The following is a 111,014-nucleotide window of genomic DNA, read 5'->3' as shown; positions in this document are numbered from 1 at the left end:
GCAGACGGCACGCACGCCAGGACACGGTGTGGCAGACGGCACGCACGCCAGGACACGGTGTGGCAGACGGCACGCATGCCAGGACACGGGGCGGCAGACGGCACGTCCACCAGGACACGGTGTGGCAGACGGCATGCACGCCAGGACACAGGGCGGCAGACGTCACGTCCACCAGGACACGGGGCGGCAGACGGCACGTCCACCAGGACACGGGGCGGCAGACGGCACGCACGCCAGGACACGGTGTGGCAGACGGCACGCACGCCAGGACACGGAGCGGCAGACGTCACGTCCACCAGGACACGGGGCGGCAGACGGCACGCACGCCAGGACACGGGGCGGCAGACGGCACGTCTATCAGGACATGGAGTGGCAGACGGCACGCACGCCAGGACACGGGGCGGCAGACGGCACGTCTATCAGGACACGGAGCGGCAGACGGCACGCACGCCAGGACACGGGGCAGCAGACGGCACGCACGCCAGGACACGGGGCGGCAGACGGCACGTCTACCAGGACACGGGGCAGCAGACGGCACGTCCACCAGGACACGGAGCGGCAGACAGCACGTCCACCAGGACACGGAGCGGCAGACGGCACGCACGCCAGGACACGGGGTGGCAGACAGCACGTCCACCAGGACACGGGGCAGCAGACGGCACGCATGCCAGGACACGGAGCGGCAGACGGCACGCACGCCAGGACACGGGGCGGCAGACGGCACGTCTACCAGGACACGGGGCGGCAGACGGCACGTCCACCAGGACACCGTGCGGCAGACGGCACGCACGCCAGGACACGGTGTGGCAGACGGCACGCATGCCAGGACACGGGGCGGCAGACGGCACGCACGCCAGGACACGGTGTGGCAGACGGCACGCATGCCAGGACATGGGGCGGCAGACGGCACGTCCACCAGGACACGGTGTGGCAGACGGCATGCACGCCAGGACACAGGGCGGCAGACGTCACGTCCACCAGGACACGGGGCGGCAGACGGCATGTCCACCAGGACACGGGGCGGCAGATGGCACGCACGCCAGGACACGGTGTGGCAGACGGCACGCACGCCAGGACACGGAGCGGCAGACGTCACGTCCACCAGGACACGGGGCGGCAGACGGCACGCACGCCAGGACACGGGGCGGCAGACGGCACGTCTATCAGGACACGGAGCGGCAGACGGCACGCACGCCAGGACACGGGGCGGCAGGTGGCACGCACGCCAGGACACGGGGCGGCAGGTGGCACGCACGCCAGGACACGGGGCGGCAGACGGCACGCACGCCAGGACACGGGGCGGCAGACGGCACGTCTACCAGGACACGGGGCAGCAGACGGCACATCCACCAGGACACGGAGCGGCAGACGGCACGTCCACCAGGACACGGTGGGGCCGACGGCACGTCTACCAGGACATGGGGCGGCAGACGGCACGCACACCAGGACACGGAGCGGCAGACGCCACGCACGCCAGGACATGGGGCGGCAGGTGGCACGCACGCCAGGACACGGGGCGGCAGACGGCACGCACGCCAGGACACGGGGCGGCAGGTGGCACGCACGCCAGGACACGGGGCGGCAGGTGGCTGCTAACTGTGCCATGGACAGCAGATGGCAGGTCCAGGAGGACATGGACAGCAGATGGGTGGAATGCTGCTGATTAGGCCCAGGGCCACCTGTTCCCACCCTTGTTAAGTGCTTTGTTCTGAGTGTCTCATCCCAGGGTGGTTCCCAGCAGCCTACACTGCTCTTCCTGCTCTTCACCCTGGCCACTGCAGAGGTGGCCCTCCTTGGCTGCTTCCTGGGGTCCAGCCTGGCAGGCAGGCTTCTCAACCAAGGGGTGAACTGTGGCCAGGTCCTCGAGGTCAATCCCATAGCACCAGGGGAGGCCTGGGAATGGCGCGGTGGGCTTGGGGGCTGTCCATGCCCAGTCTGCAAGGCTCTGGTCTGCCCCCAGGATCCGGGCCATGCTGCCTGTGCTGGTAAGGCCCCCAGACCCCTGGCAGTACCCCTGGCTCTCTCCAGGACTCCCTCCTTGGCCCGGGGCGTCCTGCAGCTATGCGTCGGGAGGAACCTGTGCTCCCCTCGCCCTGGCCTGGATGTGTCTGAGTGGGCCTCTGACCTCTGGGTGCTGCTCAGTGATGAGGCAAGCTGGGGCTGGGCCCCACAGGCCCACGGACATGGCGAGAGGAAGGGCAGCAAAGTGTGGGCCAAATACAAGGTCACAGGTTCTGGCTCCCTGCTCAGAATGTCCAGGGCAGGGGCTGGGCAAGGAAGTGGGCATGCAGAGAGAGGGCCTTTGTGTCCGTCCTGCTGGTCTAGGCCGGCCGCATCCCTGCCCAACTCTTATTGATCTCTGGGCTTCAAGTCTCATGGCCCTGTTTGTGAGTATGAGGGGGGAGGGGGCCCAGGGACCATGGTGGCCAAGGTCCAGGGCTGAGAGCCAGCTTTCCAATAAAGTGGTGAGTGTTTCAGCAAATGCAGAATCCTGGAAATTGCTCAGGGAAAAAAGTCCATGGGCCCAGCCAGTTGGCCAAGAATGACAGGGGAGCAGCAGCAAGCAGATCCTAAAGTAGAGAAGAGCAGCTGCTGGCTGAACATAGCCCAGGAAGAGTTCAGTGTCTCCTTGCCTGGGCCTGGTGCTGCCCCCTGTAGCCGGAGCCCTTTGGGGCTGCTCAAACCTCTCTCCAGACGCCACGCAGCCCCCTGCCAGTGCCAGCCTTCCTCACACCCGACTGTCCCCCATGACAGTGACCTGCCCACACAGAGCCACCCCACGTCAGAGCCTGGTGCGTCCCTGTGTCTGCCCCTTGGGGTACCTGGTTCTCTGGCTCCTGGCGAGGCAGTGCCCGCTCAGGGACCCTGGTCTCCTTCTGCTCTCCTGAACTGGCTCTCAGGGCCTGCCCACCACCCACGGCTCACCTTCTGCTCCCAGGGCCTGCCAGTGGCCCACAGCCCAGGGCCTACCCTCTTCTGCCCACAGCAGGAGCTGCTGCTTCTGTAGAGCACACCCTGCTCCCCACAGGACTTAGCCGATCTTTTTTTTTTTTTTTTGATGCTGATCCTGGGGCTTGAACTCAGGGTCTGGACACTGTCCCTTAGATTCTTTGTCTCAAGGCTAGCCTCTACCACTTGAGCCACAGTACCACTTCCAACTTTTTCTGAGTAGTTTATTAGAGATGAGAGTCTCATGGCCTTTCCTGCCCATGCTGGCTTCACACTGCGCTCCTCAGATCTCAGCCTCCTGAGTAGCTAGGGTGACAGGCCTGAGCACGGTCCCTGGTATCCCCAGCATATTTTAGACCCTATGTTCAGAACATGCTCTTTGTTGCCATGTCTGTGGGTCTCTGCCCCGGGACTGGCCACCCCTCTCCCACCTCTCCCCCTTGTCCTTCTCTGCTGGATTCTGCCTCACCCCCGGGACCTGGTCCCTATAGGAAGGTGCTCTTGTTGGTGGGCTCACAGCTATGTGCCCCACCATGCTGCCCACCTGTGGCAAGTGACGGACACATGCGAAGAGCAGGAACATCTGCGTGCTTTGTTCACTAGGTCTAGGGTCACCACAAAGGTCACCCACAACCTTGGATTTGGGCAGAGCTGTGAGCAGGACAGAGCGAGGGCTGGCATTTCTCAGCCCCAGCTCTGCAGGCTCAGGGGTCAGCTCAGGGGTCAGGGGAGGAGGATGGAGGCTTCCCATGTGGAGGGAGTCCTGCAGACTGGACCAGGACAGCCTCAGCTCTGAGGTGGGTGAGGACTAGTCACTTCCACTGGCTCCACGGGGAAAGGGAGGGGTGACTGGCTTCCTGCTCATCGCCTGTGCTGGCCCTGTGGGGCAGGGTCACCCTGGAGGCCCGTTGCCCTGGGTGGAGGAGAGACTCAGACAGGAGGAGCTGTCATACCCTAAATGAGAACCAGGTGCTGGCCTGGCTGCACCACGGGCCGTGGGCCCTCTCCCCCTCCCTCGCCACCTCCCTGCAGGGTGGGGGGTTGGGGGGCAGGTGCCAATGAGTATTACCAACAACGCTCAAGGTGGGGGGTGAGACACTGTAGTTTGCTGAGGCTGTCAAGCACTGAGTCTCCCCCTTCTGTCAAAGCTGAGGGCTTCCACTGTCCCTGAGGGGCTGGGAGACACCCCCGGCAGGGGCTGGGCGGGGCATGGGTGAGGCATCGGTTGACTGAGGACAGGCACACAGGGAGGGCCTGCGCTGGCAGAGACACCAGCGTCCCCCAATCAACACCAGATGACTTGGGGCCCCTCTCCGCCAGCCTGCCTGTCTGAGGCACCATCTCCGGCCGCACTCCTGGCAAACACCTTGGGAACTGGGCCAGGCTGTGGGAGGAGAGTGGAAATAGAGTCCTCACCCCACTGTGCGCCCCCCTCCCCATGCTGGACACCATGTCTTTGGTGGGCCCAGTGGCCAGTCCAATGAGCCAGGAATGCAGGCGTCACTGCTCAGAGAGGCCCAGCTGAGGACACCACACAGGGCCAAGCAGATCAAGGTGTCTCTGCTGGACCCTCTGTCTAGGAGTTGGGAGCAAGGCCTCTTCCCTGGGACCCGTGTCCTCCCACATCTGGTCCACTACCCACGGACCCCCGGTCCACACTGGACCTCGCTGGGATGGAACTGGGAAACAGGAGCGACAAGGCCAGGCAGGTCTCCCACGTCAGAGAACGACCAAGCCCCTTTCCTGGCCAGAGTCCCAGAAGGATTCAGCACAGGACCACAATCTTCACAAGACTTGGGGTGGGCCGGAACAGGCAGGAGGGCAACGCTTCCAACTAGGCCAGGCATGGAGAGAAGGCAGGTACTAAGTCATGAGCAGGCTCAGCCCCCCCCCGCCCCCCACACACACAGGGGCCCTGCTGCACTGGGGACACAGGGCCGGTGGCAGGGCCAACTGCTGTAGATGGAAATGCGGGTCACAGGTATCACCTCACCCCGAGAGAACCCAACAGTCTGGCACAAGACAGCTGAAGCAACAACAAAGCCCAGACACCCCCAGAACTAGGTAAATGGGTCCTCAGAGTAGCATGGGAAATGAAGTCAGAAAGGCGATGGAGATTCCGAACTAAAGGGCCAATGGGGGATTCCATCTCTACCTGTGAGTAACATCCACTGTCAACCTAACACTGGCTACAACCATCCCACCTACTCCCATCCTGAGTGTCCAGCACGTGAAGAAGCAGAGAGGATCCCAGTAGTGAGGGTTTCAATGCAGGGAGGCCGCGGCCCAGGTCGGTGGGGTCGGAGGGTGTTCAATGGGTAGCTAAGCAGGGACAGGCTGTCTACCGGTGGTGCACTTTAGTCCATAGCATCAGCTGGTCAGGACTCTGGAGTGCAAGGTGGTGGCTCTACCTCTGGCCAGGAACGTGAGTGATGAACACTGCTGAGAACCCAAGAGTTAACAAAAAACTAACAACTGAATTTACAAAGTTACAAATAGGCCAAAGACTTGAGTGGAAAATCTCCAAGAATTCCAAAGAGCAGATCGTCAAGCTTGCAGACAAGATTCCCTACTGCAGGTACCAGGGTAGAGCGCCCAGAAGCCCTGAGGGACTGCCTCATGCCATGGGGGAAGCTGGGACAAAAGCCGCTAGAACTCAGAGCCTTCTGAACTGCTGCTGGGAGCTGAATGGCCCTGACCCTTCAAATCCTAAGAACCACTGCGTTTCCCAGCAAATCCACTCCCAGGTCTACGCCCAAGAATGGAAGATCTGCACAGCGCTTATCACGAATGTCTGCAGGAATATCCTTGACGTTTGTCAGAGGCTGGTCAGATGGACCACTGTGGACTAGCCGTGCCATGGAACAGTACTCAAGCATAAAAAGAAACAGCGCCCTGGCTCAGTCCACAAGACAAATAAACCTCCCATGCTCAGAAGTCAGGCCCTGGGGACCACCTGCTGTATGATTCCACTTACATCAATGTTAACCAAGACGCCGCAGGCCTGGGGAAGGGGGGAGTCAGCGCTTGGGGGAGCTGGTGTCTCCTGCAATCTGGGCTGCTTTAACAGAATATGCTAGAACTACAGAAATTTGCCTCTCACTGGGAGGCTGTCCAGAGTCTGGCATCTGTTGAGGGCTCTTCACTGGTGACCTTTCCCTGTGCTCAAATGGGAGAGTGCAGAATGGTCGCTTGTTTCCTCCAGCACTCTATGAGGACCTTCAGGGAAGGTGCCCACAGGGACGGCCTGGAGCCCGGAGATTGGCCCCAGGTTCTGGCACTAGGTTCTTCAGCTGCTGCAACGTGGGGTGGGCTTCCACTTCCACACGTGCCAACCCCACGTCCTACAAAGACATACGCTAGCCGGGCGCCGGTGGCTCACGCCTGTAATCCTAGCTACTCAGGAGGCTGAGATCTGAGGATCGTGGTTCAAAGCCAGCCCGGGCAGGAGAGACCGTGAGACTCCTATCTCCAATAAACCACCAGAAGACCGGAAGTGGCGCTGTAGCTCAAGTGGTAGAGCGCTCGCCTTGAGCTGAAGAGCTGAGGGACAGCGCCCAGGCCCAGAGTTCAAGCCCCACGACCGACAAAAAAAAAAAAAAGACATACGCTGGTGGTCATGGTGGCTTCTGCCCAGATTTGGAAGAACGCTGCACCTGGGCTGGGCGGGGGGTGGGGGGATGGAGACCTCTCACCGGAACAGGCCTTGTGAAGCCATTGGTTACTGCCACAGAGCTTTCAGTGTGCAGCCCTAGCTGGGAGAGCTGCAGGCCAGTGTCCACTGAGGGGCGCTGTGGAGCCTGGCCTGGCACCCTGCGTTCCATGCCCCGGGTACTCCAGGGGTGTGGGCAGGAGAAAACGCTCCAACCTTAAGAGTTTTGTTGTTGTTGTTGTTTTGGGCGGGGGGGGGGGGGTTCTAGATTTACCTTCTCTCTTGCTTATGTCTTCTCTTGGAAAAAGGGCATATCTGATCCTTACAAACAGGTAGAAAGTAAATTATTTGCCTTGAAATGAACCCAGCTCTGAGTCCCACAGCTGGTGCAGATGAGACGCTGAGCTTTGGAGTTGGTGCTGGACCAAACCACGGCTTTTGGTGGAATTTATTTGCATGTGGAAAGGACATGAGGGTTGAGTACTTGCACACACACGTGTGCAAGTTGGGAGGGCACGGCTTCAAGGTGTCAGCACCGCTGTTGCCTTGGCCAGTACTTCCAGCCACCTCCAGCACTGTGAGAAACAGAGTTCTGCTTCTGTGGCCCACTCGGGTGGAGGGGCCGCAGTAGCACGAGGGGCTGGAGCTCACTCAGACCAGAGCGGGCTGCAGGGGCTCTGGGGCAATGCCCAGGTAAAGCCCGCGTGTTGAGAGGTAGGGCGGCTGCCCGTGCTGCTCAGGGCTGCCCAGGCTGCGCAGGGCATGTGCTCAGGGTGGTAGTCGACATCACTTCTGTGGATTATGCAGCAGACTTACACCTCAGCACAATATGCTTAGTCCACGTAGAGGAGGCCTTGTGTGGCCTCTGTGGCGGCCCTGCCTTCCTCTTTCAGGGTCACCTCCCTCCCTGTGTGGTTTGGGGGCTGTCCCAGTGACCTTGGCCCTGAGTGCCCGCCCCAGTCCTGGGCACAGACTGGCCTGTTCAGAGAGTGGGTCTTCCCCAGACTGTCCTACTCTTTGCAGGAGGGTGGGTATCACTAGTGCCCCCGGAAGGACACAGGCCTAGCCTGGGAACATGGTGGCCCAGGGGGCCCGCAGCTGGGAGGGTGCTGTCCTCGGTCACTGACTTATCTTAAGTGGTGTGGGCTGGGAGCTCTGTGGCTGACAGGCAGCACTGGCCCAGGCAGACTGCATGGGTATGTAAGAGACAGAAGCCCAGCCCAGGACTAAAAGTAGGGCCAAGAACAGGCCGTGCAGAGAGACGGGAATGGCCCAGCATGTTCCCACCTGCAGACCTGTGGCCGTGTGTAGAAAAGCCAGGATGCAGGAGCCTGCGGGGGCACACAGGGCGGCATGGGGAAGGTAGTCCTGCCATGGCCAGGCTGCAGGCACCAAGAAGCTCCTGACCAGGCACAGGCTCCAGGGACCCCGACATGTCATCACAAAGACTGACCTGAGGAAGGGCCCAGGGCCTTAGGGGAGGAGTGCCAGAGACGGACGGCAGTGTGGCAGGAGGCAGCCGGGCCTGGTCTGGAGCAGGCTGCCTGACCCCTGACCCCAGCGCTGGGCTGGCGCGCGTTCCCACACAGTTAGCTCATGGTTTACTCAGCCCAGTGAACTGATAAGGTCACGAAAGGGGAGAGCTTGGAGCTGATGCTTCCTCTGCAGAGCCAACCCCACCCACACGGGCCTGTGGGGTCTCCCGGCCCTGGACACTGGGGAGGCCTCCGGCTGTGCTACACGGCCCGTCCTCCCTCCCGAGGGCTTCCCAGTTCAACCTTCCTGAGCCTACAGCCAAGAAACCCACTCAGGGTTCAGAGTATTTAAGGCCCAATCAACCATTTCTCCAAGGGTTTAACTCTATCCTCATCACCCATAACTTCTCGTGATACTGGGCTTGTTTGGGAGTGGGCTACCTGCCACAACTCTGGACCCCAGAGGCTCCAGGAATGCTGGGTGCCAACACCAGCAGGCCCACAGTGAGCACCAGCCTCTGAAGAGACTTCCTTGGTGTGGTTGCCAGCACCCCTGCAACGCGCCGGGACCGCTCTGTGCCGCGGCTCCCTCTCCTGTGGTGCCTGCCGCGGTGCTGGCCTTAGGGGGTCATCTGGGGCTCTGCAGGCCACATCCATAGTGTGGTCCCAGAAGACGCGGTTCTGCGGTCACCCTTGCCACCCCGGGGCTGCTGTGGGCGTTTTCTGCATCGTAGCTAACCCTGAGCATGCCAGTCCCGCGTACCACAGGCAGGGCGGCTGCTGGCCCCGTGCACGGGCTGCACAGAGCTCTAGGAGCTCCACAAGCGGCTTGTCACAGCGCCTCGCTTTACCCTCCCTCGGCACCACGCACTGTAGCAGAGCACGGCGTCTCATTCACAGATGCTCACTGGTAAAGGGAGTGGCCACCTTTTGTACATTCACTTCTTGTGTTAACTTTTCTTCTTTGAGTTTTACATTTTAAATAAAGTTTGAGGGAGACTCTAGGTCTATAATCATGCTATTAAATGAAAAGTAAGTCATTCCGCCCTTTTTATTTTTAGTGTTTATGACACTTTTTCTTATTGCATTTCTTAGCACCTCCAAGAAAATGTTGGCCAGTAAGGATAGCACAGGCACCACTGACCATGCTATTTCCTGAAATAGGCTGAATTTTCCAGGTAGAATGAATCTGGCCACTGTGGAATGTGGTGAAAATACGAGAAGGAAAGGTCATGAGGTTGACAATGAATATACAATGTATGTGTGGGGACAGGAGGGAAAGACTGGGAGAGAGCAAGGCAAGGGTGGCACTGCCTTATGTAACTGTAGTCCCTTCATACACCACCTCTGTAATACGAACATTTGTTTTAGAAAAGAAAGAAAGAGGGCTGGGAAGGTGGCTCAGTGGTAGAGCGCTTGCCTTGCATGCATGAGGCCCTGGGTTCGATTCCTCAGCACCACATAAGCAAAAGGAAAAAAGCCGGAAGTGGCGCTGTGGCTCAAGTGGTAGAGCGCTAGCCTTGAGCTGAAGAGCTGAGGGACAGCGCCCAGGCCCAGAGTTCAGGCCCCATGACCGGACTCCCCCGCCCAAAAAAAGGAAAGCTCACAAAGCCCTCCTCACAGGCCAGGCCAGGCCTACAGGGTCACGACACCGGACTCCAGGTATGTTATTGGATTCTGTTTGCATTCTCTTAAATTTGTTTTTGCATCTTCATTTAAAAGTGATTCATACCACTTTCCCCTCTGGTCTAAATCAGGTTTTTCTATTAAGTTATCGTGGTCTCATGAGATGAATCAGACTCTCCATCATCTCATGGGTTGGAAGGGCCAGGGTGACACTGGACTGACCTACCAACTCCAGGTAGACCACAGGGGACATCTGTGCTTTCCCAGGCCTTCCTGGGCTGCCATTTTAATCGCCTTTCCAGTCTCTGTGTTCACTTCATCGCGCTTTCCCCTGATTCAGAGCTACTCTGGCAGTTTATGTCCAACACTGACCTAGATTCCAGAGCTGTGGTGTGTGTCATCCCCCGCATCTCCCACACACAAGCGACACAGGTTCTGCACAGAGACGGTTGTTCCTCCACCAGGCAGGGCACCCACTGTGCTACTTCAGGAAGAAACAATCATCTCGCCTTTTCATTTGTTTTTTGTAGTTAATTTCTTGGTTTATCTTTGTAAATCCATCTGTCTACTTTTCATAAGGTAGTTTGTTGTTTCTACTCTGTATTCTTAAGATGGATATGGATCTGTCTTGGTGTGAGTTCTTTCCTCCAGAGAACAGAGCGGAACTCTCTGCTCTATAAAGCTGCTGCACTTCCGCCCACATGTTCACATTTGATTTCCTCTTCTACCTAAGAGCCCTTCAGAATGTGCCCCTCAGTCTGTGACTGGTTAAAGTTTTGAGAAAGCCGTGATACTGCCCATTGTTTTACATTTTGCAGTAAGATCACTTCATCAGTCTGCTTTTGAGCATGTGGAAGACATGCATGGCAGACCAAGGGCCCTGGCTTCTCTGTGAGGAGGGGCGGTTCTGTTTGGTTTTTCTGTCACCACCAGGCACAGTCACGATGGCCCAGCGTGCACTGCGCTGCTCCCGACCCGGCCTTCCAGCTGACTTTGTGTCTAGCTCAGCGGCCCTCCTGTCAGTCATGGGGTGGGGGTGAGGGTGGTAGAAAGCATCAGCCTCCAGCCTCCATGGAGAAGCACTGAGCTTCCCAACATTCACAGATCCCTGTTAGTTAGAGGACCCCATTCAGACCATCACAGCAAGAGAGACTGTTGCTGACTTCTGCCACAGGAGTGGGGCCAGGCTCCGGGGGACACGCACTGTGGAGAAAGCGGTCCTTCCGAGCTGGTCACTGCGGCTGGCAGTCTGTGTGTCACCTCTCCCCTGGAGGGTGGGTGAGGCTAGCACAGGGCAGTCTGTTAGCCTGACGTCCTCCTCTTAGGAGCACTCTGCCAGGTTAGGTCTCACTGAAAATGGGTGACTTGGGCAGCGGCATCTCTAATGGCAGCTCCTCCCATTTCACTCTTCCTTGTTTGTACAGCTTCAACTGCAAGGGCTAACCCTTCCACGAGGCTGTTTGCCGGTCTCAGGTTCCACATGAACCTGGCCCTATAAGACTGCGTGGAGCCCCGCCCAGCTGCTACTCTCAGCCTGTCAGTTACTGACATGGAACTCCTCTTCCCCTGACGATGTGTCTGAGTGACTTTCTTGGGGAAGCACTCCACAATCTCTGTGGAGGGGCCACAGTAGGCATTTCCAGCCCTGGGCCCAGGCTCCTGACCTTTAGGCTGTTGGGAGTGGGCACAGACACCCAGGAGGGAACACACTGGCCCCTGGTTCCAGTCCTGAGGAGGCGGCAAACCCAAGCCTTGGGACCCTCTGTAAGTACAATTAGGATTTGTCCTAGCCTGGCGGCCACTGAGGAACACAGCTTGGTGGGCCTGGCAGTGCCGCGCCCCCACACCCCCTTCCTGGCCCTGCTGGGGTTGGGAAGAGCCATCTTGAGGGATCTGGGAGAGAGGCTAGGAGCTCCACTCTGTGTGCAACTCTCCCTTAAGTCTAAATGTGGTACAGAAATAGAGGTTCAATGTTGACCCTCTGCTGAAATGCTTACTTTCTGCACCTTAAAAACATCCTTTGCTAATAACTGGAAGGAAGGGGAAGGGGCTCCCCACAGAGCTCCTAGCGCAGGCCAGCGACTTCCTGCAGAGTACTGGGCTGGGACCACAGCCAGGCTCTGTCCCCTGGGCCCAGGTGGCCACAGAAGAGGTCTGCCCACTCTAGGTAGTCAGGAGGGTCCTGCAGTGGGTGTACATTGCTGCTCCAGGGCTGCCATCTCTGACTTAGGTCTGTCCTCTCTCCAGGAAAGCAGGGCTACCCTGGGGCTGTAGGGGTTCAGGCACCCCAGCAGGCAGCCAGGTGTCTGTTTTCAGGGGCCGCCTGTGGCTAGCTTCTGGGGAAGAGCTGGACATGGAATGCATTGCCTACCCTGGGGGAAACCTGCACTGGATACTGCAGCAAGAACCGGTGACTTGGGCTGGGAAGGTGGCTCAGTGGTAGAGCACTTGCCTTGCATGCTCGAGGCCCTGGGTTCGATTCCTCAGCACCACATAAGAAAAAAGCCGGAAGTGGTGCTGTGGCTCAAGTGGTAGAGCGCTAGCCTTGAGCTGAAGAGCTGAGGGACAGCGCCCAGGCCCAGAGTTCAGGCTCCACGACTGGACCCAAAAAAAAAAAAAAAGAACCGGTGACCTGCTAGGTCCACCCCGCAGAGGTTCACCCCACAGAAGTTCACCCCACAGAGGTTCACCCACAGAGGTTCCCCCACAGAGGTCCACCCCACAGAGGTTCCCCCACAGAGGTTCACCCCACAGAGGTTCCCCCACAGAGGTCCACCCCACAGAGGTTCACCCCACAGAGGTCCACCCCACAGAGGTTCCCCCACAGAGGTTCACCCCACAGAGGTTCCCCCACAGAGGTTCCCCCCACAGAGGTTCACCCCACAGAGGCCCACCCCACAGAGGTTCCCCCACAGAGGCCCACCCCACAGAGGCCCACCCCACAGAGGTTCCCCCACAGAGGCCCACCCCACAGAGGTTCACCCCACAGAGGTTCCCCCACAGAGGTTCACCCCACAGAGGTTCCCCCCACAGAGGCCCACCCCACAGAGGTCCCCCCACAGAGGTTCCCCCCACAGAGGTCCCCCCACAGAGATCCCCCCACAGAGGTTCCCCCACAGAGATCCCCCCACAGAGGTTCACCCCACAGAGGTTCCCCCACAGAGGCCCACCCCACAGAGGTTCACCCCACAGAGGTTCCCCCCACAGAGGTTCCCCCCACAGAGGTTCCCCCACAGAGATCCCCCCACAGAGGTTCCCCCACAGAGATCCCCCCACAGAGGTTCCCCCACAGAGGCCCACCCCACAGAGGTTCCCCCACAGAGGTCCACCCCACAGAGGTTCCCCCACAGAGGTCCACCCCACAGAGGTTCCCCCACAGAGGTTCCCCCACAGAGGTTCCCCCACAGAGGTTCCCCCCACAGAGGTCCACCCCACAGAGGTTCCCCCACAGAGGTTCCCCCCACAGAGGTTCCCCCACAGAGGTTCCCCCCACAGAGGTTCCCCCACAGAGATCCCCCCACAGAGGTTCACCCCACAGAGGTTCCCCCACAGAGGTTCCCCCACAGAGGTTCACCCCACAGAGGTTCCCCCCACAGAGGCCCACCCCACAGAGGTCCCCCCACAGAGGTTCCCCCCACAGAGGTCCCCCCACAGAGATCCCCCCACAGAGGTTCCCCCACAGAGGCCCACCCCACAGAGGTTCACCCCACAGAGGTTCCCCCACAGAGGCCCACCCCACAGAGGTTCCCCCCACAGAGGTCCCCCCACAGAGGTTCCCCCGCAGAGGTTCCCCCGCAGAGGTTCCCCCACAGAGGTCCCCCCCCACAGAGGTTCCCCCGCCGAGGACCACCATGGATGGGCTCGGGTAGCAGCACTGTGTTCAGTGTCTTTCTGCAGGAGTTGGGGGGGGCTGCTCACAGCCTTGAGCTGTGGGGCTGGGGCCGGGCCAAGCAGTCCAGGTCTGGTGTTTTTCCTTCCACTGGCTCTGGTCCCAGGCAAGAGTGAACAAATGCTGACCCACATTTCCACTGTGTAGGGCGGGAAGTCCTCCACCAGTGAGGTGGGAGCCAGGGCGTCCAGGAGGCGCGCCGCAGGCCCTTCAGACTTTCCAGGCCAGGAAGTGGGTCAGGCGGGGGAGGGAGGGACTTCCCTGGGCCTTAGGGAGGGAGCGGGGGTAGAGAGCCAGAGGGGCTGAGCACGGGGTTGTGGCCTCACATGTCTGTCTGATGAATCTAAGAGGGGCCAGTGGCCTGTGGGGTGAATGGAGGGCCCACTGCAGGGCTCTGCCTCACAGGACCTCCTGCCATGCTCAAAGCCAGGGCTTTGCTTCCCTCTGGAGGTCCCCATAACCACTCTGGCTATTTCTTATTCTCAAGCCTCCAGGAGGGCTCAGCGTATGACTGAGATGTAGGAACACCTGGTAGGGACACAAGGCACTTCCTGGCTCTACCATTCCCTGAAGAAAGAGGAGATGCAATCCATACTGGCCCCCATCCTTCTGTCCACGCCGAGTGGAGCAGGTCCCGAGTCTCCACTACTTTGAAGGGTGGTGAGGGGCTGGGAGGGGCATATGGCTCCTTCTCCTTGGGGACTCAGTTATTCCCATCTTCTCCTACTGTAAGGCTCAGGGCTGGCCTCCCTTCTGGGTCCTCCTCAAGATGGTCGCTAGGGCTGTGGAGGGCTCACAGGAGGTGCTAAGCCCTTAGCCTGCAGGGGAGGCTCCTCTCTCTCAGGAGAGCTACTGGAGACAGACTGATTAGTGAAGGAGGCACATGGAGTGGAGGCCAGCAGTGGACACGTGGAGTGGAGGCCAGCAGTGAAGTGGACACGTGGAGTGGAGGCCAGCAGTGAAGTGGACACGTGGAGTGGAGGCCAGCAGTGAAGTGGACACGTGGAGTGGAGGCCAGCAGTGAAGTGGACACGTGGAGTGGAGGCCAGCAGTGAAGTGGACATGTGGAGTGGAGGCCAGCAGTGAAGTGGACACGTGGAGTGGAGGCCAGCAGTGAAGTGGACACGTGGAGTGGAGGTGATCGGAGGACATGTGGAGTGGAGGTGATCGGTGGACACGTGGAGTGGAGGCCAGCAGTGAAGTGGACACGTGGAGTGGAGGCCAGCAGTGAAGTGTATGCATGGAGTGGAGGTGATCGGTGGACACGTGGAGTGGAGGTGATTGGTGGACACTTGGAGTGGAGGTGATTGGTGGACACGTGGAGTGGAGGTGATCGGTGAAGTGGACATGTGGAGTGGAGGTGATCGGTGGACACGTGGAGTGGAGGTGATCAGTGGACACGTGGAGTGGAGGTGATCGGTGGACACGTGGAGTGGAGGTGATCGGTGGACACGTGGAGTGGAGGCCAGCAGTGAAGTGGACACGTGGAGTGGAGGTGATCAGTGAAGTGGACACGTGGAGTGGAGGTGATCGGTGGACACGTGGAGTGGAGGTGATCAGTGAAGTGGACACGTGGAGTGGAGGTGATCGGTGGACACGTGGAGTGGAGGTGATCAGTGGACACGTGGAGTGGAGGTGATCGGTGGACACGTGGAGTGGAGGTGATCGGTGGACACGTGGAGTGGAGGTGATCGGTGGACACATGGAGTGGAGGTGATCGGTGGACACGCGGAGTGGAGGTGATCAGTGACACGTGGAGTGGAGGTGATCGGTGGACACGTGGAGTGGAGGTGATCAGTGGACACGTGGAGTGGAGGTGATTGGTGGACATGTGGAGTGGAGGTGATCGGTGGACACGTGGAGTGGAGGTGATCAGTGACACGTGGAGTGGAGGTGATCGGTGGACACGTGGAGTGGAGGTGATCGGTGAAGTGGACACGTGGAGTGGAGGTGATCGGTGGACACGCGGAGTGGAGGTGATTGGTGGACACGTGGAGTGGAGGTGATCAGTGAAGTGGACACGTGGAATGGAGGTGATCGGTGGACACATGGAGTGGAGGTGATCGGTGGACACGTGGAATGGAGGTGATCGGTGGACACGTGGAGTGGAGGTGATCAGTGGACACGTGGAGTGGAGGTGATTGGTGGACACGTGGAGTGGAGGTGATCAGTGGACACGTGGAGTGGAGGTGATTGGTGGACACGTGGAATGGAGGTGATTGGTGGACACGTGGAGTGGAGGTGATCGGTGGACATGTGGAGTGGAGGTGATCGGTGGACATGTGGAATGGAGGTGATCGGTGGACACGCGGAGTGGAGGTGATTGGTGGACACGTGGAGTGGAGGTGATCAGTGGACACGTGGAGTGGAGGTGACTGGTGGACACGTGGAGTGGAGGTGATTGGTGGACACGTGGAGTGGAGGTGATCGGTGGACATGTGGAGTGGAGGTGATCGGTGGACACGTGGAGTGGAGGTGATCGGTGGACACGTGGAGTGGAGGTGATCGGTGGACACGCGGAGTGGAGGTGATCGGTGGACCCGTGGAGTGGAGGTGATTGGTGGACACGTGGAGTGGAGGTGATCAGTGGACACGTGGAGTGGAGGTGATCGGTTAAGTGGACACATGGAGTGGAGGTGATCAGTGGACACGTGGAGTGGAGGTGATCGGTGGACACGTGGAGTGGAGGTGATCAGTGGACACGTGGAGTGGAGGTGATCGGTGGACCCGTGGAGTGGAGGTGATCGGTGGACACGTGGAGTGGAGGTGATCGGTGAAGTGGACACATGGAGTGGAGGTGATTGGTGGACACAGCTGGACAGTGACTGTGTAGGGGTACTCAGATTCTGAGGGCCCTCAGGAGATGTACCTTCTGCAGAGCCCAGAGCCTTCATTAGCAAGTAACCCAAGAACAGTAGTAGGGTCAGCCTCAGATGCAGGCCACAGAAGGGACTTGTGTATGGCCGGTGCACAGGGGTTAGGTGTGTACATGAACGTGGGTATACACATACATATTGAGTGTGTATGTGTGCCTGTCACTAGGTCCAACCTGGGTACCTCAACCTCTGCCCTCTGGCCTGGAGTCTCCCCGCTCCCAGTACTTGCCCTGGGAGGGCCTGGGTCATGGCCTTGGCCAGCCCAGTGGCCTCCTTGCTGCTGCGGATGGTGAGGTACAGCCCAGCTTGTGCTAGACACGGCAAGCTGGGCACTGTGAAGAGGAGGCAGCGACTTCCAGTTGGGTTTGTGCTCCTGGGTTCTGCTGTAGTCTGGCTGTTCATCTCCATTGCAGAACATTACAAAGAAAAGCTGTCTTTGCTCTGGAGGAGCCTCAGCTGCACCAGCATCACCCAACTACCCAGGCTCAAACCCAGCCAGCCACTGGCATCTCAGGGAAGAAGAGCTGGGGGGCCACTGGGAAAGTTAAAGCATATGCCTCAAACTTGGAAACCTCTTCCCAGGACCCCTGCCAGCCCTGGTCAGTCATCAAGGGGCTGCAAGCCTGAGCCCTGGACTGACTCAGAGCTTGGAGAGAATCCACTCTTAGCAAAGCTGCTTGGCTGGCCTGTTAGCCATGAGGAAAAGCATTATCTTCGTGCTAAAGCACACTGGGACTGCAGGACTTGAAGCCTCTGGTAAGTCCAGCTTGATTTCACATCCTGCCAAGGGAGAAACTGAGGCCTTGGGAGAATGTGGTACACATGTGAACTGGCAGCCAAAGGCCTGTCTGAAATCTTCACAGTCTGGCTCTGGTTGGGCTGAGGAGGAGTAATGTGCTCCCCAACCCTGGAAAGGGGCCTGCGAGGTTCACATTCTCAGGTCAGGAAGCTGCTAGATGCTGGTGCACAGGCTGCTCCAGGCACCCCTGTAGCCAGCACACAGAGCAAACCAGCAGCGGGTCTAAGTCCCTGCCTAGACACATGGAGCACTTAGCCTGCACATGCTGTCCTGACTGTCGCAGAGGCTGGGGCTTCTCCCTGTGCTCCACAGCAAAGCCTGGTAGGTGAGCTCCACTCACTCCCCTAGGCCTTCCTAGTGGAGTCAGACCTGATTCACCTCCAGGGTTACAGAGAGGGGACTACCCTAAGATCACAACAGATCAACCGCATCACCCACATCACAGATCACCTCACAGTTACGATCTACAAGCAACTCAACACCCACAGGCTAAACACACATAACAGAGAAAGCATCCTGTGTAAAAGGGAGCTTGCTCTGAGATCTCCTGGCAGGAGCTGCCATTCGATGCGTGCTGGGTGCCCGGGCAGTGTGCTGGTAATGACAGTCAGGGGTTTATCTGCATGGAGTCACCACTTTCATCTATTTTGGCCTCATATTGGTGCAGTTAGTTGAGATCTCTGCTGGTTTTGTGTACATGTTCAGCCATTCTTTTTGTTTTTTTGGGGGGTCCATTTGTGGAGCCTGAACTCTGGGCCTGGGCACTGTCCCTCAGCATTCCAGCTCAAGGTTAGCGCTCTACCACTTGAGCCACAGCACCACTTCCGGCTTTTTTCTTTTTGCTTATGTGGTGCTGAGGAATCAAACCCAGGGCCTCATGCATGCAAGGCAAGCGCTCAACCACTGAGCCACCTTCCCAGCCCATGTTCAGTCATTCTTGTACTTTCAATTTATGCATATCTTTGAATGTGTCTTTTGTGGGTAATGCATATTTATAGATTTTTAAAAAAAATATATGCATCTATTCATTCTTGCTTTGTTGTTCAGTCTGGTCTTGAATTCCTAGCCTCAAGCAAGTCTCTGACTTCTGTGGAGCACCACAGCATGCAGTTTACTTCTCCTTGACTTTTAATTGATGTTTAATCCATACCAAATCCTTAACTGCTGAGAACAGACTTAGATCTGCCACCTGCTATTTGCTCTCTGCACATCCTTTTGTGGGGGGGGGGGCTTGATAGGCTTATTTCCTGTAGTTACTGGGATGGCAGGTGTGTACCACCACCTCCAGCTTCCCACTGTGGAAATGGAATCTTAGTTTTCCTCCAGGGCTGGCCTGGAGCTTCAATACTCCCAACCACAGTGTCTCATCTAGGTTAGGATGACATTTCACCATGCTCAATCAATATGGGTTGAAAACAGATCCTATATTTTGCTCAGGCTGGCCTTGAACTCCAGTCCTCCCATTTCCAGCCTCCCAAAGTAGCTAAGATTACAGGTGTGAGCCATAATACTCAACTATTTAAAAATATTTGTTTCGAAGAACTGTTCTTTTTTTGTACAGCGGTATCATTTTGTATTCCTATTGGTATTGTACAAGTGTTCTAAGTTCTTTACATCTTTGAAAATACTTGCTATTGGCTGTGTTTGCCAGAGCAGCTCTCTAAATGAATGTAAGATGGAACCTGTGTGTGTGTGTGAGAGAGTTGGTACTAGGGGCATCCTGAGCTTAGGGCCTTGTGCTTGCTCTGCTGGCATGACACTACTGAGCTCCAGCTCTGGCTATTTCTAAGATACAGCCTTGCTTCCTGCCTAATGTGCCCCTGAGCTGTGGTCTGTCTGCCTAGGCACTAGCACCATGTCCAGCTCCCATGTAGCTCAGGGTAACAGATACATGCTACTGCATCCAAGCAGGGCTGAGAAGTAGTTCTGTGAGCTTTTCTTCCAGGGCTGGCCTCACAAGTGGCTAGGACTACAGGTGTCTTATGGTTGTCTTATGGTTTGCTTTACCCTAGGGAAAAGTGACACTGGGCACATTTCCACATGCTTATTGGCCATTTGGATAGCATTATGAGAAAAATGGCTCTCCAAGCTTTTGTTCATTTTGTCTTTTTGTTGCTGAGTTCAGCATATCCTCTGCAGATGGCAACAATTTCACTTCTTTCCAATTTAGATACCTTTACTTTTCCTCAGTTAACTGCTCAGGCTAGACTTTGCGGTGGGATGTGGCGTGAAGGTAGTGGCAGGGGCATCTTTCTTGCTCCTAACCTTCACAACTGAGCATTTTTCATGCATAGCTTTTTACTTGGTTGAAGTAGTTTCTCCCTATTCATGGATTGCTTTTTTAATTATGAAAACTGACACTTTCAAATGCTTTTTCTTCATCTGGGTTGTCTTCCTCCTGTGAACACCATTTTTTGGGGGGGGGATGTTGGTGATGGGGCTTGAACTCAAAGTCTAGGCACTGTCCCTGAACTTTTTTGCTCAAGGCAAGTGCTCTACCACTTTGAGCCACTGTTCCACTTCTGGTTTTCTGGTAGTTAATTGGAGATAAAGAGTCTCATGGACTTTCCTGCGTGGGCTGGCTTTGAACCGCGATCCTCAGATCTCAGCCTCCTGAGTAACTAGGGTGACAGGCGTGAGCCGCCAGTGCCCAGCTTGAATGAGATGCTTCATATCCACAATCCTCCAGCTACCACTCCAAGGCTGCCTTGTATCCTGTTTCCTACATCTCTTCTTTTGTGTTTAGCTGATTTTTTTAAGTGAGATGTTTAAATTCCTTCTCCATTGCTTCTTATGTATCTTCTAGTTATGTTCTCTGTGGTTTTCTTAGGATTATGCTTAACATCTTAAAGGTACAGTGCTCAAGTTAGAGTTTTTACTGTTAACATCAATAGTGTACACAATTGTGCTCTTTTACAGTAATATCCCAATGTGTTATAGTTGTTCATGTCACAAAATTAATCTTCATACACTTTTTATCCCAAATCATAGCCTTAAAATTATTTTAAGTGCATCAGTCTCCTAATATGTACAATATAAAATGTGGAGTTATATATTATGTTACAATGACACTAGCTTTTGATTCATACTTAGAAAAATGAGTCCAAGCAACTGTAATCCTAGTTACTCAGAAGGCTGAGAGCTGAGGATTGCATTCCACAGCTAGCCTAGGCAGGAAAGTCTGTGAGACTCCTACCTCCAAGTAACTGCCAAATAGCCAGAATGGATCTGTGGTTCAAGCGGCAGAGTGCTAACCTTGAGCAAAAAAGCTCAGTCATATTGCCCAGGGCCTGAATTCAAGTCCCAGAACTGGCACATACATCCAAAACAAAAAAGACTAAGTCATTTAGAACACAAAGGAATAGTGTTGCAAGCCATTACCACAATGATATAATATGTAACATCTGGATTTATTGTCATGTGGGACTACTAAATCTCTCCTGGTTCACTAGTGGTTTACAGTCAGTTATGGGACAGATTTCCTTAGGTGTCCGGGACCAGTAAGTTCTCCAGTCTTGGTCACGGGCTTTCTATGTATATTGGGCTAGGTTTCCAACACGCTTCCAGGCAGCTAGCAACTCTGTGCTAGGCTTCGCTTCCCATCTGCACAAGCTTCAAGGTCACTCAGAGGACAGCATCAGGGCTTACCCGGGTCTTCCCTAAGCATGCACACAGCCCTTGGAATGTGCATGTCCTTCTAGATTCCAGGAATGTGCTGGAATTCTTCAAGATCCCTGTGGACAGCCCACTTCCAAGCTTCTCTTCTTAGTTTTTTTTTTGGGGGGTGGGGTGGGGGTTCATCTATTATGTGCCACAACTGTTAGCTACCACTGTAGGCAACTGTAGCATCAGGTTTTCTGGCAGGGTGAATTGTGAATCAAGTCCAATTCAAATTGCCTCCAAAGTGGGTACTCCCTGGGAGCCTCCAATAGGTCAAATAATGATGGCATTTGAAGTGAGACTCTGAAGGAAGCCCACCTCATTCTGTGGAGACCTGTGGCTCCAGGGGAGGGCTCTACCATGAATTCAGATGGTTAGTTTCCAAGAATTACCACAGAGCTGGGGAGAAGGGCCTGGGGGCGTTAAAGCTTTTGTTTTTAACCAAAAGTCTCCTGCTTAATTGATAAAGTAGAATAACCTCCTCAAGACTGCTGCAAGCCTTTGGGCTGGTGACTGGCTACCGGTGCTGTGCCTGGGCTCACTCTCATTCTCCTTCTAGGTGCTCTTCCAGATAGCAGATGCCATAAAGAGGAACTCGAGACCAGGCTGGACCCAGCTCAGGCTCTCAATCAGACATACTCTACAAAACCTGGCCTGGAATGGAGGCATGGGAGAGAAGAGGCGAGGACAGCTTTGACCTCAGGCAGGCTTCTGAGCAGGTAGGACCAGCAGCCAGATACACTTCCCAGTGGCTGCGTAGCCCTGGAAGGCAGGCGAGAGTCTGCTTTCATCCTGTTAATGGCTCTGAGAGCCACTTAACACCCTGGAACAAATCCCTGTCTGCTTACACTGGTGGAGTGGATTTCTTCTCTGCGGAAGCTTTGATTGCGAATAAAGCCACAACGTGTGGCAGGGCATGACCCTGTGTTCCTCTGCACTGGATTGCTACAGATTTCTCTCAGCAAGGAGGAGAGGACAGAGAGAAGGGGCTCCTGTAGGAAGTTTGTCCAGATGAGGCAGCAAAGATCAAGGTCCTGGCAGGCAGAAGCAAGCTAGAGGATCTCCAGGGAAAGCAAGGGAAGAGCTGAAAGGAAAAGGGGGATTAATGAGGGACTGTGTGGCCCATTCCTGGGATATTAAGGCATAGGGTTGAAGCAGCCCTCAGAAAGCATGCAAACACAGATTACAGTGCTTGAGCAAGGGAGCAGCTGAGTATGTGCTATGTGGGCCAGTTTGTGCGGTGTCTGCAGCTGAGTGTTTGGAGGCACAGCAGCCCCTGGGCAGCCTGGAGCCTATGCGCTCTGCAGGAGACAGCCCATCCCACTGCCAGCACAGGATTTCGGGAGTGAGTCAGCAGACATGGTGGTGGAGCTGGCTCTGCCCAGGTCAGGCCTGGGGAGGGAGTGGGGACTGTGCCCTGCCCAAGGAAAGGCCACAGCAGACCCTGAAAGAGACCTTGTTAGACTAGGCCTCAGGGCTCTCTCCTGGCCAGAATCCAAACAGAAAGAATGCCTGCCCCCTTCCAGTGGACTCTAGCAGCACCCCTTGAGGGCATCCTGGGCACTCTGCTGCATGCCCAAGGCCACGGGCCAGGTACAATAGTGTGAGAACCCAGGCAGGTGAGGACAGAATGCCCCGCAAGTGTTTGTGTGTGCCCAATCAGCAGCTCCAAGACACAGTGGTGGGACCCACACCCACTCACACAGATCCAATTGAGCAGCACAACCTCAGCCTCCACACCTACTGGCAAAGGGCATTTAAGAACACTTTAAGGGTTTCCAAACATTCTGCATTAGCTACTTGTGAGTTAACAGACACCTCTTGAAAATGGACAACGCCCTGGGAGTGTTGGTCCATTAATTACTCACACTGTACACCAACTCTGGCTACCGCAGGGAAAAGGTATGGCCCCGGGGTTACTCTAGGGACAGACAGTCCTGGGTCTGGCATAGAAAGATCCCAGTGTTGGCCCCAAAGACACACAGCCCATAGTTTCAGCTCATCCCAAGCTTCCTGGGAAACTCTCTTGGTCCAGAGCCAGAGTGACCTCCAGAAAGGCCTGGAGCCCAGAGGTCTGGCAATTAACAAAACACTCACTGGAGTAGAGAACCTAGTTGACGGAACACAGTCTCTGGGGATGCCTCAGGCCACTGGGGTGACTTCAGTGTCTCTATCTCTAGAGAGGCTCAGCACCTGTTTAGAGAGTGAAATTGTGCTGTGTGCAGAGAGGAATCTTTTTATTTGTGGGGATGCTGTACTGTGATTCTAGTGGGAGACAGAAGAGCCAGAGGATCAGATGGGTACCCACCAAATTCAAAAAAGCACTCCTTGCCTCGGCACAGAACCACTCTGCCTGAAACTCCAGCCTACCCCACAACCAAAGCATCCAAAGGTCCCCAAATTAAGCCCACCTGTTTCTGAGCTTCCCTGGGCCCCCGAGGACAGCAAATGATCCTTCCCCCATCCCCTCATGTCTGAGAATCTCCTCAGACATGCTTCTTTGGAGGACACTCCTACCACTGATGGGCGCTTACTCCCCTGGGCTTCAGGCCCCACCGCTGTGCATCCTGGTTGAGTTCTTGGCTGCACAGCTTCCTATGGTGGGCCTGAGAGAAGAGCCTCCTGTGGCCACTAGGAACAGAAAGAAGCTGGACTAGCCCACAGATTCTCCTGGCTTGAAGAATGTTCCAGGCCCCCTTCTCTCCAAACCAAGAATCAGCCTTTTCTCCAGGAAGCCTCGGTTCCTTTTGGTAGAGAAGGAGCCAGGCACACTTACTGCTGCAGGTGTTGTTGCTCCAGGGTGCTGGCCGGATGTAGAAAGAGAGGCTACATGTCCTCACACACACAGGACAGACTAGGAAGAGAGGCTACCATGTCCTCACACACACAGGATGCACTAGGAAGAGGGCTATGTGTCCTCACACACACAGGACGGACCAGGAAGAGAGCTATGTGTCCTCACACACACAGGATGGACCAGGAAGAGAGGCTACATGTCCTCACACACACAGGACGGACCAGGAAGAGGGCTATGTTCCTCACACACACAGGATGCACCAGGAAGAGGGCTACATGTCCTCACACACACAGGATGGACCAGGAAGAGGGCTATGTGTCCTCACACACACAGGATGGACCAGGAAGAGGGCTACGTGTCCTCACACACACAGGATGCAGTAGGAAGAGGGCTATGTTCCTCACACACACAGGATGCACTAGGAAAAGGGCTATGTTCCTCACACACACAGGATGCACCAGGAAGAGGGCTATGTGTCCTCACACACACAGGATGCACCAGGAAGAGGGTTATGTGTCCTCACACACACAGGACAGACTAGGAAGAGGGCTATGTGTCCTCACACACACAGGATGCACTAGGAAGAGGGCTATGTGTCCTCACACACACAGGATGTACTAGGAAGAGGGCTACATGTCCTCACACACACAGGATGCACTAGGAAGAGGGCTACATGTCCTCACACACACAGGATGCACTAGGAAGAGGGCTATGTTCCTCACACACACAGGATGGACCAGGAAGAGGGCTATGTGTCCTCACACACACAGGATGCACTAGGAAGAGGGCTATGTTCCTCACACACACAGGATGCACTAGGAAGAGGGCTATGTTCCTCACACACCCTGCTGCCAGGAAGGCAGGAGCCCACAGGGCACCCCAGGACACCACAATCCCTGGCCCACAATCCCTCCTTTGGAACCTCATGGCCACACTGATAAGCCTGGCTCCTGAGACCCAGTCCTGCTTTGCAGGAAAGGACCTCCCAATTCCTACATTAGCGTTTGTGGGGAGCAAGAGACCCACCAGGGTAGGCAAGACCACAGAGTGTTTTCAGAAGTTGCTTGTGGTAGCCAGCAGTATCTGACAAAAATGGAAGGAAGTCTTCTCCATACCCATGCAGAGCTGTACATCTGTCACTTACGCCAACCAAATGTTTTATCGGATTAACTGCAGAAGCATGTGCTCAAGTTCAGCTCTCTTCTGTTAAGCCAGCCAATAAGATTTGCATACACGTACAACACATTTCTAAGGTTATTATTTTGAAAAAAAACTGCTATGCCACTTGTGTTAGTATGAAATATAGTTTGCATATTCTGAGCACCTGCTGTAATAGGCATCCATGGAGATGACCTACATGAGCAAAAGTTCTCTGGAGTCCTCAGTGACTTTTAAGTGGAAGGCAGTCTCTGAGGTCAGAAGCTTGAGAAGTGCTGGGGTAGAATGTGCTTTTGGCCCCAGAGCCTGGAGTCTAAATACTGTGCTCATTTACCACTCTGCGACTGTGTTATTTATTTGAATACAGGTTAGATCGTTCGTTTGTGTTTGCAGTCTATGCTTGTAGAGTCTATTTATTCTCCCTCCTTCCCTCTCTCTTTGTGCCTCCCTTCTCCTCTCTCTCTCTCTCCTCCCTCTCTGAAAATGTGAAACATTAACAATGTTATAAAAACTGGAATGCATTTTGTTTAAACTTAAAAGCTCCCTAGATTTTTCTGGTGAGCAGAGACAGCTGTTTAGGATTGAGCAAGATTTCTCTCTGGTCCTCTGCAGTTCCTAGACCCCATGACTGGGATTCTGTAAATATTTTTCCTGACATTGCACAGCAATAAACTTCAGAATCTATTAGCTTGTCCAACCAAGGAGGGGGAATGGCATGGAGCCCTGCTCAGAGGACAAGCCAAACAGTGAAGGGTCCTGTGGAGGTGGTGCCTTTTGGTGGGTCGGGTCTGACCCCTGGGCACCTGTGGCCTAGTGCAGATGCCCTCTAGGAGGGCTTCACCCCAGAGGCTGGCTGGCCAGTACTCTCTCAAGTTTTAGGGGGAAAGAGACCACTGTGTTTGGCTGAAACTCAGCACCACAGAGGCCTGGGATTCTGTGGCTGAAACCCTGGGCCTCCCCAGCCCACTTCCCACACCTCATGTCAGGTGGAGAATGGAGCCCTTCAGGACACACCTGCAACAAACTGGATTCTGCAGTCCCTGGTCCTGGGCTCCTATCTTTGAGTACAGAACTCCTCACAGCATCCACTGCTGGAGAGAGGCTGGTTAGGGGAGGGAGGAGGAGGGTGGAAGAAGGGAGGGAGGGAGAAGGAGAGACAAAGAGAGGGGTGTGGCAGCCTGGCTGAGGGGCGGGGAGTGAGCTCAGTCAGCCCTGTGGGGAGGTAGAGATCATAGCTCCTCCGGGCTTCCCCGCAGGGAAAGCCGCCCCTGTGAGCCTTGTCCCGAGCCCTAGCTGCCACTGAGGCAGGTGGTGGGCCACTGTGCACAGGGGGCAGCTGGGCGAGAGGCACTGACACTAGGCATAAACAGGAGCTCTGGACCAGCCGCCCTCCAGCTCTACAGCCCACCTCCTGCCTTCTGCCTGGTGAGTACCTTCCTGTGCGCACCTGGGTCCCTGGCACACAGCAGACCCCAAGAGGGCCCGAGTCTCCTGGAGCTTCCCCCGGGCCAGAACCCGAGACCCACCTCAGGCACTGGCCAGATGGACATCTCCAAACAGTATCCCCCGTCCTGTGCTTTGCTGGGCTGGTGCTGGGTATGGCAGTGCAACATGTCCCCTGCCAGTCCTGGTGTGTCAGGGTGGGTGGTGGGAGCCGCAGGGAGCTGGGCCTCCCCGCTGCCTAGCAAGGCCTCAACAGGAGAGCTTAGTGAGGCACGGGCCCCTCACCTCCTCGGAGCCTCTGAGGCCTTTTTCTGGACCGCGTGGGCCGGGGAATCTGGGGACTAAGGGTGCTGGCACTGGCGCTGCTCTTCCTCTGCTGTAGGTGATGGAAAACCTGAGCACCATGGCTGCCCCAGGCAGTGCTCTCTGGGCCCTGGTCTTGGCTACCCTGGGTTCCACCGCAGGCCAGCCACTGGGGGGAGAATCGGTCTGCACAGCCCGCCCTCTGGCCAAGTACAGCATCACCTTCTCCGGGAAGTGGAGCCAGACAGCCTTCCCCAAACAGTACCCCCTGTTCCGACCCCCTGCACAATGGTCCTCTCTGCTGGGTAAGGGCAGCTTCTCCCCACCTTAGCCCATTCATTCAGTTTGTTCAGAGCGACCTTCCCCCATGTGGGAGGGCTACAGTTAGGGGAAATGGAGTCCTGGCAGATGTGAAGCTCTTCAGTTTGGGTTGCTCTCCCTGGACAAGACTAATTCATGAGATAATTGCTGGACACCTCTGTGTGCCAGCAGGGCAGGGTGACCACAATTACGCAGAAGACTGGCTGGACACTGGTCACCTAGCTAGGTGTTCTGGCCTGTGTAGATGCGATATGATACTGTCCACATGTGAAAGGAGTAGACACAGCTCCCTGCCTCTCCACCAAGGAGCCGATGCTCAGGAAAGGAGGGACATGGTGTCCCCAGGAGGCCAGATGGGATTGGAGCTAAGGGCTGATTTTCTAATACCAGCTGGCTATCACACAGCAGGCTGTCCACACAGGGGCAGCTCACAGCTCTGACTACAGCATGTGGAGGAAGAACGAGTATGTCAGCAATGGGCTGAGGGACTTTGCAGAGCGTGGTGAGGCCTGGGCCCTGATGAAGGAGATTGAGGCTGCAGGAGAGAAGCTCCAGAGTGTACACACAGTGTTCTCAGCCCCGGCCGTCCCCACGGGTACCGGGCAGACCTCTGCAGAGCTGGAAGTGGAGCCTAGGCACTCACTGGTAAGCTGTATACTGCAGTGTGTGTGCGTGTGCGTGTGTGTGTGTGCACTCTGCGGGATCCCTGTGACTTCCTGCCCTGGTAAGTTGTACACTGCAGTTTGAGTGTTGGGTGGGGGTGTCCCTGTGACTTTCCCACAAGCTGAGCCTTCTAACCACACACAGGTGTCCTTCATAGTGCGCATCGTCCCCAGCCCTGACTGGTTTGTCGGTGTTGACAGCATAGACCTGTGTGAGGGGGGACGGTGGAAGGAGCAGGTAGCCCTGGACCTTTACCCCCATGACGCAGGGACGGACAGTGGCTTCACCTTCTCCTCCCCCAACTTTGCAACCATCCCACAGGACACAGTGACTGAGGTGAGTGGTCCACAGGCCCCTGTCCCATTGCTCTGTGCTGTGTGGAGTGCTTGGCACCAAGTGTGGTGGTCGGGGTGTGTGTGTGTGCGTGTGAACGTGTGCATGTGTATGTGTGTACGTGTGTGTGTGTGCATGGGTGTGTGTACGTGTGCGTGCGTGCATGTGTACGTGTGTGCGTGCATTGTGTGTGTGTATACGTGTGTGGGTGTGTGTACGTACGTGTGTGTACATGTGTGTGCGTGTGTGTGCGTGTGTGTGTACGCTCGCACTGGCCTGGGTGTGAGGGCCTTGTCAGAGCACACGGTGAGACCTACACTTGCCTGGGAAGGGTCCTGCAGACCCAGTCTTTGGCTGGTTTCTGGAGAGAGGCCCTGTTTCTGGTGCCTGCAGTGCACAGGGGGCTGCACGCCTACCTTGGGTGTTGGCAGCAATATGGGGATCAGCAGAATGTGAAATCTAGGAGATTACTTCCTCCCAGTCTGTTTCCAAGGCCCTACTTTGTCTGTCTGCTGTGAGGCTCGCATGCACCCTGCCTGGCTCATGAGTGCACAGATGCGTTTTTTTTTTGCCAGTCATGGTGCCTGAACTCTGGGCCTGGGCGCTGTCCCTCAGCTCTTCAGCTCAAGGCTGGTGCTCTACCACTTGAGCCACAGCGCCACTTCCAGCTTTTTCTGCTTATGTGGTGCTGAGGAATCAAACCCAAGGCCTCATGCATGCAAGGCAAGCACTCTACCCCTGAGCCACCTTCCCAGCCCCTCATCTGAGCATTTCTGTGTTGCTCTGTGTGGCCTCCGTGGCCAGGTCCTGCCCAGGGCCCAGGAAGAGGCTACCACACACATTTGGATTGCTGCATGTGCGTGACACTGTGGTGGGGTTGAGGTATTTTCTAGCACTGCTCTGATCTTTCCCAGGAGGGCCATACACACAGAGGTGGCTTCTCAGGCTGCTTGCCAATTCCCCTTTCTTCCTCCACTCAGATAACATCCTCTTCTCCCAGCCACCCGGCAAACTCGTTCTACTATCCACGGCTGAAGTCTCTGCCTCCTATTGCCAGAGTGACCCTGGTGCGGCTTAGACAGAGCCCCAGGGCCTTTGTTCCACCTGCCCTAGACCTGACCAGCAGGGGCAACGAGATTGCTGACAGCCTCTCAGGTAATGTCCAGGCTTCCCACTAGAGTGGAGATCTTGTGCCTGTCATCCTAGCTATTCAGGAGGCTGAGATCTGAGGACTGAGATTTGAAGCCAGCCTAGGCAGACAAATCTGAGACATCTGTCTCCAATGAATCAACAGAATGTTAGACTGGAGGTGTGGCTTGAGCGGGATAAGGTCCTTTAACTCAAAAGGCTATTGGAGGCCATAGGCCTTCTGTGGGTTGTATAGCCAGAGGGTGAAGCCACAGCTGCAGAGACCAGCCAGGCCCCAGCCTCACAGGTCTACACGGCAGGGAGAGCTCATTTCCAAACCCCAGGACACCACTAGAAAGAACACCAAAAGTTCTTGTGGGTCACTGGGGTGTTTCCAGAGACTGTAGCTTATAGCCACTGCACAGACTACTGAGACAGCATATGCTCCTTCCCACCAGCAGAAGGAAATGTCTGCAGGGGTGGAGTGCCCTACCATTCCCTCCATGCCTCCTTAGTCCAGTGCTCACGTGTCGGGTCTCCCCTGTGCTTTCCAGGCCCAGAAACACCACTGGATTGCGAGTTTTCCCTGTGGTCATCCTGGGGGCTGTGCAGAGGTCCATGTGGGAAGGTGGGAACCAAGAGCAGAACTCGCTATGTCCGTGTCCAGCCTGCCAACAATGGGACCCCCTGCCCTGAGCTTGAAGAAGAGGCTGAGTGTGCCCCCGACAACTGCGTCTAAACCCAGATCTCTGGGCTCAGGTCTGGTCACAAAGGGCTCCTAGGAGGCCAGCGACATGGCTGGTTTTACATGATCCTCAGGCTAGGCTGATGGATGCTCCTTGCACGGAGGCCCTCTGTGGCAAGCAGGGGACAGCGGTGAACAGGCCCCTTCCACAGACACATTGATTCCCAAGGCTCACAGATCTGCCCTAAGTGATGTCCCTTGTAATTTATTACTGTTCTGGGAGGCTGCCTTTGTTGCAGAGAGTATACACACCAGTGCAGGGCAGGAAGGCACCCGGTGGGCCCATGTGGTTTATCAGATACCTCAGATCTACTGCTCCTGCACCTGCTCCCAGGATGGCTGCCACTGCTGGGCTTCTCACGGAATTCAATGGGGGCAACCATGTGAGAAATAACAGAGAGGCAGTTTTGGAAATGGCATTTTCATGTTACTGATCTCTTTGTATTTGAATAAAGCTATCTGTTCCTGACAAACATGGGAGATTGTCCTTGTACCTTTCCTGACAACTGAGGTGGAGGACACAGGTACAAATGGAGAGGGAAAATATTCTCCAGGTGCTGCCGTGTCATGGCTGCAAGGCAGGGGTGGAGCCAGAGAAGAGGGATGACTCATGGGACAAATTTGCTGAGGTTTCAGAAGCCAGTGGTCATCATAAAGGTTGATTATGTTTGCTCACTGCGAGCTCAGCGCAGGGAGGGGCTGCTGCAAGGAGTGACAGCAAGCCTAGAGCAGCACCTGAGAGCGGCCACATCACAGGGACTCCCTTCTGCCCTTCCCATAAAGACTCAGGGTCTCCATCCTCAGATACCCCTGGCGTTAGCTTTCTGTAACTGTGACAGAATACCTGAGATAACAAGATAGTACGTAAGAAAGATTTATTTTGAAGGTAGCTTTGAAGGCTTTGGTGGGCTACTGCTGGAGGGTGCACATACCATAACGGGGCATGCACAGTAAAGCAAAACCATTCATGCCGTGGCTGGGAGGTAAGAGAGATGAAGGGGCCAGAGTTCTCTCCCCCTTCCAGGGCATGTGCCCCGTAACCTAGGACCCAAGCACCAGGACAGGAAACTCCCTTTCCACATGGGGCCCGCTGGAGACATTCAGTCTTCCATGGCTGCGATCCACCATGCTCACTTGATGTATGGAGGGGCTGGCCCTTCTTTCCCAGCATCGCTCCTTCTAGGAGACTGCAGAACTTCACTCTGTGCAGCAGAGCCTCAGCTAGCATGGTTTGGGGGTGGACAACCCTCAACCCTCCTCCAGCAGCCTGGATGTGGAAGACATGTCCTCTGTGCCCTGGGTGTGGAGGACATGTCCTCTGTGCCCTAGGGCCTGGTAGACCACTCCTGATTGGCTAAGACCTTGCAGAGTCAGATCCCATGCCTACTTCCTGCCATCCTGTATTCTATCATTCTGGAAATTTCTTAAACACAAGCAGAGCTAATGGGATCATGAGTCCTGGTTAGAAATTTTTCTTAACGTTCCCTGGGGTATAACAGCAGAAGGACTTGAGGGCAAGAAGCACAGCTATACTGTGTGCAGGGACCCAGGACACATGAGTGCACCAACCCACTGTACACAAAGACCCAGGAAATGTGAACACACCAACCCAACCCACTGCACACAAGGACCCGAGAAATGTGAGCACACCAACCCTCTGCACACAAGGACCCAGGACACATGAGCGCACCAACCCACTGCACACAAGGACCCAGGACACATGAGCGCATCAACCCACTGCACACAAGGACCCAGGACACATGAACACACCAACCCAACCCACTGCACACAAGGACCCAGGACACATGAACACACCAACCCAACCCACTGCACACAAGGACCCAGGACACATGAGCGCACCAACCCACTGCACACAAGGACCCAGGAAATGTGAACACACCAACCCAACCCTCTGCACACAAGGACCCGAGAAATGTGAAGACACCAACCCACGGCACACAAGGACCCAGGAAATGTGAAGACACCAACCCTCTGCACACAAGGACCCAGGAAATGTGAACACACCAACCCACTGCACACAAGGACCCAGGAAATGTGAACACACCAACCCACTGTACACAAGGACCCAGGAAATGTGAACACACCAACCCACTGTACACAAGGACCCAGGAAATGTGAACACACCAACCCACTGCACACAAGGACCCAGGAAATGTGAACACACCAACCCACTGTACACAAGGACCCAGGAAATGTGAACACACCAACCCACTGTACACAAGGACCCAGGAAATGTGAACACACCAACCCACTGCACACAAGGACCCAGGAAATGTGAACACACCAACCCTCTGCACACAAGGACCCAGGACACATGAGCGGACCAACCCACTGTACACAAGGACCCAGGAAATGCGAACACACCAACCCACTGTACACAAAGACCCAGGAAATGTGAACACATCAACCCTCTGTACACAAGGACCCAGGAAATGTGAACACACCAACCCTCTGTACACAAGGACCCAGAACCTCACCAAGATCAGCACAAAAAAAGAAAGAAAGAAAGAAAGAAAGAAAGAAAGAAAGAAAGAAAGAAAGAAAGAAAGAAAGAAAGAAAGAAAAAAAAGAGAGGCAACATTGTTTCCAAAAAAAACCAGGATATATTTTCAACAGGAAACAATACAACTTGTCTCTGCCTCTCCCTAGCCCCTTCTAATTCCTCAAGATCAGATAGCCTTCTCATGACCCAAAGGGGAAAGTATTTTTAGATGGAACTAGATTGGGAATTAACAACCAATCATATGTCCCAGGAGCTGAGGAATTAAAAAGTGACTTTCTAAACCTCATAACAATAAGGGCAGACTTGGGTATCTGGGCACAGTGCAGCCACAGCCTTTGACCAAGATACTTCTCTTCTGAATAAAGCTCTTTTTGTTGTTGTTGTTGTTGTTGTTGGTCATGGGGCTTGAACTCTGGGCCTTGAGCACTGCCCCTGAGTGGTTCTGCTCAAAGCAGAGCGACAGTGCCACTGCCAGTTTTCTGGTAGTTTCTTAGAGATAAGAGTCTCATGGATTTTCCTGCCCGGGCTGGCTTTTGAACTCTGAGTCTCAGCCTCCTGAGTAGCCAGGATTACAGGCGTGAGCCACGAGTGCCCAGCCTGAATAAAGCTGTTTGCATTCACTCTGAGAACCAGAAATGCCAACACTAGCAGGCACTGCCTGCTTCAGGGCTGTAGTCCTAGGGGCCTCAGCTGGCCATGGAGCCACAAGGACTTTAACACCAACGGGTTCTGGTGCACAGCAAACAGCAGAAAACATCTTCATCATTGTGTACCTGTCATTCCTCCTTTGTTACTTATTTTTGATGGTACTCAAGCTTGAACCAAGGCCTTGCACTTGCTAGACAAATCTCCACTGAGCCACACTCCTATCCCTTTTTGCTTTCATCTTTTTTTAATACTACTTAAAAAAATACTACTCCACCCTAAGCCAAACAGGCCTAGAAAGCAATCATCCTAATGACAATTCCCTATGTAGCAAGAATGACAGGCACAAGTCAGCACATCCAGTTTTACTGGTAGAGGTGTGGTCCCATGTCTGGGCTGTCCTGGCTGTCCTCAAACTGCCATTCTCCCAACCCCAGCCTCTGAGTAGCTAGGATTACAGGCATGAGTTATTGCATCTGGCTTTTACTTGTTTTCTAATGTAAGTTTACTGCACATAAAATACACTTACATTGTAATTCATTTAAAATACTTCTTGTCGGGCTGGGAAGGTGGCTCAGTGGTAGAGCGCTTGCCTTGCATGCCTGAGGCCCTGGGTTCGATTCCTCAGCACCACATAAGCAGAAAGAAAAAAGCTGGAAGTGGCACTGTGGCTCAAGTGGTAGAGTGCTAGCCTTGAGCTGAAGAGCTGAGGGACAGCGCCCAGGCCCAGAGTTCAGACCCCATGACCAGACCACCCCCCCAAAAAAAACCAAACTTCTTGTCTTCTCTGTGACTTCTTCTTTGATATATGATTTATTTAAAAGTATGTTAGAGCTGGGTACTGGTTATTCACACCACTCTGGAGATTGTTATCTGAGGACTGTGGTGTGAAGGCAGCTGGGGGTAGGCAAATCTGTGAGAATCTATCTCTAATTAACCAGCAAAAAGCTAGTACTAAAGGTTTTGCTCTAGTGGTAGAGAGTCAGCTGCGAGCACAAACAAACAAACAAACATGAAGTGAAGTGTGAAGCCCCGAGTATAAACTCTAGCACTGCCCCACTTACCCAAAAAGGGTTTAATTTGCATTGTATTTGGAGTTTTCAATTTGTATTTTACTACTGATTTCTAGTTAATTTACAGTCAAGAACATGTTATGTATGATTCCAACCCTTTCCCACTTACCAAGAGAATTTTATAACTTATGATAACGTCTATCTTGCCAAATATTCACTGAAATATTTGGAAAATACCTTGGAAAGAGCGTGCATTCTATTATGCCAAGGGCAGTTTCATAAATGTGAATGGGCCAAACTGGGTCACACTGGTTGAAGTGTTGTCTGGGTCCTCCTCTACCCTTACTGACTTCTCTTATTTGTTCTATTAATTACTGACAGAGGAGTGCTAAAATCTCCAGCTCTACTGTCTTTTATCTTCCTCCTCCAGCCCTGGCAATTCTGGTGTCATGAACTTTGAAGCCTTATCACCATGTGCACAGGCAGTCATGATTATGATGGAGTGCCCTCCTTCTCCCGGGAAGCATTCTACTCACAGGGCTGTGGGTCTGATGTTAATATGAGCAGCCCATTGCCCTCTACAGATACGTCACTTTCCTTGTAATTATGTTAGATTTTCTTAATTTTGTTTTGGTTTGGGGCTTAGTTGTTTTCTTTTTTTTTGACAAACAAAACATTTGTTGCAACCCTGAACCAAGCAAGACTGCTGTTGTCACTTTTCCAACAGCATGTGCTCACTCCTGTCCCTGTGTTGCATTCTGGTAATTCTTAAACCATTACAAATGTTTCCACCAGCATTATGTCTGATTGATTCACTACATTTTGGTGACATGTGATCACTTACAACTGTGTGTGGATGAGAGGAGCCACACCCAAATGAGAGGGTGAATCTAATCGTAAATGCTGTGTACACGCTGATGCCTCACGGACATGTTCTCCCATCTCTTCCTCTTCTTGGCCACCCTGAGAACATAATACTGAATTAAGCCAATTAACCCCACAGTGGTCTCTAAGTACACAAGTAAAAGGAAATGTAACACATCCTCACTTTAAATCAAAAGCTAGAAATTATCAAGCTTTGTTAGGAAGGCATATTGAAAACTGAGACAGGCCAAAATCCAGGATCTCTTAGACTAAGTAGTAAGCCATATTGTGAATGCAAAAGACAAGTTCTTAAAGGGAATTAAAAGTGCTACTCTGAGAATACATGAATACCAAGAAAGCCAAACAGCTAGAGCTGACATGGAGGTGGTTAGAGGGTTGCACACAGCGTTCTTTTAAGTTGGCAGAGGTTTGTTCTTTCAGTTTAAGGAAAGCAATGTCTCCACAGAAAGAAAATGCAAGATGAAGCTGCAGGTGCTAATGCAGAAGCTGTAGTGAATTACCCAGATCAGCGAATGTAACTGATGACAGTGGCCACACTGAACAACTGATTCTTAATGGAGACAAAGCAGCTACGATATTGTGGCTAGAGAGACATCAGTACTTGGCTGATCAGGACAAGCAACTCTCTAGTCAGGGACTAACGTGATTTATGATTAAGTAGAACTCTGTGTTCATTTGCCTTTCCAAAAACTCTAGACCCTGGTAAGAACTGCACTGAACTACTACAAGATAGCCGGGCTGACTGCCCCTCACCAGAGGAGAGAGGCACAAGGGTAGGGGCTATCAAATGGGGACTCCTGACGGTTTTAACCATTCACTGAAAGCACTGAAAGTGTGTGCAAAAAGAGACTTACAAAAGCTCTGTGCAGACCTAACAACTCTAATGGCACTTAATAGTACTTACTAGTATTTCACATGCTTAATAGTGCTTAATTCCTGCCCTGGAGCCTCTACTCTGTGGCACTATCTCAGTCAAGAGGATGATAGCTTGGGGGAGCTAGGCTGGGTACACCTAGGATCTGTTCCTATCATTCTTGCAACTTTTGAGGATCTACAAATATTTCAAAATAAATGGCTTAAAAAGAAAACACTGGGCATTGGTGTCTCATGCTTGTAATCCTACTTAGGAAGCTGAGATATGAGGAACACAATTCGAAGCCAACTTGGGCAGGAAAGTCCATCAGCCTCTTATCTCCAATCAACTTCTAAAAAGTTGGGGGCTGGGAAGGTGGCTCAGTGGTAGAGCGCTTGCCTTGCATGCCTGAGGCCCTGGGTTCGATTCCTCAGCACCACATAAGCAAAAAGAAAAAAAAGCCGAAAGTGGTGCTGTGGCTCAAGTGGTAGAGTACTAGCCTTGAGATGAAGAGCTGAGGGACAGCGCCCAGGCCCAGAGTTCAGGCCCCACGACTGGACCCCTCCCCCGAAAAAATAAAAAGTTGGAAGTGGAGCTGGGTCTCAAGTGGTAGAGCACTAGCCTTCAGGGACTGTGTCCAGACCCTGAGTTCAAGCCTCAGGACTGGCACAAAAATCAGGCAAGCAAGCACTCAAGCAAGCACGCAAGCAAGCAAGCAAAAAAGTGGATAGCATCTAATCTAAATGATTACTCTGTGACTATTCTTCTTTGTCTTATGAGCCTCACCAGGGCAAGGCCTTGCCTGAAAACCTAACTCCTCCCTTCTTCTTCGTCCAGAAAATTTCCACACCCCATTTTCTTCTCCCATACCAGCTTACTTTTTCCCTTTGCTCCTCCTGTCCACCTTCCTTCACCTTTCGGTCGTGGGGCTTGAATTCTGGGCCTAGGCGCTGTCCCTCAGCGCTTCAGCTCAAGGCCAGTGCTCTACCATTTGAGCCATAGTGCCATTTCCAGTTTTGAGTGGTTTATTGGAGGTAAGAGTCTCGCTGGCTTTGAACCGTGATCCTCAGATCTCAGCCTCCTGAGTAGCCAGGATGACAGGTGTGAGCCACCGACACCCAGCCCCTCACCTTCTTCTAAGCAGTAGAAAGAACCAGTAAATGGCCTTGCCAAATTGGCCACAATGGCAGGCCCTGGGCTCTGTAGCACAGGACCCTGGGCTGGGTACTGGGGCTACCTCCAGCACTCTCTCCTGACAGAACTACCTGTCCTATCAGAACACTTAAAAGTGTTTAAAAAGTAGCAGATTGGGTGGGGGGGACCAAGATGGCGATGGGGCAGTAGGGAAATGCCACAGCTCTCTCCAACCAAAAAGAGAGTTCGAGTTCCAACGCTTAATCTCCCCAAGAGACCGACAACAACAAAAAGACGAACACTCAGAGAAAAACCAGAGGTGGAGAATAACAAAAAAAGAAAGAGAGGAAAAGAAGAATTTCAGAACAGAGAAAAGCGAAGACCCCTCCCCCAACCTTTACTGGCCGCCTGGCAGTGCGACAAGCCACCGGCCAGCCGGCCCGGCAGGGGCTGCGGGAGCCCCAGAGACACAGCAGAGACACAGGGGGCCGCTTTCAGATCACCAGGTACCGGTTTGCAGAACAGCAGATCGCCAGGAACAGAGAAACCTACCAGCCGGGAGTCTCCACGAAGATCCCCCACCCCTCACTCTCCACCCGAGCAGAGAGGCTCCATCCCGCCAAAACCGCTCGGCACCAGCAGTGCGACAAAGGGACCTGTCGGCAGACCACCCGCCCGCCCGATCGCGATGGCAACGACCCGGCGGGGCCGCTCGGGCCCCAGAGGTACCGCGAAGAAGCTGCCTGAGCATGAACACTTTTGACCCGACAGCTTCGACAGAGGCAGAGACAGAAAAGAATCACACAGAGCCACCACCACCCAACCCAGCCCGGATTGCAACAACAACTGACGACCTACACCACACAGAAACAACCAGCTCCAGGGTGAGTACCCCACAGGGGAAGTGTATCCCTCAAGGGAGACCAGAGCTGGAGGGAATCCCCAGACCCTGACCTAGACTCCCTACCCCAACACCCGGACCACAGGACCCACTAAAACTGGGAAACTGTTTGAGAGCTCCACCAGCCCGTGGAGCACACTCAGCTGGCCAGGCTAGAGCAAGAGCGCCCCTGGAAGGGAGCTTAAATGCCCAAGCCAGGAACAGCGCCCCTGGGTCAAGACTACCAACAGTAGAAGAAATTTGAACTGTGTCCCCCAGGCTGTATAACCTAGGTGGTATACACATCAGCACAGGCCTAACGAGTGCGCTCCAGGCTGCATAACCTAGGTGGTATACACATCAGCACAGGCCTAACAAGCGCGCTCCAGGCTGGGGCCGGAACCAGGCCTGGGGATCTGGCGCCTGAACGACACAACCAACTCCTCCCAATTGAAGTAAAAAGCTGAGCATACGCCTCAACAGAGGGGAGAAAACCAGGAAACAACACTCCCCGGGAAGCACGCCTGTGACAACAAAAGACCTGGAGGCCCAGGACAAGAGAAGCCCAAACCCCACCAAAACTCCACCCATATACCCTAGACTGGGAATTGGGCAACACAGGCTGCCAGCACCTGATAGTAAGCAGGAGCTCAGACTGTTAAGGCGGCTCAGCAATAGAGTGATAGTCTTGGATGTATGAGGCCCTGGATCTGATTCCTCAGCATCACAAAAGCAAAAAGGGTCAGAAGTGGTGCTGTGGCTCAAATGGTAGGGTGCCAGCCTTGAGCTGAAAAGCTGAGGGACAGCACCCAAACCTAGAGTTCAAGCCCACAACCAGCCCAAAACAAACAAACAAAAACACATCAGGAGCCCATAGCAGACTCCAGTATTTGGGAGAGTGCATCCAGAGCATCTGTTCTTCCCAAGAGCACCCGTAGGAGCAAACACAAGCAGTCTAGGCTGCTCAACCCTTCCAAAGGCGGGAACTGCCAGCAATCTACAGCAGAGAGCTGAGAATCCTAAGTAAGTCAGAATAGCAGCTGGAAATAGGCTCCCAACAGAACCCAGATCAGGCACAGACTCTCTCTACCAATACAGAATCAGCAACCAAGCAAAGACAGACACACCAAAACAAAATTGAAGAGCAGTCTCCTGAACCTCCATGCGAAAATCACAGAGAAAAATCACAAGGTTTACCACCACCCAGGACAGCAAGCTCACCTCAAAAGCCAGCAGCCACGCAGGGGAGAGCCCCAGTGGGAGCAAAGCAGGAATGGAAGACAAAAGCTACATCCAAGGGTTGCTGGAGGCAATGACTCAAGAAATAAAGCGAGAAATTGATCAGAAATTGAAAGAGCACAAGGATGAACTATCCAAAGAGATACAGGGTATCAAACAAGAGATGCATGCAAAAATAGAAGCTGCACAAACCTCAGTAAGAAGTGAGATAAACGCCAAATTAGAGGTAATGCATACCTCATTGAGAGGTGAGATCAGTACTCTGAGAACCAACATTGAATCCATAAAGGGATCCATTTCCTCCATGCAAACCACAATAGAAGCCACTGTCAACAGAGTGAATGAAATGGAAGGTAGAGTGTCAGATACAGAAGACAGAATACACCAACTGGACCAAAAAGTGACAGATATGGAAAAATCACTCAAATTAAACCAAAGGGATATTCAAGAGCAAGCAGATAATGCTAAAAACTTTAACCTTTGCATAATTGGATTGGACGAAGGTGAGGAATTCCAGAGCAAGGGAATGCAACACCTATTTAACAATATAATCAATGAAAATTTTCCCCACCTCAAAAAACGACCATCTTAACTACATCACAAAAGCTTATCGAACACCCAACAAGCAAGACCCCAGGAGAAACACTTCTAGACACATTATAGTAAAAATGATAGATCTGAATAATAAGGAAACAATCCTGCATGCAGCAAAAATGAAGAAGGAGCTATACTACAACGGGAAAAAAATAAGAATCACTGCAGATCTCTCCACACAAACAATGAATGCAAGAAAAGCCTGGGAAAGCACCATACGAGCTCTGAGAGCCAATAACTGCCAACCCAGACTGATATACCCGGCAAAGCTAGCATTCACATTCGATGGAGAACTGAAAACTTTTAATAGCAAAGAAAAACTAAATGAATACATAAACATTAAGCCAGCATTACAAAGAATTCTAAGAGGGGGGACACAACCTGAAGAAAGCAACCAGGAACTGGGGCCTGCCCCAAACAGGCGTTACTCAAAGTCTAACTGAGCAAGCACAGGAGGAAAGGAAAGAAGAAAAACTTAGGAAAACGGAATGGCAGGGACAACAATGCATCTCTCTATACTTTCTCTTAATATAAATGGGCTGAATTCGCCAATTAAAAGAAAACGAACTGAGGACTGGATCAGAAAACAAGACCCATTCATCTGTTGCCTTCAGGAGACCCACCTCTCAGCCAAACATACAAACAAACTCAGAGTGAAGGGGTGGAAAAGGATCTACCAATCAAACGCCCCCAGTAAGAAAGCAGGTGTAGCTATCCTGATATCTGACAAAATAAACTTCTCATTAAAATCAGTACAGAAAGACAAGGACGGACACTACATATTAATAAAGGGAACAATCCAAGAGGAGGATATAACCATTATCAACTTATATGCCCCAAATATTGGTGCACCCAGATATGTCAAACAAATGCTCTCAAACTTACAGAATAAAATAGATCCCAATACGATAATACTAGGAGACTTTAACACACCACTCTCACCAAAGGACAGGTCTACCAACCAGAGGATTGGCAAAGAAGCTACCGAATTAAGAGAGGCCATACTTCAAGCGGAATTAACTGACATCTACCGAGTATTTCACCCTAAAACAACACAGTACACATTCTTCTCAGCAGCTCACGGAACTTTCTCCAAAATAGACCATATCATAGTTCATGCAAGGAACTTAAGCAAATACAAAGGGATCGACATAATCCCCTGTATCCTATCTGACCACAGTGGAATCAAGCTAGCTCTCAATAACAAAGCATACCGCAGAAATTTCTCTAATACATGGAAATTGAACAGCACACTCCTTAACAATGCCTGGATAACAGAAGAGATCAGAGAAGAAATAAAGCATTTCCTACAACTCAATGAAAATGAAAACACCTCACAAAGAAACTTGTGGGACATAGCAAAAACAGTCCTGAGGGGCAAATTTATTGCCCTCAGTGCCTACATCAAGAGAATGGAGACAGACCAAGTAAATAATCTCATGTTGCAATTAAAACAGCTAGAAAAACAAGAAAAAATGGAACCTAAAGCTACTAGACGAAGCCAGATAACCAAATTAAAAGCACAGATTAACCAATTAGAAAATCAGAAAACCATAACCAAAATAAACCAAACAAAAAGCTGGTTCTTTGAAAAAATAAACAAAATTGATGGCCCATTGGCTAGATTAATTAAAAAAAGAAGAGAGGAAACCCATATTAATAGGATTAGGGATGCCACAGGAAACATCACAACACGTACCCAAGATATCCAAACAATTCTAACAGACTACTTTCAAAAGCTATACTCTCTAAAGGAAGAAAATCAGGCAGAAATGGATGCATTTTTAGAGAAATACAAGTTGCCCAAACTGAGCAAAGAAGAAGTTAACCAATTAAATAAGCCAATATCCTATAATGAGATACAGGAAGCTATCAAAAGTCTTCCAACAAAAAAAAGCCCAGGACCAGATGGATTCACAGCAGAATTCTATAAGACCTTTAAACAAGAACTAATACCCATACTCCTCAAGCTCTTCAGAGAAACAGAGAAGGAGGGAGCTATCCCAAACTCATTCTACGAAGCCAATATCACACTCATCCCCAAACCAGGCAAAGACCCAACCAAAAAGGAGAATTACAGGCCAATCTCCTTGATGAACACAGATGCAAAGATCCTTAACAAGATTCTAGCTAACAGAATCCAGAAACACATAAAAAAAATAATTCACTATGACCAGGTAGGCTTCATCCCAGAGACACAGGGATGGTTTAACATACGTAAGTCAATAAATGTAATCCAACATATCAACAGAGCCAAGGTCAAGAATCACATGATTATCGCCACAGATGCAGAAAAGGCCTTTGACAAAATTCAACATTCATTCATGCTAAAAGCTCTGGAGAAAATAGGAATAGAAGGAACATTTCTAAAAACAATAAAAGCCATTTATGACAGACCAATAGCCAATATTATACTTAATGGGGAAAAGCTACAACCAATTCTCCTAAAATCAGGAACAAGGCAAGGATGCCCACTGTCTCCACTCCTCTTCAATATAGTCCTAGAACCCTTAGCCAGGGCAATAAGGCAAGAAAAAGACATTAAAGGGATCCGCATAGGGAAAGAAGAAGTTAAACTATCCCTTTTTGCAGACGACATGATACTATACCTCCACGATCCCAAAAACTCCATCCCCAAACTCTTAGAAATCATAAATCACTTCGGCAAAATAGCAGGGTACAAAATAAACCCACAAAAATCAGTTGCCTTCCTATACACTGATAATGTACAGGAAGAGAGGGAAATAAAGGGAGCAACCCCATTCACAATAACCTCCCGAAAAATAAAATATTTAGGAATTAACCTAACCAAAGATGTAAAAGAACTATTTAATGAGAACTATAAAAAGTTAAAGAAAGAAATTGCAGAAGACACTAGGAAATGGAAAGACCTCCCATGCTCCTGGATAGGCCGACTTAATATAGTAAAGATGGTAATACTTCCAAAACTAATATACAAATTCAACGCAATTCCTATTAAAATCCCAATGACGTACATCTCTGAAATACAGAAAACAGTCCAAAAATTCATATGGAACAACAAAAGACCTAGAATAGCCAAAACAATTCTAGGGGATAAAGACAATATGGGAGGGCTATCCATGCCGAACTTCAAACTCTACTACAGAGCTATAATAACAAAGACAGCATGGTACTGGCACAAAAACAGACCCGAAGACCAATGGAACAGAAGATCCAGAAATAAATCCACAGGCCTACAGCCAGCTGATATTCGACAAAGGAGCCAAAGACATACAATGGAAGAAACACAGCCTCTTCAACCGCTGGTGCTGGGAAAACTGGGCAGCCACATGCAGAAAACTAAAAGTGGACCCCAGCCTATCACCATGCACCAACATCAACTCAAAATGGATTAAAGACCTTAACATTAAACCTGAATCTCTGAAACTACTGCAGGACAGAGTAGGAGAGACACTTGAACTAATAGGCACAGGAAGGAACTTCCTGAACAAAGTCCCAGGGTCACAACAAGTTGGAGAGAGACTCGACAAATGGGACTACCTTAAAATAAAAAGCTTCTGCACAGAGAAAGCTATTGCAACCAAGCTAGAAAGACAACCAACTAATTGGGAAAAAATATTTACCAGCAATATATCAGACAAGGGGTTAACATCCTGTATATACAGGGAACTCAAGAAACTAATCCCTCCCAAACCTAACAAACCAATTACTAAATGGGCAAGGGAACTAAAGAGGGACTTCTCAAATGAAGAAATAAAAATGGCAAAGAAACACATGAGGAAATGTTCATCATCCCTGGTGGTGAAGGAAATGCAAATAAAGACAACCCTGAGATACCACCTTACCCCAGTCAGAATGTCCCACATCCACAAATCAGCCAACGACAAATGCTGGAGGGGATGTGGAGAACGAGGAACGCTATTACACTGCTGGTGGGAATGTACACTCATACAACCACTTTGGAAAGCAGTCTGGAGGGTCCTTAGAAAGGTAAAGATTGACCTCCCTTACGACCCAGTCATACCACTTCTAGGCATCTACCCTGAACAACAGGAACCAATATACAAGGACACGTGCACCTCCATGTTTATTGCAGCACTGTTCGCAATAGCTAGGATATGGAAAAAACCTAGATGCCCCACTACAGATGAATGGATCCAAAAATTGTGGTATCTATACACAATGGAATATTATGCAGCCATTAGAAATGACAAAATAATGGCATTTGCAGGGAAATGGATGGAGCTAGAAGGAATCATGTTGAGCGAGGTAAGCCAAGAACGAAGAGACAAACAGTACATGGTCTCCCTGATAAGTGGATGATAAATCCAAAATGTTAGGTGATATGACAAAACTAACAGGACTTAAGAAACAAAGAACTCCCACTCATCTGGTTGAACCACTACCAAATATCCCCATGCTGCTGATCACATATATGGTATATAACATGTGAGCACCATTATATATTACAGACTGTGATAGATAATTTGCTCCAGGAAAGTTAGAATGAATTTGTGACTTTAAATGAGCATCATTATTCCACAATACTGTGAATTTCCGGAAATTAAGTAATCACTTAATCACAATAAAAAAAAAAAAAAGAACCTTGGGGAAGGGAGGGAGGGAGGGGATGGTAGGGGGAAAACAATGGAGGGGGTAACAATGTTCAAGAGGAAGTGTACTCATTACCTCACTCATGTAACTGTAACCCTCTGTATAGTATCTCTACAATAAAAAAATTACAAAAAAAGTAGCAGATTGAAAGGAACTCTGATGCCACCATGCTTGGAAAGGCCCCAAGGTCCAGTTGACCTTATCTCGTTTGCTGGGATTTGCCGCAGTCACCTGCCCAAGGGTAGACACCATATGTCACTTCTCACAACAATCAATTTTACAATTACCAGTTGGAAAAACAACACCCAGTAAGTACTGTCACTTGTAACTGATCCATTTCAAAGCAAGTGCCACTGCGAGGGACTAAAGCAGCAGAAATGCAAATGCTAACACTTCTTTTATGTTTTATGTTTTCACTTTCAGCTGCCTTTTACTTCCATGTAGGGGAACGAGAGGAGAAATGTATAATAGAAGATATTCCAAGTGACACATGGATAACAGGTAGGTAAGATGAACTCTGCATTTTATGGCTATTAGGGTAATTTTCTTAAAGTCTATATTATCTGATAATGAGAATAATGCCATGTGACTTTCTTTTGATAGTTTATATCAAGCTATAAATACTTGACTGAAAATTACCTTAAGAGTGAATTGTGTAATTTATAATATAGAATGTCTGGGTCTTTACAGAATCCAAGCTTGATTTGTTTTCCTAATTATCAGGTTTCCTTAGGTAAAATAATATCTTAGGCTGGGAATGTGGCTTAGTAGAAGAGTGCTTGCCTAGCGTGCATGAAACCCTGGTTGGATTCCTCAGATCTACATAAACAGAAAAAGCCAGAAGTGGCACTGTGGATCAAATTGCAGAGTGCTAGCCTTAAGCAAAAGAAGCTCAAGGACAGTGTCCAGGTCCTGAGTTCAAGCCCCAGGATTAAAAAAAAAAAGAATATCTGGTGCCATTTAGCATGCTAATTGTGGCTGAACACTCAAATATCTATGAGGCCTTTAGACTAATCTAGTAAAAGGAGCTGAAGCACAAACCCACAGGAGGAGCCCACAGCATCTCAATCTTGCATTGAATATGCTGAATTCTCCTGCTAGATCACCTTGGCCACTACAGGTCAGTGTTGTACTTTCAAGAGTAATAACCTCTCCTGCAAAAGTCAAATACAGGCAGCCAGGACTGAGGTGGAGAGCGCTGTGTGGTGGGCCTTGAGGTGAAGGAGGGGCAGGGAGACATGAGGGGGTGAGTGGTGTGATCAGCCCCACCCTCACCCCACGATGGCAAGTATGCTGGAGGCTGTGGAAGCTGAACAACCCCTAGGCACACACAGGGGTGTGTACCTATATATATATATATATGTATGTACAGTATAGCCTAGCACCAGCCAGCACCATGGGCAAGCCCCAGCCCCTCTGCCTCTCCCTGTAGAACGTGATGATGACACCATGGCACCCACTCCTTTGGTTTTTGAGGAGAGTTAACTTTTGTAAGGCTTTCAGAACCAGGACAGCACGTCACCAGAGTCTGCTCAGTGTAAACTCTGGCAGCAAGTACAACCTGCTAGGGGAAATCCCCAGTGCAGCTGGCCATTTTCCTGGTAACTCATACATTTTCCAATCTGCGGTTCAAGGAGAGGAGGAATAATAGTTCTGCTGGCCTTGCCTGCCACCCTGTGGCCACCAGCTGGATAGACCTGACCTGCCGCATATTTGTGACAGCAAGCTAGAGTCACTGAGCCCCTAGAGACATGGAGGTAGGAGGGAGGATCGGGGAGGCGGGACAGTGCTCTGCCAGTTGTGAATATGAAGGTCTTATGTGTCTGACCCCCAGTGCCTACCCACACTGTGTCTGCCTCAAGTCTCTTCTCGTCCTTGCTCCCTTGGACACACAGGGACTTCTTCCTCACCTTCTGCCCTACTCTTCCCTGCTCCCCCATGCCCTTACCGTCGTTGTCTCTAAGCCTCCCCTCTCTTCCCTCTACTCTGCAGTCTCCTTAGCAACCATTCATGCCACTATGTGATTTTAGAGCTCAGTTTTCTTAAAATAATTCTAATATAGGAAGTGGCCCTGTAGCTCAAGTGGTAGAGTGCTCGCCAGGCGATTGAGCTGAAGAGCTGAGGGACAGCACCCAGGCCCAGAGTTCAAGCCCCACGACCAACAAAAAAAAGAAAAAAAAAAGAGTACTAGCCTTGAGCAAAAAAAACTCAGGGATAATACCAAGGCCCTAAGTTCAAGCCCCAGGACTGACACAAAAAAAAAAAAACAATAAAATAATTCTAATACAGCAAAATCTGGAAACATTTCATAAGGTTAAAAAAAAAAACTTGCTAGGTGATAGTGGATCAGGCCTATAATCTTAGCTACTCAGGAGGCTGAGATCTGAGGATCATCACAGTTCAAAGCCAGCTTGGCAGGAAAGGCTGTTAGATGTGTATCTCCAATAAACCACTAGAAATCAGAAGTGGTGCTGTGGCTCAAGTGGTAGAGTGCTTGCCTTGAGCTGAAGAGCTGAGGGACAGCGCCCAGGCCCAGCGTTCAAGCCCCACAACCAACAACAACAACAACAAAAAAGGTTGCTGGGTACAGGTGGCCCACACCTGTAATCCTAGCTACACAGGAGGCTGAGATATAAGGATCATGATTCAAAGTAAGCCCAGACAGGGAAGTCTGAGACTCTCAGAAAACCGGAAGTGGTGCTGTGGCTCAAGTGGTAGGATGCTAGCCTTGAGCACAAAGAGACTTAGGGACAGTGCCCAGACCCTGCATTCAAGTCCCAGGACCAGCAAAACCAAACAAGCAAAAAGACACTGGTTGACTAAAACCAAAAATAAAACAAGACATCAGAAAGAGGTATACCGAAAGGGACTTAAAATAACCTTATAAAAGAAAATAGAGAGACAAGTGCACAAAGTGGATGAAAATACACAGAATTTTAACAACTGGAATCTCTTTGAAAAACTAAGTGGACAAGCAAGAATGGGAAAATGCAATCATTTTGAAATTAAGAACTCACTGAAAGGATTCAACAAGAATTTGGGAAAGGAGATTAGGAAGATTAGATTAGCAAACCAGATCTCAGCAGAAAAAGGAAAGAAAGACCAGAAAAGAGATACATGGCAGACAGATTAACTATAACTCCATATGGGAAGATGAGAGAAGGGAGCAAGAAGCAATATCCAGAGATTTGGGAATGTATGAAAGACACCAACCCAGAGATTCAACGAGCTCAGAGTACCCAAAGAGAATAAATGCAGGAAAACCACACTTAGGCCGAGAGGCAACCATGAAGAGCCTCAAAGACCGACCTATAACATTTATTTGATGTGCCGAATACTGTAACAATTTACTCCAAAATACAATTCTTAGATGTTTCTTTCAACCCATTCCATTACATGTTTACTTTTTTGTTAATATTTCTAAGGTAGAACCTGACTCAGTTCTGCTGGCTGCTTAATTATCAGGGGGCAGCTGTGGCCAGGTTCTCCGGAGCCAGGCACATCTACACTGCTGGTGTCGACAAATGACTCTATGTTCTCCAGTGAACATCTGCAAAACCTCCAGGTGCCTGGGATGCCCTGACTTTATGCCACACACAATCATAAATGCAAGTGTCAAACACTCCAGGGTAAGAAGTGTTGACCACAAGCATGCTTACTTTTGAAAGCAAACTTTAAAATGCTCTGCAATTTGTGGGAACCTGAGACTATTGTTCCAGGGCTCTACCTAGCCCAGCAAGAGCACTTGCCAGCTGTGTCCTATCTCCCCTCCAGCTCTTAGGACCAATGGAGTCTGATGAAATAAACACATGTAGAAAGTTCAAGCCTGATGACTCGGAGTCAGTTGCCAATATAGAGGTTGTAAGGAATCTGAAGAATTTAGCCCTGACTAAAGGACAGGTTTTGAAGATACTGAGCATGTTTTGAAACCACGTTTATTGTCTGATAGGCAGAGACCTGTCTGAGAATGGAGCCCCACACCAGCTGGTTTGCATCTGATGCCACAGGTGCTCCAGCAAGGTCAGCTCCCACAGTCTTGGACTTTGTCTCTGACTTGTCAACCTGGCTTCTGGGAATTTGTCCTGAGCTTGCTCAAAAAATGAGTGTGGCTTTGTCTCTGGCCCCCACCCCCCACTCCCACTCTATGAAGGGACATTCTTGAGATGAAGAGGCCTGAGCTTCCTACAGGACTTGTCACCCATGCACTGCTAGGCAAGGCCACTCCAGTCAGATGTAGGGTAAGAATCTCTTGCTTTATGAACTTGCCCAGAAACTCCTATGTCAGATATCTTCTGCATATTGATCCTGTTTCTCTTAGTTATACTGACCAGTACTCCTTAAAAATCAATTCCAAATCATCTTAAAAAGCAGAATAAATCAGTTTTGATGTGAGTCGGGGGTGGGAGGTTGGAGATAAACTCTGGCAATGGTAACTACCTGTTGTTAGTTACTCTTGCCTGGCCAGTTTAAAACCACTTACTTGCTAGTCTTTAGGAAGTTTTCTTTTTCTTTTTTCTAACCATTATCTATCAGGTAGATATGGAAGAAGTACCAGGAAACATGGTGCTCACATAAGAAGACAGTTCATTAAAGAGAAAAGGTTAAGTGTTGACCACAGGCACATTTATTTCCAGTTTTGAAAACAAACTTTAAAATGCTCTGCAGTTTGTGGGAACCTGTGACTGTTGTTCCAGGGCTCTACAAATAAAGAGCCCTGGTGGAACTCCAGCTCTCTGTCAAAGAATGTGCTATTTGTCTAAGTACCCCTCTTACTAGAGACCAGGAGGGGTATGAGAAGATACCACTCTTCAGTATCAGCTTGTTGGGAGCTCCTGGAAGCAGATCCTGAGCCAAAGGATTCAAGTATCAGTTATATGCCAAAGAAATGCTCCCAGAAGGAAGTGGAAGAAGCTATAAGTATGCTTTCAGGTTAGTCTAGACCTGTCTGAGCCCCAGAGATGCTCAGGAGCACAAGATGACTATGGATGCATGACCTAGCAATTAACTTATAGGTCTACACTCCAGAAAGTGAAAGTAGAGCTTCAACTAGACCCTTGGATGCCAAGGTTCATTTACTAGCTACAAGAGCCACATGGTTAGAACTATCTAAAGGCCCAGCAACAGATAAAAGGGAATTCAATTTGCTGCTTCTTGGTGATGACAAAAAAATTTTTTTTAAGTAACTAAGGATAAATGTAATGACCCAACAGCGCACCATGTCTACACTGAAATGACAAGCCAGAAATGGAGGACCACATTGCACTCACAGGATAGAAAAAATGGGAAAAAATGAATACATTCTTCACAGAAGATATCAGAATGATGAAGAAGTGAATAGGATGGTGCTCAAGTGCACTATTCACCAGAAAAAAACACACATACCAAATGCCCTTGTGGAAAAACAAAAATGTGACAGAAAACAGAAAGTATACAAGCCAATATGAGTGCTTACATACTCAGTGATGAGCAAGAGCCACTAGTTAGATATTCACCAAAGTTGAACCCAGATGCAACTTGTGACCAAGTAGTCACAGGGAATGCCCAACAGAAATGCAAAATTTGTCTCCAAAAGATATATACAAGAACCTTTACAGTAGCAGCACTTATAATAGCCCCAAACTGCCCATCCATAAGACAAATGTAAAAGCAAAAACTTACCTTATTCTAAAAATGGACAAATACGTTGGACACACTGGTACATACCGATAAGTCCAGTTACTCAACAGAGGTAGGAGAAATAAAGTCCGAGGCTGGTCTGAAAAAAAGCATAAGAATTTATGTTAAAAACAAAAGTCTGTAGGCATAGCTCTTGTTCAAAAAGTGAGAGCTTGAGTTCAAACCCCAGCACTACCCAAAACACCCGCAAAAGTATGGACTATTAGTGACAGCAATGATAATGCAATGGCCTATACCTGCATATGACAACACAAACACAAACACCACACAATAAGCACAAACACAATGTTTGATTAAAAGAAGCTAGATGCAAGAGTATACGTAGTCATGTAAAGTAAAACCTCAGAAAAAAATATCTAAAACTGGAGTAGTAGTCTTTGTGGAAGTGCATGTGTGTGGGGTAACTGGCAGCACAGAAGGCTTCCAGGAGGCTGACGGGGTCTGACAAGGATTTCAGTCTGTGGTCATACAGTGTATATGCTGAAGACTGAAGCATGCTCCTTCTACTTAGATCTTCCCATTAGCCAGGAATGGTCCACAAGGGATCTCCATGTTCACAGTCTCTTGAGAGCAGTGGTTTCATCAGACACAGAATGACCACCTAGTGTCTGCCACATGCACTCAGAACTAGCCAGTGATTTTGGATCTTCCTCCAACTCTACGAATAGATCTCAATTAGGTAATAGGAGAATATTTAAGACATAGAAAAATTATTCCCCAAAATGCTAGATGGAAAAATCAAAGTCCAGAGAGAATGTACATTGATACCATTTTATAAAATATATATTATAGGTGTAAACTGAAAAGGTAATACTGAATGCTAAAATCTTCTAGAGGAGATTTTCTTTCTAACACTCTTACAGTGAATATGATTTCTTTCTTTAATATCAAGCTAATGACCCACAGTTTCATCTCAAGTATTTTCAGTCTGGAATTACTGGGGCAGCCACATCCAGTTCACTAATGTCTCTCAGGAGGGCAAGCTCACGTCCCACAGACCTGTATGCATGGGCGCCCAGTGTTCACTGAGCTGAACACCAAGAGAAAGGGATCTGGAAAGTGAGTTCTGCTAAGAGACTCCAAGTTCTGGGTTTTTCTGAGGAGTGGGAGGACTGGTTCAGCACTGGCATCCATAACAGTCAGGTCTGAGTGAGGAACAGGCTATGACAGACTTAATCTCAATTTGGGAATCAACCCTCCTGAGTTCTGCCACTTATCTCAAAGATTTTAAATTACTCACTATAAAACTGAGCATTGTTACACCTGCTTCACAGGTGTAGTACTGAATGCAAGAGTTGACAGAGGTACACTGCACCTTAAAGACTCAATAACAATGCAAGAAATCATCAAGTGAGCACACAGAACTCACAATGTGCTAAGTTCTGAATCAAGCAGCACACAAATCTAACTCATTTACTCTTCTTACTGGAAGAAATGCCATATTTGTGTTTTATCAATGGGGAACCAAAGACACAGCATCTTGCCTAAGTTGAGACACCTAAGAATCGATGTCCTTGTTCCTGGCCAGTGAGTCCTACTGCCTCTTGCCATGCTGTGGGAAGAAAACAAGGCCCTGTCCTGTGCTAAGGTGACAGGCTTCTTCTGACAGTGAGAAATGCTTCTCTTCTGCCATCCACTGGCAGTCTGAGGCATGTCATTTCCCTCTGTCCCTCCTGTTCATGAGGGCTGGCAAGTACTTAGGACCAGAGGATCCCAGAAAATGAGAATGACAATCACTGGCATCCATTTTGATAACTCAAGGCCATATGCTAGGGACACTGGTGTTTTTAATGGGGAGACCAACTGGCATTAATTCCTTCAAAATCCTTTATTGAACATATGCTATAAGACACACATTCATTCCTGTTGATTATGCTGTTTGGCATTCTACATCCTTGACTTTCCATCTATTTACGTTCTATGAAATACTGAAGCACCAACAATGTGGATTTGCCACTTCTGTCCCATAGGTTTTGAAGCGATATGGTTTAGTACATTGAGGATGGGCTGTATCTTCTTTACCATTATGTCTCTTGTCCCTGGTAATTGTCTTGCTCTAATGTCTACTTTATCTGGTATTTATTCAGTCAGCCAAGCTTCAGCAAAGTGGTATCAGAATGGCATATATTTTTAATTTCTCTACCTTTAATCTCTCTGTAGTGCAGTAATAGTACAGTATACAGTAATACTGAAACAGATTTTCTTGTAGACTGCACTATATTGGGTCACTAAAAAATCCATTTTAGCTGGGTGCTGGTGGCTTATGACCATGACCCTAGGTACTCAGGAGGCTGAGATCCGAGGACTGCAGTTCAAAGCCAGCCCGGCCGGAAAGCCCTTGATGTTCTCATCTCCAACTAATCATCAAAAAGCTAAAAGTGGAGCTGTGGCTCAAGTGGTAGAGTGCTGGCTTTGAGGGACCCCCGCCCCCGGCCACACACACCTCAGGAACAACACCTAGCTTCTGAGTTCAAGCCCCAGGCCTAAAAAAATCCATTCTGAAGGGGCACCAGGGGTTCATACCTGTAATTACAGTTACTCATGAGGCTGAGATCTGGGAGATCACAATTTGAAGCCAACCAAGGCAGAAAAGTCTATAAAGACTGTTTCCTTAATAACCAGAAAAAAAAAACAGGGCTGGAAGTGTGATTCAAGTGGTGAGCTTGAAGCACTGCATTCAAACCTAGTACTGAAAAAAAAAAACACTGACAAGTTTTGTCTAATATCTGTTGGGGATATTACATGTAACTACTGATAGCAGGAGCTAGGTCTACAATTTTATTGTTCTATTTTTGTCTCCTGATTTCCATTCCTTGTATACCCTGAACATTTTGTAATATCCCAGTTTGCTTTATGTGTAGTGTTTTTCACTATATTCTTTTTTTTGGGGGGGGGGGAGGGGTCCGGTCGTGGGGCCTGAACTCTGGGCACTGTCCCTCAGCTCTTCAGCTCAAGGCTAGCGCTCTACCACTTCAGCCACAGTGCCACTTCCGGCTTTTTTTCTTTTTGCTTATGTGGTGCTGAGGAATCGAACCCAGGGCCTCATGCATGGAAGGCAAGCGCTCTACAACTGAGCCACCTTCCCAGCCCTCACTATCTTCTTTCTACAGCACTCACAAATAGCTTCACATATTACCAATCCTTATTACTAGCATCAGCATTTTTCTATTTGTTTTTAATTAATTTACTTTATTGTCATTATGGAGGTGATGTACAGAGGGATTACAATGGCGTGAGTCAGGTAATGAGTATGTTTCCTTGTTTCCTCATTCTCTCCCAGTCCCACCCTCCCATCTCCACCTACAAGTTGTACAGTTCACTTTCATCAATGTCATCGAGAACTTTTAATTTTATACTTACATATTACAAATGCATTAACATTTTATGCAGTACATTCAACGCTAGTTATATGCCATTCATCCCCAATAAGCAATTTACCTATATATGAATCCTTGATATATCAACCCTATGTATGTTTCACTTTTATCATTTCACATGTGACACTAAAGCAAAGGATTCAATCCCAGGTCATGCAGTGCCTTCTTCCTTAGCCTCATGAAACTGTCCAACAGTTACATTTTAGTATTAGAAACACATATATCTTATCTTCCACTCCCTCCATTCCTTCAGCTCTGGGCTCCAATGTCAGAGAATCCTTTCCTGAACTTCCCTGCATATTTCAAAGCCTACAGCATGTCTATGCCTGCCACCTGCCTTTCCTTACAGCACTAATATCCTGTCACAGCCTTGCCTGTTTTGCTTCTGGCTGTATGAAAGCTCCACAGGGCATGGACTTGTTAACTGTGTTGCTTACGGCCTCAGCTCCCAGATCAGGGCTATGTGGAAGGCTTGTCAGATTGCTGGGTGATTCCTCAGTATGCATTTTGAGAAGTGAATGAGATATGTTATGTGCTCAGCAAAGTAGCTGGAGTATAAAAAATGCTAGCCATTTTTTAATTCCCATTGTACCTTCCAAGGACACAAAGGGGAAGTTAAACCACATGATAGCTATCACACATTGGGAAGAGAAAAATTGGAGGTGCTACCAGTAATTCAAACTTTAGTAGGAGCCTCTGAATTCAGACAGTGAAATGAAGGAGTCAACATAGCCTACACGTGCCTCAGGAAGAGATTGTTGAGCGTCTGGGGTCTGTTACGGACAGAAACATGAACAGTAGGGCCACTGTGGGCCTGGGGGGTGGGGAAGAACAGGCCAGGAATCATGTCTCCCAGTGCTGACCTGGTGTTTACATTCTGTGTAGAGACATGTAGATTTATTTCCAGGAGTCCTCATCACCCAAAGATTTAAGCAGGATATATACTGCTTCCGTTTCTCTAAATACCAAACTGAATGAAGTGGCTGATCAAGTTAATCAGTCCATGAGGACAGACCTCAAGTGTCTCTCCACTTCCAATACCCCACTCTGCCAGATAAACCTGCCACAGAAGCCATTCAAATTAGCAGTATGATGCAGACAATTGATAAACTCATTTTACTTAGCTGTACTTGCTTAATATTACTCTTATAATAATGCCTTATATTTTTGAAATAGGAACATTCAAGGTTCAGCAATGGGACATAGGCAGACAGGATTTCCTTGACTCTGCTCCTGGTTTGGGGATGTTTGTGACTATTACAACTTACAACGATGAGGTAAAATATTCTTTTATAGTTGTTACTACAATTTTCATTTGTAAGAATATGCATGTTGTGCCCCTCACATTTTAAAACTCTACAAGACAATATTTATAAATGTCAATTAAGCTGGGCACTAGTGGCTCATGTCTGTAATCCTAGCTACTCAGGAAGCTGAGCTCTGAGGACCACAGTTCAAAGCCAGCCTGGGCAGGAAACTCTGAGACTATTATCTCCAATAAACCACTAGAAAACCAGAAGTGGCACTGTAGCTCAAGCGGTAGAGCTTTCATCTTCAGCTGAAGAGCTGAGGGATAGTGCCCAACCCGAGTTCAAGCCCCACAACCGACCAAAAAAAAAGGCCAATTAATTTTTACGTAGTTCTGAATAAAGATGTGTCACAGAAACTCAGAAAGGGCTTATATTCCAAAAGCTAATAGACTAGATAGCTTCTTCACATAAAAAATTTAACAGTGGGGGCTGGGAAGGTGGCTTAGTGGTAGAGTGCTTGCCTTGCATGCTTGAGGCCCTGGGTTCCATTCCTCAGCACCACATAAGCAGAAAGAGCCAGAAGTGGTGCTGTGGCTCAAGTGGTAGAGCGCTAGCCTTGAGCTGAAGAGCTGAGGGACAGCGCCCAGGCCCAGAGTTCAGGCCCCATGACTGACAAAAAGAAAAAAAAAAGGAAAGAAAGAAAAGAATTTAACAGTGGCTGGGCACCAGTGGCTCACACCTGTAACCCTAGCTACTCAGGAGGCAGAGATCTAAGAATCACAGTTCAAAGCCAGCCTGGGTAGGAAAGTCTGTGAGGCTCTTATCTCCAATAAACCACCAGAAAACCAGAAGTGCTGTGGCTCAAGTGGTGGAGTGCTCGCCTTGAGGTGAAGAACTGAGGGACAGCGCCCAGGCCCAGAGTTCAAGCCCCACAACTGACATAAATAAATAAATAAAGTTTAACAGCAATCCAACGGTGGATCCTATACTAGTGATCCTGAGGCGTATTGATCTTTCAGCAGGAGAGCCAGATGTGCCGAAGTGCAAGAGTCAGGAAAGCCACCTCCTTCCTGTCTCCAATCTGGAGAGGCTTTCTCCAGCAGTGCAGTAAGTAGTCTCTGGGACTGTCATACAGACCAGAGACCTCCTGCTCACTGGGGAGTTTAAGAATAGCCTGGGCAACACAGCAAGATCTCCACTCTCAAAAAAATTCCCCAAAACAATGTCTTCTCTACAAGAGAGGAGGGATATATTCCCTCATTCTATAAATATTCAACAAATACATATTGTTGGCCTGATAAACGTCCAACCCCCTTCTTGCCCCATAGGCTGTATTTTTAGAAATGTTATTGCCACTGGAAGTTGTTTACCAAGAAACAGCTCTAGTTTACATTTCTTAGAATCCTAAATCCCTTACCTCCTTATTTTTGTGCTAGTCCTGGGGATTGAACTCAAGGCCTGGGTGCTGCCAGAGCTTTTTTTTTTTTAAATATGTTTATTGTTATTATTAAGGTATTGTACAGAGGGGTTACCATATCATAGGTTAGGTAGTAAATACACTTCTTTATTGGGCAATGTCACCCCTTCCTTTGCTTTCCCGTTTCCCTCGTCCATCCCTGCCCACAAGTTACACAGGTCATTTCCCACAGTGTATACTGAATACCACGATTGTATTTGTTTACCCTTCCTCCCTCCCTTTCGTCGTCCCTTCTTTACTCCCCCAAAAAGGAAAAAAGAAAAAGCAAAACGGACTCATCACCACCACCTCAGTAATGTTTCCATTTCCTGGAGTTCATTTCAATAAGTAGTAATTTAAATGTTCAGAGAAGTTACATCTTTGGATTCCTTGTCTAAGGGTTTCTTCTGTGTGCGTGCATGCGTCCGTGCATGTGTGTGTACCCACAGTACTGTATACGTTAACACCTCTAGTTATATTTTAGATCTAGCTTCCACATATGAGAAAATATGCACTACTTGTCTCTCAGCTTGGCTTACCTCACTTAGTATGATTTGTTCTAGATCCATTCTTTTCCCTACAAATGACATAGTATTATTCTAATGGATGAGTAAAATTCCATTGCGCATATGTACATTTTTATTGTTGACACTAGGGCATCTGGGCTGTACCTATAACTTGGCTATTGTGAATAGTGTAGCAATGAACATGGATGTATGTGCAAGTGTCTTGTATTCTGACTTACAATGTTCCAGGTAGATGCCCAAGAGTGGTAAGGCTAGGTCATAGGGGAGTTCTACGTTTAGTTTTTTGAGGAACCTCCAAACGCCCTTTCAGAGTGGTTTTACTAGTTTACATTCCCACCAACACTGTATCTGTTCAAATTCTTGAGATTGGTCAATCTAGCTGAAGTGAAACGGAATCTCAAAGTTGTTTTGGTTTGCATTTCCATTATGGCCAGGGATGTTGAGCATTTCCTCAATCTGTCTGTTTGCCATTCTTACTTTGAAGTGTCAGTACTCAATAGTGTGCTGGGTATGGGGGAACTCTTACATCTGCATATGAACATTAGAATCAGACTATCAATTCACAAAATAATTTGCTAGGATTTTATTGGTATTGTGTTGAATCTATCGCTCAAGTTGGAAGAACTGACATTTTGACGATGTTTAGTCTTCTCATCCATCAACATAGACTCCTCTCCATTTAACTCCTGGATTTCACTCACTATAGTACCACAAAATTGTTCACATTGATCTTGCATGTTTTTCTAGATTTATAAATATTTCATTAAAAGGGTGCTAATGTAAACAGGGTTGTGTTTTTACACACTCTTATTTGTCCATTATCCATAAAAGAAATGTGATTCACCTTCATTTATTAATCTTAAATTCTTCAGCCTTGCTATAATTGCTTATTAGTTCTCAGTTGTACAATTACTTTGAATTTTATGCATAAATCATATCATCAATGAATAAAGACAGTTTTATTTCTTCTTTCCCAATCTGTCCTTCAATTACTCTTCTCATTGTATAGATGGAACTTTCAGCACAATGTAAAAACACTGGTGCCAAGAAGTGGTATCAAGCCTTCTTCTTGATCTTAGGGGAAAGGCTTTAGGTTCTTTTTTTTTTTTTTTTTTTTTTGGGTCCGGTTGTGGGGCCTGAACTCTGGGCCTGAGCGCTGTCCCTCAGCTCTTCAGCTCAAGGCTAGCGCTCTACCACTTGAGCCACAGCGCCACTTCCGGCTTTTTTCTTTTTGCTTATGTGGTGCTGAGGAATCGAACCCAGGGCCTTGAGCATGCAAGGCAAGCGCTCTACCACTGAGCCACCTTCCCAGCCCTCATTTCTGACATTTATATACTCTTTGTTCTTAGTCATTTGGCTACAGGTTTATTGAATTTATTGATCTTCCCAAGCAATCAGCTTTTAGTTTCACTGATTTTTCATTATTTCCCATTTTCTTATGTCTATCATTTTTTGTCTTAGAATTTTATCTCCTACATTACCCACTTTTTCCTTAAATGCTGTCTTTTTTTCCATCATAGTTTTTATTTTTATTTTTGTCGATCATGGGGCTTGAACTCTGGGCCTGGGCGCTGTCCCTCAGCTCTTCAGCTCAAGGTGAGCGCTCTACCACTTGAGCTACAGTGCCACTTCTGGTTTTCTGGTGGTTTATTGGAGATAGGAGTCTCACGGTCTCTCCTGCCCAGGCTGGCTTTGAACCGCGATCCTCAGATCTCAGCCTCCTGAGTAGCTAGGATTACAGGCGTGAGCCACCAGCGCCCGGCTCCATCATAGTTTTTAACATATGTCAGTTTTTAAAAATTCCTGACCTGCTGGGTACTGGTGGCACACGCTTGTAATCTTAGCTACTCAGGAGGCTGAGATCTGAGGATCGTGGTTCAAAGCCAGCCTGGGCAGGAAAGTCTGTAAAACTCTTAATTCCAATAAACCACTAGAAAACCAGAAGTGACACTATGGCTCAAGTGGTAAAGCGCTTGCCTTGAGCTGAAGAGCTCAGGGACAGAGCCCAGGACCAGAGTTCAAGCTCCACGACTGACAGAAATAAAAAATAAATTAATTAAAATTAAAAAAACCTCCAGACCTGATAATTTCAACATCCTTGCCATATCTGTATCTGTTTCTGACACTTGCTCTATCTCTTCAAACTCTTTTTGTCTTTTAATGGGAACTGATTTGTTGGTTGAAATCCAGACATAGTGTGCCTAATACAAGGAACTCAGTACTGTCTCACAGAGATAGTTGTTTTAAATTTATTATTAAGTGAATATAACAATGGGTTTTGTTGAAATATTTTTGTATATATAAAATGTACTTTGATCAATTCTTTCTCCCCCTCAATCATTCAATCCTGTTCTCCTTCCCTTTCTTACTCTTTCTTTTCCCAAATAATACTCCTCTACTTTCATGGCTCAAAAAACCTAGATTCCTCATATAAAAGAAAACAAACAATATTTGTCAGAATTTATTTAGTTTAACATGATCTCCAATTTCATATTTTCCTGCAAGTGACGTAAGTTTGTTCTTCTTTATGCCTGAATAAAACTCCACTGTATATATATACATTTTCATTTATCCATTTATCTTTTATGGGCACCTAGGCTGATTATATAATTGTGAACAATGCTGCAATAAATATGAGTATGCTGCTATCTCCAATGTATACTGACTTTGGTTCCTTTGAGTACATGCTCAGGATTGGCACAACTGGATGTGGTGGTAGTTTACTTCTAGACTTTTGAGGACCCTCACTGCTGATTTCTTTTTTTTTTTTTTTTTTTTTTTACTATTTTTTTTGTCTTTTTTGGTACTGGGGACCGAACCCAGGACGTTGCACTTGCTAGGCAAGCGCTTTGCCACTGAGCTACATCCCAGCCCATCACTGATTTCTGTACTGATACACTTACTTACGTCCCCGCCAACAGTGTCTGTGGTCCTCCCCTTCTAGCCTCACCAGTATTTGTTTTCTTTATAGATATTCTGAATAGGGTAAAATAGAATCTTAATGTAGCTCTGATTAAGGATTTTGAACATTTTTTGTGTATTTATTGGTCATTCGTACTTTTTCTGAGATACTGGCATTTGAACTTCGGGCCTTGAGCTTGCTAGGAGGCACTCCACACTTGAACTACACTACAGCCCTTTCTGCTTTAAGCTATTTTGGGTATAGAATATTGTTTTTGCCCAGGTTAGCCCAGACCACAATCTTCCTATTTATATCTCCTGCCCAGTGGGGATGATAGTCACACGCCACCTTACCTAGCTATTGGCTGAGACAGGCTGCCTCACTCAGTTTTTTTGTCTGCACTGGCCTTACACTGAGATCTCACCCAACCTCTACTCAGAGTAGCTTAGTTTACAGGCACAAGCCCCTGTACCCAGCCCCATTTGCGCTTCTCTTGAGAACGGCCTGTTCAATTCATTTGTCCACTTAGTAGCTGGATTACTCATGTTCTCTTTCCTCTTTCACTTTTTTTTTTTTTTTTGCTAATACCAGGGTTTGAACACACAGCCAGACTTATGCCTGCCTGGCCTGCTTACACAGTTGGCCTTCTACTATTTTAGCCATGCCTCCAGCCTTGCATTTTGATGGTTATTTTTGCTTGGGCTGGCTTCCAGCCTTGATCCTCCCTATCTGTGCCTTCAGAGTAGCTAGAATTACAGGGGTGAACCACCAGTGCCTGGCTCAATTATTTGTTCTTTAGGTATTGATTTTTTAATTTCTTTATGTATTCTGGATATTAATCCTCCATCAGATAAATATCTGGTGAAGAGTTTCTTTTCTGTAGGCTGTCTTTTCACTCTGATAACTGCTTCTCTTGCTGTGCAGAAGCTATTAAATTTAATGCAATCCTATTTGTCAATTCTTGCTGTTATTTGTGAGCTACTTGGAGTCCTATTCAGAAAGTCATTGCCTTTGTTTATATACTGAAGCGTTTCCTCTGTTTTCCTCTAGAAGTTTCTAAGTACCAGGTCTTAAATTAAGGTCTTAATCCATCTTGAATTGATTTTTGCACAGGATGAGATAGGGATCTAGTTTCAGCCTTTCACTTGTGGTTGTCCAGTTTTCACAGCTCTATTTATTGAAAAGACTATCTTTTCTCCCACTATGTTTTTTGCACTTTTGATGAGAATCAGGTGGTATATCTGTTGTGGGTTTCTTTCTGGGTCCTCTAGTCTATTCCATTGGTCTTTTTATCTGTTTTACACCATTATCGTTACACTAAAATTTTTGCTTGTGTATTTCTGCCCTGGTAGATTGCAATTCTTCACACCTATCTATCTGTCTAACTGGGAGAGGCATTTGAGACTCTAACTATCTAACAGATCTAAGAATTGTTATTCAGTTTGTTCCACTTTTACTTGTTAAGATGGAATGACAACTTCTAAGCTCTATTATAAAAGAGCATGGAAATCTTTTGTATAGATGTAGGTTAGTATTTTCTTTTAATGCTGCTTCAGTTGGCTTTCCTAAAATGTAATCTCCTATTGAAAAGTACTATTATTTAAAAATACAGTATTTCTGTTAATAACATCAAAATGAAAACCCCTTAACACGTATCTACTTCAGCATTTTATAGAGTAAGTTTCTTGTACAGGGACAGTTATACACATTTTTGTAGAATTATAGTGATTTTAAAAATTTGTAGCTTATTTGGAGCAAGTCTCACTATGCAACTGAGGCTGCCTTGAACTCAAGATTCTCCTGTTTCTATCTCCCAAGTGCCAGGGTAAGAGGTGTGTATACTAATATCCAGTATCTTTAATACATACTATACAACTGCTTTCTAAAAAAATTGATCAATTTACACTCCCACCAACAATATTTGGAAAGTATTTATTTCTCCATACTAACCAAGAACTTTAAAATCCTTACCAGTAAGACAATGTCTTTGGATTTTTGTTACTTGCAAGGCTGATTTTTTATATTTATTAACTGTATGATTTCTGGGATTGCATACTTTTCAATAGATTAATATGAAGAGATCAGAGTTGCAGGACTGGGATTTGAACTAAGGACTTCATATGCAGACCAACCACTCACACCATCTCTCTAGCCCTTTTTGCTGTAGTGATTCTTAAAAATTGTTATTATAGGGGCTGGGGGTTTAGCCCAGTGGAAGGGCGCCGGCCTGGCGCGCCCAAGGCCCTGGGTTCGGTTCTCAGCCCTAGTTTAAAAAAAAAAATTTAAAAAAATTGTTATTATAAAGGTGATATACAGAGGGGTTACCATGAAATGATAATGAGACACTTCTTTTTAGACAATGTCAACCCTTCCTTAGCTCTCTATCTTAGGTCTAGTAATTTTTTTTTGGGGGGGGGGGGTCCGGTCGTGGGGCCTGAACTCTAGGCCTGGGCGCTGTCACTCAGCTCTTCAGCTCAAGGCTAGCGCTCTACCACTTGAGCCACAGCGCTTTTTCCAGCTTTTTTCTTTTTGCTTATGTGGTACTGAGGAATCGAACCCAGGGCCTCATGCATGCAAAGCAAGCGCTCTACCACTGAGCCACCTTCCCAGCCCCAGGTCTAGTAATTTTTAAGATAAGGGTCTCACTTTCTGTGCAGGCTGGTTTGGACTGAAATCTTCCCACATAGCTTGGATAACAGGTACATACCATTATGTCTACGTTTTTTTTTGGATAAGATGGGGTTTTATAAACTTTTTGCCTGGGCTGGCCATAATCCTTCTGATCTTAGCCTCCCTAACCAGAATTGTAGGTAGGAGTCACTAGTGCCCACCTAGGTTTTTCCATAAGAATGGAAAGTAAAGGGCTGGTAATGTGGCTTAATGGTAGAGTGCTTGCCTAGCACGCCTGAAGCTCTGAGTTCAATTTCTCAGTAGCACATAGACAGAAAAAGCCAGAAGTGGCTCAAGTGGTAGAGTAGTAGACTTGAGCACAGAGAGGCTCAGGGATAGTGCACAGACCCTGAGTTCAAGCCCCAGGATTGGCCAAAAAAAAAATGGAAAGTAGAGAATGATAAAACTTAAACTATCAAAATTTTCAACCCTAGGTATTATTATCAAAGTTATTTGGTGCACAAGGGACATTCTATTTTACTTCACATTCACCTGGTGAACACATCATTTGCTTAGAATCTAATTCTACACAGCTTGTATCCTTTGGAGGGAGTAAGCTGGTGAGTATGTCTCCCATGCCCTTGTTGAAGAACACAGCATCACTATTCAAGCCTGACATTGGTATGCAGAACGATTACACTAAGACTGGCTAGAAAGTTACTGAAGCCCTGTGCCCAAGTCTCAGTGCAACAACCACAGAGGGAGCTGGAAGGTGTTCAAAGGAGTGCCACAGAGTTGACTAGAGAGTCTGAAAAAACAAGAATTGTGAGGGGAGGCTAACAGGACTGTGATTATTCAGGCTTGAAAACAAATGAAGGCTGACGAGTGAATTAATAATGGAATTCTAATAAAACTCTTACATACTATATGGTGTTTGGCTATTTTCTAGTATTGAGAACAGATGAAGAGAATTTGTACTTTGGAATACAATATTCGGCTATATGTAAATAAAATTTTCCTGAAGGTATTATCAGCACCAATGGCATTTACCTTAATAGTAAATTTGATATTCAGGAATGCAAAAATACACTTCCAGGTCAATGGGTTCCACTTAATGCATTATTACAAGAAAGGCCAGAAAGGCTATTGAGTAGAATACAGAATAGAGTATCAGGCAGGATAAAAGAGAAAAGCAAAAATTAAGTACTACCTCACTCACAAAAAGGAACACTACAGAGAAAGGAAGGGGAGGAGGGAGGGAGGGAAGGATACAAAGAGGAAGCGTGGCAAAAGATGAATTGTTTTTAAAATCTGCAGTTTCTTCTGTTTGTACAGCGTATCCACTTAGATATTCGAGTTGGAGAACATGACCTTGATGCAGCAATCGCTCAGGCAAAGGACAAAGTTAATAAAGTTACTTTCAAGCTTGAACATCTAATTGAACAAATTGAGCAAATACTCAAAGAACAAAACTATCAAAGGGTCAGTCTGCCTGCTCAACTTACTTTATCTCTTCCTGCCAAATCCCCTGAACCGCGGAAAGAATGAACTGCCTGTTCCTAGTCTCTAATCTAGAACTGTGTGGATAAGCAGGGAATGGGGAGAGCAATCTTTCTTCTATTTGGCCATGAGTTCCTCTAGGAAAGGGGGCTGTGACTCATTTGCCTTTTTTTTTCTCCCATACTTACTTAGCAAATACACAGCAGCAGAGGATGAGAGCTTTTAGAATGATTATAATTTAAGTGTTTTCACACATATTCCATTTATTTGTACAGATTCAAGTATGCTCATATTCTAGAACACATTTTTGTTCTTGTGATATCAAGTGTTTTCTGAGTCACTGTACTTAGCAGTTGGTAGTCAGACATGGGCTCAAATCACACACTAAGCCTCAGTTTCTTTATCTGAGAAATAAGGACAGCAGATAATTAGGTAAAGCCAGTAGGTGCTTTACACAGTCCTTTGCATGAAGTAAGGACTCAAAGTCCATCAGTCAGGGAACGTTCATTTTGCCTGATAGACAGCAGAAAATAAAATATATAAATCGAAGTCCTTGACATTTTAAATCAAACTATAGTTTTACAAGTTGGTTTTTACTGTTTTATACTTGGTTAAACAAGCACGACTGGGTTAGATAATACTACACTTTGGTAGATACAAATTGGATAATTTTTAAATACCCTGAACACATACAGCAAATACACTAACTGTTTTAAGAAACTAAATCCATCTATTTCTCTTCTGTATAGGCTCGTGAGGAAAGTTTTCGAATGACCAGTGAAGATACAAATAATAATGTTTTATGGTGGGCTTTTACACAAATATTAATCTTTATTGCAGTTGGACTTTTTCAAATGAAACACCTTAAAAACTTCTTCATAGCTAAGAAGCTTGTTTAAAATGTTTCTGATAAAAGCAAATAATCTGCATAAATTATTCTTGCGAATAAAGTATTTTGAATTACTGTGTTTTTTTTTTTCAGTTGTGGGGCTTGAACCCTGGGCCTGGGTGCTGCTGCTAAGCTCTTCAGCTCTTCAGCTAGCACTCTATCACTTGAGCCACAGTGCCACTTCCAGCTTTTTCGGCTTATGTGGTACTGAGGAATCAAACCCAGGGCTTCATACATGCAAGGCAAGCGCTCTACCACTGAGCCACCTTCCCAGAACCTTATTGTGATTTGAATAAATCAAAATACCTGCATAAATATGTATTACTTTCTATGATTTCAATAATATCAGAGGTTGAAATTCATGCTGTAGAATTACAATACTGAGAAAATGTTACACTATGTAGCTTCTGATTTTTTAAAAATAGCACATCATCTTATTTTAAATCAGCACTAATAGAAATAAAATATGAATTATATATGTAATTATTTTCAATTCAACAAATCAGTTTATAAGTACAACGCATCCTGATCATTCTTCCCTATCTTTCCCAACCCTGCCCATACCCTCAAGTTTATGGGGTTGCATTATCACTTATGTACATTGAATAATAATGACTAAACTAATCCTCCCTTTCCTCTCGCTCCTCCCTCTAAAGCTCCTTCCAACAAAACTTGTGTCAGCTTCCTGGTATTTACTTTATTAAACTGTTCATTAGTTGTTCAGAGGAGTTACGCCATTGAAATCCTCTCCTGAGTATACCATACTTGAGTCAATTTGTTAGAATACAGCTGCATATGATCCTCTATACGTTTTCATATTGTTTAGATCTAGCTTCCACTTATGAGTGAAAACAGGCCACTTATTTACATATTGTACATATGTCATTTTAAGTCTTTTTGGTCACCAGATATTTAAAAAATATACAAATGGATAAAATGGACCCTAATTACTTGTATTTAACTCAACACATAAAAAACACTATATGGTTGAGGTAAGGTGCCATGGCTTTAACCTATGACCACAGCTCCAGGAGGCAGACTTGAAGGTTAACAGGCCAGATGGAGCAAAAAGTTTTTGAAACCCTATGTCAATACTATCTGGGTAAAAGGTGAGAAGTATAAAGAGGAGGATAGCAGTCAAGGCCAACCTGAACAAAAATGTAAAACCCTAGCCTGAAAATTACTAAAGCAGAAAAGGGCTAAGGTACTTGCCTAGCAAGCACTGTACAGTGTATCCACTTAGATAATCAAGTTGGAAAATATGACAGCAACTGTTCTAGCAAAGGACAAAGTAAATAAAGGTATCTTATTGGACAAATACTTAAATTGCGCAAATACTCAAAGAACAAAACTATCAAAAGGTCAGCCTGCTTATTAAACTTTTTTTGGGGGGGGGTCTGGTTGTATGGCCTGAACTCTGGGCCTGGGCACTGTCCCTCAGCTCTTCAGCTCAAGGCTAGCGCTCTGCCACTTAAGCTACAGCGCCACTTCCGGCTTTCTTCTTTTTGCTTATGTGGTGCTGAGGAATCGAACCCAGGGCCTCAGGCATGCAAGGCAAGTGCTCTACCACTGAGCTACCTTCCCAGCCCCTTAAACTTCTTTTATCTCTTCCATTTACCATCAAAAAGGCCCTGAGTACCATTAAAAAACTAACAACAACAACAAAAACCCAACTAGGTGGGAACTGGTGGCTCATACATGTAATCCTAGCTACTCAGGAGGCTGAGAAATGATACCGGTTCAAAGCCAACCAGGGAAGGAAAAGTCGATGAGACTCTTAGCTCCAATTAACCACCGATAAATGGAAGTGGCGCTGTGGCTCAAGTGGTAGAGTGCTAGCCTTGAGCTGAAGAGCTGAGGGACAGCACCCAGGCCCCACGACTGGACCACCCCCCCCCCAAAAAAAAAACAACCCAACTGTCAAACTGAGTATGGTGGCTTGCACCTATAATGCCAACTCTTTGGGAGTCAAGATCAACAAAGGAGATATTTTTCTCAAAACCAAAAATGAAAACTAAAACACTATCTTTTGTGTGTGTGTGCCTGTCCTAGGACTTGAACTCGGGGCCTGAGTTTTGCCCTTGGACTTTTCTAAAATTAACTAATAAATTACTTTATTGCTGATACATTGAACTCAAGATCTGGCTTATTTACTCAGCTGGTGGTACACTGAGCTATGCCTCCAGCAAAGATTTTAGGTGGTTATTTTTGGAGATGGAATGAGACTGTTCTTCTTGAGCTGGCTTTGAACTATGATCCTTAGGATCGAAACCTCCTGAGTAGCTATGATGAATGGAGCTAGCCACTGATACCTGACTAAATCCTCATTTTAAAATGCACTTGATATAGTTACTGATATATTTCATAGTAAGTCTTAAAAACCTGACTTAGCTTGAGTTTACACACATAGCACATCAAATTGGAAATCAGACACTTTTTGGTGCCAGTGCTGGGGCTTGAACTTAGGGCCAGGGTTCTGAACCTGAGCTCTCTTCAAGGCTGGTGCTCTACAACATGAGCCACAGCTCCACTTCGGGCTTTTTGGTGGTTAATTAATGATAGGAATCTTACAGACTTTCTTGATTGGGCTGGCTCTAAGCCACAATCCTCAGATCTCAGCCTCCTGAGTAGCGAGGATGACAAGTGTGAGCCACCGCAGCATCAGACACGTGATGGCATGACTCACAGTATTGCACAGAGCAAGAACTCCTACTGCATTCTACTGGAAGTCATTCTGAATTTTTAAGGGGGAGGACGGGGGAGGAGGATGGGGGGGGCGGAGGAGGATTCCCTGAAAGATAATTACTTTCTTCACATAAGTAAACAGCCCCAAAACGATCTGAACTAAGTTTTCTGACATGGCCTCCACCAGTCCTCGCAGACTGTATAAAGCCACGGAGAGAATCCAACATCTTATGGAATTCATTCATGGGTGGAAGAAGTTGGAGGAACCGAGATTCAGACCTGCCTGGGCAAAAAGTTCCCAAGACAAGACCCCTCCCCCCCCAAGGACAGGTGTGGTGACGTGCACCTAGCGTCCAGACGTCCAGGAAGCATAACCAGGAGACCCACCGTCCAGGCCTGCTAGACCACGAAGGCGAGGCCTCATCTGAGAAGTAGTGGAGCGGAAAGACGGGGTGTGTGGCTCCCGCAGGACGGCCTCCTAACAGGGCCGGGGTCACCCCAGAGACAAAACCCAGGCGGGCCGGCCCTGCTCAGCCCTCCCGGTGCCCGGCGCAGCCACCCCCCCCCCCGCCCCGTCGTCCGGCCCCCCTCACGCAGCACCCCCCCCTGCCCCGTCGTCCGGCCCCCCTCACGCAGCGTCCCCGCCCCGGCCCCGTCGTCCGGCCCCCCTCACGCAGCGCCCCCCCTGCCCCGTCGTCCGGCCCCCCTCACGCAGCGCCCCCCCCTGCCCCGTCGTCCGGCCCCCCTCACGCAGCGCCCCCCCTGCCCCGTCGTCCGGCCCCGTTGTCCGGCCCCCCTCACGCAGCGCCCCGCCCCCCGGCCCCGGGCCTCCCTCTCACCCCGCAGTAGACCCCGACCGCGACCCCAGCTGTCCCTCCCTCTCGGGGGCCCAAAGCCGGAGCCCAACCACGGGCAGCCCGCTCCGCCCTCCCGGCGCCAGGACAGGCGGCCTGGCCCACGCCGTGCCTCACCGTTCTACGGGACCGAGACCCTCGAGGCCCGAGCTCCGCGGCCGCCCTGGGCGGCGTGGCGCGCCTCACACCTGGGGAATTGGCGGGAAGGCGGCGCGACGCTGCTCTGCGCAGGCGCGGAGTGTGCGCAGGCGCAGAGCAGGCGCAGAGCAGGCGCAGGCGCAGAACCGCCGCTGCCCGGCCGTGCGTCCCTGCGCCTTCGGCCTCGCGTGGTCCTCGGCGCCGGGCCGCGTCCACGCGCCGGGCATGGCCACCTGCGTGTTCTGTAACCACTGCTTCCAGCCGCCGCGCGGGAAGTCGTCCTTCAGCCTCACCAACTGCGGGCACGTGTTCTGCGACGCCTGCCTCGGCCAAGGTCAGGGCGGGCGGGCGGGCCGCCGCGCGGGGGTGGGGGAGGCCGCGTGGGGGGGACCGCGTGGGGAGGGCCGCGTGGGGAGGGCCGCGCGGGGGTGGGGAGGCCGCGTGGGGGGGACCGCGTGGGGAGGGCCGCGTGGGGGGGGCCGCGCGGGGGTGGGGGAGGCCGCGTGGGGGGGACCGCGTGGGGAGGGCCGCGTGGGGAGGGCCGCGTGGGGAGGGCCGCGCGGGGGTGGGGAGGCCGCGTGGGGGGGACCGCGTGGGGAGGGCCGCGTGGGGGGGGGCCGCGCGGGGGTGGGGGAGGCCGCGTGGGGGGGACCGCGTGGGGAGGGCCGCGTGGGGAGGGCCGCGCGGGGGTGGGGAGGCCGCGTGGGGGGGACCGCGTGGGGAGGGCCGCGTGGGGGGGGGCCGCGCGGGGGTGGGGGAGGCCGCGTGGGGGGGACCGCGTGGGGAGGGCCGCGTGGGGAGGGCCGCGCGGGGGTGGGGGAGGCCGCGTGGGGGGGACCGCGTGGGGAGGGCCGCGTGGGGAGGGCCGCGTGGGGGGGGCCGCGCGGGGGTGGGGAGGCCGCGTGGGGGGGCCGCGCGGGGGTGGGGGAGGCCGCGTGGGGGGGCCGCGCGGGGGTGGGGGAGGCCGCGTGGGGGGGCTGCGTGGGGGGACCGCGTGGGGGGCCACGTGGGGAGGCTGCGTGGGGGGACCGCGTGGGGGAGGCTGCGTGGGGGGGCCGCGTGGTGGGCCGCGTGGTGGGCTGCGTGGGGAGGCCGCGTGGGGAGGGCCGGCCGCATGGGAGGGGCCGCGTGGGGAGGCTGCGTGGGGGGGCCGCGTGGGGAGGGCTGTGTGGGGAGGCCGCGTGGGGGGGCCGCGTGGGGGAGGCTGCGTGGGGGAGGCTGCGTGGGGGGACCGCGTGGGGGAGGCCGCGTGGGGGGGCCGCGTGGGGGGGCCGCGTGGGGGAGGCTGCGTGGGGGACCGCGTGGGGGGACCGCGTGGGGAGGGCTGTGTGGGGAGGCCGCGTGGGGGGGCCGCGTGGGGGAGGCTGCGTGGGGGACCGCGTGGGGGGGCCGCGTGGGGGGACCGCGTGGGGGAGGCTGCGTGGGGGACCGCGTGGGGGGGCCGCGTGGGGGGGCCGCGTGGGGGAGGCTGCGTGGGGAGGGCCGGCCGCGTGGGGGGGCCGCGTGGGGGGACCGCGTGGGGAGGCTGCGTGGGGGGTGCCCGTAGGGGGGACACCTGCGTGGGGCGGTGCTGGTGCAGAGGGCAGGCCCCGTGTGGGAGGCCGGCCTTGGTGGGGACACGCGTGGGGCGGTGCTGGTGCAGAGGGCAGGCCCCGTGTGGGAGGCCGGCCTTGGTGGGGACACGCGTGGGGCGGTGCTGGTGCAGAGGGCAGGCCCCGTGTGGGAGGCCGGCCTTGGTGGGGACGCGGCGGAGGCCGCGCGTGTGAGTCGCATGGAGTTGGGCCGCATGGAGTGCCCGCCGGGGCGCGGGGTCCGGGTGTGGCCTGGCGGGTGAGGTGAGCGCCGCAGGCCGGCATTGGGGAGGCCGGTGACAGCACGGGGCCGGGGCCGGGGCCGCGGGCAGGAAGCCGGTTGCTGCGGTCCCCGGATCAGATGGCATGAAGTCAGTGGCCGCGAGATGAATCTTCACGGGGTCCCTGCCGAGGCCCCTACCTCCCCTGGGAAGGCACGTCGGAGAGTTGCAGTTCAAAGCCAGCCTGGGGAAAACGTCGTGAGACGTTTATCTGTAACACACACACACACACACACACACACACACACACACACACACACACACACACACACACACACACACACACACACACACACACACACACACACACACACACACACACACACACACGGAGCTGTTGCTCACGGATAACACTCTTAACTTTGAGCAAAAGAAGCTCAGGGACAGCACCCAGACCCTGAGTTCTGCCCCTGGACCGGCACACACAGAAAAAGGATGAATGGATGAAAAGTAGTTGAGTGAGAGGTCAGGGGACGCTGTACAGTGGAAGATTGAGGAAGCAAATGGGGACAGACCCGTGCCCTGAAGAGCAGTGGTGTTTGGAGAGAATAGAGCAACTCATCAGAGTTGAGTGGAGGAAGACAGAGAACTGGACACTGGCAAGGGGACCTGGAGAGAATGGAAAGGGCAGCTCTGGGGGGGAGGGGGAGGTGGCAGTTACATCTGGAGAACCAGGGATATATTTTGGGAGCCAACCACACATAGGTAATAGTTGAAGTTCCTGGAATGTGGAGAGTACCAAAAGGGAGACAATTTGGGAATTCCTGAGTGTGATTCGAAGAAAGTGAAGATAAGGGAAAGAAGGTGAGTGAAATAAAATGTAGGTGTCAACAAAACTGGACTTTGCAATGAAGTCAAAGAATTAGTGTTTGATGTGTCACTGGTTAAGCCAAAGATCACTGATGACCTGAGATACTGAGAGGATGGTGGGAAGAGTTTCGTAAGCTCCCTAACCTCTCAGACTTTCTCCTTAGATGCAATTTTGAAGACAAAAAAAAATGGTATACATACCATTTAGAAATCTACTTTTATTGCTCACTAGAACATAGGCCTCTTGCCCTCTTAAGATAAATCTGTATCATCATTTTATGTAAAATATACTTTAGTTACTATGCCTTAAGCTACTTGATTCCCTACTAAAAGACATTTGTATTTTATGACATTTGGCTGTTACATACCTACTTTTCAGTTGATTTTTTCCCTTTGAAATTTCCTAGGGTGGAAATGCGGAGGTGTGGCATGCATGTTCAAAGTGGACCAGTGTGCCTTGCAGAGAGTGTGCCCGTCTAGGTTCTCTGTGCATATGTGTTTTCCCCACTTTTGCATCCCTCATTAATAGCTTGGATTTTCTTTTCATACATTTGTGGCTCTTTACATTTTTTGATCATTACTCATATGGGTACTTTCACAGACGTTTATCAAAAGAATATTTTTTAGTCAACTTGTCAGCATAGTTTATGTATTCAATACCAATCACTAAAGCCGGTTGCTGATGGTTTTTGCCTATAACTCGGGCTAGGCACAGGCTCTGCAGGAGGCAGAAATAAGAGGATCAGGGTTCAAAGCCATTTCTGGCAAACAGAGACTTTTATCTCCAGTCACCCAGAAGGTGGCTCAGTGATAGAGCACTTGCCTTGCATGCATGAGGCCCTGGGTTCGATTCCTCAGCACCACATAAACAAAAAGAAAAAAGCTGGAAGTGGCACTGTGGCTCAAGTGGTAGAGCGCTAGCCTTGAGCTGAAGAGCTGAGAGACAGCACCCAGGCCCAGAGTTTAGGCCCCACGACCGGACCCAAAAAATTTTTTAAAAAGCTGAAATTGGAGGTGTGGCTGAGCTGTTGAACACCATCTGTGAGCAGAAAAGTGTAATGAGAGCTACTAGTTGAAGCATTAGTACTGGTGTGCACATGTACATGTGTGTACGCACACAGAAATACAAATCAAGCACTTTGTCAGTGAGTTGTAAGTGACTTCCCCTCCATTTTCTCATCCTTCCTCCCCTAATAGAACACTTAGGTTTTTATGAGTCAGTTCTGTAACCTGACAGTGCAAACAGGTATTTTCCTTCCCCATGAATACATAGTGGAAGTGAGAGTAGTGAGAACACACTGAGGAAGGTGGGTGGAGAGGGGATAGTGACAGTTTTATAAGAAGAGAGAATCGAGGCCATTTTGGAGCTGTTAGAAGAGGGCCACTCCTAACACATGAGGCTGCTACTTTGTAAGATGCTGTGGACTCAGAGGGGCATGACCACACAGACTTGGGCTGGAGGAAACCTCTCCAAGACAGAGGAGGAGGAGGCAGAGGGCCCTGAGTTGTTTCTTGGTAGGTAGGTAAGTGCGAGGAGAGGGCAGGGAAATGGAGGTAGGTCAGGACTGGGGCTTCTTTTTTCTCCAGTAGATGATAGGATATTTCTTTGAGAGCCAGAAGCACTGGAATCCACAAATCTGTGACTCATCTCTCCAGGGACTTTTGCTAGTATAGATTTATCATTAAGAATTGTTTATCTTCGCCAGGAGCTGGTGGCTCACGCCTGTAATCCTAGCTACTCAGGAGGCTGAGATCTGAGGGTCGCGGTTCAAAGCCAGCCCGGGCAGGAGAGACCATGAGACTCCTCTTTCCAATAAGCCACCAGAAATCTGGAAGTGGCGCTGTAGCTCAAGTGGTAGAGTGCTCGCCTTGAGCTGAAGAGCTGAGGGACAGCGCCCAGGCCCAGAGTTCAAGCCCCACGACCAACAACAAAAAAAAAAAAAAAAAAGAATTGTTTATCTTCATGGCCAGTGTTTGAAGACACATTTGCAAAACAAAGGGGTGCCATATAATTGTCCAAATGCACCAAGACGCACAGCCTCGTCCTCTGTCTTTTGAAATGGGTGCACTGAGGCCCCTCACCTGGGATGTGTCTGGAGCTGAGTGCACAGGCCCGAAATGCTGCAGGAGCCTAGAGGGTGAGCAAGACCTCTGCAAGTCTGCAATTTAAAAGGGCATTACTGGAAATGCGGGCTGGGGGTGCAAATTGAAGGAATAAAAAGTTGAAGAAGCAGAGCCTAAAGAATGGGTTGTGGAAAAAGTACTACACCAACGTGTAGTGATAGGAAGGCAGAGTATTTCCTGAAGTGGAAGGGGTTTACAGATGCTGGCAACACTTGGGAGCCTGAAGAAAATTTAGGTAGTCCAAAATCAATGGGAACATTTCATAATTCACAAAAAGCTGGTAGTGGTACAAAAAGAAAATCTATCTCTAACAGTGAAGCTGATTATAGCAGATCAAAGAAGAAAAGATACTGCTGACAGAGGAGCTTTGCCAGGGGTCTGATCCTGAACAAATAATTGGTGCCACAGATAGTGGAGAATTGATGTTTCTCAAGAAATGGAAAGATTCAGATGGAGCTGACTTGGTGCTGGCAAAGAGGCAAACATGAAGTGTCCTCAAATTGCAATTTGTTCTTACGAAGAAAGACTAATTTGGCGTTCTTGCCCAGAAGATGAAGCTCAGTAAATGTTTGCATTGTTGATATGTGCGAACATGTATATATAAAATCTGAGTTTTAAAAATTAATGGTGTAAAACTACATTCTAAGAAAAATAAAGTTTGATAAGTTGTTTTTAAAGTAGTATTAGACTTGCTGAGACAGTTTTTTTTGTTTTTGTTTCACCAATAGCACTGGTTACTTTGAACAAATAAAACCTTTCTGTAGGTGCTTCCTTTCCTTTTTTTTCTTTTTCTGTTCCAGTCCTGGGGCTTGAACTCAGGGCCTGGGCTCTGGCTTGAGCTTTTGTGTTCAAGGCTAGTGCTCTACCACTTGAGCCACCGCTCCACTTCCACCTTTTCTGGCACTTAATTGGAGATAAGAGTCTGATGGACTTCCCTGCCTATGCTGGCTCCCAACTGAGATCCTTAGGTCTTGGCCACCTGAGTAAGGATTACAAGTGTGAGACGCTGGTACCTGGCTTGTAGTAGCATTTGATTCAATGGTGCATTTCCTCTGCACTCATCAGAGGGATGGTTTTTGTTTGTTTGGTTGGTTTGGCAAATTTTCTGGTCACTACTTAGCCAGAACAACTTTGATATGTTGAAGTGCCATCTTGAAATTTTTTGTTTGTATATGTACATAAATCGCATAGTTTTATTTGTTTTGGAGATTTTGCTTGTTTAGAGGTGCTGGACATCAAATTGCCCCCCTTGTTTAAAATTTTAATTTTCTGTGCCAGACCTGGCGCTTCCCCTGAGCTTTATCCTCTCCACACCGGTGCTCAACCACTTGAGCCACAGCTCCACTTCACAATTCTGTGGTAGTTAACGGGAAATAAGAATCTCAAGGACTTTCCTGTCCAGTCTGGCTTTGAACCTCAGTCCTCAGATCTCAGCCTCCTCAGTAGCAAGGATTGCAGGCGTGAACCTTTGGCACCAGTTTGTTTGTTTGTTTGTTTTTGAGACAGCATCACTAGGTACCTTAGGCTGGCCTTGAACATGCTAGATAGCCAGGCTAGCCTCAAACTGTAGGTCTTCCTGCCTCTGCTATGGCTATATAAATGCAATAGATTGCTTGCAAAGCTTCCTGAAAGGGAAAATTTTCTCTACCAACAACTTCCTCCACTCAGATGAGAAAATTAAGACAAATCTTGATTTCCTTTAATTAGCTAAGCAAAACTATGTGGACATTTAAAACTTTCCGCATTAAGTCATTTCTTTGCAGAAGATTGAAATACATAATAACTCAACGCTCAAGAATCATGGGACATCTAATATTCAGTCCATGGAAATAATTGACTGGTTAGAGATTTTGACAGTTTAGAACCTGCTGGCACAAATGTGTGAACAGATTATGTGTGTGTATGTCCGCACACACCAGTTCTGGGGCTTGAACTCAAAGCCTGGTCATTGTACCTGAGCTTTTGTGCTCAAGGCTAGCACTCTACCACTTGAGCCACAGTGCCACCTGTGGCCTTTTCTGTTTATATGGTACTGAGGAATCAAAAACAGGGCGTTATGCACACTAGGTAAGCACTTTACCACTAAGCCACATTCCCAGCCCAATGTATAATATTTTCTTTATTGTAAACATGGTGAACAGTGGTCAGCAGTATATTAAGGTGCCTGGTGCTACATGTTTCTTGAAGAACACTGAAATTTAAATTCATCATTTATACATATTTTAAAATACTGGTTGGTATAAACAGTTTATAATTTATAAACATAGTTTATAATTAAATTTGCTTTTATTTTCTAGGTAAAAATGAATGCTTAATTTGTAAAGTTCCTTGCCATACCATTTTGCTCTCAAAACATGTAAGTTGAAATCTCTAAAATTTGATTGTGAGTGTATGTGTGTGTGTGTGTGTGTGTGTGTGTGTGTGTGTTTGTGCATGGGTGAGTTTGCACATGCACACCCATCCACCCTGGGATGGCTTAGACACTGTCCCTTAGCTGTTTTGCTCTCAGCTGGCACTCTATAATTTGAGCCAGAGCTCCACTTCCAGCTTTTTTTTTGGCAGTTAGTTGGAGAAAAATTAAGATTCTTATGGACTTTCCAGCTCAGGCTGGCTTCGAACCAAGATCTCAGCTTCCTGCGTAGGTAAGATTACAGGTGTGAGCTACTGGCTCTTGGCTAAAATCAATATGAGTTGAAGCATTTCCTTTTAATTTTTTTTTTTGGTTGGTCGTGGGGCTTGAACTCTGGGCTTGGGCGCTGTCCCTCGGCTCTTGAACTCAAGGTGAGTGCTCTACCATTTGAGCCACAGTGCCACTTAAGGTTTTCTAGTGGTTTATTGGAGATAAGAGTCTCACGGACTTTCCTGCCCAGGCTGGCTTTGAACCGTGATCCTCAGATCTCAGCCTCCAGAGTAGGCGAGAGCCACCGGCGCCCGGCTCCTTTTAATTTTTTTAACCTATGTCAGCATTTTTCTTAGTTTACATTAGTTATGAAGTGGTGAGTTTGTTTCCAATATGTTCCAACCAATCTCATCCCCTCTATCACTCTACCTTACCCCTGCCCCAGACAATCTCAACAACTTCCCATGTTCTAATCTTACAGTTGCGAAACACTTATTCTAACCTTTCTTAGTCTCTTTCAGACGGTATTTTAAAATTATTCACTGTGTATTTTTTTCTTCCCCTTTTCAAAACTCTCTCCTCCTAAGTAGTCCCTTAGATCCATGTTATGTAAATGGATATGCATATAGAAATATATGTACACACATATCCATGCATATTGTGTGTCGTTTAGGTCTAGCTTTCACATATAGATGAAAACTTAATTTTTTTAGCTTGGCTCAAAATTATGTCTTCCACTGGGTACAAGAGGCTTACACTTGTCATCCTAGCTACTCTGGAGGCTGAGATCTGAGGATCACAGTTCAAAGACAGCCAGGAAAGGAAAGTCCGTGAGATTTCTATCTCCAGTTAACCACCCAAAAGCCAGGAGAGCTGTGGATCAAGTGGTAGAGTACCTATCTTGAGCAGGAAACCTAGGGGACAGGGTCTAGCCCTTGAGTTTAACCCCTAGTATTGGCACCAAAAAAATAATCATGGAAAAATTATGTCTGCCAATTGCATCCATTTTCCTTCAGATGTCATGATTTCATTTTTTAGTGCTGTTTAATATATGCATCATATGTAATGTATATACATATTTTTGTATGTATGCATGATGTGTACACGCATTCATACACACTATCTACTTTATCCATTCATCTGTTGTTGGGTACCTCAGCTGATTCTATCATCTGGTTATTGTGAACAGTGCTGAAATACACATGGCTATGCAGGTATCTTCCTAGTGTGTGTCCAATAGTGGTGTGGTAGAGTCATAGGGAAGACCTACTTTTTCTTTAGCTCTTTAATTTTTTTGAGCTCTTTGTAATTCTGAATATTAATCATTAATCAAAGATTAACACAAAGACTTTCTCCCATTCTGTCTCATAATCCTATTGACTGTTTCTTTTGCTCTGCAGAAACTTTTTATGTAATTTGACTTGCCAATCCTTGCTCCAACCCCCTGGGCATCTGAAGTCATATTCTGAATACAATTATCTATGACTATATTCCAGACTTTTCCATATATTTTCCTGTAGGAGATGTAAAGTTTCAGCTTTTACTTTGAGCCAACCGGAGTTGATTTTTATACAGGTTGAGACAGAGAGGTCCCATTTCAGTCTCCTGCAAATGGATAGACAGTTTTCCCAGCACCATTTGTTGAGGAGTCTGTCTTTTCTCCATTGTATGTTTCTGACTTCTTTGTCAAAATTTAGCTGATTGTAGCTCTGTTTTTATTCCTGGGCCTTCTTTACTGTTTGATTGGCCTTCAGTTCTGTTTTTGTAACTGTGGCTCTGTAGTATAGTTTGAAGTCTAATACTGTAGTGCTTATACTGGTAGCCATTTTACTTACAATTACTTTTGCTATTCTGGGTTTATTATAATTCCACATACATTTTTAGATTGATTTCTCTGATTATGTAAAGAATGATATTAGAATTTTGTATTGAATCTATGGAATGCTTTTAGCAGTATGACTGTTTTCATGGTATTTACCAATCCTTGCTCATGGCAGGTTTTTCTGTCTCCTGATGTCTCCTTCAATTTTTTCAAGGTTTTATAGTTTTAATTATAGAGATCTTTTCTTGGTTAATGCGTAAGTATTTTGTTTCTTGGGGGATATTGCTAATAGAATTCTTTTCCTTATTTCTTTCCCAGCCTACTCATTGTTGGTATACAGAAAAACTATTTGTTTTTGTTTTTGTTTTTTTGGTTATGGGGCTTGAACTCTGGGCCTGGGCTCTGTCCTTGAGCTCTTCAGCTCAAGGCTAGCACTCTACCACTTAAGCCACAGCACCACTCCTGGTTTTCTGGTGGTTAATTGGAGATAAAGAGTCTCACGGACTTTCCTGCCTAGACTGGTTTTGAACTACAATCCTCAGATCTCAGCCTCCTGAGTAGCTAGGATTACAGGAGTGAGCCACCTGTGCCCAGCTAAAGCTATTGATTTTTTAGCATTGATTGTATATCCTGCTACCTCTGTAAAGGTATTTTTCAGTTTTAGAGATTGTTTTATGAGAATGTATAGGATCTATTTAGAAAAGAACGATAATTTGATTTCTTCTTTTCCTATTTAAGTCCTTTTTACTTCTTTCTCCTGCCTTATTGCTCTAGCTAGAAATTCTAGCAATATATATATAACAGGAGTGGGGAGAATGGATATCCTTATCTCATTCCTGACTTTAGGGGAAAGGATATCCGTTTTTCCCTATTTAATATGATATTGGCTGTAGACTAGTCATATATGGACTATTATGTTCAGATACATCCCTTCTGTTTCTAGGATCTTCAAATTTTTTATTATGGAATGATACTAGATTTTGTCAAAGCCTTTTTCTACATCAATCAAGATGAAGGGTTTTGTTTTGGTTTTGCTTGTACTTTTGAGCTCTAGTTTAACCCCATTGTGGTCAGACAGAACACAAGACGCCGCTCCAGCTTCCTTGCATTTGTCAGCCTTCCTACATGTCTTAGGATGCGATCTGTTGAGAAAGTCCCATAGTTTGTGTCACCATTGGGTGAAATACTTTCTGGATCCCTGTTAGATCCATGCGGTCTATGTTGTCGTTTAATTCTGAAGTTTGTTTTGTTGACTTTTTGTTTGGATAACCTAGTGGCAAAACTGGAGTATTAAGGTCTCCAACTATTATGCGCTGGAATCTATCAGCACTTGTTAGTCCAGGAGGACGTGTTTAGTGAACCTGGGAGTGATTGTTCTCGGCACATACATGTTAAAAACTGAAATTTCCTCACGGATTGTTCTCTTTAGTATTAATATGAAGCAACCTTCTCTGTCTTTTCTGACTGATTTTAGATTGAAGTCTGTTGTATCAGACACAAGTGTTGCTCTTTCTGCCCATTTTCTGGCTCGGTTGGCTTGCAGGACCTTTTTCTGTCCTTCCGCATGAAGCCTGTGCTTGTCTTTGTCAGTGGCATGTGTTTCTCTTGGATCCAAGTTTTCATTCTGTTTTTTGATTGGAGAGTAAAGACCATTAATGTTGAGTGTTAACATTGAGAGCTGTGCCCTATTTCCCATCATTTTGTGATGTTTGCTTCTTTCTTCCTGGTTTGCTAATCCACTTATCTAGTACTGTTTATTGTTCCCTGTGCTCTTTTGGTTTTTTTCCTTCTGTGAGTAGGGTTCCCTTAAATATCTTTTTTTTTTTGGGGGGGGGGCCCAGTCATGGGGCCTGAACTCTGGGCCTGGGCGCTGTCCCTCAGCTCTTCAGCTCAAGGCGAGCGCTCCACCACTTGAGCCACAGCGCCACTTCCGGCTTTTTTCTTTTTGCTTATGTGGTGCTGAGGAATCGAACCCAGGGCCTCATGCATGCAAGGCAAGTGCTCTACCACTGAGCCACCTTCCCAGCCCCCCTTAAATATCTTTTGCAGTGCTATTTTAGTAGTCATGAGTTCTTTAGCTTTTGTTTACAATGGAGGATTTTTATTTCCCCATCAATTTTCTTGTATAGTTTCACTAGGCAAAGTAATCTAGGCCATCAGTTGTTGTCTTTAGGACTTGAATTACATCTTTTCACAGTCTCATTGCATTCAGTATGTATATTGAGAAATTGACTGTTAATCTAAGGGGCTTGCTGTTGTAAGTTACTTGTCTCCTCTGTTTTGCTGCTTTCAATATTCTGTCTTTATTTTGTATAGTTAGTGATTTTACTATAATGCATCAAATTTTCCTTTTTTGTAGTGCAATTTTCAAGTTGTAATAAAGCATAGTTAATAGGGCTTCATAAAATGAATTAAAGTTAATGTCTTTTGACGTTTGCTCTCTGAGTTTTTTTGTAAGATTGAGTTTATTTCTTAAAATGTGTTCGACAGAATTCAGGACTGGCAATATTTGGGTTCTGAAGGTGTTCTGTTTGGAGATTTTTTGGAACTAGGGATTTGGTTTATTAAATATGGGACTATCCAAAATTCCTAATTCTTTTTGCGTTAATATAAGTTGTGTTTTCCTAAGAATTTGTGCATTTCATTAAAATTTAAATTTCCTTATCAACATGTTTGCAATCCTCATTTTTTTTTTATTTGTTGGGGGGGAGTTCCGGTCGTGGGGCCTGAACTCTTGGCCTGGGCACTGTCCCTCAGCTCTTCAGCTCAAGGCTAGCGCTCTACCACTTGAGCCATAGCCCATTTCTGACTTTTTTCTTTTTGTTTATGTGGTGAGGAATCGAATCCAGGGCCTCAGGCATGCAAGGCAAGCGCTCTACCACCGAGCCACCTTCCCACCCCCAATCCTCATATTTTTAATGTCTCTAAGGAAGGTCTATAATGTTCCTTTTCATTTTAACAGTATTATTGTAACTTCTCTTTTTTTCTTGACAATATTGAAATGATTTATTGAGTTTATATTTTCCTTTTTTCTTGTTTTCTCCTTTCTTCCTTTCCTTCTTTCCTTTTTTGAAAGGGAAGACTTCATTGTGTTATTCCAGTGTTCCCTTGAGCTCTCTATCCTCCTGATTCAGCCTCTGGAGTTCTGGAATTACAGGCTTCCATTTGGAAGTCTGGCTTCCTTTTCTCTTTAAAATGAGTACCTCGCATCAATTTCCACTCTTTTCTTTTTAATATTTACATTACAAAGTTATAGCTTTCCCTATATGTTCATCTTTGCCTATACTACATGTATCTGTTTGTGTTATAGCTTTATTATCTTTAGACTTTAAAATTTCTGTATAGTTTCTTCTATGACTTTATATGTTATCCAAAAGTATATTGACTAATTCTCAAACATTTGAGAATATTTAGTTATTTCTATTAATTTTATTGAAGTTTAACACAGAAAAGAACAAAAATTTTAAGTGTATAACTCAAGTTGTCATGATCAGAATATAGCTAACATCCAGAGCAAGAAGACTTTTATGTATGGGTGCTGGAGAGGTTTGAATGTTCACCATCAAGTTCCTTCAAATGTGGGCTTTAATCTGATCAGCTGTGCTGAGATATGGGTCAGGTAAGAGATTTAGGCCACAAGGCTCTACCTCATGAGCAGACAGTATGAATTCTAGAAGGCTTGGGTCTTCTGCTGTCCCTTTGCTGCCTATGCAACAGGAAGGCCCTCACTAGAATCTAGCACTTGAGGTGGACTTCCACTCCAGCAATGTGAAAAGTACATTTCTTCTGTGTTTCATAAATTATCCATCTTTTGATCTTCTGTTAAATGACAACACAGCACAGTCTAAGATAGAATGATCATGAACTGGGTTTTCTTGGTGGTGCAGAGACCACAGAGTGCTTTCTCTCATTCACCCTCTCCCCTTCTTCTTGTGCTACTGATAAGGTATCAGCTCTCTCTGTGTGCTAACTCATGACTCAGCACGGCCGTATACTTCTACTGTTAATTTGGATTTCCCATGTTTCCCCCATTTTCCTGCTCCTCACTGCCTCTTGAACTCTCTTTGTTTCCACCAGGATTATTACTTTCTACCTACTGGGAATTCCTTTTATTGCTTCTCTTGGTACCAAGCTGTGGGTGCCAAGTCCTCTCACATTCCTTTTACTATTTTTTCATTGTTGATCTGTTTGTTATCAGTCATCTCAGTTTTTGTGTATCAGAACAGATGTCCTTTCCTCTTTTTTTTTTTTTTTTTTTTGCCATTTTTTTGTCTTTTTTGGTGCTTGAACTCGGGGCCTGGGCACTGTCCTTGAGCTTTTCTGCTCAAGGCTAGCACTGTACCACTGGAGCCACAGCTCCACGTCTGGCTTTTTTTATTTTAGTTGGAGATAAGAGTCTCATGGACTTTCCTGCCTGGGTTGGTTTCAAACTATGATCCTCAGATCTCAGCCTCCTGAGTAACTAGGATTGCAGGTGTGAGACACTGGTGCCCACCTCCTTTCTTTTTGCCATAATTTCAAAGCATATTTTCAGGGGTATAGAAGAATGCAGCTTAGAGGGGTTGGTGGCTGCTAACTGGTTCTACCTCTGAGCTCTGTTTCTGCCTGGCACGGTCCTCAGAGGGGCAGCCTCCCTGGCAGTGGTAAAGTGCTGGTCATTTGGGTCATCTCTGTTACCTACAGTTATTTCACTAAAGGCTGGATGTTTTTATTAAAACAATAAACATGGAATCATCTGCTCTCTCTTCAGACCAGCTCTGATGTCCAGACGTTGTTTATGAGCATAGACAGTCTGTGTAAGAAGTACTCCCAGGAGACCTCCCAGGTGAGTCGTGGCAGCGAGGCTTACTGAGTTCTGTGATGCCCAGAGCACATATTGCGGAGGCCTGTGGCTCTGCTCCAGAGACCAGCCTCTTGGAGATGTGGGATAGGCAAATACTTTCTGTCTTCTATGAGCTCATTCCATCTTCATGGTGGTCAAGCATTTGCAGCACAAAATTTTCAGCTGTTACATCATGCATTTAATCAGTTTTGTTGTTGTTTGCACTTCGGTGTGGCCCCACATGAGCTGTGCTCAGCTCCACTGTTTTTCAGTTAATGTTCCTGAGACTCTCGGGCTCGGAAGTCCAGCTCTCTAGGTAGCAAGGGGCTCCCCTGACGCACCTTCCCTGGTTAGCATGAGACCTGCCTGTCTTGTAGCTTCTCTCCGCTAGTTTCTTCCCACCTTTCTCCCCCCCAGCACACATGCCACACGCCGCCACCTGTGCTTGTGGTGAGGACTTCTGCAAAACAGCCTCAGGACTCACTTCACACTGCTCTTAATCGTCTGCTCAAGCAGCTCCAAGTCTGTCATCCTTCCTTGTCTTACAAAGACCTGAGCCCTGCCAAAAAAAAAAAAACAAGTAGAATCAGAGCCCAGGAGGCTGGAGAGGGTAGGATCTCGCCCTCTGACGGGACGGCAGGCTTCAAGCCCGTCTTCGCAGCCCTCTGTCCTAGCCAGTGGAAATCCAGGCCCTGCAAAGGAGGTTGCTGCTCCCCCACAGGGTCAGTGAGGGGTGGGCAGAATGCAGACCCTTGTCTGTGTCTGTTGTTAAGCACAGATTGCTGGGGTGGAGTGAAGTGAGCCACGCTGTGTGTGTAGCAGACTCTGAATTCTACTTCGGCCCACACTCGGCCTGGGCTGTGCACTCATCAGTGCAGCATTAGGTGGAACAGTGACCAGTGGGTTACTGCTTCATCACTCACAGGAAATGGCTTTCTCCCCCAAGTTTTAGACCACTGCTGCCTCACTCTCATCGATCTCAGAAGCCCAGACTATACTCAGCACACATGGAACTGGGCTCTGAAGAATGGGAGGTTAACGGTAGTACTATTTTAGGTGTACATGTCTCTGTGAGTCCTGACAGGGCCCTGCCAATCGTGCTGGACTTTCTTGTCCTGGCTCTCCATCCCCACCCAAATCTATGTGTCAGATTCAAGATGTCCTCTGATTGGTACTACTTAGGCAGATGGCCATTCTTCAAGCTAACTACTGTTGTCCTCATAACATAATGTACACAGCAGTTGACCCAGTAGGGTCAACTGTCCCATCCCCTAAAGTGAGCATACCACCCAAGCAGTTTAGACAAGAAAGGCAGCTTGGTACACAGACAGCTGGGGATTCGGGAGCTCTTCGTGTGAAGCAGCTCCTCTTGCCCCTGCGTTTGATGAGCTTGTGGCTCACTCCTGCAACATCTGTGTACTGCCCACTGGAAGCAGTCAGCACCCAACCCGGTACCCTCCCCCCAAGTCTTTATCAGGAGGACTTCGTTAGAGAAGTACATGTAAAACAGAACACTATGACCCACAGTTCCGTGTCTCCAAGAGGCATGTCAGCAACTGACATATGTCATCTTCTCAGATTTCAGAATTTCAAGAAAAACACCGGAGGAGATTGTTGGCCTTCTATAGAGAAAAGGTAAGTTGAATTCAACTCTTGCCACTTGAAATGTTTGACCCTTTAACTTAAATGTCACACTGTTAGCTAACTTCACATTCTTTTTTTTTTTTTTGGTCAGTCTTAGGGCCTGAACTCTGGGCCTGGGCGCTGTCCCTGAGCTCTAGCTCAAGGCTAGGACTCTACCACTTGAGCCACAGCGCCACTTCTGCATTTTCTGTGTATGTGGTACTGAGGAGTCGAACCTGGGGCTTCATGCATAGTAGGCAAGCGCTCTACCACTAGGCCACATTCTCAGCCCTAACTTCACAATCTTAAAAGGAGTAGGTGAACTGCTGTGGTGTTTGCTTTCTACCTTTAGGGTCATGGTCTCCTGTCCTCCTGACCATCAGTCTGTTTGCCCACAACACCTGCCCAGGGACCTCTGGGATGTCGTCCACACAAGCATGCCCATGTGGTCATCTGGGCCTCCTCAGCTGAAGCTGGGCCTCCTGAGCCTGGGAGTAGCACCCAGGCCTCTCAGATCACCCATCTTTGTTTTACTAAATAGAAGTCCTTTAAAACAAAGGCTCTGAAGGCTATAGGGCCCGGCTGTGAAGCTCTGGAATTGGGGTGCTCCTCAAATGTAGATGTGCTTCCCCAGCTTGGTGCCTTTTCTCTGTATGGAAGCAGCAGGCCTGCAGGGTGCTCAGGTTCTGTATGTCGCCCTAAGCAGCAGGAGCCTGCTTGCATTATGCCCTGTCTTGCCTGGGAATTTTGTGTGTTGTTGCCTTCTCAGTCCTCCCTGCAAACCTAGAGGACAGGAAATATGAGCTCCACTTTACAGAAACCACTATAGAATCCGACGACTCATGTCAAGTCAGTACCTCAAGAACTCATAGGTGCCGGGTAACAGCGACAGAGACAGAACTAAGCACCAGGAGAAGCCCAGACTGATTTTGGTCCTGAAATCGCCTGTGTGTACACAAATGTGTCTCAGGCTTTTGAGACCAGAGTCCTAGTAGCATTGATTACCCTGTAGCATTGATTCACTCTGGTCATCAACTGACTCCACTCTGCACCGATAGACCTCAGAACCTGATCGCTAAGGACGTAATGAACTGGGCTTGTTGGGAAATCTGATAGAGATGTTTAGAAATTTAGCTGCCGTTTTCCAGGGTCTTCTGGTGATAGAATTGTTTCTGTTCAGATCTCTCAGTTGGAAGTGTCTCTTAGGAAATCAGTGCTCCAGACTGAGCAGCTACAAAGGTAAGAACCCCTCTGCAAGACAGTCATCTATCTCTGTCCCTCCAAAATCTGGGAAGGAAAGGAAAGGGCACTTTGGCTTAGCAGAAACTCTGTCAGAGCAAAAGCTGCTGTGGGAAAACCAAAGGGAAAAAAACAGAAACGAGCATGTGAAACTCTGTGGGGCCCTCCATGACCCTAATGCAGAAGGGGCCGTGGAGACCAAAGACTCAGGCCCCTAATGGTGACGCTACAGTCCTGCTCCCCCACCCTCGCAGCGCGTTGAGGCGGTGGCCATGCGTGGCCGTGCAGAGTGCTCCTTTACGGGCACTGTAGCCCGCACCACGGGTGGGGAGACAGCCCAGAGCACAGACTCACCTTTCCCTCTTCAGAAAAGCGAGCTTTTATTTTTCTTTCTTCTTTTAAGAGCATATATTAATTATGTGAAGGGGTTTCATTGTGACACTTCCATATGTGCATATAATGTTCTTTTTTTTTTTAATGTTTTATAAAATATGGAACGCTTCACGAATTTGCGTGTCATCCTTGCGCAGGGGCCATGCTAATCTTCTCTGTATCGTTCCAATTTTAGTATATGTGTTGCCGAAGCGAACACCATATAATGTTCTTTGGCTGAATCCATCTCCTCTGCCACTCTGCCTTGTTCCCTCCCTACTTTTAAACTAACTAACAGGACTCACTCTGTTTTCACACGTGTGTGTAAAGTACTTGGACATAATGGCTCCATCCTCCTCCCCTGTCACTCTCTTCCCTCCTCCTGGCTCCACTCATGTCATTCTGTTTTTTGGTCTGAAGTCCATATTTGCGAGAAAACGTGATATCTGGTTTTCTCAATTTGGCTTATTTTTCTTAATGATTTCCAGTGCATTCATTTACCGGAAATCATACGGTTTCATGGCTGAATAATATTCTGTATTGTATATTATATACTCTATTTTCATTATCCATTAATCTATTGATGGGAACCTTGGCTAATTCTTTAACTTGGCTGTTTATTAAGAAATTCCATACTTACTCCCATAATCTCCGTAGAGTGCCCTAATAATATACATGATCACCAAACAGCATATACAGGGCTCATTTGTTGTTACTTGTTTTCTTGATGATGGCTGTTCTGACAGGAGTGACAGTATTGTTTTGATTTGCATTTCCTTTGTGGCTAAAGATCTTGAACATCCATATATTTATTAGCCATTTGTACTACTGAGAACTGTCTGTTCATTTGCCCCTTTATTAATTAAACTATGTTGTTTTATAATTCATTTTTGGAACTCTTTATATATTCTGGATATTAATTTTTTTTTTTTTTTTTGTCATCGGTCGTGGGGCTTGAACTCCGGGTCTGGGCTCTGTCCCTCAGCTCTTCAGCTCAAGGCAAGCGAGCTGTCTACCACATGAGCTACAGCGCCACTTCTGGTTTTCTAGTGGTTTATTGGAGATAAGAGTCTCACAGTCTTTCCTGCCCGGGCTGGCTTTGAACCGTGATCCTCAGATCTCAGCCTTCTGAGTAGCTGGGATTACAGATGTGAGCCACCAGCGCCCAGCTGGATATTAATGCTTTATCCAATGAATAGCTGGAAAAGATTTTCTCCAGTTCCAGGGACTCTTGATTCTGACAGTTGTTTCTTTATACAATCCCATTTGTCAAGTCTTGCTCTTATTTCCTGAGAATTAGAGTTTTATATTTTCAGATGTTTTTCCTATGTTTTTCAGTAGTAATTTCAGTGCTTTAGGTATCACATTAAGATCTTTGATCCATTTTGAGTTGATTTTTTTTGTTTGTTTTTGGTTGTGGAGCTTGAACTCTGGGCCTGGGTGGCTGTCCCTCAGCTCTTCAGCTCAAGGCAAGCATTCTACCACTTAAGCCACAGCACCACTTCCAAAAACCAAACTCCCTCCCTCCTTTTCTCCCTCCCTCTCTCCCTCTCTCTCTCTCCCTCTCTCCCTCTCTCTCCTCCCCCCCTCTCTCTTTCTTTTAGTCAGTTGTGGGGCCTGAACTCTGGGCCTAGGCACTGTCCCTTAGCTTTTCAGCTCAAGGCAAGCACTCTACCACTTGAGCCACAGTGCCACTTCCTTGAATTGATTTTTATACAGAGAGAGAGATAAGGAACTACTTTCAGTTTTCTAGATGTGAATGCTCAGTTTTCCCAACACAATTTTTTTTTCCAGTGTGTGTTACAGAATCCTTTGCAAAAAATAACTTGACTGGAAACAAATAATGTGACTGAAATACGGATTTAGTTCTAGATCTTCTGCTGTATTCCATTGATCTGAGTTGTGTTTTGTTTGTTTGTTTATTTGGCGGTCATGGGGCTTGAACTCTGGGCCTGAGCGCTGTCCCTCAGCTCTTCAGCTCAAGGCTAGTGCTCTACCACTTATTGGAGATAAGAGTTTCACAGAGCTGGGCACTGGTGGCTCATGCCTGTAATCCTAGCTACTCAGGAAACTGAGGTCTGAGGATCATGGTTCAAAGCCAGCCCAGGCAGGAAAGTCTGTGAGACTCTTATCTCCAGTAAACCACTAGAAAACCAGAAGTGATGCTGTGGCCCAAGTGGTAGAGTGCTGTCTTGAGCTGAAGAGCGCAGGGACAGTGCCCAAGCCCAGAGTTCAGCCCCACAACCGACACACAAAAAAGAGTTTCACAGACTTTCCTGCCCAGGCTGGCTTTGAACTGTGATCCTCAGATCTCAGCCTCCTGAGTAGCTAGGATTACAGGCATGAGCCACTGGCACCTTGCAGAATTTTTGTTTTTGTTTTTGTTTTTGTTTTAATTTTTTTGTGTGAAAATACTGTACAGAGAGGTTACAATTACATGGGCAAGATAATGAGTACATTTCTTATCAAGCATTGCAGCCTCCTCCCTTGTTTCCCTTTCCCATCCCTTCCCATCCTCCCCCCTGCCCCCCAACCCTCTCCACTCCCCCCTCCCCCCAGAATTTTTATTTTGTAAGGCTATTGTGGATACGATTATTTTCCTGATTTCTTCCCAGGCTGCTTGTTAACTGATACATAGAAAAACTGCTGATTATAGTCTATTGATTTTTGTATCCTGCTATTTTGCCAAAAGCGTTTATCAGGTTATAAGGTTTTTTTTAATTGGAATCTTTAGAGTCTGTAAAATATAGGATCTTATCTGCAAATAGGGATTAATTGACTTCTTCCTTTACTACTTGTATTGCTTTTATCTCTGTTGTGAAAGCACATTGTATTTAATTCCTCCAGAATTTGGAATCAATATTATGTCAATGTTCACTTAACACTTTGATATGCAAACACAGTACATCTGTGTGCTTATGCTAGTACTGGGGTTTGAATACAGGGCCTGAGCACTGTTCCATAGCTTTTTCACTCAAGGCTTGAGTCACAGCTCCACTTCTGGCTCTTTGGTGGTTTATTGAAGATGAGTCTCATGTACAGTCCTACCTGGGCTGACTTCAATCTTGATCCTCAGATTTCAGCTTCCTGGGTGGCTAGGATTGTAAGTGTACATCTTTTTTTTCTTTTTTTTTTTTTGGGGGGGGGGTCCCATCATGGGTCTTGAACTCTGGGCCTGGGCGCTGTCCCTCAGCTGTTCAGCTCAAGGCTAGTGCTCTACCACTTGAGCCACAGCACCACTTCCAGCTTTTTTCTTTTTGCTTATGTGGTGCTGAGGAATTGAACCCAGGGCCTCAGGCATGCAAGGCAAGCGCTCTACCACTGGGCCACCTTCCCAGCCCCAGTAAGTGTACATCTTGTGTCCAGCGATGTGTATGGTTTTGTGAGATATGATCCTTTCCTATTAAGTTTCTTCTGCCAATGGAATAACAATCGTGTGGTCACACACTAAGTTGACGCTTGAGAAGTTGATGGTCCTGTCTGTACAGCTTCCTCCGGTGGGTGCATGAGCGTGTAGGTGCTGCCTGAAAGGAACATGGCCATACCGCGCCTGGGGCCCAGGAGGGACACGTCACACTGATTAGTCATCCATTTCCTGATTTCATTCTCAGGAAAGGGCCTCTTTCAGATGTCCTTATTTGAGATTAGAAGAGTTGTCGTGTGCTATTTTCTGAGTGATGTGTTCCAGGGTCAACAAATTCCAGGTCCAATCTGGCCCACAGTGTGCATCTTATACCTCCAGATGGAAGGTGACAGCACAGTACAACAGGGCTTCTGTGCCATCAAAGGAATCCGCTCGCACGCCAGTCCTTTGCAAGAGATACTGCAGACTTCTGCTTCTTAGAATTACCACAGATACAGAAAACAGAAAGAGAGATTCTTAGTGCATTTTGGTGTAGAATTACTTTTGTTTTTCCTCCTTTATATACCATTTTCTTTCTGGGTTGGGGCAGGGCAAGAGGGTCAGTAGAGTATGTAGTCATCTGTCAGATTCATGGGGGGCTGCATGTGCAGGCCCGCTAAGGACAGCTGTCTGCTTCCAAACCGTGTCCTTGCGGCTGGGGCGAAATAGTAACCATACTTTCCATCATTTAATTTGGCCCTTTCTCCATCTATTCAGTAGCAGATTATCACAACAAACAGCTTTTGACACAATGAAAAATTCAGTTTCAAGTAAGTAAAGTAATGGCAGAAAGGAGAATATAAAAATAACCTGCTGCTGAATTACTGAATATGTAGTAGTAATATATATTTTTATTATCACTCCTTCAGCAAAGCCAAATGGATATGTCTTGCTGCCTCCTAACTCATCCGCCCTTGAAAGGTGTGTGGGTCTGGTGGGATGGTAGGAGTTTTTAAAAATCCTGGGACCCGTAAGTCCTTCCTGAGGACACGCCTACATTTCTTTTCCCATCTTGTCTCATCTTAAAGTCCCAAATCCCACCAAGTTGTCCAGAGAATGGGCGATTTATTGGACTTCTAACTTCCTCTGGTACTTAGGTTCTCTTAGTGTGGTACTTGAATTCCTGAAATGGGAATACAAGATCTTAGATGGCCAATCAGAGAACTCCAAGCCTATGGCCACAGTGATTGGATAACTCAGTCCTTTATGAGCACCAGCTACAAAACTGGCTGCTAAGCATGGACAGCCTAGAACTGAAGAGCCTCATCATGAGTGTTCACAATGTGCCCTTTCACTGGTGGGCAGCTGGCCCTGGGTCAGCGTCCTTTACGTGACAAAATGCAGGTTATACTCTTGCGGCCCTTGTTTGACCTGTGCCTCTCCTATATTGATCGTTACTCTGTGCCAAGAGCTCAACCTTTGTCCCTCTGCTGTTCAAGGGAAAATCCCAACCTGGAATAGTCATGGTTCTTGCAGGGACAGCGTGCATTTATGATACTACCACTTGGTAGACAGGTTTAGAGATGTACTTTCAGATACTGACAGAGAGGACACTGTTATGTGGGAGGGCAGTACTCTATCCCCTGTGCTCTATCCCTGGGCCTCAAGAGATAGGAATCAAGAGGGAGAGAGACAGCATGGACTGGGACCTGCAAGGGGTCCAGCATGTCATCCAAACAGGTTACCAACAAGATATAGTTGATGGATCTGAAGCAAGCAGACGTGAGTTCCAAGAGGCCATGCTGTGACAGAGAGGTGGTCAGTGAGGTATACATCTATGCAGCCCAGCTGGGCGTGGGGTTGATGGGACCAGGTAGGCTGCCCCTATCTGTCTGCCGGGAGGTGTCACCAAGAGAGGAAGGCAAGTAGGATAAATCCCTGAGTCAGTCACACTGAAGAACTAGTAGGAGGTGGAGGACTAGAAACTGTGTCTGGGGTGATGGCTCTGTGCTGATTGAAAAAGTTAAGTTTACACTTAGAAAGTGCTCCTGGGAAGCAGATTAAGAGAACATGCTGTCCCCAGGCTGGGTACAGTCCCCAGGCTGGGGCTGTCAGTCAGCAGAGAAGGGGTCTCTCTGAGGTCCTGCTGGCCATCCTGGCCAGGCCAGGAGAAGACAGACCAACTTGAAAACTAATCCAAGTGATATTTTCCTGTTCACCTTTGGACTGACAAGTGGTCAAACTGTGGGGCTGGCAGTGTGCGTTAACAAAACGTGACTGCTCCTGCTCTCAGCCGGGGGTGGGGGTGGGATGGAGGGTGTCTGGCCAGCAGGTGCAGGTGGGAATTGGAAGATGCTGAATTGCTGAGTTGAGAGAGACTGCCTGGAGGAGCGGGGACAGGAAAGGCCGTGCGAGGTGCTGTGCTCGCAGGCTGTGTTTGATTCGTAGACAGGCAGCAACCAGGAGAGCACAGGAGGCGATCAAACCCTGGTAGCACTGAGAGAGGACGCCTCCCTGGTCTGTGACATGCAAGTGTGTTTAACTGATGACTTTAAGCTATAGAAAAGTGCTGGGCTTAAAGAACTCCTTTCATTGATCAACAGAGTGGAGTCGATGGAAGTTGACCTTACTCCTCCAGTGCAGAAAGTAAGTACACTTACACCACCACGTTGCTTATTTCTCAGGAAAGGATGTTTAATACTTCACAGTTAACCTCAGTGCTCATAAACACAGTGTTTGTTTAACAGTGTCCAGGCCTCCGGCCGAGCTCTTCACTGTTTGCTGGCCCTGGCATATGTGAGTGGTGGTTCTAAACTCGGTCTTTGCATTCTTCCCTAATGAGGAGGTGTGTCGTCATGGGAGGCAAGCAGGAGGGGCAGGGGCGTGACTTGCGCTTCCCCTGCCCTTACCTACAGCCTCAGGAAGAAACACAAAACACTGTTGAAGAAACACAGAAACTTGTCGTTTCTGGAAAAGGATTGAAAATGGGAGAACTGAGAAAGCAGAAAGCCACAGCTGTAACTTGGAGAGAGAGGCGGAGATGCATGATTAGAACGCCCAGTGCAGGCAGAGCTGCAGGGCTGGGTGCTGGGCGAGCTGTGACCAGCAGAAGGGAGCGGGGAGGAAGGCCGCAGGCCTGACGGAAGGGAGCCTGCTCCTTGGCCGCGCCTTGTCTCGTCTCATGGGTGTGGCTTCTCCCCGCACGGCTCCAAGCCCTTGTGGATGTGAACAGTCCCTCTAGTTCTCTCCACAGTGGATACCGCTGTGGGGACTTGTTAGAAGTAATGTCCGCTTCTAGCCGAGTCTCCCAACCCGACTCCTCGGTAAGAAGGTAGAATGACCCGCTTTAGGAAGGAGGCAGCTGGTGTGAGTACAAGCCACCTCTCCACCCAGCTAACTTCCCAGCGCCTGCTGCCACGCGGGCTTCCTGCAGCAGCGGCTCCACCCGCGCACACCCCAGGCCCCTCTACGCCTGCAGACCTCGCCATCCACCTTGGCTCCTTGGGCCAAGCACCCGCTTCCACCTGTGTTTCTGTCCACAGGTGGCCTGACATGTACTGTGGCTTCATGGCTCCCACAGCATGGCGGGAAGAGTTTTCCCGTCAGGTCAGCTTTAGTTTTTCTTCAGACCAAGCAGTTGGGCCAGGCTAGAGATGCTAAAGACCACAGGCTCAGTCATGCTCCTGAAATCCTGAGCCAGCCAGGGGGGATGTTTTCTGGAAGGGGCCAGGTGGTTTCAGCTGCAGCTACTGAGCTCTACTGTTGAATAAAAAACTAGCTGCCTGGCACTGGTGGCTCAGCCCTGTAATCCCAGCTACCCAGGGCTGAGATCCAAGGATTGCAATTCCAAGTCAGCCCAGACAGGAAAGTTTGTGAGACTTTTTTTTCTTGCTTTGTGCATTATTCCTTTTAATAGGTAAGTTATATTTAAAACAACTCATTTCCCATTACAAAGCATCCTTCCTTCCCATATCTTGTGCACCTTCAGCTCAGCTAGTGAAAGGAACTTAAGGCTGTGCTCTTTATACCAGCTCTAGTGCTCTGTCCCCTCCACCACCCCAGTCCAGAGGAGACCCTGTAGACCAGATGCTGTGGTGCTCTGTCCCTCCCGCCATCCCAGTCCAGAGGAGACCCTGCAGACCAGATGCTGTGGTGCTCTGTCCCTCCCGCCATCCCAGTCCAGAGGAGACCCTGCAGACCAGATGCTGTGGTGCTCTGTCCCCTCCACCACCCCAGTCCAGAGGAGACCCTGCAGACCAGATGCTCTGGTGCTCTGTCCCCCCCTCCCGCCATCCCAGTCCAGAGGAGACCCTGCAGACCAGATGCTCTGGTGCTCTGTCCCCTCCACCACCCCAGTCCAGAGGAGACCCTGCAGACCAGATGCTCTGGTGCTCTGTCCTCTCCACCACCCCAGTCCAGAGGAGACCCTGCAGACCAGATGCTGTGGTGCTCTGTCCTCTCCACCACCCCAGTCCAGAGGAGACCCTGCAGACCAGATGCTGTGGTGCTCTGTCCCTCCCGCCATCCCAGTCCAGAGGAGACCCTGCAGACCAGATGCTCTGGTGCTCTGTCCCTCCACCACCCCAGTCCAGAGGAGACCCTGCAGACCAGATGCTCTGGTGCTCTGTCCCCCCCTCCCGCCATCCCAGTCCAGAGGAGACCCTGTAGACCAGATGCTCTGGTGCTCTGTCCCCTCTTCTGCCCCAGTCCAGAGGAGACACTGTAGACAGGATGCTCTGGTGCCCTGTCCCCTCTATCACCCCAGTCCAGAGGAGACCCTGTAGAGTCCAGGTCCCAGGTCTGACTTTCAGGACCTAGGCGTAAACTAGGCTCTGAAAGCCTGCAGGTGGGGAGGGGGCATGCAGCTGTGGAGTCCTGTGGGCTCTCTACAGCTAGCTCAGGAGCACCCAGGGGCAGGTGGCAGGGCCAAAGCCTGGGAACAGTGACTGGGCAGCCTTACGCTGTGAGACTCCTGTCTCCAATAAACTACCCAGAAAAAGCTGGAAGTAGTACTGTGGCTCAAGTGGTAGAACACCATCCTTGAGCACAAAGAGATTCAGGGACAGGCCCTGAGTTCAAGCCCCAGGACCAGCAAAAGCAAAACAACAAAAACTGGCCCATATAGTAATGAATGTGTGTACTATTCCAATAAAGCTTTATTAACAAAAACAGACAGAGGACATAGTTTTTGCACTGTGCTACACAGAACATGAAGTCTCAAGGAGAATGTCTAAAATCAACTTGTAATCTCGGAAATTCTTTGTGACTCCTGGGGTGGATCTGTAGAGCCGCTTTGGAGAAGGCAGACTTGCAGTTGCCACTGCCCTTCCGTAATGGGGTTCAACTGGGCTACCCCAGTTGAACCCGAGGCTCAACCCAGAGCAGAGGTTCCGGGGTGCCTCTTGGGGTGCTCAGTAGGCTTGAGTCTTTCTGGTTGGCCCGCTGAGATCAGTGCCCCTTCCTCTCACTGAACATGCACCTGCTAGCACCTGGGGAGAAGCACTGTCTGGTGTGAGGAGTGAAACTTTGCTATTATTTCTGCCCAAAGCTTTGATCTGAAAAGAGCACAGAACCTTCTGCTGTGTGCAGCTGATAGATCTTTTTATAAGGTAAATCATAAAGGAACACCTCCCACCTGCTTTATTTAACTGTTTGTTTGTGAGAGAGTAGGATAAAATGGGAAAGTTTCGCCACAGAAAATCCAGAGGGCAAACACCTACAAGAAGCCAGAGATGGGAGAGAGAGACTACTGAGGGACACAGCACTCCGCCCCTCATGTGGCAGAGCCCGTGTGACAGTGCGCAAGAGTCTTCTGGCTGTGAGACTGCAGCTTCATACAGTGTCTACACTTCTCCTGGTACCAGCAACATCCTGGATCTTACCAGAGCACTTACTGTCTGTTAAGAAAACCCTCTATGGCCGGGCGCCTCTGAATCACACCTGTAATCCTAGCTTCTCAGGAGGCTGAGATCTGAGAATCACGGTTCAAAGCCAGCCTGGGCAGGAGAGTCCATGAGGCTCTTATTTCCAGTAAACCACCAGAAAACCGGAAGTGGTGCTGTGGCTCAAGTCGTAGAGCGCTTGCCTTGAGCTGAAGAGCTGAGGGACAGCGCCCAGGCCCAGAGTTCAAGCCCGACGACCATCCAAAAAAAAAAAAAAAAAAAACTACACGAAGCAAGTTATAAGTAAGAGGAGAGAAGAATCTGACACACTTGGACTCTGTCCAAGCGTGAGCCAGGTGTGTGCCAGGCCCACCCAGCATGCTGGTTCCAAGCAGTCTCGGAGCGCAGCATGACTGCTATCTTCATGGGCACGGCTGAGTGAGAGGCCTGCTGAGGAGAAGGATGGACTGACGTCCACTTGTATTTCCCATGGACGCCAGGCCTCTGTGGGGAGCCCTTCCTGCCTGAGCGCATGCTCTCCAGAATGCACCCTAACATGCAAGACCTCTCTCCGGATGCCATTCTCAGAACCATCCTGCCTGGTCTGCCTCAGTACTCTGCCACCATGGTTTAATTGCCATAGTCACAGTAGCGGCAGCCAGAGTGGAGGGACCATTAAACCTGGTGTCACGCAAGGCAGCCCCTGAGCCAGCTGTTCCAGGATGAGCTGGGGGACGGAATGTGGTGCCGCCCAGGCTGGATGAAGCCCAGACTAGAAACAAAAAGCCAAAACTTGGCATACATGAATTATACTAGGGAAATGTGATTGTAACATCTCCACACATGTGCTATGTACCCCAATCAGTCTCACCTCTCTCACATCCCCATCCCCCCTTCCTGAAACAATTGGAGCAGATTTTATTGTTTGCATACATGCAAACCCACTACTTGAACCCTGTGGATCGGTGTTCACTGTCCTTGTCAGCCCAGACCTGCCCTGCTCGTATCCATCCCTGCAACAGAGCAAAAAGCCAAAGCGGTAAGTGTGCCCAGCAGCTCCTGAGCAACCCCTGTGGGGGGGTTCACGTGCCCTCTGCCCCAGACCCTGCAGGACTGCCAAGCACCTCCCTCAGTGTGGGCCATCACCTTGGGTGCTTTGGCCTCTTTGCATTCTTTTTGCATTAACTGTTACTAAGCTCTTGGCCCAGACAAGGAGCTGGAGAACAAATCAGAACCAGAATGAGTTCCTCTGAGGTGGTACCAGAGATTGAACCCAGGCCTGTGCCAGCCAGGTCTTTCCCCGCTTAGTTACATCTTTAGCCTTCTTTTTGTTTTACTTTGAGACAAAATCTCACTGAGATGCCCAATTCTGGTCTTGAACTTGTCATCCTCCTACCTTAGACTCCCAAGTAGCTGGAATTACAGGAGTATGCCACCCTGTTCAGCCAAGAAGCCATTCTTATTAGCATCAACATGAAAATGGGCAGTTTACCTCATCTAAGTCTTTTCTCTGTGAAGTTTCAAATGATGTATCAACTTCAAATAACATGTAAGTTCACGTGAGCTGTATGTGCCTGCCCGGAGCCGCAGAGCGGCTGGAGAGAAGGGGCCAGGACAGGAAGGAGTAGTGCCTGGAGGGTCTTGTGTGGAGTTGTGAGCTCAGAACCTACCTGTGGGTCACATTGCTGTCCATGGCACGGCAGACGACTGGCTTTGGGGCATCTGGACTTGGTAGGCAAGTGCCAGCCTCCATATAGCAGGACTGGCCAGCGCTGGGGCTCGTGGAAGAACTGGCACCGCTGAGAAGTGACCTCATGTGAACCACGGGAGGCACCCAGAGCCATGGACGAGAGCACTTCTGACTGCCTGTGAGGGGGAGCCGTCAGCCATGGGCACCGCATCCTAAACTGTAGTAGCCACATACGGGAAGAGCTCTCACCTCTACAAGTTTCTCTGTTAGGGTATGAATGGGGTTCCCAGCCTCAGGTAGTAAGGAGAAGGGGGAGGGTTACGGCAAGGTGGAGAGTGAGCCTGTGAGAACAGTGATTTCCATCTGGAGCCATCCCTCAGGATGACACCACGGAAAGCACGGTGCACGTCCCAGAGCGGGCCCGGAGCAGGGACACTCACGCCAGCAGAGGCGATAGGAATAGAAAGGTTCTCCTGGCAGGTCGGAAGTGCCTGTGGTCACAGGAGGTGTGGGGTGGGATGCTAGGGAGAGAGCAGCAGAATCAGCCCGGGATAGTTGACAGGGCAATGTCTAGACCCAGGACGGGAAGTGAAAGACCTGGGAAAGAATACTGGCAGTGGGCACGGAGCTAAGGAATGGCCACAGCAGAGAGGGATCAGCAAACGTGCCCGTTGATGCCCACTGTGAGGACGAAGCCTGCAGCCCAGCTTCCCAGCCTTGGCAGGCAGCTCTGAGCCCTCAGACTCCTGAGGCTGGAGCAGGGGGGGGACTGCCCACCTCCGTGTTGCTCCTGGAAAGAAGCTGCAGAGCAGGAAGACCTGGACAGCTCTCCTCAAGAGGACCTGGACAGCTCTCCTCAAGAGGACCGTCACACACGGTACATCTCCTGACATCAGCCAAGAACTCTGGGTTTGTTTTTCTTTATCCTGGCATTCTTTTTTATATGTGTGTGTGCCTGTCCTGGAGTTGAACTCGGGGCCTGGACACTGTCCCTGAGCCTTTGTGCTCTAGGCTAGCACTCTTAACACTTGAGCCACAGCTCCACATCCAGTCCCCATCCCCTTTTTTTGTGTGGTTAATTGGAGATAAGTCTCGCTGACTTTCTTGCCCGGGCTGGCTTCAAACTGTGATCCTCAGATCTCAGCCTCCTGGGTAGCTAGGATGACAGATGTGCCAATTCTCCTGGCATTCTTAAAGCACTTAGTGGGGTCCTACTCCTGTTGACTGTTTCAGGCCTTGATGGAGCAAAGGGAACAAAGCCAGGCCCACTCTGCACTAGCCACAGGGTCATGTTCTGGCCTGTGGGTGGAGCTGGATTTATCCAGCTGGGGCTGAGAAGGAGAGGCCCAGAGCGCTGAAAACCCCGGAACTGTCTGAGCCTCACAAATGGCCATCTGGGAACTTAACTAACTGTTTTCTTTTGCTCACTCAGCCTGAGGTAGCAGCAGGCCCTGCAAGGATCTCTTTGATTAGCCCACCTCAGGATGGACGCATGGGTGAGTACAAGTTCTATAGAACGTTTGTGCTCTACCACTTGAGTTCAGTAAACACTAAGTGGAAAATGAGCTGTGTAACTTGTAGACAGGGAGAAAGCAAAGGAAGGGGTGACATTATCCAAAAAAGGAAATTCACGCATTACCTGACTTACAAAATGGTACCTTTCCTGTATAACACTTTCATAATAGCAATAAATTGTATTTAAAAATAAATATTGACCTTTATCTAATAACATGCAAAAATCAACTCAGGCTCCTGTGACTCACACTTATAATTGGAACTGCTCAGGAGGCTGAGATCTGAGAGCCCTGCTGTGAAGCCAACCTGAGCAGGAAAGTCCATGAAACTTATCTCCCATTAACTACTCAAAAGCCAGACATAGAACTGTGGGCTCAAGTAGTAGAGCACTAACCTTCAGCAAAAAAAAATGCAGGGACAGCACCTAGACCTGAGTTTAAGCCCTGAAACCAGCAAACATACACAAATTAGGATAAATCAAAGACCTAAAACTATAAAATGTAAATTTAAAATGTTTTTCAGGGGCTGGGGGTATGGCTTAGTGGTAGAGTACTTGCCTAGCGTGCATGAAGCCCTGGGTTTGATTACTCTGTACCACATAAACAGGAAAAGCTGGAAGTGGCACTGTGGCTCAAGTGGTAGAGTACTAGCCTTACACTAAAGAAGCTCAGGGATAGTGCCAGGCCCTGAGTTCAAGTCCCAGGACTGGCACAAAAAGAAAAGGTTTTGCAACAAAAAACTATCAAAATGAAAAAAAAAAAATCCCATCTCCTAAATGAGAAAAAGATATTTGTCAATCGTATATATGCCTGAGAAGAAATAGAGGTCAAGAATAATAAAGTAAGCCACCTTATTCAAGGATTTATTGGGGCTGGCAAGGTGGCTCAGTGGTAGAATGCTTGCCTCTCATGCATCAGGCCCAGGGTTCGATTCCTCAGCACCACATAAACAGAAAAAGCCAGAAGTGGCGCTGTGGCTCAAGTGGTAGAGCACTAGCTTTGAGCTGAAGACAGCTGAGGGACAGCGCCCAGGCCCAGAGTTCAGGCTTCACGACAGACAAAAAAAAAAAAAAAAAAAAAAAAAGGATTTATTGCACACAGTTTTAACAAAGCATAACCAGAAAACAGTAAACTTTTAAAAACTCAAAACCAAAAGCTTTAAATTCCTGCATGAATCTTGTAGCTCAGTTGATACGGAGCTCCCAGTCCTGCATTATTACCAGTTGTGTTCAGGTTGTGTGAAATCCTGTGCTTTTTTCTCCAGTACTTCAGTTTGTGAATATAGGCCTCCCAAAAAAGCAGCGAGTGTCCAAAACAAGGTAAATGGTATTCTAATCCTTGAAAGACATCAAGCCCTTCATGTGCTTGATGTCATGGTTGTATTGAAAGCTATAGATTTGTCTTTAGCAGAAGTTGGGTGACATTATAGGAAAAATGAGTCATGTATCCACAATTCAGTACTGAACTGCATCCTGACCATTTGTGGATTTTTATCAGCAGTAGGATCTACCTGTGGATACCAAGTTTCTGTTGTACAAAGAAGTTCTAAAATTGGGCAATGGAAAAAATTGTAAGTGATAGAAGCAACTGAATGAAAGAAGGCATACAAATGGCTGATAGACACTAATGACATCCATCCAGTCTTAGAGGATGCAAATTAAAACTGCAGCAAGGCACTACCTCACAACCACAAAGATGGCTACTATATTTTAAAAACGACAACTAAGCAACAAAAAAAAAAATAAGTGATGGGGAGAAAATGACTTATGCACTGTTAGTGGAGATGTAGACTAGCACAGCCACTGGAAAAAATGGTACAGTGGTTCATCAACAGTGCAAGTTAGCCTTACCATAGGTGAGCAGATCCACTGCTGTCCCTGCGTCAGAAGACCAGGAGGTAGACCTAAAGTCTATATGCTCTTTATACCAACATTGTCTATAGCAACATTGTACATCTGCAGCAACATTGTCCACCTGAAACAGAAGCAGCCTAAATTGACAGATGAATGGCATCAAAAGACATGGCAGACAACAGTGTGCACACAGAAATCATGAAAACAACCCTATTTGCCATGGCCTAGAAAAAAAGTCTAGGAATTAACCTAACCATAGAGAAAACTATACAAATCTAAAGAAAGAAATCAAAGACGGCACCATGCCTTCCATGCTCACAGATACGTAGAATCAATACTGTGAAAATGGCCATGCTGCCAAAAATGATACACAATTCCATGCGCTCCTGTCAAAATTCCAGTCACAGTCTTTACTGAACAGAGAAAACAATCCAAAACTTCACGTGGAACAACGAAAGCCAGCCACGGCACTGGGCTTCCACCCGGCCAGACCCCTGGCACAGCTCCTCAGGGAGCTGCAGGCCAGACCCGCACTTCTGGTCCCAAGTCTTGACATCGATTTTTGTTTGGTTGTGAGGGTTTGTTTTGCTTTTGGTTTTTTGGTTTTGTTTTGTTTTGTTTTTTCCAGTTATGGGGTTGAACTTAGTGCCTGGGCGCTGTCCCTGAGCTCTTTTGCTCAAGGCTAGCGCTCTACCATTTTGAGCCACAGCTATACTTCTGGTTTCCTGGTGGTTCATTGGAGATAAAGAGTCTCACAGGCTTTCCTGACCCAGGCTGGCTTTGAACCTCGATCCTCAGATCTCAGCCTCCTGAGTAGCTAGGATTCCAGGCGTGAGCCACCAGCGCCCGGCTTGTAGGTTTGTTTTGTTTTGTGAATCCAGACCTGGGGTTTGAACTAGGGGCCTTGAGCTTTCACTTGGCTTTTTCTCTTAGGGATGGCACTCTTACCACTTGAGCCACACCCTTAGTCCCAGATTTTTGCTGGCTAATTGGAAATACAATCTCAGAAACTTTTCTTCCCTGGGTTAGCTTCGAGGGCTAGGATTACAGGTGTGAGCCACCAGCACCCAGCTGTCTGATCACTTTTGTCTCTACACAGTGCCAAACGTGGACTGACCACCAAGCACCTGACCCTGCAGAAGCAGCCACATGAGAGCGTTTATGTCCTTTCACGATGTAGTATTGATGTGAACCACAGGAAGAAACCAGAAGCTTAGGTGGGAGCTGGTAGCTGGCTACTCAGGAGGCTGAGACCTGAGGATTGTAGCTCGAAGCCATCCCCGGCAGGAAACTCTGTGAGACTCTTACCTCCAGTAAACTACTCAAAAAGGCTAGAAATGGCACTATATGGATCAAGTAGTAGAGCATTGCCTTGAGCAAAGAAGCTTAGGGACAGTGTCTAGACCCAGAGTTCAAACCCCAGGACCAGCAAAAAGGAAAGAAAAGAAGTTGTGCCCAGTGTCACCCTCGTTTGTCTTGTGGTATAGTGGGTCTCATCTCCCCACTTCCCCGCCGCCCAGAGTACCACGATGTGCTAACCTGAACACAGTGTGTTTATTTTCTCCACAGGCATCATCTCCCGGGGTACACAGCACCCTAGCCTGACACCCAATCATGCACGTGTGGGGAAGGCCCTCAGGTACTGTCTCCACAAGATAATGCACAGATCAAAACTTACCTTTGTTATTTAAGTTGCTATTTTGCCTTCTAAGTCTTAAGAAAGGTTATATCCCTGGGTGCTGGTGGCCCATGCTGTAATCCTAGCTACTCAGGAGGCTGAGATCTGAGGATTGTGGTTCAGAGCCATCCCAGGCAGGAAAGTCTGTGAGACTCTTAGCTCCAATGAACCACCAGAAAACCAGAAGTGGCACTGTGGCCCAAGTGGTAGAGTGCTCGCCTTGAGCTGAAGAGATCATACATACATATATACATATATGTATGTATATATATGTATATATGTGTATATATATATATATATATATATATATTAAGGTTATATCATATGTTCCACTTTAAATTTTGCTTGAAGCTATGACTTAGTAATGTATCCTGTTACCAGAAACTCCAAGAACCACTATATGGTTGCCCAGTATTTCCTCAGGGGAGTAGGCCAGGCTAGTTTTAGGAGGTCAAGGCTAGAATGTTTTCTGAGAATGGTAGGAAATAAATATTGGCTCTTTGGCAGCTACTCAGCTCTGCTCTTGTATTAAGACAATGGTGGAAGGTGGTATGGACGAAATCAGGCCTGCATGCGTCCCCATGCACCCTTCACAGACGCAGGCGACAGGCTGGATGTGGCACTCCCACGCACCCCCTCCCGGCACAGGGGGGCTGCCCACGCTTCCACACGCTGGACATTGTATGCAGAGCTCTTTATCTGAGTACTGAGTGCCCTTGGGGCTCTGGGGCCATCATGCCGGCTCCCATGACAAGAAGCCCCGGCCAGCCCTCCTCCTCAGCACCTCCTTGAGGGACTGAGGCCCCCCCTTCTTTGGAGCCTATGGGGGGGGACTCACCTCTCCTTCTTTGGTTCACACAACCTGGGACTTGGCCCCTTCTTCCAGGGAGTCCACTCCCCCTGCAGTTTTAGCTGCCTGCTCCCCTAGTACCCATCTCCTATCTGCCTGGACCATGTGGATGCCTGTGCGGGGTTCAGTGGAGGACTTGGCAGGCAGGTGCGTGCTGTCTGAATGCCAGCAGATAACAGCAGAGGCAGCTGCCCCCAAAGAGGAGAAGGTGGCTTCCTTCCCAAAGGCAGAGCAGACAGAAGCTCCTGACCCCACGTGCTTTCTGTGGAAGGGGCAGAGCAGGCCGGCGTGGGCCACGCCACCCAGATGTGCCACCGCAGGGGTCACGCCGGGCCTGTGCAGATTAAATAGAGCTGTGAAAGCGATATCCACCAGGGAGCTGTTGCGGTCTCCAGGAATTAAATGCCCTGCAGGACCTGTGAGGTCCAGTCACTAGAACATCCAGGAAAAGCCCAGATTAGTGAGGACAGAAAAGCCAGGTGGTGACACGGCACTGAGGGGAGCCCACAACCTGCGTCTGGGGTCACCTGACTTGGGGCTCATCACCACAGAGGCCTTTGCCAAAGGTGAGGGATGCTAAGTGTTCAGAGTGTGGTGTAGAACCGGAGCAATGAACTGGAGCTTGACATGAAGGAGCAGAACGGTGTGTCGTGGGAAAGAGGTGCTGGACTCACAGAATAGTCAGTGGTGTGGAGGGCTGCGGTGGAAGCTGGTGTGGTGCAGGGCAGGTCTGGCCACAGGGACCTGGCTCCCTGGTCCTCCACTCCGCAAAGGAAGGACTCCGGGGCAGCTGGCATAGCCGCCTCACCATGGCCTTTCTTCCCAGAGTAGGCTGCTGTGGAGAGGTCGCGACCTGTATGCTGGGTGGGGCGTGGAGGTGGGGGGCACTGGGTCTCTGCCTGGAGCAGGCCTCCTCAGAGGAGCTGCCTGACAGGCGCCATGCATGACACCGCTACCCCATGACCACCAGCCCCAGAACCAATCAGGCCTCCCTCATCCTGGGAGCTCAGAATATGCTTCTGAGCCAGCAGACTGCTTTTTTTGATTTGCTACAGGGTCCTGCCACAGCAGATGCCGATGACCTCCAGGAGACCAGTGCCAGCATCGCAGGTGCCCGGCAGAGCTTTTCCGGGGGCCACGCCCAGCCTGGGCAGCGCCTGGCCCCCGCCCCCCAGGCCTCCCATCAGCATCTCGGGCCTGCTGCAGAGGCAGGGCACAGGTAGGGGCGCAGGGGACTGCCTTCTCCTAACTTCACGAACGCGGGGATGTTTGTGGGGTACACACGGAACCTCCACTTCCTTAAGAAGTGTGTTCTGACCTCCCTCCACTAGGTTAGGAGTCCAGTGATACCCTCTCACCTGCAGCATGGCCCTACAGCTAGTTCATCAGTCAGGCTCTAAAGGAACCAACCTGACATTTGAACTTTTAAAACTAATAGCGTGGACAGGAAAGTCCGTGAGACTCTTATCTCCAGTAAACCACCGGAAAACTGGAAGTAATGCTGTGGCTAAGTGGTAGAGCGTTTGCCTTGAGCTGAAGAGCTGAGGGACAGCGCCCAGGCCCAGAGTTCAAGCCCCACAACTAACACAAAACAAAACAAAAACTAACGGCCACTTTCCCCAGACTCGTTTTCCTTGTTGGATAGTTGCACACTCATTTTCTTCAGCAGTGCAGAATTCATTTCAAAGTTCTTTACATGACTCAATGCTTCCTGCAGGCTCTGCAGCCCCAGGGCCGTTGACGCACGGAAGATGAGCACCGTCCTGTCCTGTGCTGCCGATCTCTGCTCTTCAGTTGGTTCCTGCCTGTGCGCAGCTGTCTGCAAATGTGATGTACAACTCTGTTACGGAATAAAGTGGCATCCTGATGGTCTGGCCGCCTGTGTGAGGAGCTGGCAGCTCGCCTCCTACCCTGTGGGCCTCCCTAAGTGTGGTGCACAAGGTGCGGGAGAATCCGCCGGTCCCCAGGCCTGCGCTGCAGCTGTGAGGCACAGGCCTACTGCACACATGCCCCGCGGTGTGGGGTGTGTGCACAGAGCACCCTCCGTCAGCTCACCTCCATGCCCCTCCCCCCGTGCAGCACACATGCCCCTCCATCCCCCTCCCCCCGTGCAGCACACATGCCCCTCCATCCCCCCTCCCCCCGTGCAGCACACATGCCCCTCCATGCCCCTCCCCCCGTGCAGCACACATGCCCCTCCATGCCCCTCCCCCCGTGCAGCACACATGCCCCTCCATCCCCCCTCCCCCCGTGCAGCACACATGCCCCTCCATGCCCCTGTGCAGCACACATGCCCCTCCATCCCCCTCCCCCCGTGCAGCACACATGCCCCCTCCATCCCCCTCCCCCCGTGCAGCACACATGCCCCTCCATGCCCCTCCCCCCGTGCAGCACACATGCCCCTCCATGCCCCTGTGCAGCACACATGCCCCTCCATCCCCCTCCCCCCGTGCAGCACACATGCCCCCTCCATCCCCCTCCCCCCGTGCAGCACACATGCCCCTCCATGCCCCCTCCCCCCGTGCAGCACACATGCCCCTCCATCCCCCCGTGCAGCACACATGCCCCTCCATCCCCCTCCCCCCGTGCAGCACACATGCCCCTCCATCCCCCCTCCCCCCGTGCAGCACACATGCCCCTCCATCCCCCTCCCCCCGTGCAGCACACATGCCCCTCCATCCCCCCGTGCAGCACACATGCCCCTCCATCCCCCCTCCCCCCGTGCAGCACACATGCCCCTCCATGCCCCCTCCCCCCGTGCAGCACACATGCCCCTCCATCCCCCCGTGCAGCACACATGCCCCTCCATCCCCCCTCCCCCCGTGCAGCACACATGCCCCTCCATCCCCCTCCCCCCGTGCAGCACACATGCCCCTCCATCCCCCTCCCCCCGTGCAGCACACATGCCCCTCCATCCCCCCGTGCAGCACACATGCCCCTCCATGCCCCCGTGCAGCACACATGCCCCACGGTGTGGGGTGTGTGCACAGAGCACCCTCCATCAGCTCACCTCCATCCCGCCCCCCCCCCCCCCCCCCGTGCAGCGTCATGGAAGCAGGGCGTGGCTCACAGGGTGCTTACGCCCACTCGCCTTGGAGGTGAGGTTTGGGGCACTGAGCCCTTGCTGGGTCAGGAAGCAGGCCTAGCTGGCAGAAGATGCTCACAGTTTGTAGAGGAGCATGCCAGTTTCTCTGAGAGGGCTTGTGGGCCAACTCGGGGCAGGCAGGAGCACGCACCCCTCCCTGCCTACAGTCTAAGAAGCAGACGGGCTGCACACCCCACACAGCCGTCCCATGGGCCCTGGACACCGCCCTGGGCCTGAGTCACCACAGGGCCTGGGCTTCCGGGCAGGAGGTTCCCGCTGCCTTTCCTCAGAGGGGTCAAGCACAGCTGTCCCCTCTGGGAACCCGCTTGGTCCCGGAAGCGTGTGTGAGTGTTCAGAAACCTGAAGTAATCCACACGATCTAACATCCATAGTTAGGACCAGGTGTCCTTCCTCTGTGCACATTATGTGATTCACACATGATTGTTTAAACACTGAAACGCGGGCTAGGTGTGAAATACAGAGAACAGCGCACCGCGCACCGCGCTCTTCCCCAGGCTCCTGCTGGCCCTTCTCACGCAGTGTGCTGTCCAGCAGCAGCAGCAGGCTCTGCTGACCTCCTGGGAGGGGAGAGACAGCCAAGGAGACAGAGCCCCGTGCTGCTGACCCTCTGCTGACTGCTGAAGTCTGAAATGTTCCAGGAAACCTTTTCCCTCAGGCGAGATGACCCCTCCCCTGTGCTCTGCCCTGGGCCTGGGCTGCGGGGGGGGGGGGGGGGGGGGGGAGGGCCACCCCTCCACCCCTCCCCTGTGCTCTGCCCTGGGCCTGGGCTGCGGGGGGGGGGGGGGGGGAGGGCCACCCCTCCACCCCTCCCCTGTGCTCTGCCCTGGGCCTCGGCTGGGGGGGGCACCCCTCCACCCCTCCCCTGTGCTCTGCCCTGGGCCTGGGCTGCGGGGGGGGCGCCCCTCCACCCCTCCCCTGTGCTCTGCCCTGGGCCTGGGCTGGGGGGGTCCACCGCCCCTCCACCCCTCCCCTGTGCTCTGCCCTGGGCCTGGGCTGCGGGGGGGGGGGGGAGGGCCACCCCTCCACCCCTCCCCTGTGCTCTGCCCTGGGCCTCGGCTGGGGGGGGCACCCCTCCACCCCTCCACCCCTCCCCTGTGCTCTGCCCTGGGCCTCGGCTGGGGGGGGCACCCCTCCACCCCTCCACCCCTCCCCTGTGCTCTGCCCTGGGCCTCGGCTGGGGGGGGGGGTCCACCACCCCTCCACCCCTCCCCTGTGCTCTGCCCTGGGCCTTGGCTGCGGGGGGGCACCCCTCCACCCCTCCCCTGTGCTCTGCCCTGGGCCTCGGCTGGGGGGGGGGGGTCCACCACCCCTCCACCCCTCCCCTGTGCTCTGCCCTGGGCCTTGGCTGCGGGGGGGGGCACCCCTCCACCCCTCCCCTGTGCTCTGCCCTGGGCCTCGGCTGCGGGGGGGTCACCCCTCCACCCCTCCCCTGTGCTCTGCCCTGGGCCTGGGCTGTGCCCCCCCACCCCCGCCCCTCCATACATTTTAGATCTCAGTCACTTCAGATGGCATTCTAAATGCCAGATTTTTCACATTTCACTCCTTTTTTCATAATTGAAGTATGGTTGGCATTGAGTGAGCCCAGTGGGCACCTGGTTGAACAAAGATGTTTGTCCTTTCATCTTGACTCATTAGCACTATCATTGGCACGTCTGTTTTCCCACTGGTCTTCACTGGGTAGAGGAAAATTGAGTAAACTTAATGTAGTTGCACAGACGTGCTCAGTACGCAGGTGGCAGCCCTGCCAAGATTGAGCCCTGGCTTTTGCCAGTCACAGCTGGCAGTCCAGGTTCAGCCAAGGACAGCAGCCGGCCCTGCAGTCAGCAGCAGAGTGTGGGTGGTGCAGGACAAGGTGCAGGAAGTCAGGCTTAGCCGTGGATGGCATAGGCCCGGAGAGGCGAGGCCTGGGGCCGTGGCACCCCGGCCAGCCCCGAGGCCTGTGGTACTGTGAGGTGCAATCACATGCGTGGCCACTAGGCGCCCACAGTGCTCAATCTTGTGGTTAACTTCTTGCAATCACTGCAAGTTTGGAGTTTGGAGATCCCCTGTGCCTCCCTGCGGGCTGCGGTTGTACAGGTCCCTCCCCTCCGTGCTGTCCCAACTCAGCAGCGGAGGGGGCAGGGCTGACAGGGGTGCTGGGTCACGGCAGACCCGTCCCAAGGCCAGCGAAGAACCTGTGCTTCTGCTGTTGCTCTTCTTTTGCAATGCTTTTTTTTTTGAAAGGAAAAACTTTTTAACACTAATGCTAGTATTTGTAGGCAGGAAGTGTCTCCAACGCCATACAGGAATTAGAAGTACTAGAGAAGGAATTGGTCAGGAGACACCAGAACCTAAGTTTTATTTATTAATGGAGCCAAAATCAACAAGTTAATGGAATGTTCTTTGGTAAACTATTTCTTGTTCCAATTGGGCAAGGTTTGTACTTTTCAAAAGTGCCTGCATTGATGTTGTTCTAGGCAAGTAGAATGTCCAAGTGACCATATTAACAAGCAGATAAGATCCTTCTAGATGAGCAGTGGAATCTCAAAGCACCTTTTCATCCAGTTCACCACACAGGGCACTCGAATCCCATGCAGCCTCTCTGCAGTGGCCCTGGTCCACTAGAGGGCACTAGACCAAGCCAGCTGAGCCTCCAGAGTCCCTGTGAGATTTATTTCACAGGAAAACAAACCATCTATTCAACACTGCTCTGGAAAAGCTTTAGGCAATTGAAGGAAATCACAGAGAAAACGGGACAATGAGGTAAGACACAGACACCCCCTGGGCACACAGCCAGCGCTTGGGCCTCGCCCCGACTGTCGCTCCGTGTATCTATACTCCAGCCACCAGACATCCCTGAAAGTGCACTGTGCACTCAGGGAGAGAGCAGGCCTCAGGGGTAGCCGTGAGCCCAGATGCTCCGGGCCGGGCAGCCCGAGCAGCTGTGGGTGTGCATCCACTTGGGTCCCGTTTCCACGGGTCGACAGCCTCTCAAAGTAGTGCCTGAGAGTGGCACGCAGGCTGTGTGGGGCTCATTGCCGCTGCTCAGGAGGCAGAGGCCCGAGTTTGAGTTTGAGGCCAGATAGGAAAGGCTGACAAGACCTGGTCTCAAAACAACAAAGGGGCTGGTGGCATGACTTGAGTCCAGCGAGCCTGGGACTGTGGTTTCAAGTACACAAAAGAAAAAAAATTACAGGCAAAGCACACATAAAACAGACACCTGTAACTTCTTAGGTGGTTTGGCACTATGTTCAGCTTTTTGTGACATACAATTTGAATGTACTATCAATAGCATTTGTATTTTGTACTTAAAATTAACCCAAACATAACACACTCATTAGATTCACCCTCTACCATCATGGTTTTTGTTTCTGGTTTTTATTACAAGATAGCACCCACGTACAAGTCCAGAGACCTAGAGAGTGGGTATAAAGGGCCTGGATGTGAAGGAAGGGACATCTCGGCTCCCACGGGTGGTCTGCCACCACCGCTGTCCTCACATGAGCAAACACGGTCGCACCTGTACTGCGACCACCCTTCTCAAAAGGGGTGGGACTGTGAACATGCCTACTGGACCCTGTCACGTGTGTGCCTGTGAGAGTTCAGCCTGACCTCTCCTGAGCCTTCGTCCAGGCCCAGCTCCCCCAGATGCCGCCCTGACCTCTCCTGAGCCGCCGTCCAGGCCCCAGCCCCCCCCACAGATGCCGCCCTGACCTCTCCTGAGCCTCCATCCAGGCCCCAGCCCCCCCAGATGCCGCCCTGACCTCTCCTGAGCCTTCATCCAGGCCCAGCCCCCCCAGATGCCGTCCTGACCTCTCCTGAGCCTCCATCCAGGCCCCAGCCCCCCCAGATGCCGCCCTGACCTCTCCTGAGCCTCCGTCCAGGCCCCAGCCCCCCCAGATGCCGCCCTGACCTCTCCTGAGCCTCCGTCCAGGCCCAGCCCCCCCAGATGCCGCCCTGACCTCTCCTGAGCCTCCGTCCAGGCCCAGCCCCCCCAGATGCCGCCCTGACCTCTCCTGAGCCTCCGTTCAGGCCCCAGCCCCCCCAGATGCCGCCCTGACCTCTCCTGAGCCTCCGTCCAGGCCCAGCCCCCCCAGATGCCGTCCTGACCTCTCCTGAGCCTCCGTCCAGGCCCAGCCCCCCCAGATGCCGCCCTGACCTCTCCTGAGCCTCCGTTCAGGCCCCAGCCCCCCCAGATGCCGCCCTGACCTCTCCTGAGCCTCCGTTCAGGCCCCAGCCCCCCCAGATGCCGCCCTGATCTCTCCTGAGCCTTTGTCCAGGCCCCAGCCCCCCCAGATGCCGCCCTGACCTCTCCTGAGCCTTTGTCCAGACCCCAGCCCCGCCCGCCCCCCCCCCCCCCCCCCCCCGGTGCCAGATGCCAGCAAATGTGCGAGAAGTGCCTAAGGATGACTCGCAGCCGGACAGCCAAAGCGCACAGTGTGACACCGTACAAGACGAGGTGCCGTGACTGCACGTGACAGCCGGGTAACATGACTGACACTGTGTGTGACAGCGGGTGACGTGACTGCGCGTGACAGCGGGTGACGTGACTGCGCGTGACAGCGGGTGACGTGACTGCATGTGACAGCGGGGTGACTGTGTGTGACAGCAGGGTGACTGTGTGTGACAGCGGGGTGACTGCATGTGACAGCGGGGTGACTGTGTGTGACAGCGGGTGACGTGACTGTGCGTGACAGCGGGGTGACTGTGTGTGACAGCGGGTGAAGTGACTGTGTGTGACAGCGAGTGACATGACTGCGCGTGACAGCTGGGTGACTGACTCTGTGTGTGACAGCAGGTGACGTGACTGTGTGTGACAGCGGGGTGACTGTGTGTGACAGCGGGTGACATGACTGCATGTGACAGCGGGGTGACTGCGTGTGACAGCGGGGTGACTGTGTGACAGCGGGGTGACTGTGCGTGACAGCGGGGTGACTGCGTGACAGCGGGGTGACTGCGCGTGACAGCGGGGTGACTGTGTGTGACAGCGGGGTGACTGCGTGTGACAGCGGGGTGACTGTGTGTGACAGCGGGTGAAGTGACTGTGTGTGACAGCGGGGTGACTGCATGTGACAGCGGGGTGACTGTGTGTGACAGCGGGGTGACTGCGTGTGACAGCGGGTGAAGTGACTGTGTGTGACAGCGGGGTGACTGTGTGACAGCGGGGTGACTGTGTGTGACAGCGGGGTGACTGCGCGTGACAGCGGGGTGACTGCGCGTGACAGCGGGGTGACTGCGTGACAGCGGGGTGACTGCGCGTGACAGCGGGGTGACTGCGCGTGACAGCGGGGTGACTGCGCGTGACAGCGGGGTGACTGCGTGTGACAGCGGGGTGACTGCGCGTGACAGCGGGGTGACTGCATGTGACAGCGGGGTGACTGTGCGTGACAGCGGGGTGACTGCGCGTGACAGCGGGTGACGTGACTGCGTGTGGCAGGGAGGTGACAGTACATGGGCTAAGGAGGAGAAATGACCAAAGACATGCACAGCTGACCCTTTTGGGTACATGCAGCAAAAACACTGAGCCCAGGCTGGGCGTGGCGGCACACCCCTGCAACCTGGAGCTCTGGCCAGCCTGTGCCCTACAGTGACAGGCTGTCTCCATAAACAGCGCTGTCCCGGGAAAGCTGCCAGTCTGTGGAGACCAAAGGGTGGAGGCCCTGGGGCTTGGGTCGAGGTGGGGAGGGCTCCACCTGGACGGCAGGCAACGGTTTAGGAGTCCAGAAAGGACCTGGGCATGGGCATGGAGAACCAGGGCCCACACAGTTCCTGGCGGGGCTGGAGCCTTCAA

The 111,014-nt window shown here is 49.7% G+C and overlaps 3 protein-coding genes, 1 non-coding gene and 1 pseudogene across 6 annotated transcripts; 4 read left to right on the top strand and 1 right to left on the bottom strand.

The window, feature by feature from the left end:
- The first annotated feature begins 26,092 nt into the window (after nucleotides 1-26,092).
- On the top strand, nucleotides 26,093-30,281 carry Spon2 (spondin 2). Of its 2 annotated transcripts, XM_070021592.1 has the most exons (6): nucleotides 26,093-26,306; nucleotides 26,707-26,932; nucleotides 27,370-27,593; nucleotides 27,756-27,947; nucleotides 28,925-29,099; nucleotides 29,627-30,281. In XM_070021592.1, the coding sequence occupies exons 2-6, from the start codon at nucleotides 26,710-26,712 to the stop codon at nucleotides 29,809-29,811; spliced, it is 999 nt and encodes a 332-aa protein (XP_069877693.1). In that variant the 5' UTR covers nucleotides 26,093-26,306; nucleotides 26,707-26,709; the 3' UTR covers nucleotides 29,812-30,281. The 2 variants fall into 2 exon arrangements, with proteins under 2 accessions (XP_069877693.1, XP_069877695.1); XM_070021594.1 differs by lacking the exon at nucleotides 26,093-26,306 and having other exon boundaries at nucleotides 26,705-26,932.
- Nucleotides 30,282-44,549: 14,268 nt separating this feature from the next.
- On the top strand, nucleotides 44,550-64,380 carry LOC138826464 (transmembrane emp24 domain-containing protein 11). The gene is made up of 5 exons (XM_070021595.1): nucleotides 44,550-44,681; nucleotides 54,410-54,510; nucleotides 62,473-62,598; nucleotides 63,314-63,460; nucleotides 64,228-64,380. The coding sequence occupies exons 1-5, from the start codon at nucleotides 44,558-44,560 to the stop codon at nucleotides 64,375-64,377; spliced, it is 648 nt and encodes a 215-aa protein (XP_069877696.1). The 5' UTR covers nucleotides 44,550-44,557; the 3' UTR covers nucleotides 64,378-64,380.
- A 3,864-nt stretch (nucleotides 64,381-68,244) lies between these two features.
- Rnf212 (ring finger protein 212) lies at nucleotides 68,245-104,010 on the top strand. 2 transcript variants are annotated; one of them, XM_070021590.1, is made up of 12 exons: nucleotides 68,245-68,378; nucleotides 75,128-75,186; nucleotides 82,023-82,097; nucleotides 83,673-83,729; nucleotides 84,898-84,956; nucleotides 89,449-89,501; nucleotides 89,601-89,652; nucleotides 91,275-91,317; nucleotides 97,676-97,739; nucleotides 101,180-101,249; nucleotides 103,194-103,357; nucleotides 103,856-104,010. In XM_070021590.1, the coding sequence occupies exons 1-12, from the start codon at nucleotides 68,270-68,272 to the stop codon at nucleotides 103,891-103,893; spliced, it is 843 nt and encodes a 280-aa protein (XP_069877691.1). In that variant the 5' UTR covers nucleotides 68,245-68,269; the 3' UTR covers nucleotides 103,894-104,010. The 2 variants fall into 2 exon arrangements, with proteins under 2 accessions (XP_069877691.1, XP_069877692.1); XM_070021591.1 differs by lacking the exons at nucleotides 89,449-89,501; nucleotides 89,601-89,652.
- On the top strand, nucleotides 70,400-73,395 carry LOC138826460 (chromobox protein homolog 3 pseudogene; annotated as a pseudogene).
- Nucleotides 85,442-85,548, bottom strand: LOC138826552 (U6 spliceosomal RNA). The gene has a single exon (XR_011371743.1). It is a non-coding gene; the product is annotated as a U6 spliceosomal RNA (small nuclear RNA).
- Nucleotides 104,011-111,014: the final 7,004 nt, after the last annotated feature.

The sequence above is a fragment of the Dipodomys merriami genome, unplaced genomic scaffold (assembly GCF_024711535.1).
Source record: "Dipodomys merriami isolate MVZ:Mamm:240054 unplaced genomic scaffold, mDipMer1.0.p SCAF_143, whole genome shotgun sequence".
Taxonomy (NCBI): Eukaryota; Metazoa; Chordata; class Mammalia; order Rodentia; family Heteromyidae; genus Dipodomys; species Dipodomys merriami.
This window is presented reverse-complemented; position numbering and strand designations above follow the sequence as displayed.

Excerpts from the sequence above, each read along its gene's own strand:
- LOC138826464 (XM_070021595.1), top strand. The coding sequence starts at position 44,558 with ATGCAAATGCTAACACTTCTTTTATGTTTTATGTTTTCACTTTCAGCT. Across the intron at positions 54,511-62,472 it reads TTACAACTTACAACGATGAG|GTATTATTATCAAAGTTATT; the intron begins GTAAAATATTCT and ends TTTCAACCCTAG. Across the intron at positions 63,461-64,227 it reads AAGAACAAAACTATCAAAGG|GCTCGTGAGGAAAGTTTTCG; the intron begins GTCAGTCTGCCT and ends TCTTCTGTATAG.
- Rnf212 (XM_070021590.1), top strand. The coding sequence starts at position 68,270 with ATGGCCACCTGCGTGTTCTGTAACCACTGCTTCCAGCCGCCGCGCGGG. Across the intron at positions 68,379-75,127 it reads CGACGCCTGCCTCGGCCAAG|GTAAAAATGAATGCTTAATT; the intron begins GTCAGGGCGGGC and ends TTTATTTTCTAG. Across the intron at positions 101,250-103,193 it reads CGTGTGGGGAAGGCCCTCAG|GGTCCTGCCACAGCAGATGC; the intron begins GTACTGTCTCCA and ends GATTTGCTACAG.
- Spon2 (XM_070021592.1), top strand. The coding sequence starts at position 26,710 with ATGGAAAACCTGAGCACCATGGCTGCCCCAGGCAGTGCTCTCTGGGCC. Across the intron at positions 26,933-27,369 it reads ACAATGGTCCTCTCTGCTGG|GGGCAGCTCACAGCTCTGAC; the intron begins GTAAGGGCAGCT and ends CTGTCCACACAG. Across the intron at positions 27,948-28,924 it reads CACAGGACACAGTGACTGAG|ATAACATCCTCTTCTCCCAG; the intron begins GTGAGTGGTCCA and ends TCCTCCACTCAG.